Here is a 144179-nt window from a genome sequence, read left to right as displayed (position 1 = left end):
TTTGGATTCTGTGTCTCCCTCTCTCTCTGCCATTCCCCACTCACTCTCTGTCTCTCTCTCAAAAATAAACAAACATTAAAAAATATATAAATCAAATAAATTGGATTTTGTTTCTTGGTTATGTTTTTCACTTGGGAAGTTCAAAACAAGATCAGCCAAGGAATTTATAGAATCAACATGTTTTGAATACTATGTGGAATGAATAGAGTCCTCAGGATTCAGGCATTTAAATCAATTCATCTGCTTTATTCCTCAAGCTCTTTGTGATGATGATGATGATGATGATGATGATGATGATTATTATTATTTTTAAAGTTTACTTTATTGGGGCATCTAGGTGACTCGGTTGAGTGTCCGACTTTTGGTTTTGGATCGTCATGATCTCACGGTTCGTGGGTTTGAGCCCCACTTTGGGCTTTGCACTGATGGTACAGAGCCTACTTGGTATCCTCTCTCTCTCCCTCTCTCTCTGCTCCTTCCCTGCTCATGCTAGCTGTTTAAATAAACTTTAAGTTGTTTATTTTATTTATTTTGAGAGAGAGAGAGAGAGAGCGAGCGAGCGAGCAGGCAGAGAGAGGGAGAGAGAGAATCCCAAGCAGGCTCCCCACTGTCAGCACAGAGCCTGATGCCGGGGCTCAAACACAGGAACTGTGACTTCATGACCTGAGCCAAAATCAAGAATTGGATGCTTCGCTGACTGAGGTACCCAGGCGCCCTGTTATTTTTTTTTTTAAGGCCATTCTGGGTTTGATTTCATGTACTGTGTTCCTCTGAAATTGTATGAGAATGCTACTCACATGGGGATAAGGACATGGTCTCATATATATGTGATGAAAACTTTCCTCTTGACAGATAATACTTTTATAGCAGTATCTTTCTTCTCTTATATTAGATACCTAAGAATCTAGAAACATTTTTCCAAAAAACATGTTCTTCAAAGTCACAGCATCCAGCAAGGATGATTATGCTTATTATACATACAAGAGGCAGAAATGCAATTGTTGTTGAAACAATTTGTTCAAATGATATAACAACTTCACCATTGAGCTATAATTTATCCTGAATTGCTAGGGTCCTATCTTAATGATTCTTGCTGCTATTTGTTCAAATAAAAGGATATTGATTTTAAGGCAATCACAACTGAGATGTGGCTCATATTTCTAATAATTTTCTCAGCAATACTGTTTCATTTCTCACCTGGAAGTAGAAGCACGTGTAAATGTATTGAAATTGTGTATTTTGGTAGTACAGTCTCTACGTTTTCATAAATTAAAAAAAAAAAAAAAGATGGGGGCTTAGTCAAGAGACAAACGTAAGATACATTAATATATATCCTTCTTATACTTGTTATTTCTTGGAGAAATGGCAAGGTGAAGAAATCACAGAGTCTCAAAGAGGTAAAATATGTAATGATATTGAGACTGAGCTCGAAATGTGTCTCTATTAAACAAACAAAAACAATGGGATTTATTTAACTGGTTACCTGAATTTTTAAACTCTGAATTTCCAGATAACCATCTCCACGGACTAGTTCCTTTGCTTCAGCTGGAGCACTATTTATAGGCATAAATTATTATAGTGAATAATTACCCCATATTGATTTTCCTGAGATAAAGAGGGATATAATAAATTATGCTCAGTAACCTCCCTAGAATAATATAAAAATTACCAAAATTATGGTCATAGACTTTCATTTTTATGAAGCAAGTAAAAACAATTTTTAAAAAATGACCAATTGAAATTAATACACCTTCTGCAGCAGAAGTGAAACTAAGCACATTATCAAGCATATACAAAGAAGGGATATCTTATTTAAGAATTCTAGGGGGCATCTGGGGGGCTCAGTTTGTTAAGCATCTGACTTTGGCTCAGGTCATGATCTTATAGTCTGGGTTCAAACCCCACGTCGGGCGCTGTGCTGACAGCTCAGAGCCTGGAGCCTGCTTCGGATTCTGTGTCTCCCTCTCTCTCGGCCCCTCCCCCACTTGTGCTCTGTCTCTCAAAAATAAATAAATGTTAAAAAAAATTTTTTTAAAAGAATTCTAATAGAACAGTTAAACTTACATTGACTTCAATAGCAATGGCAAACATTTGTTTAAATATGCATTTATTATTGTCAATATCCTACAGCATCACATTAATGCTGACGATTATAAATGACAGCAAAATGGGCATCTCGATGAAGGCAAAATGAATGCAAATATACTTTGCAGTTGTATAGTTCTTTTTTTATCACAGGGTCTCACATTTATTATACTATTTTATTCTCAACATGGACTATTTTATACATTACACCTATTCGCATAATTAAAAATCTCTTTTCACGGAAGAAAACCAACCAAATATCCACCAACACTTCCACCAGTTTCTTTTAACCTAAGTTGGTTTTCAAATGTTACTTTCTTTTTACTAACTCCGGTATCACTCTATCTGCTTTCCCTTGTTTTATTCTCTGGAATACTGCTACGTCAGGAAAATCTTTATCTCCATGGTCAGGACTCTTTTGTGTTTTCTTTCCTTTTCCCATTAAATAGGACCACTTGAAGTCTTTCTTGGTAACTATGGAATATTCTTCCGTGTATTATAACACTATTCATCTTGTTTTGCCACAGGATGTATTATACTACTCAGGCCAATTTGTACATTTCATTCAAAACATAACAATAGAACAGAGATAATAAAGATTTAATAAAGTATCAAGTTTAAAATTAATTATGTTTGCTGTATAATAAAGGCTGTATTTTAAGACACCAGAAATACCATATTCCATGTTTTCATGTTTTTACTACAACTGCTTCTTGGTTGAAACAGTTACAAATGCATAACACCATGCACTTAATAACTATTTGTTAGCATAGAAATATCTTTAAGATATTATCTGAACTGTCTTTAAAATGTATCACCTGTGTACATGAAACTAGAGACTTACTAAGATAACTTGTCTTATTTTTATGCTTCTTCATTTAACTTTTTCCTCTGCCAAAACTAGTCTACTTACCTTTGTGATAATATTTTTATTGAGACAGTGGTATCAGTTACTTCTCCAAAAATTAATTGGTTTTTTAAAATCGTAGAACATTTGTGTTGAGTCTGTTGGCTTACCACTGTACAAGTTATCAGAACTTAAAATCTCATCAGTACTGCAATACTTGTACATTTTCTATATATATGTTCATTGTTGTACTCAGAAACCAGATCTACTATTTTATTCTTGAAGTCTTCTTGTCTAGGAATTTTTCTCTTGTGAATTTCCATAGAAATTATTATTTTTTTAATGATTTTTTTTTTTTTGAGAGAGAGACACATACAACACAGTGGGGTAGGGGAAGAGAGAGAAACACACACAGAATCTGAAGCAGGTTCCAGGCCCTGAGCTGTCAGCACAGAGCCCGACGCAGGGCTCGACCTCATGGACCACGAGATCATGACCTGAGTGGAAGTCAGACACCTAACCGACTGAGCCACCCAAGCGCCCTTCCATAGAAATTATTTTTGGCAAGTGATCGACTTGTATCTTCTAGAGACTTTTGCTTCCACCACTGCCCCTGGTGGCACTTGCGTGTCTCATGGTGGTGATCATGTCTACACTGAGGAATTGTGTGATTGACCATGAATGAAACAATCCCAGTGTCATTTTTACTTGTTTTGTCTTTTTAAGTTGGACTCTGAATGAATTGCTAACCATATGTGGATTACTAGCTATACTGTGAAAAGCTATGCTGTTGACCTTTTCACAATGTATTTTCTTAACAAGCTGTGGGAATGGGCTAGAGGGGTGAATTTTAAGAGAGTAATAGTTGCAAGGGTAGTCATCACAGTATTGTAAACTTCTTGCATGTCTTTATATGCTACAGTCACAGACGATATTTGAACTTAATCCAGCACCATTTCCATCTTGTTCAAATAAGAAAATGGCTCTCGTGGGAATTCTTTTGACTCTGTCCACCTGCCACGGGGTATTAGCAGATTAGAACAAATGTTGGGAGGTGCCTCATGCCATCTAAGTGAACAATAGCACATTTGTTTGCCTTTCCACCTTCAAGGATATTAGAAGGTCGAATTTTTGTTTGTTTGGGCCAATATTTTTTAATCATCAGGCTAGACGTTCCAAAAGGGCAGGGAACCATCACTATCTCGAACAAAAGGAGCCCTCCTCAGTCAGCACCAAGAATATCAAAGTATTTCCTCTGAAGCTCTTAGGAACGAGTTATGAAAATATCTCAGTTACAAGTGGACAGCTATCTCACTTGTTCTCGGGACTTCTCCTTTATTTTTTTAATTTTTTTAATTTACATCCATGAAGGTCGACTTTTGAAGAGAGTGCTTTGTGAACATAAAAATAGCCATGTACTTGTGTAGAAGAAGACCGACCCTTGATTGTAAGGAGGGCCTTCCAACTACACAGCTACAAATCAGAAAGAAAGCCCAACATGACAGACCAGTCCTCCTTGTGTCCACTGTTCCAGAACGCTGAGGGTTCCATTCACCCCTAGACATCTCCCACTCAGGGAGGCCCTGTCTTCGAGATGCCCAGGATCACACTGGAGCTGTAAACAGCGATCAGCAGTCCTGTCCTACTGTTAGCACGGGAGAAAACCCAAAGGGGAGGTAGTGAGAGAAGTGTTTTTCCTTTCCACAATTTTGCATTCCATATAAAGAATCGAAATGTGCAGATTTCTTGATGCTATTCCTGCACTGAAAGAGAACAAAATAATACAGTTAAATCACCTTTTGGATAGTATTACAGGAATTTCTCATGTCCCTACTACAATGGTAGGGGTCTGTAGGAATCATGCAACTGGCCTTTATTTCCTTTTCTATAAAATAGAGTAATGGGTGCCTCATTCTTACGGAATGGGATGTTCTATACACATTTAAGAACGTTTACTTAAGAAATAAACCCTATGAGCACACTGTTTTTAAGATCCAATAAGTATCTTATTATTTTTGACATCTGTGATATTAAATGAAAGAAAATGCTTTTTTGTTTTACTTCTTATTGAAGAAAACAATGATATTTTCAAAAAGTTGATATACCATGACAAGGGGCAGAAGAACAGTGGTCTGTGAAGATTAGTTTCGCAGTAAACAGTCAGTGGATAATTGAAAGAGTGATTAGTCTGGGTTGTCAACAAGTAATGTGGGAGATAGAACTAATATCCAAGGCACATGGCTAATTCCATATCCTCTGGAAAAAGGAAACTGCACTGGGCTTCAGTTATTGAAGGAGAAATTATTTTTAACAGTGTGTCGTGCCTCATTTTATAGTTCATTTAAAAAAAGCTCAAGCTTAAAACTGGTGAAGCCTGAGGAATAAAATCTCCATCTGCATACACATTCAAACACGTACAGAAACCAGGGGCTTCAGTGGCCAGAGTCGTGCCTGCTCACCGAGGAGAGTTTTCCAGAGGTGGGAGGAGATGCGGCCACGCTTCACCCAGACACAGGTGCAGCCTGTCTTCTGCAGAGAAGGAACAATGTCCGGAGTCGGCTGGCCTTGGTTTGTCGTCTCCTGTGGCGACTGCCAGTCGTTTGCGGGCTTTTGTCTATGCTTTGTGTACTACTTGACTCAGCTTGAGCCAAAAGCATCAGCAGCCGAAGCTGGAGTCTACCTTTCTGCAGAGAGCGCAATGTTTGATGTTTCTGAACATTTTTGCAACACATAACCACCCTGAGCTCCTGCTGCCTTACAAGCTCTTCTCACATGAAAGTACAAGACTCTAAAACGGCACCTTCCCCACACTATCCTTCCATTTAGGAGGCAGGCAGACAGTGTGTGCTGACAGCTGGCTGTCCATCTGGTGTTTGATGTGTGGCAGAAAAGCACCGTGGGGTAATAAGGGAGATGGATGTTTCTCTAGGTGACAGTCGGGCCTTCCCGAGAGCAGACTCCCCTGGGCTTCCTGCCCTTGTGCCCTGAGCACTGCCTCTCCCCACAGGACCGCAGGCTCTGCCTTCTTGGTGTAGGGCAGCTCAGCTCTCTCTATGTACCTCCCTGGCTTTTCATTGATTTGCAATATCCTGATCACAACAAACATTTCTAGCACTTTCGTTGCAGTGCCGCCAGCATGAATGCATTGGTAAAGGTTTGTAACAGCTTCCGTTCTTTTTCAGTTTTTGTTCATACCTGAAATTCTCCTTTATTTTTATTCATTCGTGAACCTTTTCTAGTCTCTGTTCTATAAAACTAGGAGGAACATTTAGACTACACAAAAAGCTATCACCTTGCAAGCTGTGTCAGGCCAAAGAATTTTTTTAAACGTGGGTAATCTTCAGTTTGCTACGTTTGAAGTTTATAAATAGTTCAAATATCTGTCTACACATCGCTGTATTATGCATATCCAGTTTAACAATTATTTGGACAGTTAGCTTCTGAAATGACTCCATTTTTTAAAAATTGCACTTGGTATCTACAAAGATGTTTTGCACTTTTGACAGATAAATGCCTTACAAGTAATAAAATGTAAAAAAGCAGCATGAATTTTTTAAATGTCAGAACTGTCTCAATTCCCTTATTAACGGTAAAAGGACTATTTTTTTTTAATTTTTTTTTTTTTAACGTTTATTTATCTTTGAGACAGAGAGAGACAGAGCATGAACGGGGGAGGGTCAGAGAAAGGGAGACACAGAATCAGAAGCAGGCTCCAGGCTCTGAGCTGTCAGCACAGAGCCCGACGCGGGGCTCGAACTCACGGACCGTGAGATCATGACCTGAGCCGAAGTCGGCCGCTTAACTGACTGAGCCACCCAGGTGCCCCAAAAGGACTATTTTTTAAAAAAACATAAATAGCACACTTAGAAAAATGAATCGTGTGTATACTAAAACAGAAAATATTTAAAAATTTGTTCTCACTGTTACTTTTTTTTAACATGAAATTTATTGTCAAATTGGTTTCCATACAACACCCAGTACTCATCCCAACAGGTACCCTCCTCAATGCCCATCACCTACCCTCTCCTCCCTCCCACCCCCCATCAACCTTCAGTTTATTCTTAGTTTTTAAGAGTCTCTTATGGTTTGGCTCTCTCCCTCTCTAACTTTTTTTTTCCTTCCCCTCCCCCATGGTCTTCTGTTAAGTTTCTCAGGATCCATGTAAGAGTGAAAACATATGGTATCCGTCTTTCCCTGCATGACTTATTTCACTTAGCATAACACTCTCCAGTTCCATCCACGTTGCTACAAAAGGCCACATTTCATTCTTTCTCATTGCCAAGTAGTATTCCATTGTGTGTATAAACCACAATTTCTTTATCCATTCATCAGTTGATGGACATTTAGGCTCTTTCCATTATTTGGCTATTGTTGAAAGTGCTGCTATAAACATTGGGGTATAGGTGCCCCTATGCATCAGCACTCCTGTATCACTTGGGTAAATTCCTAGCAGTGCTGGAATTGCTGGGTCGTAGGGTAGATCCATTTTCAATTTTTTGAGGAACCTCCACACTGTTTTCCAGAGCGGCTGCACCAGTTTGCATTCCCACCAGCAGTGCAAGAGGGTTCCCGTTTCTCCATATCCTCTCCAGCATCTATAGTCTCCTGATTTGTTCGTTTTAGCCACTCTGACTGGCGTGAGGTGGTATCTCAGTGTGGTTTTGATTTGTATTTCCCTGATGAGGAGTGACATTGAGCATCTTTTCATGTGACTGTTGGCCATCTGGATGTCTTCTTTAGAAAAGTGTCTATTCACGTTTTCTGCCCATTTCTTCACTGGATTATTTATTTCTCGGGTGTGGAGTTTGGTGAGTTCTTTATAGATTTTGGATACTAGCCCTTTGTCTGATAAGTCATTTGCAAATATCTTTTCCCGTTCCATTGGTTGCCTTTTAGTTTTGTTGAGTGTCTCCTTTGCAGTGCAGAAGCTTTTTATCTTGATGAGGTCCCAATAGTTCATTTTTGCTTTTAATTCCCTTGCCTTTGGGGATGTGTCAAGTAAGAAATTGCTGTGGCTGAGGTCAGAGAGGTTTTCCCCTGCTTTCTCCTCTAGGGTTTTGATGGTTTCCTGTCTCACATTCAGGTCCTTTATCCATTTTGAGTTTATTTTTGTGAATGGTGTAAGAAAGTGGTCTAGTTTCATTCTTCTGCATGTTGTTGTCCAGTTCTCCCAGTGTCTTAAAGAGACTGTCTTTTTTCCATTGGATATTCTTTCCTGCTTTGTCAAAGATTAGTTGGTCATACTTTTGTGGGTCCAGTTCTGGAGTCCCTATTCTATTCCATTGGTCTACGTGTCTGTTTTTGTGCCAATGCCATACTGTCTTGATGATTACAGCTTTGTAGTAGAGGCTAAAGTCTGGGATTGTGATGCCTCCTGCTTTAGTCTTCTTCAATATTACTTACCTTTTTAAAAAAAATTTTTTTTAACATTTATTCATTTTTCAGAGACAGTGAGAGACAGAGTGTGAATGGGAAAGGGCAGAGAGAGAGGGAGACACAGAATCCAAAGCAGGCTCCAGGCTCTGAGCTGTCAGCACAGAGCCTGATGCAAGGCTCAAACTCAGGAACCATGATACCATGACCTGAGCTTAACTGACTGAGCCACCCAGGCTCCCCCTTAGTGTTATCTTAAAATAAGCATTACTTAGAGTTGATTAAAGGACACTACCCAAAGGCTGTTGCTTGAAAAGGAGCAACTCTTGAGCTGTGATTATCAGAAAATCCATTCACTAGGAGGGAGAGAAACATCCCAACCATCTCAGTGGCCTACTCTTCAGGATTAATGAACATTTTGCTGCCAAGATGACACCAATCCTCTTTCTCCTTATCCAGTGTTGTCTCTGTTTTGATTTGTCCTCACGTTCTTTGCCCATTGGCAGTGAGGGTGAGGCCATCTTGATTAGCTGTGGCCTGGCATCTAGTCTCAGGAATCCTTTAGTTCATGAGATGGGAGAAAAGAGCCCAGGGATGGCCAAAGTCAGCCAGCCATCTGGTCATTGCTCCCACCTCCTATTTTGGAAAACCAAGTGTTTCTGTCCTCCCTAGGAGACAGAAGAAAACAATGGATTGAATTTTCTTGCTGGTCATGGGGCCAAATTGGCTGGATATGGAGTATAATGAAAATGGAAATCTTTGCTATGAAATGTATGGTTTGGAATAAGTGAATCAAGGAGTTCTTCTGAGGATTAGGACATAGTTGTTTACCTTGTTTAAAATGGAGAAGAAAAACTCTTTTTAAAAAATATTTTTTTTAATGTTTATTTTTGGGGGAGAGATACTGAGCGCAAGCTGGAGAGGGGCAGAGAGATACACACACACACACATACGCAGAATTGGAAGCAGGCTCCAGGCTCTGAGCTGTCAGCACAGAGCCTGATGCGGGGCTTGAACCCACGATCTGTGAGATCGTGACCTGAGCTGAAGTTGGCTGCTTAGCCAACTGAGCCACTTAAATACTCCAGAAAATCTCTTGTTTTAAGAAGCACAATTTTAAGGAGCCTATTGAGGTATCAACATTTGCAAGTAAGTAGACTAAAAGGTAGTAAGTATCATACTGTCTTGAAGGTGTACTAAAAGGTAAATCAAGAAGAGGCAAAAAAAATAAAAAGATGCCAAAACAATGTAACAACAAAATTTGTTTACAGAAATGTATAATCGATATTCCAATGTGCACGAATTATGTAGTTTCTGAACTTCGAGCAAAGTGAAAAGATAGAAAGAAAAAGCAAAGAAGGAGAAACCCTTTAGTGAAATGGAAAAAAGTTTCAATACCTAAGCTTGGTTTTAGATATTATATTTTTTTGTCTAAAACATAATATTTTAATATGCTTTCAGATTTTAATTTTTTTCTGAGATGGCCATCCTGCAGAAAATGTTGCTCACTCCCATCTAGAAAAAGGACAGAAGGAGAGAAAGTGAACAGCAGGTAGCAAGCAGCAAAGTCAAGTGAAAGAGTGTGTGATCAGAAATGAAAAGACATAGGACAGCCTCTGTCTCACCCTCATCGAAGCTGAAGTAGGACTCTGGTACAATTTCCCAGAAGCAGGCACATACCCCAAGGCATCAGAGAGTTTTGCAGTTCACACTGAATTTCACACAGTGTGGAGATTGGGGCTACTTTGTAAGACCACAGATTTCATTCAAAATTAGTGAATGCCTCATTTTCATCTTTCTATTTATCCATCAACTCTCAGGTATTGAAACTCCTTCCCCTTCACAGCCTCATCCGCCATCTTTACCTTTTGGTTTTCTGCGGTTTGGATGATGTCTGGACATGGTTTTCTTTGAATTTATCCTGTTTTGCATTCACCAAGCTTCTTGAAATCTGTAAATCTGTATCCTTCGCCAATTTTGGGAACTCTTCAGCCTTTATGTTTTCAAATATTTTTTCTCCACCAATCACTTTCTCCTTTCCTTCAGCGACTCCAATACCATGAGTGTTACACCTCCCATATTGTCCCTCGGGTCCCTGAAGCTATTGTTTTGTTTTGTTCTCTCTTCCAAATGGATCATTTCTATTGATCTGTCTTCAGGCATATTGATTCCTTGCTCTGCCATCTGTATTCTGCTACAGAACTTATCCAGTGAGTTGGTTTTTTTTTAATTTCAGATATTATATTTTTCAGTTCCAAAATTCCCACTTGGTTCTCTTTTATACTTTCTATTTCTCTGCTGAAATAATTTATCTTTCCATTCATGATTTCATTAATATCTACCTTTATCTCCTAGACATTGATTATAAAATTTCTTTAAAGTTTTTGTATTTTAATTCCAACATCTGGATGATTTTGGAGGTGCATTAACTGATTGTCTTTCTCATGCGAATTGGGCAGAGTTCAAGGTTCTTTATATGTTAAATACTTTAGGATTGTATCCTGGACATTTCAAATATTACATTGTGATTCTCTGGGTCCTGTTAAAATGTCTAGAAAATGTTGAACTTATTTTTCCGGCAGGTGATCAGCCTGCATAGTTTGAATCACAAGTTCTAGCCCATCTGTGGGTGGTGTGGTTCCAATATCAGTTCAGTTCTCAAAGCCTTCACGATGCTTGTAGGAGAGCCTGGGACTTGTGTCAGTTTGTTTACAGAGTTAGGTTCATTCTTCAGATCTCTCTTCTCGGAGATTTTCTTCATACTCTCCAGTTCCCGTGGATCTTTTTTCCAGGCTCCTCTGGGCATAGGAATGGTTTTCTTTCAGAGTTTTAGCCTCCTGGGGCACCTGGGTGGCTCAATTGGTTAAACGTCTGACTCTTGATTTCGGCTCAGGTCAACGATCTCACAGTTTGTGAGATCAAGCCCCACGTCGGGGTCTGTGCTGACAGCATGAAGCCTGCTGGGATTCTTTCTCTCCCTGTCTCTGCCCTTTTGCTGCTTCTCTCTCCCTCTCTCTCTCTCTCTCTCTCTCTCTCTCAAAATAAATAAACATTAAAAAAAAAAAAGATTCAACAAAAGGGGTTTAGCCTCCTGTGTTAAAGGAGATCCCAGGTCCATACAACTGACCCATCTTCAGGGTGAAAAAGTGAGAAAAAAATGAGAGAAAAATAATGGGGCTTTCTCTATACTCTTCACATAACAAGACACCCTTTTCATGCAGTGACAGTGCCTCAGGTTAGGGCTGGGAGAGGAAATAGAAAATAGAAAAACAAGACTCCTCCCTTACCCTTCAGCTTGTAGGGATTCTCCTTAAGTCCTCTGGTCAAAAAGTGTTTGTTGTCTGCAACTACGGAGCATTTCACTGATCTGGCCCACCCTCCAGTAAAAGCTAAGAGATTAAGAAGCAGGAAAGCCAAAAACCAAAAAATGGCCCCAAACCCCACAAAACTCTCAGCAGAAAAACTGCCCCCACCACAGCGGGTATTTTTTCCCTTCCAAATTTTGAATTCCCACCTTAATCTGCCCTGTTTTATTTTTCAGAGTCTCCAGGCAGTTGCTTTTTGTCTTTTGTCCAGAGTTTTTATTTATATTCGACGGGAGAGGTAAAGTTAAACATAGAGTTTGATTACATTATGTAAAAATATATGTGATCGTATATAAATATTTTTTAAAAATGTTGATTCATTTTGAGAGAGAGAGAGCATGGGAGGGGCAGAGAGAGGGGGAGAGAGTGAATTCCAAGCAGGCTCAGCACTGTCAGCACAGAGCCTGATGCGAGGCTCAAACCCAGAACCATGAGATCATGACCTGAGCCAAAACCAAGAGTTGGATGCTTAACTGACTGAGCCACCCAGGTGCCATTTGTTTTTTTTTTTAAAGACCAGAAGGTCAAAATTCTCATCTTGGTCATTTGGGACTGGTAAGATTATGGTTTTTTTTCCTCATTTTATATTTTCTAAATATTTTATAACACACCTTTTTCAACTCTTCATATTTAATTCTGTTTCTTCCAAATATTTGGTTAGCTAAGTCTTTGCTGAAGGAGCATGTAGTTTACAATCATTAGAAACCATTAAATTCTGTACCAGCTAGATTTCTTTCAGCTTCAAGAAACAGATCACCAACTCAGTGACTTAAATGATAATGAAAATATTTTCTTACATAATAAAAAATCCACAGGAATCGTTGGAAGTTTGGTTAACTCTGTAGCTCTGTCTTACCACCTGCCATTCTTATGTTTGGCCCAGGCTTCAGGCTTAGTTCCTTCATGGTTGCACAATGGCTGCAGTAGTTCCAGACATCACATCTAGAAACAACAACATTTAGAGGCTGAAAATAGGCCATCTTTCTTTTTTAAATTAAAAGGCATTTTCTTTTTAATTTAGAGAGAAAGAGTGTAAGTGGAGGAGAGGGGCAGAGGTGGGGAGAGAGAGAATCTTAAACAGGCTCCACACTCAGCATGGAGCCTAATGTGGGGCTCGACCCCATGACGCTGGGATCATGACCGAGCTGAAATCAAGTGTTGGATGCTCAACCCACTCAGCCACCCAGGCCCCCTCTCTCTTTCTTTGAATTAGTGTTTGATTTTATTATAAATGACAGAACACCCAAAATAACAGTGGGTTAGGTGTGGCTTCATTTTGCTGTTGTTGTTCTATACATGGTCTCCATTCCCAAGGTTGTCCACAGTCCCAAGTGATTGTTTTACCTCCAGCTATCATATCTGCATTCCATACAGCTGAATAAAGGAAGAAGGTAAAGTGCACATGTCAGTGTCTAATAAGGAAGATTGTCAGGAGTTGCCACACCACACTTCTACTTTTATCATATTGGTAAGAACTTATCAGGCTACAATGGGCTGTAAAAGAGAGTCAGAAATGTATTCCTTAATCCGGATGTCCGTGTGCCCAGTGAAACTTTCTACCACTATGGCTAAGTGAAGCATGCATGTGGGCAACAAGGAGACACTGCCACTTTCTTGTACCTCTCAGTCACTTTTCTCAGAAGCCACCAGCAGACCTTCCCTTATGTCTTATTGGACAGACAAGCATTGCATGACCATGCCTAGGCCAATCCTGGTAAAGGAATGGTACCATCATAATTAGCTTGTGTCAATCAAGGTTCACCATCTAGGTTTGGGGCTGGAGTTATCCTCTCCCAAAAAGACATGGCTTCCAGAAAGAAAGCAGCCACCTGACAAAAGTTAGAACTCATAAGAAGGAGGAAGAGGCATAGGAAAAGGAGGGGCCCAGGGTGGATGTGGTAGGCAAGGTCACTTGCACACTTCTTTCTCCTCCTCCTCCTCCCCCTCTTTCTTCATCTTCTTCTTCTCCTTCTATAACGTTTGTTCATTTTTGAGAGAGACAAAATGCAGGTGGGGGAAGGGGCAGAGAGAGGGGGACAGGGAATCCAAAGCAGGTTCTGCACTGACAGCAGTGAGCCCAATGTGGGGCTCCATCTCATGAACTGTGAGATCACGATCTGAATGGAAGTTGGATGCTGAACCAGCTGAGCCACCCAGGTGCCATCCTTCTGTATAGAGTACAACAATGTTCACATCTCTGATTTTAAGTACAATTGAAATATCTATCTGTTGAATGGATAAAGAAGATGTGGTTTATGTATACAATGGAATACTACTTGGCAATAAGAAAGAATGAAATCCTTCCATTTGCAGCAACATGGATGGAACTGGAAGGTATTATGCTGAGTGAAATAAGTCAGTCAGAGAAAGACAGATACCATATTTTCACTCATATGTGGATCTTAAGAAACTTAACAGAGGATCATGGGGTAAGGGAACGGGGAAAAATTTACAAACAGAGGGGGAGGGAGGCAAACCATAAGAGACTCTTAAATACACAGAACAAACTGAGGGTTGATGGGGGGTGGGGGAGAGGGGGAAGTGGGTGATGGGCATTGATGAGGGCATTTGTTGGGATGAACACTGGGTGTTGTATGGAAGCCAATTTGACAATAAATTTTTAAAAATATGCCAGGATACTGTCCATTAAAAAAAAAGTAAAGAAAATATCTGTCTGTGATGGTTCTTGTTATAGTTTCATCTCTTCACAGCTCCCCAAATAGTGAATTTATTGTGTATTTGTGGGAAGAGGAACAAAGCCCAATCAAACCCAGTTACTGCTAACAGCTCCCCCATATGCATTCTCTCCTTCTACTTAAGAGTTAATTTGAATTAAATTCTGAATATTGAAACTATTTGCATTAGACAAGCTTCCCAGGAAAAATATAACTGTTCCTTACTTAGGGTTAATGAGGAGGATCCCTGAAGAGAACAAAACGAGAAAACAAAGTTGGCATTTAAAATTTAGGGCATTTTGATTAGTCACATGGACTCTTTTTTTTTTTGCCATACATGAACTTTTTTGGGAAGAAGGAACCAATATATGAAAAGGGATGAAAAAAAAAAGGATGGAAGAAAATGGCAATGAATGAAACTAGATGAGAAACAATAAGAAGGCACATATGTGAGAGGGAGAGAAGGGCCTGTGTGCTTTTGTCACAGTTATGTTGCTATGGTAATGAAGCAAAATTGGGCTGATGCTGCGCTATTGGTTTTGTTGGGAATGAAGAACCAAATATGTATAAGCAGAATGACGAATCAAGTCTTCAGTAAACCGAAGAGATAGTCTAACTGTATTTCCTCTAAAAATTCAATATAAGAACTCCTACATTTTCAAAATAATAAAATCTGAAGAAGATTCTGTAGACTTACACAATAATATTGAAGTTTCTTCTTAGGAATTAATAGTGAAAGAAAATGTCTCCATTATAAAATGTATGTTCACCGTAGAAAAAATTTAAATACATAAGAGAACAAAGCAGATTATTAAAAAAGACACCTGATCCTGTCCATTAATGTTTCGATGTATAGCTCTTCAGTCTCTTCGTTTATATGTTTTTACCAATTGGGATCACATTCTATTACTGCACGTTGAATGTCTAAGTTAATTCCACTTAGACATTAAGACAGTTCTTCACTGTCTTAGTCAGCTTGGGCTGCTATAATAAATTACCAAAGACTGGATGGCTTAAACAACAAATATTTGCTATTCCTCACAGTTGTGGAGGTTGGGACATCCAAGATCAAAATGTCCGCAGATAGAGTGTCTGGTGAGAGCCTGCTCTGTTCTCACAAGGGGCGCATCCTCATGACCTAATCACCTCCCAGAGGCCTCACCACCAAATACCACTGGAGGTGGATTAGGGCTTCAACATTTGAATTTTGGAAAGACAAACGTTTAGTCCATAGCACATCGTTACAAATAAGATTTCAAGGAAAGAATTTTGCATACATTTTTGTACCTCTATAAAGTACCTAGAGCTACTCTTGACACACATGGGCAAATTAGTACAAAATTTCTCATTGGCAATGAGAAATACAGAGAAATATAGCTGCTAGGAAGATGGTGCATTTTTATCTGCAAAACTAGTACATTCTCTTCTTATAATCAAATAATCAGGTAAAATGTAAGTGCATATTCACAGAGGTCGCTTACTTTCCTCACCAGTTCATACACTCTATTTCCAGTTGTGGTACCACATAATTAATTTACTATACAAGTTTATCCTTTCTAAACACAATTTCCAGATCACCTTGATTGGAATTGAGGGTGTTCCTAACTGCGGGGATTTAGGTCACATATTTATAATATCTTGGTTTATTTCCTTAGGTAGCTGTTGATGTTCATTTTATGTAGGTGTGACTTACTTAACTCTAGGAGTAACTGGGTCACCTCTTCCTCGCCATATTCTTCAATGGACCCTGTTGGTTGGGTATTTTGTCAAGAGAGGATTAAAAGGTTTCATTCTATTTATTAAAATGCTCACGGAATAGAAATTTAAAGGCTATGGATGTCTGCTGAAAATTTCATTTGCCTGACAGATATGTATTGAATACTAAATGGGAAAAAAATGAGTTGACTGGGGAACATTTGTTGCAACATTTGTTGCTTTCCACAGCACTCTTATACCCTTTGGGAAATAATCCTTTCAAGTAAATGGTCCTAGTAGAGGCTGCCTTCTTGGCCATAGGGTTGGGCATACCATCCAAGTCAATCAGAATCCTTCCACAAGATTTTTCAGTACTTAGTTGGGCAAGTGGGTGGTGCTTAGAAGGTAGAAGGCAGTTCCTCTCAGGGCAATGAACTATGAGGATACACTACACTGTCCTAGACAACGCTCCAGACAACTCCCAAATCTGTATCTCTGACCTGAATCTCTCCATTATCCTCTAGAATTTTTATAGACCTCTCCATCTGAATGCCTCATCAACCAATGACCCAGACAGAATTCTTCACACCCCCCCCCCCCCCGCCAATGCACTCACCTCCTGCCCAAACTGATCATCCAACATTGCTGTCAGTGTCCAGCCATCCAAGCCAGAAATATGGAAGGCATCCTCAACATCTCCCTCTCTCTCACCCCAAACGCAATCAGTCACTAAACCCTGTCAATTCTACTTTATAAATACTTGCACATTTATTCTCTTCTATTTCCATTGCTGTGGTCTTGGTACAGTTCTTCATCACAAGCTTTTAACTGGTCTGCTTGCCGCCAGTCTTAAAAACCTTCAATCTGTTCCATTCTGTCCCCATGCCCAGCCTCACCCCAGGCAGAATGAGCTTTCTCCTTCAGCACTTTAGGGACATTCCTGCTCCCTCTGCAGCCTCTTCTCTGAACACAATCTTGCCTCCAGCCACACTGAACAGTCTGCAGTTGCCTGAACGGTGTTCTCTCCCTGCTCTAGGCTGTTCACTTTGCTTAAAATACCTTTAAATACCTGTTTTCCTTTTTTTTTTCTTTTTTTTTTTTTCCCATGGCTAACTCCTGTTCATGGTTAAAGGTGGGAATTGGGTAGGGCTGTTCCACACATCCTGGGTGACAGTTTTCACCCGTGCCTGCCTGGTTGAGATCCTCTGGACACACTCTCACAGCACTGTGGTCTATACTAGCAGAGGACTCGCTACCCTATGCTGTGAAAACACGTCTAATTGTCTTTTTTCCTTACTAAGCTGCAAATTCTTTGAGGAAAGAGATTGGGTTTTGTTCAAATTTGTATTCCATCCCCTGGTTTGGAGTCTGACACATAGTAGACCCTTAATAAATAACTATTGAAGAATAAATAAATGAAGGAGTGAACCCAGGGAAGATGTGCCATTAACTTTAGTTCTTCGATTCTGTGAACCCATTCTCTTCCTGACCAACGATGATTCTAGGAAGCACTGCTAGATCGGGTCTTGTGTGAACACAGTACCCTCATGAAAATTTCTTTTGCTATAAAAGCTGGGAAATAGAGGTCTTCATGTTTACAGATGAAGAAACTAAGGCACAGAGAGGTTAAACGACACTCAGGGGCACACAGCAGGGCCAAGCTGGGTTAGCAGTCTGGGCTCCTCTGTCACCACTCTTGTTTTTTTCCAACTACTAAATTGCTTCCCTCAGGCACCTGTAATTGCAAATACTTTTGATCTTGTTTCTTTGAGAACTGTGTTGAGAGCTTCTAGCCTCAGGAAATGAACATTCCCACCTACAGACAACTCCCAACAGCTACTTAGCTCCTTTCTGAAACGAATTTACTCCATATTTCAGGCAAGAGAATTAAACAGAGCACCTTCCAAGTCAGCTGCCCCTGGCCTCCTCCACACACTTCAAAAATTCCAGGGAGGGAAAGTCACCTTCTCGTTTGGCTGGGAGCATGAACACGGTCTCTGAGATAGGATCCATTTGGTTGGGGAATGGGCCTCCCTGGTAGGTTTTTATAAAAAACAATTCACAGGTTAGTCATGGAACTAAAGCATTTGGTGCTGGAGGTGGTGGGGTGGGTGTTCAGAAAATAAAATGCAAAGATGAGAGTTGTTTCCATGATCCTTTTTCATAATAGTTTAGGCTTCTTTTCAACCAAACCTGGTGTGAGTGCTTGCTTCTGTTTCCTTTTCTCCCCTAGTCACTCTGTATCTGCCCCCATCTGCTAAAATGATTTCCCCTGATTTGTCTTCAGTTTGTCTGATTTCTGTACTTATTGCTATGGCATTTAAACATGTTTAGCACATCAGCTTGACTGAGGTGTCCTTTAGTATAGAACATAACCCAGTTTAAAAATACTTTATTTATATGAATTGTTGAATTCAAAATACTGTTGGGTATTTTACATTAATTTTACTTTATTTTTTAAAAAATTTTTAATGTTTATTTACTTTTGAGAGAGATAGAGAATGCGCACGAGCATGAGTGAGGGAGGGGCAGAGAGAGAGAGGAGACACAGAATCCAAAGCAGACTCCAGGCTCTAAGGTGTCAGCACAGAGCCCGATGCAGGGCTGGAACTCACGAACTGTGAGATCAGGACCTGAACCGAAGTCAGATGCTCAACCAACTGAGCCACCCAGATGCCCCTACGTTAATTTTAAAAAGAGGATGTTTTATATATGGCTAGTCTGTTTGTCAAATGATTGCCTTTTACTATTCCTCAGAAGTTTTCGTATTTCTTGTGGTCTTTAAGGTTGTTTGGTCACTCAAAGAATAACATAGAAAAAAAAAGCTGTAAACCTGAACCCTAAGGGACAAATTGATGATGAAAGGTTGCCATCTCACCAAGGCTTCTCAAGGATCCACTTTGAATCATAGACTGCACACAGTGTGTGTGTGTGTGTGAACACATACTGTGTGTACATATGTATTTGTATACATGTGCGATATATACATGTATATTTGTACATAATATATGCTGTGTGTACATATGTATATATATACACATGTGTATATACATACTGTATGTGTGTATATATATGTATATATATGCTATGTGTGTGTACATATGTATTTGTATAAAGATGTATTAAGTATAGCCACCATGCATGCTTGTTGAAGTATTATTAGATCAAGGCACCCTATGAAACATTCTCTACTAAGGACAGGAATAATTTTGAGCACTGTGGGGGAAATTCTAAGGAAGCCTAATTAAAACCACTGCATGAACAGATATTGCTTTTATATTGCTTTCTCATATCAAGTATTTATCACAGAATTTGAGCTTTCTTTAAAAAAAAAGGCACTCTAAATGTTTACTAATAAAACCTTCGGAATCAATTTCCTTCTGAATTGTAGTTGAGAAATAATACAAATTCTAGGTGATATACCTAAGGTTTATGATTACACAATAGAGAAGAAGTGATTCTGAGACTGATGATGCCTCCATCTGCCAGGTGGAGGTCTGAGCATCCTCTCAGCTTCCTTCCCTTCCCCCCCCACCCCTGCAGCCTCCAAGAATGCCTGTCCAGGCAGCCTCAGGCTTCCGGTAGGGGTTGCTGTTGTCTAATACAAGGCCTATTGTTCTCAGTACAATTTGGTTATCCCTTCAGATCATTTCTCACCTTTGCCCTTTCCCAGGATTTAATCTATTTAAATTGATATGGGTTATTTGCTCTTGAGTTTAATGTGAATTTAATCTTATGTTACTGTCTAATACATGAAAGTGCTATTTTGGTTGCTGATTAGCATTAATTTTCCCCAGAATGTGTTCTGAATATCAGTGAGCTTGTTCAGGAGAATGAATGATAATTTTGTTTTAAAAGCAGTGAATATTTGATTACTTTACAAAATTCAGCATGGAACTGAATTTTGAAGTGATCAGTTCTGGAATCAAATGAAGCCTTTAAGAGGAATTGAAATACTGGCCTTAAGAGACAAAGTTCTTTCTTAAAATTTTTATTTTTCTGCTGTAGAGATGCATTATATTTGCATTTTTGAGCCTGAGTAATTTTAATTCCATTTTTATTGTACAAACCCAAGAGGAACATTTACTTTGTTTTCAGTGATTGGTTATACAATTATTCTTTTCAGATACTACAAGAACCATGAACCATAATATTATATTCCTTGCTAATACATTTTGGCAAAAGTATTTACTTGAAAACACAATACATAAATGTAATGACTTTCTCAAATGAGTACATTGTTGCCATGAAGCAATCACCTTTATTTTAATGCAAGTAAAATTCATTAAAATTTTCTCAATTAGCAAAGCGACTTTTCCAAATGAACTAGTGAAGGAAAAAACACTGTCTGTTTTATCCTAACCCAGCTGATTGGCCTTTTATTACCAGATGCCTATTTAAGGAGGAGAAAAAAAAGAGTAGTTTTTAATTTTAATACACTTGATGCAATGCTGACTTCCAGGAGATTAGGTATGCTTCTGATACACTTAGTTTCTTTTTGGTTAGTTTCAAGGTAAAAGTTAGATGCGAAAGCAAAAGCCTTTCAAGCAATGATTCTACCTTCAAGACTCACTTGTGTTGAAAGAAGGAACTTGAAGGCCCAAATGAACAAATCCTTTGAATTACAAAACTTAATTTAAACAAAAGAATGTTGTATTTGTCTCCTTTCACTAAAATGTTTAAATCCCTCCATAAACCCAATAACCAGATTAAGTCATTTGACACACGCAGTTGAGTTGAGCCTTATATCTGTAAGTGCAAATGTAGCTTTTTGGAAAAAGAATACAATTAACTTTGAATTCACATTTATATAGTATAGATTTCAGATTAATTGAACTGCCTCTTTCTAAAGTAATTTTTTAATTCTAGTGTTGGTTATTCATTTTATGTATAGAGTGAAAACATCTTTTTCTTTTCTTAAGTAAAAAAAAAAAAAATGACACTAGCTGTGCACACACTGAATGACTCAGAGTATGGGATTTATAAAATCTGTTAGATATTCCTAATAAAAATGCAAAGACTAAGAAGTTAACTATCCTATGTATTGATGGGATTCCTGCTCTTAAAATACTTAATATCATGGAATCTAATTCTTGGAATACCTGTTTAGCATTCTTTGGATGAATTGTAAAATGCTGGTTAAATAATATTTCTGAGGGTATAAGGTTAAGGATGAAAATTCCAATTTCTAATACTGTTCTTTTAGGATAAGTGACAATTAATATAGCCTCTGTCTTGTAAGGAGCTAGAGTGAGGTGTTAAAATAAAGTCTACCTTAATCCTGAGGAAACTTGTCAAAATTTTGCTCTTTCCCTGATATTCCCAATAGCTCTTAAGAGTTGACAGGGGGTAGAGTCCTAAAAGAAAAAGAAAAAAAAGAATCACAGCAATAAATTAGGGGCATATGATATTCTCTAATAAAATGAACCAGACTCCTTGGGAAAATGACTGATTATAGAGCTGAGGGAGAAAATATTCCAGATGAACTCAGAGGATCCTGTAATGCCAGAGAGTAGAGAAGTACTCAAAAAACAAACAGAAAATGAGGCATATCAAAGGGGAACAGGAGCCAACCTAACAGATCACCAGTGGACAAACCTGGAAAAATTTAGGCAACAAAATAAATAAGGTAGTATCGGATTATAATCCAAAGAATATACAACTGAACAAATAAAAAATAAATAAAGGAGAAGGGTATAATTCTAAACGATTTAAGTACATACTCACCACCTGTCTCAGTTCTTCACCCCTGAGCGTGGGCTATGCTTAGTGACTTGCTTCTGAAGAGTAGAGTAGGGGAAGGAGAAATAATAAGTAACTTTACATGGATAAATGTGGGAAATGCTATCTGGGCCAGGTCATCCTGGTTAACAGCATCAGTGATGTAACATTGATAGCGTGTACCCCGGACATGATGTGACGAGAATGATACTTCACCTCCATGCTCTTCTTCACAAATACCCATATCCCCAGTCTAGCCATGAAAATAAACATCAGACAAACCCATATTTAGGGACATTCTGTATTTCTCTAATTTTCTTAAGTCTGCTTTTATATTTTCTATTTGCCTTTTAATCTGATTGCAGGAAGACTTTCTCAATTTCTCTTCCAATCCATTTACTGAATTTCTCTTTTCTTAAATTTCCAATAATTCTTTTCTTCTACATTTTTCTGAATGTTCCTTTTTAATAGAACATGTTTCATGGGTGCAGTATCATCTTTTATTTCTCTGAAGATTTTGATGATAGCTTTTTAAAAAAGTTTTCAGCTCCCCCTGTAGTCTTTGTTTCCTCCAAGCAGCAACTTACTTATTTTTTGCTTTTGGTTCATTTTGGACTATATCTTTTATTTTGGAAGTTTCCCTCAGATATCTAAGAATTCTTAACTGCTTGATGATAATTAAGAGTAGATTACTTAAAAGCTCAGTGAAAGTTCTCTGGTTAGCTGGGAGGCTTGATGACTAAGGTCTCACTCTAGAGTGATCAGGCTGTTGATGAGAACTCCCAGCCCACAGCAGTATTTCTAGGTCATCTTTCCTGGTGGGGTCAGGTTTCTGAAGAAGCACCTTTTTCATTCCTCCCTGAGTGGTATAAAAGTAACTGTCTGCTGTCTAGAAGCCAAGTTGGGAGGCATGCTGGCAGTAGTTTCAACATTTAGCATGTATACGTTATTTAACTTCATCCTTTCAAAATAAGGTCAACACCATTAACTTGTTTCTAGCACCTCCCAGTCCAGGGACCCTCTTTCTCCTAGCTCGGTAAGAGAATCAGGTACTGGTTCTCTGCCAGGTAGAAGAAGGGATGGGATCCAGTTATAACCTTCTACCACTCCTTTCTCATATAGAGTTGACCCAACTCCTCAAAATCAACCTGGTTTTCCAAGGTCCTTCCGATCAAAATGGATCCCGTAATACTATCTAGCTGCATAAGGGATGAAGTTCTCTATCTATTGATAGGAAGAGATTGACAAGATACATTGTTAGATGAAAAAAGCACATTGGAGAACAGTATGTCTAATATACTTCCTGTGTTAAAATAGAGAAAATAGGGATGTATTTTTATAGTTGCTTATATATGCATGAAGAAAATATTTAAGGTTACATATAAACCTCTGCACCATCCTTCTTGATCCCTGAACCAATCACTGTAGTCAGGATATAACATACTGTATTCTGATTGGCCAAGCCTAGATCACAAGGGGATGGCTAGGTTGCCCTCACTCATCATACCACACAGAAAGGGGAAGAATATTCCCCCAAGCTAGGGGAGATGGGTAATGAACACATATCTACTACAGAACCAAATGTGCTTAAAACCAGAACAAACCTAAAGGCTCAGACCTTTATATCTAGACTTGCTGCAGAACCCAGGGAGCCACAATACTAAGGATATGGAAAACGAGCATTAACTCTCCAAAAGCATGCTCTCCATTTCTGTGGGCTTTGAAGTTAAAACTGGAATAGGACATCTTTCTCTAAGACCCTACCTGACTGAAGTTACTATTGCAAACTGAGAAACACATTAAACCCCTTCCGCTCACAGACTGTTTATTCCCTCCTGGTCTAGTTTTTGAATCTAAACTTAAATGGTGAGACAAAGGAAAACGTTTGCCAAAAGAGAGAGCAATACAGGAAGCTCCGGTTTCAGAAATGCAGAATTAATCTTCACAAAAATGGCCAACTTTTTAGAAAAGAAAAAACTCAGCTAAGCTCATTAGAAAGTCATCTAACCTTATGTTGAAGACAAAAGTGTGGATGTGCAGTTAGTGAATTACCTACCTCATGCGTCTTGCAGCTTTTTCGGAACCTTGGGAGAACCCAACTACTTGAAGAGAAAACACAGGTACGCTCAAAAATAGCTACACTCCATGCACTGGGAGAGGAAGCAGGGTGAGTTAAACCACTTGAGTCCCTGAAATATCATTTCCTCAATCTGCAAAATGGAGATAGGCCTGTTTTATAAAATTGTGGAGAATTATATAGTGCCCTGTTGCTGCTATAACAAATTACCACAGATTTAGTGGCTTAAAATGACACAGCCTTCTCGTTTACCATTCTGATGGTCAGAAGTCCTAAATGGGCTGACAGGACTGCATTCTTTCCAGAGTCTCTAGAGGGATAAGCCATTTTCTTGCCTTTTTTAGCCTCCAGAGGCTGCCCACATTCCTTGGCTCCTGGCCACATCACTCCAACTCCTGCTTTGGTGTGACATTTCTTTTCTGACTCTGACCCGCTTTTTTCCCTCTTATAATGACCCTTGTGATTATATTGGTCCACCCAGATAATCCAGGTTAATTTTCCAATATCTTATCCTTACTTTTTCCAAGTAGGAGGTCTCTTTTTCCATAGAAGGTAAGAGACTTTCAGGGGTTTCAGGGGTTAGGACATAGACATGTTTGGAGGCCATTATTCTGCCCTACTACAGGAGTATAAAATGAAATAATATCTGTGGAGATTTATAGTGTTGTGCTTGCCACGTAATAGCTACTTGACCAAATGCCAATTTTCAGATTTTAAGTTTTAACAATTTAGATATTTGACTATGCATTCAGTCCACTACTGAATTCTTTGATATTCAATAATCTAATGGGGGTGGAATACATAATTCTATGTTCTCATGGATACCAACCTAATTTGTTTATATTTATGAGCTCTGTGTACTGACCTTAGAAGATACTTTCTGTTCAGAAGTAAAGGGCAGTCCTTGAATGGAACCATTTTAAACAGGAAAATAGTTAACATGCTAGTTCTCTTCAGTGACTCTAATGAAAGCCAAATGGAACACATAGGTTGTGGACAATATCCAGAGAATACTCAGTGTCCTAAAAAATGTTACATCTTGTAAAAATTAAAAGGTTATTTCATCAAAATATGTTGTAGGAGGCCAAGATTTGACAACACAGATGTTTGTGCCTCAGCAGATCTCCTCATTTGTATTTGGGGCAACAGGTTCCCAGGTCATCCCCTGGGATGCCCTTTGGGAAGGGTCCTGCTGGCCCTAAGCTGTACTCAGCACACCCCAGTGCCCTGAATCAGGGTGGTAGATGCTAAATACTTATGTTTTTCGCATGGCCCGTTACACTCCAAGGACCTCAATGGCCAAATAAAACTCCTTATCACTTTGAAGATATGCGGTAGCCTTGAGAGCCTCCCAAAAAGATTCATGAAACTATATTCATACATCTAAAGAAAGATAGAGACGATGGCTTTATTAATTTTAGCGAAACAAATAATCACCCATGATACCCAGAAGGGTCAATCTTTGCAGTAATGAAGTTTATATTTGGTATGATGGGCCATCCCTCATACGTGTTCTTCCTGGTTAATAATAGTCTTTGTTTGGTAGGCGCTCTCCTAGTAGGGAATGCTAATGTAATACTCACTGAGTTTTTCTGCTGCCGGCTGGGAATTATCAATAGGTCATAAATAAACTACCACCACATAGGAAAGACAATAAGATTATATATACTCCTACTACCTCCAATTACAGTAAGAGCAACAATTATAAGGTTGCACTCCTACAGCCACCCTGGGGAGAAAATGAAAGGAAAATGTTCCATTAGCTTAATGAAGAGAGCACAGCAGAGCTACAGTCAAATTTTCTCACTATTAGCACCTATGGTGTGCCCCAGCACACAAGGGAAGCTCGATACACAGAGTAACAATTAAATTTCCTGACAATTAGCCCCTACCATGTACATTCCCTGAACCCAAAGGAGACATTTCAAAGCATCACATTTACATTCCCCACCTTTCGATGATGGAATCTGAGTGAGTCATTTGCTTGTGGAGATGGAGCTGGGACTAAAAGTTTATTGTATAGATGACTGCAAAGTGTCACTGGCAGACTTGCCGGAGAGTACATACAAACTGAATGGTGGGTTTGTAAAAGGGAGGGCTTTGAAAGATGAAAGCAGAGAAATGTTCATGCCAACCTAATTAGGAAAAGATGGACTGGATCCATGTTGGTAATTTCAGTGTTTAGAGTAACTTCACTGTTACCTGTGTTAGAAAGACCACTTGTGGGGGAGGTGCTGGAAATAGATGTGAGGCCTCTCATTCCAACTGCCAAAGAACCAGGTTTGCTTCCTGGAAGGCATTATAGAGGAGAGAGCTCCTGAGACTGGCTCCCCTGTGTCCAGATTCTGGTCTACCACTCCACCTCACCAAACTCCAATTTCCTTCCCCTACAAAGTGCAGGTAGCAAATTTCCATGGGTTATTGGGAGGATTAAAAGACAAAAAGCCTAGGGATCAATCAACAGTAAGTGCTTAACAAATGTTAGTTATTATGATCTACATTCAGAACCAGCCTAGAACAGTATGCATTTGTATGGCCTAAGTAAATATTGGTGTGCAAAGAATACTCTCAAAATTTTCTTCTGGAGACCAAGATTTAAACTTTACTTGGGCAGTAGACAGGGAACAGTTCACTTTGTTTCGTCTCAATTTAAGAAGTAAAAGATGTTTTTTGCAATTTGGAGATGAAACTATCTGAACTGCTCTACAAATCATCCATAAATATATGGATAAATGTGGACAAATAATGGGTATCTCCCTCCCCCATCATCTAGAGCACAAGAGGCTTTTGCTTGGTCCAACTTCTCCACCCCACGAAGTGGAATACTGACCTTGAGCACACCAATCCACTACTGCGACTGCTTCTCGTTGCCACATAGAGTTGCTGTCGAAAAATGGGTGCTCCACTGTCCAACAGGCCTGACACATAGCGCTAGGAAGTCTCTGGGCAGCACAAAGCAGTTCTTAGATGAAGGTCAAGTCCTCTTCCTTGGAGCTAGCTTTGACCAAATGTGCACTTCCAGCGTAAGCCTTCACCTGTCTTATACCCCATGGCCTCCAGGGCACGCGTTGGCCTCAGTAACTCTGGATCAGAGTGGGTTCAACCCAGAAGCCTCTCTCACCCTTCCCTGGAGTTCACACCTCCAGGAATCAGATAACTTCTCAGTTTAAATCCTCAAAACACCCTCCGGAGGGTTTCCTGGATTGCAATTTCTCAACCTTTGACTTCCAATAGTAGTTACTGATAGAAAGCTGAAAAGAAAAATGGCAAGTCAAATAGCAGACTTTATCTTATTGAGAAACAGTATTCCCTAGGATAGTGTTTCAAGCATTATTATCCTTAGTGTCTGCGGATTGTGCTGGTGTTTCAGAAGGTAGTTTGGAACTGCAGTTAGAATGTAGGTGTTTCGTGAAATTGCCCCAGTTGTTTTAATATCATTTAGTTTGTATCAAGATACTGAGTTTAAAAAGTGAAAGCACTTCTCAGTAACACCTTCACCTGTCCTTGTGATACCTGCCATTTTGTGACAAGCAAGGTCACTTCTTTCCCAAATGGTGTGGAAGCTGCTTTTTACAGCACTCGCTGCTCTCTTCCTGATTACCAGAAGGTTCACTCTTGCCCTCAGTTGCTGTGACAGTTGTACATCATGTAAAAATCATACCTTGCTTCCATCCCCCAGAACTGTTCATCCTTCTTCTTTCCCCTTTTTTTTAACTGTAAAGAATTTATCACTACTGACATACCACATATTTTACTTATTGTTGTGATTTTGTTAACATTTGTTAAGTAGAGCCCTAGGGTGTTGGAGGGTGGGCCACGGTTCAACAAAAAGCACAAGGGAAAGTAAAACAGAGAAGCTTATTACTCACAGATCCTGGAGGAAGTACATGGCACGCCTCAAGGGGCCCGGACGATGGTCAAGGCAAGGTGCCAGGGGAGAGAGTGTGGTAAGACATAGGGTGTTTCCTTAATAGAGTCTGCAGGTAGACCCTGGTGTTCCTGGCCAGATTGGCCGATTCAAACCAAAAAAAGCAGGGTTTTCATCTCATTTAAGGGGTACACAAGGAGAAGGCCGAGGGAGATGGGAGAGACTGCTTATCACAAAGGTCAGGAACTTAGATTTACTTGTGACTGTGGGCGTGTGTTCAAGGGAGGGGCAAGTGTGAGTTCCACACCCCAGCAGGAAGCTTGGCCACACAAAATAGATGCCAAGGCAGCAATCTTACAGTGTAGTTTAGCTATACTCTCAACACCTGTTTATGTCTCTATTTTCTGTTTCTCCTTAATGTAAGTTCCATGAAGACAGCGGGTTTGTTTTATTCATTGTTGAATCCCCAGTGCTCAATTTAGTGCCTGAACATAGTACATGCTCTATATGTTGTTGAATTAAAGAAGAATCTGTAGGTTCACAAAATCATGTGTGTGTGTGTGTGTGTGTGTGTGTGTGTGTGTGTGTGTGAAAGAGAGAGAGACCCAATCAAGGGACTTCCATAAGAGAAGAAATTTCTTTTTAATTTTATTTTTTTATTTTAGAGAAAAAGCACAAGTGGGGGAGAGGGACAGAGGGAGAGAGAGAGAGACAGAGAGACAGAGAGAGAGAGAGAGAGAGAGAGAGGGAGAGAGAATCTCAAGCAGGCTCCATGCTTAGTGTGGAGCCAGACACAGGGCTTCATCCCATGACCCTGGCATCATGACCTGAGCTGAAATCAAGAGTCAGACACTCAACTGACTGAGCCACTCAGGTGCCCCAAGGAAAGATTTTCATAATTCTACAATTTGCTTTCTTAACCATGAGCCCTGTGATCATTGTCACCGCTATCACTTTTTCCTGTTATTAACAATTTGTCTCTTCTGTTTCCTCAAAATTATGTGCCTATAAACGACAAAATTTGGTTTATGTAAAATTTGTTTTATATGTACAATAGAAATATAGAAAGTGATAGGAACCTTAGAGATTATGTAGTCATCGTGCCTTATTCCTACATTTTTTGAATGAAAAAACTGACAATAAAGGATATAGTCATGATTGCATAGCCACCAGCGCTGTCTTTTGTTTTAGTTTTGGGATAGAAAAGTCTTGTGACTTTAGAAAAATATTTGCAAACCTGTCCTCATCAGGATAGAAGCTCCCCTAAGCTCATGAGCCCTCATGTACCATTTGCAATCTTGAGGTGATGACATGGGCTAAGTCACTGTATCAGGCAGGCCATGGGAGTAAGATGAGCAGAGTGGTTGATGTGGTGTGATCTGATCTGAGAGGTGGTATGGAGGCCCTATAACGCAGGGTACAGAACACTCTCCACGTCAGAAGTTGCACCTTTGGTCTTTGTGCTAAGCTTTACTCACTCTGCAATCCTATTTGAAAAGTGAATCCTCTGAATGGTGGAACACACAAGGTTCCTAATACTTTAGTGGGGACACAAACTTTGAAGTGATCTTAGATTTCTGGGATTTCACAGGAGTACTGAGATTCTAGGATTGGGGAAAGAACAGAGCGGAAACTAGGTTGTGCTCAAAGATGAAACAAACATGCTGAGAGCTCAGAGAACTTAAGGAGTTCTGAGTTGCTTCTCCAGTTAAATGGTTTTTTTTTGTTTGTTTGTTTGTTTTTAAAAAGGCTTTATAGTGTCAATGGTGGGATATGATGCCGAACTAATCATGTTGTATAGTGGCTCTGGGAAGCAGTGACACACAGTTACTTAACAACTGTTAATTTTACTAATTAACCCTTGGTTCTCCTCACTGAGTATTGATGAACGTGTAAAGATCGGTGCAGAGCATCTCTGGATATTTTCTGCAGCTGGTGTACCTGGCACGAAACAAAGCATGTTTTGTGGGTAGAGATGAAATGAAAGTATGCAGTCATGTGTTGAGGGCCGGGTGGTGCCCTCCTGACATTGTCTGTAGAGAAGCTTAAACACAATAGTGAAACTGACCAACCATGGGTTTGCTTTTTATTGTCATGTGCCAATAATTCTAAACAATGTTAGTGCCAAAACAGTTCTCTCCCAAACTACCTCTTGTGTGTCTAAATTCTAAATAATTAGTTATTGTAGAGTTGAAATAAAATATATGTAAATTTCAGATTAGCACATTTTGATAATTTATCCTTTAATAAACAATGCATCCTGCATGGAAGTTAATGTGGAGAATTCCCAGTTATACCATCAGCCTACACACACGGACTTGGTTGCATCCATTCCTTTACATAGTAATAGCATTTGGGGATGTTTTTTGGTTTTGTTTTTAATTTTTTTTAATGTTTATTTATTTTTGAGAGAGAGAGACAGAGTGCAAGCAGGGGAGGGGCAGAGAGAGAGAGGGAGACACAGAATCTGAGACAGGCTCTAGGCTCTGAGCTGTCAGCACAGAGCCTGACGTGGGGGTCCAACCCACGAACTGTGAGATCATGACCTGAGCTGAAGTCAGACACTTAACCTACAGAGTCACCCAGACACCCCAGTTGTGGATTGTTAAAGCCTGCTTTGCAGGTAATTTCTATCTACAAACTTTATGGTCCTACATAATCCTATTGAAATTAATAATTTAGCACAGTGATTTTAAAGATAAGAAACAGAACTTGAGTCATCTCAATCCAGTCATTCTGGGAAGTTTTATTACAATAGCAAGACAGCATGCTAAACCTGAAGTGTGAACTTTTTGTTTGAGAAGTATAAATCTTATTTCAAACATCAAATCTTTTACTAAATTTGAATAATACTTCTTTTTATTGTTTATCATTTGTTTTCAACTAAACAGTAACTCAAGAAAATGGAAGGCTACATCATGGTGGTATGATTTAGTTGTCTAAACTGTACCTTTTGTAGACATTTTGATTTTATTAAAATTCACATCAGGTTCCGGAAGATGGCGGCGTAGGAGGACGCGGGGCTCACAGGGCGTCCTGCCGATCACTTAGATTCCACCTACACCTGCCTAAAGAACCCAGAAAACCGCCAGAGGATTAGCAGAAGGGAGTCTCCGGAGTCAAGCGCAGACTAGAGGCCCACGGAAGAGGGTAGGAAGGGCGGCGAGGCGGTGCGCGCTCCACGGACTGGCGGGAGGGAGCCGGGGCGGAGGGGCGGCTCGCCGGCCAAGCAGAGCCCCCGAGTCTGGCTGGCAAAAGCGGAGGGGCCGGACAGACTGTGTTCCGACAGCCAGCGCGACTTAGCGTCTGGGAGGTCATAAGTTAACAGCTCTGCTCGGAAAGCGGGAAGGCTGGAGGACAAAGGGAGGGAGAGCTGCTGAGCCCCCGGACGGCAGAGCTCAGCTTGGCGGGGAACAAAGGCGCCAGCGCCATCTCCCCCGCCCATCCCCCAGCCAAAATCCCAAAGGGAACCAGTTCCTGCCAGGGAACTTGCTCGCTCCGCGCAAACACCCAACTCTGTGCTTCTGCGGAGCCAAACCTCCGGCAGCGGATCTGACTCCCTCCCGCTGCCACAGGGCTCCTCCTGAAGTGGATCACCTAAGGAGAAGCGAGCTAAGCCTGCCCCTCCAGACCCCGTGCACCTTGCCTACCCACCCCAGCTAATACGTCAGATCCCCAGCAACACAAGCCTGGCAGTGTGCAAGTAGCCCAGACGGGCCACGCCACCCCACAGTGAATCCCGCCCCTAGGAGAGGGGAAGAGAAGGCACACACCAGTCTGACTGTGGCCCCAGCAGTGGGCTGGGGGCAGACATCGGGTCGGACTGCGGCCCCGCCCACTAACTCCAGTTATACACCACAGCACAGGGGAAGTGCACTGCAGGTCCTCACCACGCCAGGGACTCTCCAAAATGACCAAACGGAAGAATTCCCCTCAGAAGAATCTCCAGGAAATAACAACAGCTAATGAACTGATCAAAAAGGATTTAAATAATATAACAGAAAGTGAATTTAGAATAATAGTCATAAAATTAATCGCTGGGCTTGAAAACAGTATACAGGACAGCAGAGAATCTCTTGCCACAAAGATCGAGGGACTAAGGAACAGTCACGAGGAGTTGAAAAACGCTTTAAACGAATTGCAAAACAAAATGGAATCCACGATGGCTCGGCTTGAAGAGGCAGAGGAGAGAATAGGTGAACTAGAAGATAAAGTTATGGAGAAAGAGGAAGCTGAAAGAAAGAGAGATAAAAAAATCCAGGAGTATGAGGGGAAAATTAGAGAACTAAGTGATACACTAAAAAAAAATAATATACGCATAATTGGTATCCCAGAGGAGGAAGAGAGAGGGAAGGGTGCTGAAGGGGTACTTGAACAAATTATAGCTGAGAACTTCCCTGAACTGGGGAAGGAAAAAGGCATTGAAATCCAAGAGGCACAGAGAACTCCCTTCAGACGTAACTTGAATCGATCTTCTGCACGACATATCATAGTGAAACTGGCAAAATACAAGGATAAAGAGAAAATTCTGAAAGCAGCAAGGGATAAACGTGCCCTCACATATAAAGGGAGACCTATAAGACTCGTGACTGATCTCTCCTTTGAAACTTGGCAGGCCAGAAAGGCTTGGCACGATATCTACAGTGTGCTAAACAGAAAAAATATGCAGCCGAGAATCCTTTATCCAGCAAGTCTGTCATTTAGAATAGAAGGAGAGATAAAGGTCTTCCCAAACAAACAAAAACTGAAGGAATTTGTCACCACGAAACCAGCCCTACAAGAGATCCTAAGGGGGATCCTGTGAGACAAAGTACCAGAGACATCACTACGAGCATAAAACATACAGACATCACAATGAATATCTTTCTATAATAACACTGAATGTAAATGGATTAAATGCGCCAACTAAAAGACATAGGGTATCAGAATGGATAAAAAAACAAGACCCATCTATTTGCTGTCTACAAGAGACTCATTTTAGATCTGAGGACACCTTTAGATTGAGAGTGAGGGGATGGAGAACTATTTATCATGCTCCTGGAAGCCAAAAGAAAGCTGGAGTAGCCATACTTATATCAGACAAACTAGACTTTAAATTAAAGGCTGTAACAAGAGATGAAGAAGGGCATTATATAATAATCACAGGGTCTATCCACCAGGAAGAGCTAACTATTATAAATGTGTATGCACCAAATACCCGAGCCCCCAGATATATAAAACAATTACTCATAAACATAAGCAACCTTATTGATAAGAATGTGGTCATTGCAGGGGACTTTAACACCCCACTTACAGAAATGGATAGATCATCTAGACACACAGTCAATAAAGAAACAAGGGCCCTGAATGATACATTGGATCAGATGGACTTGACAGATATATTTAGAACTCTGCATCCCAAAGCAACAGAATATACTTTCTTCTCGAGTGCACATGGAACATTCTCCAAGATAGATCATATACTGGGTCACAAAACAGCCCTTCATAAGTTTACAAGAATTGAAATTATACCATGCATACTTTCAGACCACAATGCTATGAAGCTTGAAATCAACCACAGGAAAAAGTCTGGAAAACCTCCAAAAGCATGGAGGTTAAAGAACACCCTACTAACGAATGAGTGGGTCAACCAGGCAATTAGAGAAGAAATTAAAACATATATGGAAACAAACGAAAATGAAAATACAACAATCCAAACGCTTTGGGATGCAGCGAAGGCAGTCCTGAGAGGAAAATACATTGCAATCCAGGCCTATCTCAAGAAACAAGAAAAATCCCAAATACAAAATCTAACAGCACACCTAAAGGAAATAGAAGCAGAACAGCAAAGGCAGCCTAAACCCAGCAGAAGAAGAGAAATAATAAAGATCAGAGCAGAAATAAACAATATAGAATCTAAAAAAACTGTAGAGCAGATCAACGAAACCAAGAGTTGGTTTTTTGAAAAAATAAACAAAATTGACAAACCTCTAGCCAGGCTTCTCAAAAAGAAAAGGGAGATGACCCAAATAGATAAAATCATGAATGAAAATGGAATGATTACAACCAATCCCTCAGAGATACAAACAATTATCAGGGAATACTATGAAAAATTATATGCCAGCAAATTGGACAACCTGGAAGAAATGGACAAATTTCTAAACACCCACACTCTTCAAAACTCAATCAGGAGGAAATAGAAAGCTTGAACAGACCCATAACCAGCGAAGAAATTGAATCGGTTATCAAAAATCTCCCAACAAATAAGAGTCCAGGACCAGATGGCTTCCCAGGGGAGTTCTACCAGACATTTAAAGCAGAGATAATACCTATCCTTCTCAAGCTATTCCAAGAAATAGAAAGGGAAGGAAAACTTCCAGACTCATTCTATGAAGCCAGTATTACTTTGATTCCTAAACCAGACAGAGACCCAGTAAAAAAAGAGAACTACAGGCCAATATCCCTGATGAATATGGATGCAAAAATTCTTAATAAGATACTAGCTAATCGAATTCAACAGCATATAAAAAGAATTATTCACCATGATCAAGTGGGATTCATTCCTGGGATGCAGGGCTGGTTCAACATTCGCAAATCGATCAACGTGATACATCACATTAACAAAAAAAAAGAGAAGAACCATATGATCCTGTCAATCGATGCAGAAAAGGCCTTTGACAAAATCCAGCACCCTTTCTTAATAAAAACCCTTGAGAAAGTCGGGATAGAAGGAACATACTTAAAGATCATAAAGGCCATTTATGAAAAGCCCACAGCTAACATCATCCTCAACGGGGAAAAACTGAGAGCTTTTTCCCTGAGATCAGGAACACGACAGGGATGCCCACTGTCACCGCTGCTGTTTAATATAGTGCTGGAAGTTCTAGCATCAGCAATCAGACAACAAAAGGAAATCAAAGGCATCAAAATTGGCAAAGATGAAGTCAAGCTTTCGCTTTTTGCAGATGACATGATATTATACATGGAAAATCCGATAGACTCCACCAAAAGTCTGCTAGAACTGATACATGAATTCAGCAAAGTTGCAGGATACAAAATCAATGTGCAGAAATCAGTTGCATTCTTATACACTAACAATGAAGCAACAGAAAGACAAATGAAGAAACTGATCCCATTCACAATTGCACCAAGTAGCATAAAATACCTAGGAATAAATCTAACCAAAGATGTAAAAGATCTGTATGCTGAAAACTATAGAAAGCTTATGCAGGTAATTGAAGAAGATATAAAGAAATGGAAAGACATTCCCTGCTCATGGATTGGAAGAATAAATATTGTCAAAATGTCAATACTACCCAAAGCTATCTACACATTCAATGCAATCCCAATCAAAATTGCACCAGCATTCTTCTCGAAACTAGAACAAGCAATCCTAAAATTCATATGGAACCACAAAAGGCCCCGAATAGCCAAAGTAATTTTGAAGAAGAAGACCAAAGCAGGAGGCATCACAATCCCAGACTTTAGCCTCTACTACAAAGCTGTCATCATCAAGACAGCATGGTATTGGCATAAAAACAGACACATAGACCAATGGAATAGAATAGAAACCCCAGAACTAGACCCACAAACGTATGGCCAACTCATCTTTGACAAAGCAGGAAAGAACATCCAATGGAAAAAAGACAGTCTCTTTAACAAATGGTGCTGGGAGAACTGGACAGCAACATGCAGAAGGTTGAAACTAGACCACTTTCTCACACCATTCACAAAAATAAACTCAAAATGGATAAAGGACCTGAATGTGAGACAGGAAACCATCAAAACCTTAGAGGAGAAAGCAGGAAAAGACCTCTCTGACCTCAGCCGTAGCAATCTCTTACTCGGCACATCCCCAAAGGCAAGGGAATTAAAAGCAAAAGTGAATTACTGGGACCTTATGAAGATAAAAAGCTTCTGCACAGCAAAGGAAACAACCAACAAAACTAAAAGGCAACCAACGGAATGGGAAAAGATATTTGCAAATGACACATCGGACAAAGGGCTAGTATCCAAAATCTATAAAGAGCTCATCAAACTCCACACCCGAAAAACAAATAACCCAGTGAAGAAATGGGCAGAAAACATGAATAGACACTTCTCTAAAGAAGACATCCGGATGGCCAACAGGCACATGAAAAGATGTTCAACGTCGCTCCTTATCAGGGAAATACAAATCAAAACCACACTCAGATACCACCTCACGCCAGTCAGAGTGGCCAAAATGAAGAAATCAGGAGACTATAGATGCTGGAGAGGATGTGGAGAAACAGGAACCCTCTTGCACTGTTGGTGGGAATGCAAATTGGTGCAGCCGCTCTGGAAAGCAGTGTGGAGGTTCCTCAGAAAATTAAAAATAGACCTACCCTATGACCCAGCAATAGCACTGCTAGGAATTTATCCAAGGGATACAGGAGTACTGATGCATAGGGGCACCTGTACCCCAATGTTTATGGCGGCACTCTCAACAATAGCCAAATTATGGAAAGAGCCTAAATGTCCATCAACTGATGAATGGATAAAGAAATTGTGGTTTATATACACAATGGAATACTACGTGGCAATGAGAAAAAATGAAATATGGCCTTTTGTAGCAACATGGATGGAACTGGAGAGTGTGATGCTAAGTGAAATAAGCCATACAGAGAAAGACAGATACCATATGGTTTCACTCTTATGTGGATCCTGAGAAACATAACAGAAACCCATGGGGGAGGGGAAGGAAAAAAAAAAAAGAGGTTAGAGTGGGAGAGAGCCAAAGCATTAGAGACTGTTAAAAACTGAGAACAAACTGAGGGTTGATGGGGGGTGGGAGGGAGGGCAGGGTGGGTGATGGGTATTGAGGAGGGCACCTTTTGGGATGAGCACTGGGTGTTGTATGGAAACCAGTTTGACAGTAAATTTCATATATTAAAAAATAAAAAAAAAAAAAAGTGAAAAAAAAAAATTCACATCAGTTACTGTAATGCATTACTGTGACAAGCCAATGTGAAGGTATAAATTCACCTTTTAAAACACACTAATGCAATTTAGGGGCACCTGGGTGGCTCAGTTAGTTAAGTGTCTGACTTGATTTCGGCTCAGGTCATGATCTCATGGTTCATGAGTTAGAGCCCCACGTCTGCACATCATCAGCGCAGAGCCTGCTTGGGATTTTTGCTCTCTCCCTCTCTCTCTTCCCCTCTCCTGCTCATCTCCCCACCCCCTCTCAAATAAATAAATAAACATTAAACAAGTACATTAGTGTAATTTAAAAGTATTAGTATTTTTTCTTTACTTATTCTGCACTAAGTATTCCATTTTATTTTTTCCCCCACTGGCATAATTATTATGCCAGTAAAAAGCCCCCAAAATATCTATACATGAATGTTCAATAAAAGACAATTTTCATTTATCTGCACTCCTTTTCTGGCCATCATTCTTATTCCTTTCATGATTATCACTGAAAACCACATGGAGGTGATAAGTATTAAAAATAATCCACTCCAGGTGTCAAATAACCTAGTATGCCACTAATATCTACACTGAGTCTATACTGAGATCTTCAACTAGGATCTCCAGTAACCAGTTGCAGCTTTGCAAGTGGGCTTTGCATTTTGGTTGATTTGCTAGGGATTACTAAGCCAATGAGCTGTATAAGAACAATTTGAGTTCCATTTTTAACTTCGTCGGAAGAAAGGAATTCTTATTATTGGAATTACTTTGTCTTTACTGGTTAAATTAACATTCAGCTATTGAGGTTGCTGTGCAACAGACGACATTACTTTACCTACTGTGTGTTCAAAGTACTCTTGTCACAGAAACAGCATGCTAGCATGAAAAGCCATGGCAAATACGTAAATACATGTCTCTTGTGAATTGAAAAGGGGTAATTATGTCAGCCTCGCTGCATTTGTGTGTGAACAGCTAAAAATAATAGAAGTAAAAGTGTCAGGTAATATTTAACACTAAATACAAATAATCACAAGATTGTTATAAGGAAAAGGAGGACCTATAAAACATCATTTTCAGTTTCTCTTGAGAGTATCCAAATTAGAATATGAAAACACATGCATGAATACTCGTTTATTTTCCCTTCTTTTTAGGCAGTTCCAGTCCTACACACTACAGATTTGATGGCTGCAATTTTCCTGTCAAAATAGATCTTTGCTCTAAAAGGGCCTCAAATTGTTATTTTTATTGAAAAAATTATCTTTATGCTTTATACAAACAAAACTCAAATATCCTGATATTGAAAATATTTTGGTTTCCTAGAAGAAACAAGCAGAATTATGCTGTATGGGGTGTGCTTATGAATGAGATGCATTTAAAAACAAACACACCTAAACTTGCAACAGAGCTCCAAAACTGTCTCTTTGGTTAACTACACACTTATTCCAGTGATTTCTGTCCTCATACCAAATCTTTCTGGAAATCCCTTTTTCTTTGTGATTGGCCTTCAAATCATGTGGCATACTCTTCCAAATACTTGACTTCTTAAAAATTGAATCCTATGAATATAAGATGGTTGATTAAGCTAGATAAAGTGGGTGTTATTTAAAGAGGCAATCAGAAAGTTCATTTTTTCTTCTGCAGCGTCTAACTTAGCTTTGAAGGCTTTTGCAAAGAGAAGTCCCCTCATTACTTTTCTAGCTATGATGGTTTCACTAGAATCATCTCTGGAGGAGACTAATTTGAAAGACAATATGTATGTGAATACATAAGCTGGTAGAGTTAGTGAAGTGAGTCTCATTTTTAAAAAATGGTCAAACAGATTCTAATGGCTTTTGATGTAAAGTCATGATTGGTGGCATAACTAAGTTCACTGTGTTTTAGCAAGAATGAACTGCTTAAAGTTAGAAGTCACCAGGGGACTGTCTGACATGATCAGTTTCAGGATCATATTAAATTCTCTCTAATCTTTTTCTTTTAAATTTTGCCTAGAACTTTATCAGTTGTAGATTAATAACACTTTTGGATATAATTATTAAATATAAATAAATATATAATTAAATAATTATATAATTATTCTTAACCTTATTCCAAAAATGACTTGAGGAAACTAAAATAAAGGATATAATAGCAATAAAGATTGAATAAAGATCAATATAATAGGATAAGGTAGTATAATAGAATAAAAATAGATGCATTGAAATAAAAAACAAAATAGTAAAAGGAATAAAATACAAAAATAATAACCAAAAATATATTTTAAAAGCTCTGGAAAAGGTCAAATAAGGTCAACATGTCAATTCTTAGTCTTTTTAAATAAATTTTTAATGTTTGTTTATTTTTGAAAGAGAGAAAGACAGAGCATGAGATGGGGAGGGGCAGAGAGAGAGGGAGTCGCAGAATCTGAAGCAGGCTCCAGGCTCTGAGCCGTCAGCACAGAGCCCAATGCAGGGCCGGAACCCGTGAACCATGAGATTATAACCTGAGCCGGTCAGACGTTTAACTGACTGAACCACCCAGCCACCCTCAGCTCTTAACTTTTAGTTACCAAAGCAGAGAGGAAAATTGTGTGTGTTACAAGAATGAGTACGTGTGTAGGTTCACTTACTGTGTGTGTGTGAGGAGAAGCAGTGAGGCTGGTTAGCTTCACTAGATGAAAATCTACATCTGACTTCGCCAATAACACAAACTTTTTTCTGTGCTGCACTAAATGTGGGAATTCAATATATTGCTTTCCTCTATTTTGCTAAGACATTCCAAAAAAAAAAAAAAAAAAAAGGACTGGAAATAATTGTGACCTACTTCCAGTTCACAAGTCATTAATAAAATAGAAACAGCTCACATTATATGAGGGTGAGTCGAAAGGAACGAATGAGATCACCTATGCACTATCCTCTTTATATGTGTTATGCCATTTAATTCACATACCAATCTTATAAGGTAAGATTCCTATTTTACAAATGAGGACCCCAGGCCCAAGGTTTACTTACATGAAGATGGTATTTGAATTGTGTCTGCCTAACCCAAAAGGCAGAGTATATACTCCGTAGACTACACTGCTTATCAGCCCCTCTGAGGACTTGACTGAAAAACTATCTCAAGTAGCATAATGAAGAGCTATTCCTATTTTAGATTCCCTAAGTGTCAAACTTTGCTTTTCCAAGAGCTCCTAAATAATTTTTGTGCACTCATCTGTGTCTCCACCTTTCTGTTCACCACTTACCACCTGAACTATTATTTACTCAATATTTTTCTTTATGTGTATTCATTTTTATTTTTTAAATTTAATTTTAATTCCAGTACACTTAATACTGTTATATATTCATTTTTCATTTAAATTTAAGGAGGAGACTTTATATCACTATTAAAAATGTAAAACCAGTGTATTTGCTAGAAATAGAAACAAAAAGAGAAATACCTAGGAGAACTGTGGGTTCGAGCAGCCCCTGGGAAGCTCTCAGGCGCCACCAACCGGACAACCATAGGGAACCCTCCAGCGCAGGACTGGGAATTTAGGAAGCCCCTCCCCTCCATGGGTGTAGGGGCGTGGTCTTCAGCGGGAGTCTCCTGAGGGTCGCATAGGCCTCGATGTTATCTTGTTCCTCACTTCTCCACTTTCAGACAGCAGGCAGAGAGACTCAGACCTTGGGAGGATGAAGGAATATACCCATTGCTATTAGCACCCTGCAGCCGCAGCTTATTGTACTGTATTCAACAGAGCTCATTTGGGCAAAAGGTCCAGTAAAACAAAACAAAACAAAATGTTCCTAGTCTGTTGGGAAAGAACAAACTATTTTCAACCCTTTTTAGCATTACTAAGATTTAATTGCCTGGTTCTGTAACTTCAGATCTCCAGCTAAATTTGACAACTCAAATGGTGCTTTAACTCAATAAATCAAGCAATTTGACATTAAAAAGAAAAAAATTATGTTGTCAACTAAATCAATTTTTTTCTATTATTTATAGGAAAAAGTTTCAAGAAAATCCAAAAGATAACAACTTAGAGCCTTTGTATATCTTAGATTATAAATTCTGGGAAAGCAAGCACTTAATCTTTACATTTTTTCCTATAGCCTAGTACAGTAGGTTACATTAAATATGTGTTTCAGAATATTCTGAATGTATTCATTTCCTTACCAGACATTAGACTCAGGCTTAATCAGTGGTTCACCTTATGAAGAAATGACTTTCACATGTACCTATTAGTTATGAATGGCACAGACTATATCTTGGATGAGATACAGAAAAGACTTCCAGAATTAAGCTCTATCAATAGTTTGTGCTATTACTGCATTTGTTCAGTGTTCCTGTGGATAGATTTTATTTTCATTCAGTCTCACTTTTGGCAGATTGCTATTTTTTCAAACCTTATAATATGTAAATTTTGAGTGAATGTCCTTCCAGGAATAATGACAAATTGTTAAACTTCAGTGAGCTTTATAAAACTTACACCCACTCAGTTCTACAGCCATTTTATTAATTCCAAGCACCCAGTCAAGCAACGGAGTAGGCATTCCTGCAATATAACATAAAGCTGAACATTTAAAACCAAGGCCAAATAGGGGCACCTGGCTGGCATAGTCGATCGAGCAAGCAACTCTTGATCTCGAGGTTGTGAACTCAGGCCCCATGTTGGACATACAGGTTACTTAAAAAACAAAACAAAACAAAACAAAAAACAGCAAGGCCAAATGTTGTCCCAAATGGACAACTCATACAATTTGGAGAATCTGAAGGCATAACTGTCAAACTATGGGCAGAAACAGTGGCATGAAAAGGCCATTCTGAACATTTGCTACAGAAGGGAAAAAGCACTGATTGAATACCCATGCAGAAGACTTGGTATCCTTTAATACTCAAAATAACCCTATGAGGCTAGGAGGAAAGTGAAGATCACAGAAGTTAAGTAATTTATCCAGGACCACCCAGCTTGTAAATAGCAGAGATGGGTTTTGGGATCAGCTGTGTATGACTTCAAAGATCACGTATTTCCTCTACAGCACTTAATTATATGGATATGTTCCATATATGTTAATGGATATGCTCAAGATAATCACTTGGGATTCTTGGATACTAGCAACTCTATTTCATCAGTATAGGGAATCACTGAAAGCTGTGGCTTTATGGGATGAGAGGAGTCATAGCAGATCAGGTCATACTCTATTGAATACAATCAGGATCAACTCTGAATAGTGGGGAACTCACAAAGCCATTGTAGAATGAGTTCCAGAAGGGATTTCTAAGATGGAAATGCCCAGTGCTTTAAGGTTCACTGAAGCAGAACTGCAAAGAATGTGTCCTATGATGGGCAACAACTGCAGGCCTCAGCTGTTGCTGGCCCAACAGGCTGAGCCAAAGCTCTGCACAGTGTGTCTGAAGAAGTGTCATAAATGGTGGCATTTCTTGCAGTAGTGCTACAGATGGCAGTCATGGGGCAGAAATCACCTATGCTGAATGTAGACCGAACCACTGTTTGCACAATGAACTTTTTATATACACATGCAAAACCATAATCACTGAAACATCATTGATTTAAGTGGAAAGACAATCTGCTTTATTATATATTTAACATTTTGCTACTTCATTGAATCAAGACTAAGCTTCTTTTGTGGCATGGGGAATACAAAGATGGGAAGAGGTCATTGTCCTCAAGAAGTTCAAAATATTGGTGTGGGAAGCAGGGGAAAGGCTTGCAAACTAATACATGAGACCAGTGCTTGAGAACTTGTATTTTTCTTATTTTACTTATACACATATATATGTGTGCATGTATATTTATTCAAATGAGACAAGGCTAAGAATGTGTTCCAAAGGTACCAGTTCTACTACAGGTGAACTAGAGAAAATTTTAGCTTATTAATTGACTATAACATATATTACCATATCAAGTTATATAAATTCTTCACTTATAATTTTCTTTATAATCCTATTTATACATCATCCTATTTCCTTGGTATTACAGAGGCAAATCTCAAACTATGGATTCAAAATTATCAAGGAAGGGGAGAAGGGGAAACAAAATAGGGTAATGTATACTTAGTACGTAGAAGTGCTGTCATATATTACGTATGTTAGGGTGGAAGTTAAATATTGCAACAACTGTTTCGCTTAGAAATTTGTATTTATCTCTCCCTCCAAATTTCAGACATTTGGAAGCAAAAAATATTCCTTTACATGTATACACTACCCATGTTAGATGTTCAGGTTTCTGGAATTCTGTTTGTCAGATAGACCTACACAGATATGATGTTGCCCTTCTGATGCCCTTCTTTGTTTGCCTGGTGAACATCTACTACCACTTCTTTGAACAAGTTCTGTATTAATAAATGTATAGAAATAGTCTTCCATATTACAATGCTAATACATTGTGGGAGTTATAAGGTATCATTCAAAATCAGATATTATCTGTCTTTGCGTCTAGTTCTCGAGTAGCATTTAATAAGAGTACAATAAAAGTTTAACACTGAATTTTTATTGACCAAATTAAGGTCTCCGTTTCAACTAGATTACTCAGCAGTTTTTAGTTCCAAGTCATACCTTATGTTCAATTGTGTTTAGGCCTTTAATGTTAAATCAAATGACTTGTGCTTTTAATATGAAGGAAATACATATTATGGACATGAAGCCACTGATAGCCACATCAGTTAAAGTCCTCTTGCGGGGTGTCTGGGCAGCTCAGTTGGTTAAGTGTCCAACTTCACCTCAGGTCGTGATCTCACAGTTTGTGAGTTCAAGTCCTGCATCAGGCTCTGTGAAACCTGCTTGGGATTCTCTCCCTCTCTCTCTCAAAATAAATAAATAAACTTAAAAAAAAAAAGTCCTCTTGCCAGTATTAACTAAGCTATACACATTACTAACCACTTTTCCTTGGTTACTTCCTTAGTAAAATCAGCGTTAGAGGCATTTGCTTTTTTTCAGATTAAAAATTTTTGTTTTTTTTAAATATGGACAAAGATAAGTTTTTTTAGTAATGTTAAATAAAATTCATTTAAAATATAAACTTAAATATAGCAATTCATAACTTTTAAGTAATTTTTATCAATTCTTTCTGGATTTTAAAGTATATGTTGTAGAAATGGTAAGTAATAAAATATCTGGCTGAGAGGTTCTGAATAGCCTACAGCATGTGCTAATGATCTTTGCTAATTGTGATAGATCTATTTTTTAGGCTGAAATGTAGAAGATTGACAACCTGTCCTATTGGTGAATCTAAGAAAACTGTCTTCAAAAATTAGTCAATCCATAAGAGACTGCAGAATACTGAATTACACTCAACAACACTTATTAAGAGACCAAGTAAAATATGGTATTTTAATCCCTGTTAAATACTATACTTTTCCTACTTCTAAAATATAAAAGTGATTTCAATTGTTCATTTTAGATAGGTGAAAGGCTAAAATTATTTCTGAACTTTTAATTATTAATTTCCCATCTTACCAGTACATACTTCTTAAAATTTTTTAAATTTTATTGTTTATTTATTTTTGAGAGAGAGACAGAAACACAGAATCTGAAGCAGTCTCCAGGCTCTGAGCTGTCAGCACAAAGCCTGACACAGGGCTTGAACCCAGGAACCATGAGTACATGACCTGAGCCAAACCAGGCGCCCCGTTACTTCTTAAATGTTTAAATGTTAGATTGACATGTTATCATTTGCTGTCTTGTCTATTGTCAACTTAGTTTTTATGAAGTAGTTCAAGATAACTGCAACTCACAAAAGCTCTCACAATTATGCTCTTTCTCCAATATACATATTACATATTGTTACACATTCACTTCAATAATTTCACAGCTGTTTTTTTTTTTTTTTTTTTGGTTTATTTTTAGCTCATTATTTCTTATGCATTGTTGTTTTGGGGAAGAAAATTTTACCAAGCATTTAGAAGTAATTGGAAGGTATATTCAAGCAAATGAGTCTTTTCTTATGGGATACATTTCTTAGATGAAAATCTTCAAAAAAGAAAGTATTAAAGTCTGATACTTAAATATTTTGAAGATAGATCAGAAACAAATTAAGTTAAATGTCAGTTATTTTTCTAAAATGTACACACAGCTCATTTTTATTATGACTCATGCACTAGGCTAGAGAATAGCAGGTTGAAGATGCAACAAATATTCTTTGAACACTTCAATAAACACAATGTAAACATTCCCTTTAATAATGTTTCCTTTGTTAATACAAAACTGAGTGCATTTTTCCCTTGCCTCTGGCTAAGCCATGACTAGCTGAGTAGCAACAGCAGAGTGCTGAAAGAATTTTTCAACAGTAATTTGCTTGTTCTAATTTACTTTTCAAGGTTGATGATCAGGAGCATTATGTTGCTTGCAAAAAGATCTATTTCTATTAATTTGATCCAGTCATTCCTGTTCTCATCATATTTAGTTTCCCTGGTAGCATTAAGTGAATCAGAAAGCCACTGGCACTTCAGTTCTATAGTTTATATACAAAATGAACTTCTAGATCTTTAAGAACAGAACTGTTACACCTGTTGAGAAAGTATGGGTACACTGAAATGAGGGACTCAATGAAACCTCCGCCGTTTGCTCTTCCAATAGAAATGATCCTCCTATTTAGCAGACTTATACAACAATACTGCAACGAAGCATTATCTGTTCAATCCTTTCTTTAAAGAAATTCTAAGAAGCCTTGGTTTTTAACTTGAACACAATCATCACTCATCAATAAGATCAATACATAGAACTCATATGTAATTTAAAATTTTTACATGGTGCACACTGAAAAAGGCTTTATCAAATGTATAATATTCTAAAATATAATGGGAAATAATCAAGTTATTCTCCACATCTCCAACAAATTTGAAAATCGCTAAATGTTTTCCTGATCTCCTTTCTTTGAGGGAATGTGTATGGTTAGTTCCAATGTGTATAGTTCCAACATTTAAAGAGTCCCAGCTAAGTGATTTGGAAAATTCAATGGTAGTATTTTTCACACTACTGGCAAAGAAAAGAAACTCTTTCTTCAATCACTGGCAAATGAAAGAGTTAACAATATAAATAAAATGGATTGCACTTAATCCAGGCTATGCTTCTAAAAGGGAAAAAATCACAGGGTTTAAATATAGTCATTAATTATCTCTTTATAGCCTGCAGAGGGCACTCAAGTCCTTTGAAAGAAAAAGTAAAAATTTTAAGAGGGATAATAATTTTTTTATTTTTCATTTCTATTATTAGTATGTTAACTAAGCAATATTGTTTTTACAGAAACTGTCATTTAAAAAGAAGACACATATAAAGGAAACATACAATTTGACCTCAAACGTTTAGTGGATTATTAAGACATAAATTTCCACATGTCTTACTGGAAAAAACAATTTAGCAGGTGGTTTCCATCCCAGGGTACCTGACAATCCATAAATGGCGTGCATCTTACATTAGCACCACACTGCCAACAATTACACAGATTAGTCAGGGCCTAGAGAAGTCAATCTGGACCTCAGAGTAAACTGATCATACAGAAAAGGCATTGACTTCTCCAGGCTACACATAGACAATATTATCATCTCCATAAAATAGCTGATGAAAAAAATTAGAAACTAGTTGAAAAGGCTTCAGTTACTAAGAGCTGTAACCGTCTTCTAGAGTAATTGCATGAGTTCTTTGGCAATTTTCATTTTAATGAACCTCTCCATCACTATTAATAAATATGTTTAGAGAGAAGATACTTGACTTCAATATTCTTCCTTTGACATGATACACAAATATTTCATAGGGAAACCCACCAAGTCACACATACTAACATATACATTATACAAATACACACATACATATGTATACACGTTTGATATAGTCTTTCTCTGACAGCATATTTCAAAATACATTACATTTTATTAACTAAATATTGACTGCATAGAGTAGTAATTATTAAAAATACTAGTTTCTTAGCAACATAGCCAGGGGATCCTGCCCTTCCATCTTAAGTCTTTTTCTGCTTTTCAATTTTCCTCTGGCTAAGTAACTTGGTATCAAAAGATATTTCAAAACAGATTGGTTACTAAATTGAAACTAGAGAGACTGATTCGGCACCAACATGAATTAGGTATGCATAAGACATTGTTTCAATTTAGAAACTGGATCACAAAATGTTTGAGCCAAAAAACGTGTAAGAAAGTTATGTATATATGCAACTTACAATGCAAACTGCTACTAGAATAATGAACAATTATTAAGCATTTAAAAAATGCCCTGTCAGTAATAATAAAATTAATAATAATTTAATACTAAAAAACAATTTTGTTACACACCATTGTTTCTTTTTTTAAGAGTCAGTCTTGAAACCTACTTGAAATATACTTGAAAATAAATCTCCAAATTTGATATCTTGGATGATAAATACTGACATTGAGGTTGATAATAGTTTTAAGTGAACTTCTTGAGAAACCTAGCATAAAACACATCTTAATATTTTATTCTTAAAATATTGTGCAAAATTACATAAAATATTTTAAGGTTTAAAGTTATGGAAGAAGAGGTACTCAATTAAATGAGAAAAAGGCAGAAAAAATAGTGAGCAATACAGTGGGAGGCAGTTATTTTAATAATTTAAAATAATCTGAATTGTTTTTATAATGGCATCATTTACCTTCATAGAAAAAAACATCATTCTGAAAAAGAACATGATTATCTTATGATGGCAATGTAACAAGCCTTTTTTCCTCAAGAAAGAACAAAGTTAACAAATAAAGCTTTGAAACCCTAAGTCTTAAGATGAATAATTGTGTATTACATGTTTCCCCCATTGGATTTCTTTACCACATAGCATGACATTTTTTTTTTAATGGGGGGGAGGGCGAGGAGAAACCATGCAGTTTAATAAAAATAGAAGCATTTTCTCAGCCTAAGTTGTAGCCATTGCTTTGATTTTGGGTTTATCGCAGGGCCAATAAGTATACACTCTAGTACATGAAATAAAACTAGAAGATATACTTAGAATATAGTCTTTGTTTCTTCTTTCTTCAAAGCCTATGTTGCCTAAAATCATTGTTAGTCAAAGCAAAAAGAAATGTTTGTTCTATTACGTAAGAAATAAACTTCATTTGGTATTCAATTGACTTTCTAACTTAGCAGACAGGACTTTACATCTTCAAATACTGAAAATAAATTGCATTCTTGGCCCTTGCTTTAAAAGGTTAGAGAGAATAAACGCACACCCTGGTAGTGTTCTAGTGATCTCCCTAATCTCAGTTGCACTTTGTCAGAACGAGGTAACTGGTAGTTAAGTGAAATACCCTAGATCAAAGGGGGATTAATCACCAACTGAATCCTTGCTGAATAAACCTGTCATTCAAGAAAATTATTTCCACTGAACTTAGCAGAGGATTGAAGGTATTTGCATAACAGGGACCAACGTACTTCAGCCAGGTTAAAAGGTTCAGAATTCATCCCATGTTTAGCTTTTTGCCTCCTTTTCCTTTCAGCAGCTGGGTACAATGGTTTCTAATCTGATAATACAGCTAACTATCTAAATGATGTCAGAACAGGAAAGTATTGCAAAGTTTGGATGAGGGATGGATCAATTTCACTTTCAGTAACTCCTAAATCTGATTTGTTGGAATTTAAGATGTAATCCTAAAAAAGTCCCTTAAACCTGAGGACTGTTTATTAACATCCCTTTTCTGACCTTTGTCTTAGAAACGACCGTTCTGCTATGGCAGCAGTCCCCACAGAGGCTCTGGATGATAACTCGACCTACCTACCTCTCAGGGGTGGTACAGGGGTATATGAATATCTATAAAGCAGCCTGAAATACTATAATACAACATGAAAGAAAATATTAGTTGTTACTGTATATAAAATTGTGCTTTGAAAGATCTTAAATCACACAATGTATAAAAACGACAATAATTTTAACTGAGAAACACTGAGTTGGTGTGAAAAAATTAGTTTATGAGACAGACTATTCTTTAATCAAAAAAGCCTTTTTATATAAATAATTCTCTTAAGAATTCCTGAGAAGGCCATTTACTTCAAACCTGACGTTCACACTGATTATCTAAAAAAGAAAAGTAAAAAGTGCCCACCAGTGTAAAGGTATTAACTTATACTCTAAGAGTACTGCTGGCTTTATAAAGTTTTAAAAATATTGTTTAGTAAAAAATGAAGAAGGGTTTTATGAAAATCATGAATTATTTTTTTGAGTCCGTTTTCAGAAATTTAACACTTTTTGTACCTTTGGGGTCTACTGAAGAATAATTACCCTTACGACAGACATCAGATTTCATAATCATATTTTGGCACTAAAAGGGAATTTAGCAATTTTGCGTCTAGAGTATGTCTGACACCATCCAAATCTTTAACTGGAAGTAGATGCTCATATTCACCACAAACGCAAAGCATCTTTCAAGTTAAAAAATGCAAAGAATAGTTATCAAAGAAAATGAATAAAATCCATAGTGAGATAATTTTTTAGAAAATGATTGAAGTTTTAACCCAAGAAAGGACTCTTAGAGTGTCTTATAGCTTAGAATAAGAACATGTCAATCACGATTAAGCTTCTGGAATCGGAATCCCTTTGAAATGCAGCTGTTTCTTCTTTAATTGTGGCAGCGGACTCTGAAGAAAAGAAAGGTCCAGCCTTAAAGATGAGTAAGGAATACAAAATAGCTCAGGATTAGTTGTGGAGTTCAAAGGTCGCTAATTACACTAAGGAGTTCCCAGACACAGGGAAAACATTAAACAGGTCACCTACCAAACGGGAAACAGACTTTGTCTTCAGAAATTATCCTGAAGTGACAGGTTTCTAGACAAAATCAAAAGCATCACAGTGTGCCCAGCTGATCTCAACAGGATGAAAACATGAGTTGGTTTTAGTTCTGTAGCATTATGTTAGAATGGAATGGCAACAGATGGCATCAGGTTCCCCTTCGCCCTATACTTTTCCAGGACTCCCTACATTTTCCTCAGGCTTCTAGAAATGTCAAACCAAAGATTCACTGGTTTTTCTGATAGCTTGTAAGGAAAGTTTTCCCTAGGGGATTATTATACTGACTATCTGTGTACTTACTAGATAAATGCCTCTTGCCTATCGTAGTGTACTCTACCCAACATTTATACAATAATCAAGATGTCCAAATGGCTCCATTAATATTAACATAAGTTAAATGTTAAGCTTCCCTTGAGTTTAAGAGAGATCAAATAACTTAAGGGAAATGGCTTTTTCCTTCTTTCAAAAGAAAAGTTTTTACTACTGATTATCTATGATTAAGCTAGAATAATAAGTTAAAGTCCTGGTCAGGCAGTTATTCTATTTTCTTTGTTACTTGGGATAATTTTGAACATGGAGCATTCTGCCATGATAATGCCTTGAGAAAATGAGAATTTATAATGAGTGAGATTGACCCTAATTAAAAAAATCATATTTTAAATCCTAAATTTATTTGCAATATCCCTTCAAACTATCATCGCTCTCTTTCAAGGAGTTAGAAGCTTTCTTTAAGCTCTTCCTTAGGAGACTCATTAAGAAATAGAAACCAAGAGATAATTTAATTGAATATTAATCTGTAATGCATATTTTTTATAATGCTTCTAATGCTATTCTGTAAAAAGAAACTTGACATGGATTAAGTTTTAAGGATCTTGAGATTTCATGTTTTCTTGAATGGTCACTTTAAGTCCAACTTGACAATGAACTGCTTTGAAAATAGAATGAGACATATAATTGTAAAGACAGGTAGAGAATAAAGAGTACAGGTGGTTCCTAAAGAAATCAAGAGAATGCTAATAAGAAAGCAGGAGTGACAAAATATGCCACATGAGATTGAAATAAGACTAATACTCTCTACTCACAGAACAGCTTTTGAATTTTTACCTGAATTCATTAAGAACTTTCATATAATAAACATGAAAAACAGTATTATTCCTAAACTTATTTTTAAAAATTTGCACGCATTAAGTGATCACAAAAACACTATGCTCATTTTTTGAAGGTATCCCACTCCTCTTAGTATGCTTACTGACATCCTGAGCAAAATGTTGTTGTGGCAGATTAGTAAGTTCACCTGAAAAGTAAAGTAACTCTAGAACAGATAAACAAACACCTTATATAGAATTATGCAGATTCTTTATTAGTCAATAAGATAGTTCTGATTAAGAACAGGTTACTAATTAAACAACATTACTTTGTTTTCATTGACTGTTTTTTTGTTTTTTGTTTTTGTTTTTTTTCCAAGAGACTGACAGTGGTTTCTGATGTGGTATCTGGTATTCTGCAACAACACATTGTACTAGGAGCTTACTACTCAGGTTTGAAAGGTTAAAGAGTTTTTTTATCTTGCACACCATCTACAATCCATTGGGAATGGCTGCCTGCACCTTTGCAATGAGGAGACTGAGCCCGTATCCAGGAAGGCTCAGTGGAGAAAGAAGCCTGTGACTGATTGGCCATGTCTGCCACAGGGACAGGAAAGAGGATGTATGGTAGAGTGACCCAGGACTAGTCTAAAATAAGCCTAAAGTGAATCATGACTGTTTTATGCTCTGAATCTTATTTGAATAAAATCAAAGGGTAACAAAATAGGAGACATTAGCCTTTAAAATGTTCTTTCAAACTATGTCAATCTAAAAACATTAAACAATAACATTTTTATAATTAAATCACTCAATGATTTTTTTTCATTCATAGTTTATATGCATACACATTAAAAATAAAAGACAAATGATTTGAACTATGTTACCATTATATAAATCCTATTTAAATATGAGATAATTACAGTAATAATGATCCATATGTTACTGGAGCAGGAGCCTTAGAATTCCAGATGTAATAGTCAGAAGAAATTAGTTTCCGGTCTATAGAAAAAGGAAATAAATGGTAAGACTGTATTATCTTAACAAAAATTCAATGAGACAGCAAAGTCATGATATTTTAGAATTGTGGGACACAATTATTTCAAGAAAGGCAACACTCTGAAATATTCATTTTAATTTCACTTTATCAAGGAATTATAATTTTTACAACTTTAAAAATATGGGCTTATTAAATATATGAATCCATCTTTGAGCTTATGCCAAATTTATGCCAATATCCCTTACTCATATTACTTCTATCAATTTTCTCATGGTTTCCCTAAATTGTTTCTTATGGACCATTATGTCAACTACAAAAAAACTAAAAATTTTTTATTGGTTTCCCTTCAGTAACCTCTTTACCATGGTCCTAACTCTGATCTTACTATTCTTTTCCCATTCAAAGTTTCAGAGATAGAAATAAATATCCAACTTTCTAGTAATAGTCTTAAAAAGTTGCTTCGATGGTTTCTTAAAGTTCTGATCAAATTTAAGCTTTTTGTTTTAATACCTTTATAGCTTTGAACAAATGACAACCTCTCCGAACTCAAGTTTTCTGATATGTAAGTTTGAGATAATAATGCTCACTTGGAGCTAGATCCATGTAAATTCTAGTTATGACACATATCACTAAATATCTAATTCTGCCTTTTTTACCTTCCTTCTTCATAATGAAGAAGATAAAGGTAGGATGTATTACCTTGTTATTGATTTATCTTTTTCAGTCTGAGAACCTAGTAACATCGAAAGGCAACACAGCATATTGGTTAAGCGCGCCGGCTCCAAAGCCAGCCTGCTTGGTTTGAGTCCCAGTCCTGCCATCTACTACCTATGTGACCCTAACCCCCACGTTCCATTAGCATCCTCATCTGTAAAATGGAGATAATTCTTACATAGGATGCCATGAGGATTAATGAGTTAACACACATAGAATACTTAGAACTGTGCCTGGCACAAGGTGAGCAATAACTGTTAGCTACTATTACTTAAATAAACATTATTATCGTCGTTAATAGTTTCAGAACTAAGTTATATATTACAAAAATAGATTTTACTGTGAAGATGCACAAAGTGGTAGTCATGTTCTGAAACTAACAGAGGAAGGAAATAAAAGACTGGTCATAATTATGCATTTAAAATGATCTTTTAGGGGCGCCTGGGTGGCGCAGTCGGTTAAGCGTCCGACTTCAGCCAGGTCACGATCTCGCGGTCCGTGAGTTCGAGCCCCGCGTCGGGCTCTGTGCTGACGGCTCAGAGCCTGGAGCCTGTTTCTGATTCTGTGTCTCCCTCTCTCTCTGCCCCTCCCCCGTTCATGCTCTGTCTCTCTCTGTCCCAAAAATAAATAAAAAATGTTGAAAAAAAAAAAAAAAATAAAATGATCTTTTATTCAACATAGTAACATATTAATTTATATTAAAATATAAATTAATTACATTAAGAAGCAGGTATATTACTGAAATGTCCCATCCTATATTATGTTCCCTGAGAATTACTACAATATGTTAATATTAATAAGATACTTAAAATATTTTAGACATTACCTAAAGAGACAACATAGACAACCTAAAATATTGTCCCACAGTCTAAAATTTTATCTGTTTACATTCAGTATCCCATAGATAGAATCCAAAATATTTGTATTTAGACAAAACCACTGGTTTGTCTAACCTGATATATCTCATATTTTGCCCTCATTAAAAAAATGCATTATGAAGACTCTTTCATGTTTATGCATTTCTTTAAAATACAACCAAAAGAATGATGAATGAGAGAACAGAGAAATCCTAGGGAGATAAAGAATATGACTTATTCTGGTTACATTACACAGAATTTATTATTGCCATTCACAATTGCTTAGACTTCTATAGTTCTAAGTTCTGTAATTCTTTTGAAACTTTCAAGTACAAAGTCCTGTCTTATCCTACCTATTTTGGGGACTACAATCCTTAGTTTAAGAACTATATATCTGATTTTAATACCTTTATTCTTCTTAATACATGAGGTAAAGAGGTCTGCTTACATTTAACTAACTTAACCTCATTCTAGCTACTTTTCTGTTCTATGTTATTATAAATATTTGATCTGAATCAAATAATTCTGATTCATTTATAAATGAATCATCTTTTTGTCTCCCTGTATTTTCAAATACAGTATATATATTTATTTACAACCAACAAACTCACTGAAGGCTGGAAACTTTCTATTGCACTCCCATTTGTAAAATGCAGAGGATGCTAAATACTGCTCATTGACTACAGCATTTGCTAAAAATATTTAAAAATTTAAGTAATAATCATATCTAACATTTATTGAATCCATACTATAGGCTATAAGCATCATGCTAAGTACTCGGTCAATATAATTTTATCAAAATCTCATAACAATCCTGAGGTAAACAGTACTATTATTTCCATTTATGGATGAGGAAACTAAAGCTTTGAGAAGTTTACTAACTTGCCCAAAGTTACACTGGTAATAAATTGTCTGAACCAGACTCAAACCTTTGTCTGTCCAACACCAAAGCCCCTGGGAACAACTTCTGAATCAAAGAATAACCATAGCAAAACAAATCCAACTTTATACTAAAGCTTGCCTCTATGCCAGTCCTTGCTCATCCAGACCACTGTATAAACAAGAGAAGGCAGAGTGCAAGGTAAAGTACACACACTGCTGGGGCGCCTGGGTGGCTCAGTCAGTTAAATGTCCGACTTCGGCTCAGGTCATGATCTCCTGGTTTGTGAGTTCCAGCCCTGCATCGGGCTCTGTGCTGACAGCTCAGAGCCTGGAGCCTGCTTTGGACTCTGTGTCTCCCTCTCTATCTGCCCCTCCCCTGTTCATGTTCTGTCTCTCTCTCTCTCTCTCTCTCAAAAATAAATAAACATTAAAAAAAATTAAAAAAACAAAAAAGTACACACACTATTACACAGGATAGGATCAGGTCAAAATTTTTACAAATTGGCATTATTCTCTAATCTATTTCTGTTAGATTTTATCTTAGGTAGTAAATGCATAGCACCATTTTATTCCCTCAAGTTAATCTGAATCTCTACAACTTACGTGTACTTATTTTTGGTTTTCCTGATGCAAAAACTTGAACTGAATGCTGATCCGCATAACAACCAGTGAGTGTATAATCTAAGATCCTAAAATGAAGCTAGAAAAAGAAGAGAAATATACCAAATTGAGATGATTATTTGGTAAAAGTGATGGCTACATTTTTTCCCTTGACACAATTTTAGGAATTTACTTCACACAGTTCTCAAAATAAAAATGTGTGTACGCACATGCATGCATAAACATATACACTTTTTCCCCCTTTATTAAGACCATTTCTTTGTGAAGTTGTCATTATGAAGTGCTTAATATACACCAGATGCTTCACTAATATGGACACTAATCTACACTGCAAAGCATCCTTATTTTATAAATGAGGCAATGAGGTTCAGAGATGGGAAAGATTAGCATCCCAGAATGTAAGGAGCAGAGCTGGCATTTGAACTCAGACCCAAATGACAACAAAAGCTGGTGCTTCTTCCCCTAGGGTGTCTGGTGCTCTGTATGTCCTCTCTAGCTCTAAGGCTATCTTGCTGTGATATATTTCAGATCATAATTCTTTTACAGGCAGAAATATATGTATACACTTTTCTAGCAAAACCCAACAATGCAATTACTAAAACTGAAACAGTTTATCTGGTGTTTGGAGGGAATGAGATATTCTGCTTAATTTTCCAGAAAACTGAAATTTAATTTTTATAGAATTAAGCTTAGAAATCATCCTTTCTCTCACCTATAAAACCTTTCTAGAATGTAATCCATATTTCTGGAGTTAATTGATAATGTGGCATCATCGGTATAAATGCCAATTATTATATTGTAGAAAGGGCTCTTAACACCTTCTCTGAAGGCATAGTGGTGGGGTGCCTGAGTCACAATGATATTCAGATGAACTATGAAAGGTATCTGTCTTATGAGGGAGCACCAGTCTCCTTTTGCTGTGGTTCTCATATTTGCTGCTCAAAGCTCCCAAATTTGTAATATCCTGATACCTTTTCTATGTTTTTTTTTTCTTCTAGCTCCCATCCCTGCAATTTTCTCCCACTTCCTAAGTTTCTCCTTTTGATTGCCAAACTAACTGATCCACATACATAGAATGTAAATTTTCAAGTCTTCAAAGCAATTTTTTTCCTATTGCATCTCAAACTTTAATAGTAAAGGGCTTTTGCTTGTTTGTTTGGTATAATTCTGGATGCTGAAAGTTATGCCAAGATTGATTTCCACATAACTAGATATTATAAAAATAAATCTATTCAGTAAACACAAATATGTATTATGTTTATACATATAACTGAGTAGGGGATGAAAGATTATAACTGAGTAGGGGATGAAAATAAATTACAAAAGTCAGAATCCCTACGTTTGCAAGACCTACAATGTAGTGACATCCCACATTTTTTCTGAAAACTATCTGGAAATAGGAATTTTTATAATAATCTCTGAAATAAAGCTTGTGGGCATAGCTGAAGTCAAGATGGAAGAAACAAATATCACTAGTGTACTTCAGACTTCATTACCATTTCCTCTAATTATCTTTATATATAGATTTCAATCTCTATTCTTTGATTTCTTTACCATTCTATTTAGATTTTCCTTACTTTTCTGATCACCCCTTCAATTCTTCTCACTGGTTCTTCTAAGTCATTCTCTTATTTTCTCTTTTTCTGATCTTATTCATTTCCACTGCCTCAACTATTTTTTCCGCACAGATAACACCTAAGCCATTATATACTGTTGAGCTCTCTCTTGAGACTCAAGCTTCAGGTTTTTAGCTGCCTACTGGACATTTACACTGAGATATGTTGCTATTACCAGCAACATACATGATATGAAACCCACTTCCTCCCAACTTTCTCCATATTAGTACTTTCTTCTAAATATATTCATCCTTCATCAAATATTTATGTGGTAGAGAATGAACTAGATGTTGGTGATAAAACAATGAATGTATGACACTCACATGGTCTCTGCCCTCTTGGAGTTTCAAGTGTGATTTAAGCCACATTTTTTTTTTAATCTTGGGCTTAAAACCATTTCTTGTTTCTATATTTAATTAGTGATGAATACTTTACCTTTATCACAGCATGTCCAGCAGTCTCTCTTTCTGTGACCTTCAGCATCATTAACTTACTACCTTTCATCAGGAATACTAATATAGCTAAAAAATAGTTCCTCTCTCTCAAGTTTCATTATTTTTTTTCTACCTACCTTCTCACATCCATTCCAGATTGATCTTCGTAAAGTATTGTTTTCTGAGAGACCAACCACTCCCATATTCAAAAAAAGTATAACATTTTCTAACAAAAGAATAAAAGTTAGAATGCAAACCCTCCAAAGCTATAACCTAGACCTAAATCACTTATCCAGCCTTATGTGTTACTACTGTTTCTAGCACGGCCCCTAAGCATGCTTTGTTACCATTCATTCCTTTGATTAAGTCATTTATTTACCTATATAAATGTTCATCAATCTTCAAAGCTTCATTTTCATGTTTATCTGGGCCTCAGAGTTTTGCTTAAACTCCATCTCTACTGCAAAACTTTCCTTGACCACTTTGGTCAGAAGTGCTCACTGTTTCCTTCAAATACCAAAAGCAGTTAGCATTGATCAATTATTGACATGTATTGGTGGAAAATCCCAGAGGTCAAGGGCTACATCTTATATTTTTTGTATACAAATGTTGAATGTGATAACTAAGAGCTGGGTAGATAGAACTTGGTTTATTTGATGTGTTAAAGTTATAGTTAAGTGTTTCACCTTAAAATTTGTTACATATTAAGTGAAACAGAAAGTGACTAATACTAAATAGAAATTGCACAAAAAAATCTTAAAAAGGACTTAGCGCAGACAAGAAGTTTCTCCAACAAAAAATGCCTAGAAAACGTTAAAAATCAATTAGATGTATTTAAAATTTAAAAAGAAACGCAAGTTTTCTAATGTGGTGAGCCATATAAATGTATTTATTTACCTTTAAATATGCTGTACCTCCAATGCAAATCTCATCAAATGACTGCTTCTCATGACTCTTGGCTCCAAAAGTTACAGTTCCAGAAAGATTAATTTCCATTGATTTGGGGAACTTCTGTCCTAAGAACACAAATGCACCAACTGACTATTTTATTTTATTATTTATTTATTTTTATTTAGAAAATTGGTTTAATGTTTATTTATTTTTGAAGGAGAGAGAGACAGAGTGTGAGCAGTGGAGGGGCTAAGAGCGAGGGAGACATAGAATTTGAAGCAGGCTCCATCCAGGCTCTGAACTGTCAGCACAGAGCTTGATGTGGGGCTCGAACTCACAAAGTGTGAGATCATGACCTGGGCTGAAGTCAGATACTTAACTAATCATTGAGCCACCCAGGTGCCCCTACCAATCAACCATTTTAACTATTTAACAATTTTAACTATTTTATTCTACAACAAATGAATGAAAAAAAGTTAATAAATAGAAGCTTACCAATAATCCAGACCAATGAGCTTTTCTCTCGAAATACTTCAAGCTGGCCAAAACTCACTTTGTATTCCACATGTGTGATTGGACCCCTTTAAAAAAGAAAAGGACACAACTGAAAGAACAAGTGATCATAAATAGAAAAGTTTTAAGAGATCTAAGTCAAATCTTGCTAGTGTTATTTATTATAAGTATAACATACAAAGCAGATCTGTATTCAAGTTTGCAGAATAAAGTAGAACAAATAACGAATATTATACCTCAAAAAACACCAGAAACACAATAAACATTTTTGGTGATGATGTGCATTTCATTATTAATTCTAAAAACAACTATAAAATCATATAGCATGTATTAATACAGTTATATAGATTGACATAGCATTAAAACTATGATTTTGGCATCCTGTGAAAAGAACTATACTGTAGAACAAATAAAAACATAACTGATGACAATGTAATCTTATGATATGATTGGCTTAATTCACCAGGTAGCTGATAGTTGGGTTGACTTGTACGTACAGCACAGAGAAATTGCTAGAAATAAAGCCAGGAGTGAAATAATCCCTAAAGAAGCTACACTGCTTTTAAATTTATATTTACTAGCAAGTTTAGAGATTAAACTAGGTTAATCTCTTAAACATGGTCTTAAACAAGTCTCTTAAAGAGATTATTTATATGACTAAGTTTTGATTCAGAATCAGGATTCATTTGAATAAAATAAAATTTTTAGATCTTAAAAATAAGGTAAAAAACAAAGACAAATAATTTATTGTAGGGCAGTGGGAATGTACTAAGAAAAGCAGAAATCATGGCATCACGTTTTATTCCTACCTATTATAAAAAGGTATATGAGCTTCACAGAACTCAAAATTATTTTTCACACTTTCATGAAGTTTTAAATTAACTGTTATTTTTACTTGTATTTCTTCCTCTTTCATTTGATAAAAACCCAAAATCGGTGGAACAGGGACCTGGAAACAAACATAAACAAATTTTTGTATAATTCCTAGGTTAATGGATCTAAAATACCAATGATGATTGAGAAAAAGGCCTTGCAGTAGTTATTATATACAGATTACTCCAAACTGTTTTGATAATAGATGATGGAGCTCTATTTGTTCTAAAGGTAGGAATTTTTCTATTTCCAGTGATGAGAAAGGTGCCTTACAAGGTATGCAATACATCGTTTTTCCTCTTACTCATCCAGCTTCCCCTCCTCCAGGTTCTCTATGACCTGCAACATAAGACATGCACTAGACATATTGCTCACTGATGCCTCCTCACAGCTCCTGCTGTCCTATGACAGCAGGACTTACCCACCCTTTGGCTCAGCAGTAGCTTACTCAGTTGATTACCAATAACCAATTGGAGGAGAAACTATCTGTAGGCTGGAGAGAGCCAATCATTCTTCTAGTATATCTAAAGTAATAAGTAGACTCTATTTATGTAGTATAACTTAGAGCTATAGGTCATGTGGAAGCAGAGAAATCAAGTTGGAAGAGGAAACTGAGAAGCAGAGATGAGACAGACAGTGTACACCTTGGTACAGAGTGACTTTAATTTTCATTTTCTGGTTCTATTCCTAGTACAGGCTAGGTATGCTTTTTATCCTTGAATGACAAGATTGCTTCTTGCATTATCAAAATAAATTCCTTTTATGTAAGCTAGCTTGAGTAGGGTTTTTTTTTTTTTTTTTTGGTTGCCTCTACCTTCTTTTTTTAAATTTATTTTATTTTTTATTTTTTTAAATTTATATCCAAATTAGTTAGCATATAGTGCAACAATGATTTCAGGAGTAGATTCCTTAGTGCCCCTTACCCGTTTAGCCCATCCCCCCTCCTACACCTCCTCCAGTAGCCCTCAGTTTGTTCCCCATATTTATGAGTCTCTTCTGTTTTGTGCCCCTCCCTGTTTTTATATTGTTTCCCTTCCCTTATGTTCATCTGTTTTGTCTCATAAAGTCCTCATATGAGTGAAGTCATATGATTTTTGTCTTTCTCTGACTAATTTCACTTAGCGTAATACCTTCCAGTTCCATCCATGTAGTTGCAAATGGCAAGATTTCATTCTTTTTGATTGCCAAGTAATACTCCATTGTCTATATATACCACATCTTCTTTATCCATTCATCCATCGATGGACATTTGGGCTCTTTCCATACTTTGGCTATTGTTGATAGTGCTGCTATAAACATTGGGGTGTATGTGTCCCTTCGAAACAGCACACCTGTTTCCTGTGGAGAAATGCCTAGTAGTGCAATTGCTTGTTGTAGGTAGGGTAGTTGTAGGGTAGTTCTATTTTTAGTTTTTTGAGGAACCTCCATACTGTTTTCCAGAGTGGCTGCACCAGCTTGCATTCCCAGAGTAGGTTTTTTTAATCTACTGATTCACAATTAGGACAAGAGACAAATGGTATAGTAAAAAGAAGGTTAGGTTTTAGAGTGTGGAAAGTGTGGGTTCAAATCTAAGCTCTGTTATTTACCAGTTATATGACCCTGGGCATGTCATTTAACTTCTCTGAGACTCTCTTCATCTGTAAAATGGGGCTAGTAATACCTACGTTAAAGGTTTTAAAAGTACTGGAGAAAACACATGTAACATGCCTAGGACAGTGTCTGACACAGCAGTTATTCAATAAGCAACCTTTAAAAATAGTATTATCTATTTGTAACAACAGTTGCCTGAGATTACAGGTATTTTATGTTCATGATTCAAACCATGACGACATCATAGTAGGATCTACCTTATGTTCATGGAATCCTTATTAGGAAGCATTAAAAAAAAAATAACTCCCATGACTTTGAAAACAATTCAGTGCTGTAACAGACACCAGAGAAAAGAGGCATCCTATTCAAAGAACTGAATCTTCATCTTCATTCATCAATTATTATCTGGTAAATAAATAACCAAAAGTTCTCATGTGGGCCAAAAGTATGAATGATTTGTTTACAATGATTCATAAACATGAAGATTGGCAAAGTCTCAACTTTGCCAAGATTGCTTACCTGGGAAGTATAGTAGCATAAGTTAAATGACTCTAAGGGAGGTGTGAGTGGAAATTTGTAAGGTCCGCTAAATGCAGAATCATCCATTGCATCAATGCTACTAGAAGTCAGAATGGCAGAGTCAAGAGAAGTCACACAAGGATGAACTAGAATATCCTGAAGTGGAGACCCATTGGTGGGGAGACTCAAGCTGATGGTAACATTTGGCATGATTCCTTCTAAGTCACACTGCAATGAAAACAGAAACAGATATTACCAAGATCTTAGAAGCATACGTCTTCTGGGTGAGGCTTTTCTGAGTTTATCTAAGTCATTTCTCACAGCTTAACTCACTTTTCAAGGTATTGCTCTTGCTTTCTGTGTTCTGGTTAGTCGTTCTATCATACTCAGATTCCAAGCCAGAGACTAGGAGAGACTTCCTAAAGGCCTGTAAACCCTTGAAAAGCTATTTTAAGTCCCTAGATTTGCTTTCCTCTAATCAATCCACCCTCCAGAGCTATCTTAACAAAACAGAACTTTAAATATATTGTATCCATGCTCAAGGTGTTTCAATAGTTCCCCCTCAGTTTTGCATTACTTTTAAGTCTTTCATTGTTTGGCTCCCAATCTACCTCTTTCATCATTTTCTACCCTGAAGCTGTGAAGCCAGTGTTTTGGGAAGGTTATGGAAGCCAGATATGACAGCTTCACAGAACCTCTCCCTGAGCTCCTGCTTTAAGGCTGTGCTGGCCAAATGTAGCACTTTGCAGTCCTTTCCATGAATTTCTTCAAGGCTGTCAACATGGTGGCATCTCAGAATTCTCTGCAAATTCTGACTTCTCCAGACCACAGTCATTAGTGACTATTTCTAGAAGGCTGCAGCCAGAAGATCAGAAACTTTTATTCTCTCAATTCCTCTTCCATCTGGTATGAGCTTCACAGATTTCAAAATCATTTTTCACACTTTCATGATGTTTTAAATTAACTATTATTTTCAGTAAGCCCTAAATCCTATATTAAATACCTTTACTCCCCTAAAACTTGTAATTTTTTTTTTTTTTTGAGAGAGAGAGCATGTGAGTATATGTGAGGGAGTGCAAGCAGGGGAGGTACAGGAGAGGGAGAGAATCTTAAGCAAGCTCCACGCTCAACGTGGAGCATGATGTAGGGCTTGATCTCAGGACTGTGAGATCACGACCTAAGCTGAAATCAAGAGTTGGACGCTTAATTGAATGAGCCACCTAGGTACCCCTAATGGCTCTTTTTCTGACCCAACCAGAATGATACACCTTACCTATATGTTCATGATAATCGGGTTCTTCCTTTCTATCAACTCTAACTTGACATTTCCCTCTATTAAAACCCCCAATTAAAACTAGTCAATTGGGCCATAAAGGCTTATTGATATGTTTTGTTTGGTTAGATATGAACAAGTATTTTAAGAGTCAGTAGAACCCAGCAGGTATAATGCTCAGCTTCAAATGCAAGCAGCTAGTTCTATCATATACATAGTCTGCATCATGCAATAACTGCCCACCCCCATAGGTATTTGTGCCCTGTTTGTTTCCCTCTTGAAGCTTTAAGTTCTTTGAAAGCAAAAATTGTTATATCTTTCTTTGTATTTCTAGTGCCTAGCACATTGCTATGTATAAGAGACACTCAAAAAATGCTTACTGATTAGGTATCTTTTTCTAGTTGTGGACCCCACCTTTGTTTTCCATTCTAATATGACATGCTTCACTTTTTTATGCTTTTATCTACTGCTTGACATATGTGTGAATTCAAGAATACATCTACTATACAACGTAAGCACTTAGCAGGCAGGCATTATGAACAGTACCACATATAATTAGTACCTCATAAAGGTCTTTTGGTAACAGTTACAATAATGTCTATCACATTTGGGAAAAAAAATGCCTAATAACCTTACCATAAAACTTAAAAATATTTTAGTGTTTTGACTTTTAAACCATCTGCTACTTCACTCTCTATATGTGAACTAGCAAGAACCAAAAAAAAAAAGGTTTTTTTGATATTTATGGAGATAATAAAATGAGCAAATATTAATAGCAAATACTATTACAATGTTTAAATATTCAGTTTGTGCTTATTAAATTAGTCTAATATCCTAACAATCTAATATTCTTTTTTTTTTATTTTTTTAAATGTTTATTTTTGAGAGAGAGAGACCGAGCACAAGCAGGGGAGGGGCAGAGAGAGATGGAGACAGAATCTGAAGCAGACTCCAGGCTCTGAGCTGTCCGCACAGAGTCCGTTGCAGGGTTTGAACTCACAGGTAGTGAGATCATGACCTGAGTTGAAGTCTGATGCTTAACTGACTGAGCCACCCAGGCACCCCCTAACAGTCTAATATTCTTAAAGGGATCGGAAAATTGCAACCACTACGAAAACCACCAATGGATTATCTGCCATCTAGTCATTTAAAATATCAGATCATCAGTCTTTTACTATTAAATGAGGAAATTCTAGATGAAACCTGAAAACTATCTTTTAAACAAACCTGGCATATATAAATTTGAACTTTTAACCAGGAATTATAAAACACAGAAGGGACCTAGAACTTACCTGATTTTTTTTTTTTTTTTTTTTTTTTGAGACAGCGTACAAGCAAGCACAAGCAGCGGAGGGGCAGAAGGAGAGGGAGAGAGAGAACCTTAACCAGACTCCACGCCCAGTCGTACCCAATATGGGGCTTGATATCAAAACTGTGAGATCATGACCTGAGCCAGAATCAACAGTTGAGACACTTAACTGGACTGAGCCACCCAGGGATCCCAAAGTGATAATAGTATTATTTCTATTGTCATTTCCTATTTTCTAACCTTAAACCAGAGAACCCTACATTAACCTACCAACTTGTTTAAATAATACAAGAGCCCTTCAAAATGGTTTTAGATATTAAGTCAGAGATTTGTCAATTTCATCCTTTTTAGAGAAAATGGAAAATAGGTATGATGGTTTTAAAATATTTTCACAAATTCTTTGACATTACTCTTCAAAAGATGGAGCTTAATTCTAGTTGCCTTGAATGTGGACTGGACTTAGTGACCTTTTCCTAATGAACAAAGTGTTGGAAGTAATGTCATCTGACCTCAGCTTAGGTAATAAAAAGGATAGCTTCTACCTGCACCTTCTTTCTCTTTCTCTGTCTCCCTCATCTGATCTCTCATTTGATCTATAGGAAGCTAGTTACCAAGTTGTGAGGAGATTTTTAAATAGCCTACTGAGAAGTCCACATGGAAAGGAACAGAACCCTCCCACCAACAATTTGCTAGCCATGTGAGTTAGCCACCTTGCAAGTAGATTTTCCAGCCCCAATCAAACCTTCAGGTGACTATAGCTCTAGCTGCAATCTTGACTGTGATCTCATGATGGACTTCATGCTAGAAGTTCCCATCTAAGCTGTTCCTGAAGTCTTAACCCATAGAACACTATGAGGATAATAAATGTTTATTTGGGGGATAATGAGGCAAATCAATATGCAGCAATATATAACTAATACAATTCATAAGGAATGCAAAAAGGTAATATTACAAAATTTCACACAAATCTAACATTTAATGACTGCTGTTTATGAGAAAAATCAAGAATGTCATATAACAATGTAAAATAAAGTCAGAAAATTTTACTTTTCTCCGTACGTGTTAAATGGTATGATAAAACAAGTATGAGAGAAAATCTTACCTTGCAAGTGACAGTTCCAACGACCTGCCATGTATCTGCTATATCCTGTTTATCGTATTGCATGGATTTTACCTTTTCGGTGATAGAAATAGAAACTTGTGGTTTTCCTTTGTATGTTCCAACTTTCCAGGCTGGCTGTTTTTGTGAATGAGTCACAGAAGCAAAATTAATACTATCCAATGAATTCTGTAAATTGGCATCCAACAAAGTTCCAAATGGACAAGCTTGTAGAAGCAAATCAGGTAATTGGTTCAATTTTGTATTTAGCTCAGTGTCATTTTTTTGACTCAAGGAAAGAAAATCCTGTACTCCAAAAAGAAGTTCAAAGCCTTGTGAAATTCCACTAATGCTAATTAACGGTGGATGAGGGGATAAAGTTTGTTCAACTAGTGGAACACAAGCATATATCATGTTATTCTTCAGAAAAGCAACAACTGGCCAGAGTTCTCCACCTCCTATGAGGAGCCCATAGACGGATGTTTTATTGATGTGTGAACAGCTATCACGACTCTCTATGAAGTCCTCATCATCATCCAATAATCTAAGTTCAAAGAGTAGTGCTTTAAGAAAGGGACCATCTTCAGGAATAGGCACATAACTTGCTCCATTGAAGACTTTGGCTCGTTTTTCAACAGTTGGATACCGTCTTTATTGTGGAAACAAAAATATTATGAATGGTTCTTCCAAGGAAAATAAAAATAGAAAAAAAACCCTAAAACACAAGGCTAACTGTAATAACAAAACACGATAACAAATACATACACATATCCACAAAAACCATAACCAAAAAAATATATTCCATGTTAAATTTCTACTGTAACAACTAACTTTTGTATAACAGTTATGTAACTGTTCGCATATTATCTCAAATTATAAAGTCATTTATTACTGAACATACTTCAATTTAATTTTTTAAATAGGCATAGCACACAGTTCTCATTCAAAATTCTAGTCTCTTTGGCCACTCAGATTCCTACTTGGTCAGCCAGGTACACGTACTTGGATACATTTTAGGCATCTATAAGGACTTTTTTTCTGATTCCATCTTAGCAGGTTCAATTTAACCCTCCACAACTTTGGATTCACTAGTTGAGATGATACAAATGTAAAAGGAATGTTCTATTCTACTCAACTAATAGTGAATAGCAAAATACCCTGAGTCTTCTTGCCAACTCCTTAAAATATAAGAACATTTTAGTAATAAAACTGCTTATCTCTATGGCCCTGAAAGATATTATGAGATAATAAAAATAATAAAAACTGAATAATCTTTTATGGTTTGCATGTCCTAGACTTAATAGTAAGTTACTAATTTATCCTTTTGGCGGGAAAAAGACTAGAAGATGCTTTTGTTCATTTGCAGAATGATATGTTACAGTTTAAAAGAAAATGTACTTTTCCTACTCTTTTTCCCTCCACTCTAATGTCCAGAATAAAGTCATTTATTGGCTATTAACTTCTGTGTAAATCACCCACTTTCCTAAATCTATTTTCTTATTTGTAAAATAAAGGGGCAGCTAAAGAATATATAAGCAATTCTCACCAAGGATCAAGAACAAACTTAGCCAAAATAATTTTTTTGCACTAATACCACTAATAAGTTATTGATGTTTACTAATAATTTTTAAGAAGAAAAATAAGAATGTATTCAAAGTTATTTATATATTAATGAACCTCACTCACTTATATTCTGATGCACTTTTTTGATTGAGAAAGGAAAATAATTAGCTCTCCAGTAATGGCTTAGAAAGAATGCCCTTTCTTTCTCTGAGTCTCTGGATAAGAAAGGTTGAGAATTTTGAACTAAACTCTAGCCCAGTGTCTTATCCTCTGGTTATCTAGAGGATAATTAAAGTCCTTCTTAAGTGTAAGAATCTCAATATTGAATGTACAGATAAGAAGTTAATCTGGGAGTGTATATAATGCCTTGATATGTGCTCAATAAATATTTTTGTTGGATAACTCAACCTATCATTTCAGATTTATTCTATACCTTTTCTAAAATAGAACTCAGACCTTGGCCCTATAATCATAGAGTACAATAACAACCTAAGCCATACTTAAGCTGATACTATTACTATGTATCTGGACAGTAAACTTCTAAATCAGAATTTAGACCAAGTTTTGTTTTGGGAAAAAGTAACCACATGCAGGAAAGGTCATCTGCTTTTAAAAATCTTAAATGATAGCCATTATCCTTTGGCATATATATGGGTAATATGCCGGAGCATTTATGTTTAGCCCTTACATCAGTTCCAAGGAATCAGAAAACTGAAAACAATAAAACTTACTGCCTCCACAGAGATGTTGAAAAGCCCACCCAAACATATCTGAATTTTTCTTCTGAAATTCCTAAGTACAGTTGTGAAAAATCTTCTGAAAACAACCATGACTTCTTTAAGGAACTTATTTTTATAAGCATTAAAAAAAATCTCATCTCTGTGAGATATTAAGATAAGCTACAAAGCCACAGATATAAATACAGTATGGTACTGGTGCAAGAATAGGCAAATAAAGTAATAGAACTGAAACAGACCAATATTTATATGGGAGACATATCAACTATCAATAATCCCAGAAATCAATGAAAAATATATATACTGAAAAAATATACTAAACATATGCAGGAAAACTGGCCCACACAATAGAGAAAAATATAAGGGGATTCCTCTATTAACACCACACCTGAAGATGGATTAAAGTTCTAAACATGACAAGCAAAATGATAAAGTTAAGAGAAGATAATTTAAGAATATAGCTTGTGAAATAAGGGTAGAGAAAAACTTCTACAAAATCCCCAAAGTACTACTGTGATAGTAATAAAATTAGTGGTTTCTATTTAACCAAGGGATAAAGTTGAAAACGACAAATGAGAGAAAATATCTATCGTAGCTAGAAATGACATAGGCCTAATGTCAAGAATACACAATGAACTCGTGCAAATTAACAGGAAAACAAACAGCAACTCTCAAAGATAAAATGGACAAAGGATATGTACAAGCAATCCACAGAAGAGGAAATCCAAAGGGCTAACAATCATTGCTACACAATGAAATGCAAATGAAAATAAGATATCCTTTACATCAATATTGGCAAAAACTGGAATAAATGTTGGGATGGAATGGAGATATAGGAACCTTTGCTCACTGCTGATGAGAAGAGTGTTGACTGTTAAAGTATTCCGAGGAGCTAATTAGTTGGCAATATTTAGTCAAAATCAGCAAAGATATGTCCTATGGACCTTTTGAGGCTATCTACTGCATCACTATTCTGGATGGCTGAGTTGGAAGCAACCCAGGATATCATCATTAAGGGAAGGATATAGGTAAAATATGGAGGATGTAGACCACAGGGTACAACAGAGCAATGGGCTTAATCTGCACTGTCCAAAACAGGAGCCACTAGCCACGTGTGACGATTTAAACTTAAATTAAAATTAAACGAGACTGAGTTCCTCAGTTACAATAGCCACATTTCAAAAGCACAATAGCTACATGTGGCTAGTGACTACAATATTAAAAAGCACAGATTTAGAACACTTCCCATGTCCATTACTGCAGAAAATTCTATTGGGCAGAGCTGCTCTGCATGAACATAAAGTAACATGGACGTTTCTTTAAAATAGTGCTGAGAAGTCTGGCAAATGCAGAAAAAGGAAATGAAGTCTATAGCACACTTAATTGTGTAATTTGAAAAATGCATAGACAAACACAGAAATAAAAGGGTAGCAACAAACATATGAGAGTTACCTGTGAGGAGGAGGAGAGTGGCAGAAATAAGGATACTCAAGGTAATATGTAAGTTCTTGGATAAACCAGTGAGGCTGATTAACCGTACCAATGAATACTATTAAAACTCCTTGCTTGAGGTGCAGCAACAACAAAGTAAGCCAGATATATTAGGGGGAAATGGTAAACTATAACTCTGATGCCCTCAGGAACAAAACAAATGTTTAGGTTGCCAGGAGGGAATTTTTCATATCCACGTTGCCAACCACTTTCATTTAAAATCACACTCATCTTCATCTGCAATTCAGGGCTATGCTACCTCCCTACAGAGCTTTCCCCAGGGAAGAGTAACAATGTTGGCAAGAAAGAAACGTCCATAGCCACTGAGAATAAAAGGTCATAGGTCACAGAATTGCCACCTATATCTTACAATGAGTTATTGTATAATTCTCATCACAGAGCTCTTTTGATAAAGTGTGGCAAATGCTAAAAGTGGGGCCAGATCAGCTCACACCATCTAAGAAAAAGTGAATACGGTTCAATTTTTTGTACTTTTTCAATTTTCTTCAACAATCCATCTGAAAATTTCTAAAAATTTCTAAAATAACAGTCTTTTAATGATCAGCAAAGATTTTCCGGAAGAATGAGTTAAAATGTCCTTGAATGATCTTTATCAACAAAAGAAGAATGTGAAACCTGTTTAGTGCTCAGTAAGTTTCCTTTCTTTCCTTTGGTCATCTCCATCTCAATCCTAAGCAGGTGGAATTATTTTAAGAGAAAGTAATAACAATATTGCAGAACACATAATGCTTAATGTGTGCCAAGCATCAACTCATTTAATTCTCACAACACTATTTAGTAGTATTAAGATCTTCATTTAACAGATGAAACGGAAGTTAAGTAAATTAATTGCCCAAGGTGGCGGACCAAAGACACATCCCCAAACTACAATACATCATCCATTCCTCCGATCCAACACCTCTGAGAATTCAGACCTGCATTTACCTGGAGAATCTGACGGTGCCACAAAATGGAGTTCCCGGCTCGCGGCTTATGAGCCACACTGCCCGCTGGGCCATTAAGCCACTAAAGCATCAGCTGATCCCTAAGGTCTCTACGGAAAAAGGACTGGCCTTCTCAGATGGACTTCTACCAGAAGACCCGGGGCTCACTCAACCTGAGCCACCTTCTGCCTCACCACAAACAGGTCGGGCTCTGCAGAGACGCTGGCTCCTTCTGGTCAAGTGACTAAAACCTCTGAGTCCGTCCTGTCAACACACGCCACAAAAGTTCTGTGACTCCTCACCTAGAATCTCGAGAAACATTCCTCCCCACCAACCCACTGCTTTCTTCCTCTACCGTCCACTTCCGGGACGGTGGCCCGCAAGGATCACAGTTCCTCACTCGCCCAGGCGACGAGCCTCTCTGCGGTTCGCCGGCTGCCGGCTTCCCTCGCCGGCCCCTCCCGACAGTCAACCGGGCGCGCGCAGCTCCACTTCCGGCGTATGAGGCGGTGACAATGGGAGCGGCGCGGGCGGCGCCGGGAGGCAGCTGACAGGCGTCTGCGCCTTCGCTTCATGGCCGCCCTCCCGCCCCGCCTGGGCTCTGTGGGGAGTGGGGGAGCCCGCGGCGGCCGGGAGCCAGAGCTGGCGAGCCGAGCAGGGGGCTGTGCGCGGCGCCGCTGAGGCGCAGCATGTGAAGAGGAGACGGCTTCCAGTGCGAGGCGAGCCTCTCAGCCGGCCGGGATGGCTACGACGGCCGAGCTCTTCGAGGTGAGTCCCGGCGGCTCCCCGGGGAGTGGCAGGCCCGGAGTGCGGGCCGCGAGGTGGGCGGGCGGGCGGAGGCGCGGGCGCGGCCCTGGGAGGAAAGGTGGGAAAGGCGAGGGGTGGGGTGGCGGCTCTGGGGGCCGCGCGGGCGGAGCGTGCAATGGGGGAGGGGTGGCTTGGGGACCTGGGTGGGGAGGTGGGCAGGGAAGGGAGCCCGGAATGGGAAAGGAGGAGGGTTGGTTTTGTCCGCGGGGCTGGAGGGGAGCGTCGGAGGTTTGGGCGTTGGAAGATGTACCGGGGATGAGAAGTGGGAAAGGCTGGCTCAGGGCGCGGAGAGAGCAGCCGGGAGCCCCGGGTTGGGCGAGTCTCCCGTCTTGTCGCTTGGATCCTCAGATAATATTCTAAGGGGACCACCTGAGACTGGGACGACTGGGGGCTTCTCGCTGTTGAGTCATTAAAATTATTCCATTAGTGAACGTTACGAGTGGCACTCAGGTGCCTGCCAGTTTCCCCTTACCTTACATTCGAAGAGGCTGAAATGCTTTTTAGGACAATAAAGGCCCACTTAGCCCTTCAGACTGAAGGGGGGCGGGGGGAGCGAAAGTAAACATCAATGTTCGGGTCTCCAGGAATTTCAATGTGTTATAAAACCACCTAACTGGTAGCTAGAGAATCCTTAGTGCCTGAGACAATGAGCATTCTATTGTGTTTCTTTCCTTGAGCGTTTTCGCTCTCTGAAACTTAAAATTTAATTTAGTGAAATCCAATGTAAGAAGCTGTGGTGTTTGAGATGACTAGAATAGGAAATTGTAACTGGATCACCAAACAATGAAACGTTATAAAGGCTCTCCTTTTGTGAAAGAAGTGAAAACAGATGTAACGAAAAAGGAAGGAAAGGCCCTTTTTGTGTGTGCTCGTCTTTCACAGCAAAAGTGTAATAATTGAGACGACTGTAGTTGACAATAGAGAATTTCTCCGCAAGTGAAGATTGGATTTTTCTGCTTCAGAGTCAGCAGTTTTGGCTTGAAATTTGGCCACAGTTTTTGCAACAATTGGGAACTTTTCATATGTTACTGTTACTATATTTTGGATTTCTTTCAGCTCCTGGATAGATCATGCTTTTGTTGAGAGGAATAACATTATTATTGTTATAATAGCTAATAATCAAATAGCAATTTGTGAGTGAAGAGAGAGAATTACAAGAGAGAATTTGGGAATATTAATTGTATGTTCTCAGATATAAGTGTTGGGAGGTAGATTATATTAACTTCTCAAATTTCATAATTGTGCCATCTGTTTATTGATTGATTCAGGAGCAGGAAGACACTCCTTTGCTAAAAGCTTTTATTGTATGTTCCTGGGCAAGATACTAAATAGTTCTGTAGTTTCTTGTTTTATTTTTCACGTCTCATAAAGGTAGAAAACTGTTCATGAAGTTGAGATCTTTAATATACTTCATGAAATACTGTTAACAGAAAACTATTATTCTGTTACATGATTCATAAGGCATTAACCTGTGACTTAATCCTGCTTGACGTTTCCAGTTGTGTTTTGGACCATCTTATATCTATTTTTCTTTAAATGTTTGACCACATGAGTCCACCTAACTTTAAAATATATTTGATTTCTGCCCTCCTTCCCCTCCTGGGGTAGAGGGGAGGAGGTAGAGAAATACATATATATATTTGGGGGGGGGAGTAAATATTTATATTTGCTTTCTAGGGTCATGCCATTTAGTAAAGTAGTTAAACCAAATTAGGATTTAACTTAACTGAGTGACTCCTTATGTATAGCTGGTAACATTCACTTAACTGATCAGTGATGGCAGACTAGTCCTGTGGCCACAGGGTTCATAGGACAACCTTACACACGCATAGATCTTAATTCATGTGACTTTCTCTTCTTGCTTCATCAAAATTAAAAGCATATTGTGTTAAAAGTTACAATTAAATGTTAATAGTTATGATTAAGAAATGCATTTATCTTTTCAGCCCTGCAGTGGACTCTACTCTTGAGTAAGCTTTCATCCCTCAGTGGAAAGTTGGTCTCTCTGCTTGAGGAGGAAAACAAAAAACAAACCCCAGTCATCGCTGCCGTTTCCTGTTGCTACTACCATGGGATCTAGATTGTAGGACATGTTAGGGAGGGTCTTTTTCTCTTCCCGTTTTTTAGACATAGCTAGAGAACTGTAGGAAACAGGTCAGAATGTAGTCAGGATATTTTGTTTTTATGCATCCTGGTTTCTGCTTTCATTTTTCCACATTGGAGATGAGGTTAAATCAATACAAAATTATGCTTTCAATCCATGAAATTTCATAAAGTGTTAACTCTCCTTTTAAAGTCTTATTGTTGATCCTATGAGACTTCCTCTTATCATGTAAACACCCTCATACAACAAAATAAAACTCCAGGATATGATTTAGTGATAGATGTTTCAGTTATTTTAATAACATGTGTCCTGGAAATTGACCGGAATATCTTCATAGTTTCAACCCTTTTTGACAGATTTGCTGAAAAGTTCTATCTCCATGTTTACCTCAGGATGGGCGTTGTAAATAGGAATTCCCGTGTGGTTTGGATTAATTATGTCCTCTGCATATAAAAAGTGGCTGAGGTAGTAAATTCTTCTTCTGTTGTCACAGATATTCCTCTCTTCTCTTACTGCATTACCGAGGACATTGTACTCTTACTGTTTTTCTCTGCTGTCATTCTTGGAGTCTTCTTTTTGGGCAGGCTACCTTTATGGAGGAGTTCTTTGTTAACCAGGTCCATTACCCATTCATTCAACAAATGTTTGTTGAGTTCCTATTAAGTTCAAGAGAAGATGCCAAGATTAATGAGACTGCATGTCTCAAAAGGAATGCCATAGAAATATTAATCCTATGAGATGTGCTGCAAAATAACCCAAATGGTTTAAAGGCCAAATAAGTTTTGGAAATGGGCATACTTTGTTTCATTAGAGGTTTACAACATACCTTCATATATTAAAGATTGTTATATTTTCTACTGCTTGTTAATTTTGTGAATTCCATGGAGCATACTTTGGGAAATGTTTAATTACATATAGAACTTGCCCTTATTATTAAATATGGAGAGAGAATATAGATGCATAACTGTGTACACTTGAAACAAAGTTGTAAATGGTGTCAAAGATAAAGTGCTGTAGGAGTTGAGAAGATGGAAAGATTACCTCTAGAAGTGGGAAAGGATTAAGAGGTGGCATTTGAATGATGTATAAAGGATCTGTTAGATTTGAGTTTGTGCAACTGCATGGAGGGACTTTCTAATAAAGTAGACAATAAAAGCCAACACACAAAGGGAGGCAAGTATAGATCCTTGAGGCAAGGGGAAGAGTTCCACTTTGGCTGGAGTATAGCATGCATGAAGAAGAGGAGTGGCATGTAAGGTAATTTGGGGTTTAATTGTGGAGGTCCTAAATGCCAGGATTAAGAATTTGACTTTTTCCTTTCCTGTGAATGTAGGTATCTTGATAATTGTGTTTGAAGTCAAGTAATTTAACTGTGGTAACAATGTTTGTTTTGACCTCCAGATTAGAATTTAAATAGCCAAGAACACATTTTTTGCACACAAACACATTTATGTTTCTTGGATTTTGAAACTAAGTTACAAAAGTTATTTAAATGTACTGAAAAATCTCTCTTGTTCAATTAACTAGCTAAATATAAGTCAACATGAGATATGCAAGTAAGCACCACTCCTTTACCTTCTCGCTGCTGAAATGCTTCTTGTTTTAGCCATATTAGCTGTTAGATAAGGGTTTGTGGAACCTGGCTACCAATTAATTAATTATTGTGTATTTTATGAAATGTGTTTATTCCCCAAACAATTATTGAGTACTAGGACAGAAGTCATTTCAAGTACTGGAGTTAAAAGATGATTTGAGTTAAAAACCTACTTGGGGGAATGAAAGGAAAAGAACTCTGTTCTCTCAACACTCTATCACTAGTCTCAATTATTCATTTCTGACCCCAGATGTGTACAGCTTTTACCCACAACAGTGCAGTTTTCCAGCAGACAGTGACTGGGTGTTCTACAGTTCAGTTCAATTCTGACACGGTGTACTTGGAGTTAGCATCAGATCTCACAAGTTAAGGGCTCAGTACCACAGGAATGCCACCACTTCAGATACCAGTGGCAGTCCAGGTTGTTACCTGTGCTTCTAACAAACTAGCTGTAAATTAGAGGTTCTCATGACCACCTCCTCAGATTCGATAATTTGCTAGAACAGCTCACAGAACTCAGGAAAACAGTTTACAAACTAGATTATGAGTTTATTACCAAGGGATGTGACTTGGGAACAACCAGATGGAAGAGATGTATGTGGCAAGGTATAGAGGAAAGAGCATAGCACTTTCATTCCCTCCCTGGGTGTACCACCCTCCCAGCACTTTGATGTATTCAGCAACCTGGAAGTTCTCTGCACCCCATACTTTAGAGATTTTTTAAAGATTTTTATAGAGGCTTTATCACTTAGGAATAACCAATTATTAACTCAGTTAATTCAGGAGTAGAGGGGCTTCTAATCATGCTTGATCTTTCTGGCAACCAGCCCCCATCCAGGAGCCCTGTTGCTTCACTAGAACAAAAGACACCCAGGAAATTCCAAGATTTAGGTGCTCTACGTCAGATGCTCCTATCAACCACATCACTCAAGAAATTACAACGGTTTTAGGAGCTCTGCATCTGGAACCAGAGCTAAAGACCAAATATTAGAACAAAAGATGCCTCTAGCACATTTTTCACTTAGGAAAAACAAAGGCTTTAGAAACTATAGTCAGGAGCTAAGTACAAAGACTAAAATGTGTATTTCTTAAAGTATGTATATTTTAGGGGCGCCTGGGTGGCTCAGTCGGTTGAGTGTCAGACTTCGGCTCAGGTCATGATCTCACAGCTCATGAGTTCGAGCCCCGCATCAGGCTCCGTGCTGACAGCTCAGAGCCTGGAGCCTGCTTCAGATTCTTTGTCTCCCTCTCTGCCCCTAACCCACTTGCATTCTGTCTCTGTGTCTCTCAAGAAAAATAAATAAACATTAAAAAAAATTTTTTTAAATATGTATATTTTATATACATATATATGTATTTGTTATATTGCAGTATTACAGGGAGATATATATTAACAGATAATACAGTGTAGTACAAGTACACAATCTCTTCCTGGCATAATTAGGAAAGCTTTCATATAGTATTGACATATAAACTGGGTATTGATAGATGACTAGAAACTTCTCAAGCAGAAGAAGGGCATTCCAAGGCAGAGAGAGAAGTGACTAATTTTTAAGGTGAGCTGTGTTCAGGCAAACATTGAGTTGAGAAGAGATCGGGTCTGTGTATGCATGTTTTAGGCATGTGGAATGGTGGTTCATAGCAAGGCATTCGGACCACAGAGGCAGTTTGGGGGAATCTTTGAGAAAGCCTTATAGGCCATGCTTATGGGGGCTGCCATGACTTTTGTTGGAGGGGGGTAGGAGTGGAGAGGCAGATAATTTTAATGTTACTGTGAAGAATGGCCTTCAATGAGGAAGAAATTGTTAGCTGGTAAAATACAAGTCATACCCTGCCAGGCATAGTTCTTGTCTAGGCAGGTGACATTCTGACCTAATTCGGTGGGGACAGAGAAAGCAGGAAATTTGGGAAGACATTTTGGAAGAAGAATCAAAAGATTTTGATTACTGAGGAGTTAATTCCAAATTTATGAAGTTAGAAAAGTAGGTGGTTGGTGATTGATTAACTATGACAGAGAAAATAGGAAGGACCCTTTCAGAGGGAAGGGATCATGTATTCATTTTTTAAACATATATTTTAAGTTTTTAGTAAGACATCCTGGTGAAGAAGTCCAGAAGGCAGTTGGAAATATGAATTAGTATTTCAGAAAGACACCACAGGTGGAGATAACAAATTATGGGAATCTTCATCTTTTATGTGTGGCTGTTTAGACCTGGGAATGGATGACATCTCTCAGCTTTATCCCTTACTATTTTATGATCTTGGACAAGTTACCTGACCTTTCTGTACCTGTTTTCTTATCTGTAAAATGAGGATAGTAACAGTACCTACCTTAGAGAGTTATCTCTAAGATTAAACAAATTGATGTTTGAACTGCTTAGAAGAATGCCATTAGAAGAGTAGTAGCTTTTGGGACACCAGGCTGGCTCAGTCGGTTGGGCATCCGACTTCAGCTCAGGTCATGATCTCACAGTCCGTGGGTTCAAGCCCCATGTTGGGCTCTGTGCTGACAGCTCAGAGCCTGGAGCCTGCTTCAGATTCTGTGTCTCCCTCTCTCTCTGCTCCTCCCCTGCTCATGCTCTGTCTCTCTCTGTCTCAAAAATAAATAAAAACATTAAATTAAAAAAAGAAGAGTAGTAGCTTCTTAAAATTAATATTGGTAAGTGGATTGAGAACAGGACTAGATTGAGAATAGGTCAGGGAGGAAAAGCCTTCAAAGGAGACTAAGAAGAAATAATCCTGGAAGTAGGAGATCACACTAGGGTAAGAATTACAAAAAGGTGACATGGAGACTTGTGTTTTCCAGGATGACCACAATTTGCTATCCTATAATGAGATGTCGACACTCCTCACGTTGAGAGGTAGGGTCCATGTTGCCTTCTTGAATCTAGACAGGACTATAACTATAGAAGTGATGCTATATGCTTTCCAAGGTTAGGTCATAAAAGGCAATATGCTTGACCTTATTTGGATTCCCCCTCTTAGAACCCAGCGACCATACCACGTAGTCCAATGAGAAAGCCAAGGCTTTCAGTTCTGACTGAACTCCTAGCCCATAGTCAACATCAACTTGCTAGCTTGAAAGTAGATCTTCTAGCGCCAAGTTGAACTGCTTCAGCAGATGTGACATGGAACAGAGACAAGATTCCCCTCCTGAGTCCTGCCCAAATAGCAGATTTGTGAAGAAATAATCATCATTGTTATTTTAAGCCACTAATTTATTGGAGTGGTAATTATGCAGCAATAGATGTTTGGAACTGGGGCTGATCAACTCCTTATCTACACCAAGATTTAGTAGGCTTCTGCCACTCTCAGTACAGTGGTGGAGGTAGAGGCAGATGCTTAAAGAGTAATAATGGTTTTATATTTAAGTATTTTGTAGACTGAATTTTGCAGTCAAGCCAACCTGGTAGTGAACTTTTGGAATGGACAAGCCTTTAAGTGGAGGATCATTTATTGACTGTGTATGTGTAATTAATGTAAAATATTGAGTCCCTGGTGTGTTCCGGAGCTGAGTGGTATGTAATTTAAAAGTTTTGATTGCTAAAAGTTTATGTATATAAGATATTTTAAAAACTTGTAGTGTTCTGATTGTTTTCTTTCCTTGGAATGGAAATATGAAAATAGTAATAACAATATAGTTAACTATATCATATATATACATTTTTGTTAAGGATATAATAAATCAAAAAAATGAACAATTCCTTGGATCCACATGCTTAATTTTATTCCAGAAGTGTTTATTAAGTGCCTGTAATACATTGAATGTGTAAATTGGTAAATGCATTTGATTTGATTTGAAATGCTAATGTAACATATTGTTACATACACTAGGTGATGATTTTCATGGTCTTTGTATAATTTTATAAGATACTGTAATAGAATGGAAAAATCTCTGGTTAGAATACTGGATTAATACCTTGACAAGGCTTAAATTTCATTGCCTCAGTTACTTATATATAAAAAGGAGTTGAAGGGACTAGGGTAAGATGATATTTAATAACCATTCTACCTTTAAAATTTTTAAACCTAATTTGTGATTCTTTTGAGACTGGTATAAAAAATGCTGTAATGTTCTGTTACCTTTCTCTTTTGGGCATGGAAATCAGATACTACTTTACTGTCAGAAGTGAGATATACTCTATTCTGAAGAGAGATTTTGTGTAAGAGAAACTAAAATGTTTCATAGGAGTCTAAAGTACCACCATGTAATTGTCTTCAAAACAGTTCTGCTAATAAGATTAATTGGCTCATTTTATCATAGTTTAAAGAGCTGCCATCTCCTTCAAGATGGATATTAAAAATGACTTTAGGGGCGCCTGGGTGGCTCAGTCAGTTAAGCGGCCGACTTTGGCTCAGGTCATGATCTCGCGGTCCGGGAGTTCGAGCCCCGCGTCAGGCTCTGTGCTGACAGCTCAGAGCCTGGAGCCGGTTTCAGATTCTGTGTCTCCCTCTCTCTGACCCTCCCCTGTTCATGCTCTGTCTCTCCCTGTCTCAAAAATAAATAAAAACTGTTAAAAAAATTTTTTTTTAAATGACTTTAAAAAACTAAAACTGTTCATCTCAGTGTTGCAAGTAGTTTTCAAATTTAACCTTGTAAAAGTTTGCCTTAGTTGTACTTAGGTGTCTTTTAAAAATCTTTTTAAATGTTTATTTAGTTTTGAGAGAGAGACAGACAGACACAGAATCTGAAGCAGGCTTCAGGCTCTGAACTGTCAGCACAGAGCCCAGTGTGGGGCTTGAACTCATGGAGTGCAAGATCATGACCTGAGCTGAAGTCAGACACTTAACTTACTGAGCCACCCAGGTGCTCCTGTATTTAAGTGTCTTAATGTGCTTTGTCTTCCTACCTTTCCCTAGGTAGAATGAATCCATTTTGTGTGCTTTAAAAAAAAAAACCAACCACCAATACTCAATAAATGTAATTCATTTCTTAATCTGTCATAAAATACATAGTCTCATGAAAACCAAATCAAGTGGGGCTAAAAAAGGAGAGGCAAAATGTAGTAAAACTCATTTAGTTCCAGTGTTAGAATTGCATAAGGTTCATATTTGGTTTCTGATAAAATTTTGGATTTATACTACCATAGAATGCTTGTTCTTTATTTTTGGCATGTGGGGTGGTAGTACTGCCTTTCTGATTTTGTATGTATGAATCAGGGCTTGATTTTCAAGATCTTCTGCAGGGGATTTGGCCATGGTCCTAACTAGCAAGTGTTTTGATTTATTGTGCATCTGTGGTGCTCAACATTATTCTATTGACCACAGTTGGAAAGCAAGAGAAATGTATGACATTTCAGCAGATGCTGCCTCTGCTTTCAATTTAAGTGTGGGGAAGAGTGAAACTTACAAAAGTTATTGTAAAACAATAAATGATAATAGTATAGTGTTCTGTGTTGAGGTTTGAATTTCTAAGCCTCTTTCGGGTTTAAAGAGTGAAGAAATCAGTGGAGGTCATGTAGGGAAGGAATTCTTCAAGGAGGAAATGGGAATTGAGCCAGGCTTTGAATAATTATATAGAGGTGTTTAAATTGTGGGAGGAGAAAGAGTAGCCTTGTGGGATGAGTTACCTGGCCACATGTAAGGAAGCAGAAGTAGCATGGGTATGAAGAGAAGACTGAAATTGGCTGATGCTAGCTAGTGTGGCTGTTCATTTTGGGGAGCAAAGAAGTTGGGTAGGAAATGTAAGATAAGAATCTAAAAGGGTAGACAGAAGAGTGTGAACTTGATAGTTTAGGAATTGCATAGGGAAGTTTCTGATGAAAAGAAAGCAGTGCCTTTTTTTGAATTTTATTTTTTTATGTTTGTTTTTGAGAGAGAGAATGAACGAACGTGGGAGGGCAGAAAGACAGGGAGACACAGAATCGGAAACAGGCTCCAGGCTCTTAGCTATCAGCACAGAGCCTGATGCAGGGCTTGAATTCGCCAACCACAAGATCATGACCTGAACTGAAGTCGGATGCTTAACCAACTGAGCCACCCAGGCACCCCAGAAAGCAGTGTTTTAAAGATTAGTTTGGCATGATATGCACAATAAATTTAAGAAAAATACCTTGTAGGTAGTACTTGAACCCATGGTTTGTTGGCTTAATAGGATACAGAAATACTTCTTTCGGAAATCCTTTGAGCCTTATTTTTTAAATAATTAATTAATATTTATTTATTTTCTTACATAGGCTAGGGCAAAATATTACAGTTTCTTTGAGTTTCTAGGTGGTTGTAACACATTGTATTGGATCTGTTTTGGGAAAGGATGCTATAAGAAAATATAAAAGTTCACTTTTCTCAAACAGTGTTAAATTAGGGATTCATGTTCCTGTCCAGGGGCTTGATGTCTTAGTTTTTAATAGAAATAACTACAAACTCCATGTTTTTCTTGTCATTGGTAGCATTTGTAAAAAATATGAAATCAGTTTGACTACAATAATGAGTTACATAAAGTTGAACTTAATATAATAGCATTTTAGTCTATAGTGCGTAATTCATAGGTATTTGTTTTTGTTGGGACAATTTTTGCTTTTAATTACTATAGTGAAATAGAAGGTAAAGATAGAACTTTGTCAGGTTTGTGAAATTCTGAAAGATTTTTGGGGGGATTATTTACATGTATTTTTGAGAATCCTTTGGGGTGACTTGGTCATTTGGAGGTCTTAAAATCTGTTAACTTGGCTATCTTTCTTATTGTAAATGCCTCTGCAGCAACATTAAGTATTAGAGAGCAAGTTATTGGGATTCATTTGTTTGGTTTTGCTTTTTGCTTTTTTGGAACTTTCATTCCACTGGGAGCAGTAGCTGATTTATCTTAAACTCTAGTGATAATTTGCCTCTGAGATAAAACCTGCACTTTGCTTCCAGGACACTCCTTCACTCCTGAGTTTTCTTCCTCCTTCTCTAGTTCCTCCTACTTGGTCTCTTTTGTTGGATCCTTTTCTTTCATTTATCTCTGAATGTTGTTGGCATGCTCTTCTCCTTCCTAAATTTCATCTAGTTCTGAGATTTTAAATAACTCTAATTTTATATCTAGCTCTAGTTTCTTTCCTGTAATACAAACTTATTTTTCTAATCACGTGCTATTTTCAATTACTGTATATTTAATAAGCCTCCACAACACGTCATATGCAAAACAGAACTCATTTCCTCACTCCCTCTTGCATCTCTTTCCAGTCTCAGTAAATGACACTACCCATCATTCACACAGTTGTTCAGTCTGTGTTCCTCATGAATCATGAATAATCATGATTTCCTTTTTAACTTTGTCTCCACATCCAATCCAGCAATTTGTGTGAATACATTCTTTAAAATGTCGTGAACCTGACCATTCTTTAGCATCTTCACCACCGTCACTTCCGTTTGAGCCATTATCATCATCTCTCCATTGGACTACTACAGTGTTGCAGGTTGAGTTCTCTGAAAAGCACACTTTGAGACAGAGTTTCGTGTGCAGAATATTTTTTAGGAGATACCCTTGGTGTGAATATCTGTGAAGGGACAGAGTAAGGATGCAAGATCGGACGTATGGAGAAATAGAGTTACAGTGTTGGCCCCGTGAGAGTGTTTTTGGCCCCTGGGGCGAGTTCTGAAACAAAAATAAACTGTCAGCGTTGTCCTGCTTTAGACCAAAATTGTCCCTATCTTAGTCATTTATATAGACCACACTGGGAAAGGTATGATATTGAGTGAATTGATTCTCTGCAGTTGAGGTGATCCCTGAAAATACTGCCAGCTGAAGGCTCTCTACTGACAGCATGGCACTGGTAGCAGCTAGAACAAGTCCCTTCTTGAAGGGAGATCTGGATAATACATCAGTGTGTCTACCACAGACCACTCCTGTGCCACTAGGCTCCACTTTTTCATACGCATTTGGGGAGCAGCTCCTTTGGCATTCCAGTTGGGAGGAAAATTAGAAGAAGGTTAGTGGGATGAACTGTGGTTCCTACTATTGTGACTGGTTTCAGGTTGCAACTGATAATTCTCTCTTCTATGTTTCCCTTCTCTGTTCTCCATTCTAATACCCCCTTACTTTCAGCTAGTGCCTCCACTACTCTTGGTGGCTTAACTGGTTACCATACCCATCTTAGGCCAGGGTTGCTACACTTGTTCGTGTACTTTCAGAATTGGTCAAAGGAGTACCAAGAGTACTCCACGAATATATCTGTGTGTCACAAATACTGTTACGGCACCTATTGTGTAATAGCAGCCCTGCCTCCTGGTAATCAGAATCTGTTGCCTCTGCCAAGATGGTCACTCCTCTTCTTGCCTTTTATCCTCTGGATATAAGCAGCCAAAGCCCAGGCAGCACTTGTAGTTATAGTTTAATGGGACTCTTACTATATTCTCAGGCAAAGAGATCTTTGCCTTTGGAGATCAAGACTTCCAGCCCTGTAGACTCCAGAATTGTGGGAATAGCAAGTACAAATGGAGAGTCATTATAAGCAGGACCACTTCTGCTTTTATACTTTGTTCTCAGACTCTTGTTTTTCCTGTGGGAACACAGCATCATGTAAAGGTTTTATTTTTTTTTTTAAGTTTATTTATTTATTTTAAGAGAGAGAGAGCACAAGTGGGGTAGGGGCAGAGAGAGGGGGAGACAATTCCAAGCAGGCTCCACGCTATCAGCACAGCCTGACATGGGGCTTGACTTCATGAACCGTGAGATCATGACCTGAGCGGAGATCAAGAGTTGGATGCTTAACCAGCTGAGCCGCTCAGGTGTCCCTCATATAAAGGTTTTAAATTTGGAATATATACCGCATCTTGTAGAATAGTGCTCCATCTTTATTGAGTTATTGTCTCTGAACTGGCGCTTCAGCTATGCCTTCAGCAGACTGTTCCAGTGCCCTATTAGACTGACAGCTTCTGGGTGGTGTACTTTGTGATATGACCAGTGGATCCATGGTGACCTTGTCTGCTGTAAAATGGGTCCTTTACTCTGATGTGATATTTGGGATCCAGTGCCACAGGAACAGACACTCCCTCTGAGGGGAGGCATACCCAACTTGAATGTTTTTATTCTTGTCAGAATGAATTACTCATCCAAAATGGAAAGGAACCAGGTAATCAACTTGCCACCATGTGGTTGGGTTAGTAGTCTTCTTGAAGGATGGGGTGATTTCAGGGGCTCAGAGTTGGTTTCTATCACTGTTAGGCTAGATATTCAGCTTTGACAGTACCTGGATCAGCCATGGTAAGTAGGACCTCATGCTATGGGGGCCATGTTGTCTCTGTACTGTGTTCTTTCTGTTCATGTCCCCAGTGTGCTAATGCTGGGTAAAGGCTGGCTGACGTCAACTGGCAGAATCATTTTGTCTACTTGGTTGTTTGATTTTTCTTCCATGGTGGATGTCCTCTGGCGAGTGTTAACATGTGACACAATGATCTTCACACTCTGTGCCCACTTTCATGTGTCCATGCACATGCCTCTATCCCAGATTTCTCTGTCTTTAATCTTCCAGTCTTTGTCCTCTCATAGTCAGGCCCTTTGCCATTGTCTGTGAGTCCATATATATTCTAAACTAAGGTCAGTTCTCTGTCTACCCAAGATGATGGCCAGATGTCTTTACCAAAACTTTGACTATTGAGAGGATTTTTCTTGCCACTGAATTTTAAGGCTTCCCCTGAATGAATTTTTAATTACTGCTGCTGTCCATTTTTAGTTGGCACCCGCATGCCTAGCCAACTCTCTGCATGAGCCAAGTTCAGGCTGTTTCCTTCTCCATCAGCAGGTTGTAAGAGATGCCCCATAAGGCTATCCATGTAAATTGAAGGAGAGAAGCTAGCACAGTAATGGTAGAAGTTTGGCTTCCTGCTTATGCAGTTTGCTTTCTGGTCCTATTCATGTTTGGTTCTGGGTCTACCACATCCATCTAGGTTAAATAGTTTCTCAGTCCATTGACATAATATCTTGGTGAGTCTTTTAGAACCCAACTCATGCTATGTAGTTCTGGATGCAGGTTCACTTCCTGCTCTGTGGTTAGGTGTGCTGTCTCTACCAGGGTCTAGTAGCACACTGGGAATTATTGCTCAAAAGGTGTGTAATCCTCTGCCTTAGATGGCATGATCTTGCTTTATTATCTAGCAATTTGTGTTGTGATTATTCACTGAGGTTTGCCACAACTCCACGTGACATTGTTTCCCAATACTGATACCTTTAATACTTAAATTAAGACTGATTCTTTTAATACCATAGGGTCTGCAAAGTTGTATGGCCCAGACAGCAAGGTTGGTTGTATGGCCCCCACTTCTTCAGAGCCCTTTCTTGCTTTGGTGTCACTTGGTATATGTGCCAGAGCATGTGTGCCCTGCATGCAGAACCTGGAAAGTCCTGTCAGGTATTGTGTGTCTTTCCTTGTGGTGGGATGTGCAAGGTACAATAATTGTCCTTTACTTTGGGTGAGATGTCCTGGAGGGCCCCTGACTACCTTAAAATTTTACTGATTCAGTGTGCCCTGGAATCTTTGTATAGTATATACATGAGTACATGTATCTTACCAAGATTCCACCAATGATGTCAGTTATGTATGATGGATCAGTAAGGTGTTCTGCAGAATGTTCATATGGTACAAATCATGTTATAGTAGGAGAGTTCACATAGTCCTGAAGCAAAGCTATAATTGTATACCACTGTCAGTTCTGTGTGACTGTAAACTGTCTGATCCTCTTTCCCCCCGCCCCCCCCCCCCATAGGGACAGAAAATAGTGTATTTGCCATAGAAAATAATGTATTTGCCAAATCATTGGCCATATACCATGAGGCTTGGAGAAACTATATCTGGCATGACAGATGTAATAGGCTACTTTTTTGTTGATTTTGAGATAAACACCTTTCAGGATTTATCTGGTTTTTGTAAAAACCCAGACTGATGAATTAAATTAGAAAATTGTGGGGAATATTGCCCGAACATCCTTTAGATAAGGGGTTGGCAAACGTATAGGCCCTGGGATAGATACCTGTTTTTAAAGTTTCACTGATATACAGCTGTGCCCATCTGTTTATGTATTGTCTATCGCTACATTTGTACTACAGCTATAGAACTGAATGGTGATAAGAAAGACCGTAAAGTACTTACTGTCCAGCTTTTTGAGAGAAAAATTTGCTGATCCTTGCTTTAGAGCCTTAAGAATGGCACTAAATTTTGACATTCCACTTGATTTACTACATTGAGTACAGAGGGGCAATTTCAGAGACTTCTTGGACTTCCCTACTGTGAAAGCTCTTACTCTATAGACCACGGACCCAATGTGGGAATTATATCAGCCATCAAGTGTGCCTGTCCCTCTTACATGTTTACGGACTGGGAAAATGGCCAGTAGTTGGGCTAATGGACCCATTGGATCAGTGATGAGCTGGATCTTGGCTCTTGTATATCTTCACTCTCTTGAGTGCATGATGCTTGGAGTCCATCAAGTATCGGAATCAACTAGGACTCTGTATACAACAGACCTCAAAATGTTTGAGTATTTCCCTTTACCTTGTGTACAGTTAGTTATTCAAGTAAATGGTTGTACCTCTTTTGGCGGGGGTAAGGAATAGTAGAATCATTACTGCATATACTTGCTAGTATATTGCAGAGTCCTTCATCCTGGGAACCTGCCTTTTCTTCGTTCATAGCTGAAAGTGTATCAAGGTGCATCCTACAATCTCTGGGCTCTACTACCTCTTGTACCTTATCTACAACTGTTCTCCCATTCACTCACTCTGCTAGTTAAACTGGTCTCTTGTCATTGCTCACATACTGTTTGTTCTCTGTACTTGGAGCATTCCTTTCCTTGATGGCTTATTCCTTTAGATGTATTCAGGTCTTTGTTCAAAATTTATTTTCTTAGACCTTGTCTGATCACGTTTACCAAAATAACCACTTTAATCCATCACTCCGCATCCTTTTTAATTTTCTTCATAGTTCTTATTTATCATGTATCTGCTCGTTTGTCTGTCATTCCCTTTCATGATATCCATTAGGGCAGAGATTTTCTCCTGCCTTGTTTACTGCTATTTCCTTGGTTTATAGAATAGTCAGTAACATCTAGTAGACTCTCAATGAATATTTGTTGAATGAAGGAATATTGTATTTTGAGAAAATTGAAATATTTCATGTGAAAAATTCTTATTTTTCTCCATGTCAGTAATATTTGTCGATGTTTGAGTTTTGGGGCATATATCATTTGATAAAACTTGTGTATTGAAATTAATGAACAGTGTAACATATTTAATTAGAAATTGCAACTACTATAGGGGCAGTTGTACCCCAATGTTTATAGCAGCACTCTCAACAATAGTCAAATTATGGAAAGAGCCTAAATGTCCATCAACTGATGAATGGATAAAGAAATTGTGGTTTATATACACAATGGAGTACTATGTGGCAGTGAGAAAGAATGAACTATGGCCCTTTGTAGCAACATGGATGGAACTGGAGAGTGTGATGCTAAGTGAAATAAGCCATACAGAGAAAGACCGATACCATATGTTTTCACTCTTATGTGGATCCTGAGAAACTTAACAGAAACCCATGGGGGAGGGGAAGGAAAAAAAAAAAAAAGAGGTTAGAATGGAAGAGAGCCAAAGCATAAGAGACTCTTAAAAACTGAGAACAAACTGAGGGTTGATGGGGGGTGGGGGGGAGGGGAGGGTGGGTGATGGGTATTAAGGAGGACACCTTTTGGGATGAGCACTGGGTGTTGTATGGAAACCAATTTGACAATAAACTTCATATATTGAAAAAAAAATTGCAACTACTGAATAACTAATAAATAAAATTAACAAATGAGAACTATGATTATTAAGTATTTACATAGGTATGCATGTGCAAAAACTGACAGGGAAAAAGAACATTACTAGGTAAAGCTATTTAATGGAAGTATTGTGGAGTTTTGGAAGAGCTGACTACTTCATAATTAATTTAGCTTTTTTTGAAGAAAAAACTCTGGATTTTACCAAAACTGAAAACTTGGACCTTTGAAATCAGATAAATCTATATGACCTTGGATTAAATAACCTTTTTGTATCACACAATTGCACAGGTCTAAAATGAATGAATGTTAATAAAACCTACCTTATAGAGTTGTATTAAATGATACTAAGTATGTAAAGTGTTAGGCACCTAATAAACACTTAAAAATTAGCTGCTGTCAGCATTTTGTCATTATTTAGGAGTAATTCATATGCTTGTCAGATTTCCTGAAGTTTGTAAGTAGCTGAGTTTCTAAAGATCTAAGTATTCGCTCTAAACATAAATTCCTTGATCTTGAGTCAATGTTTCCCAATTTATGTATATAAATTAAAAAGTATTAGACATATGTCAACTTTTGTTTCAACACAAATGAAATTGACTAAAGAGAGGTATGATTATCTAAATGATGATATGTTTGCTAAATGAGTTAATTGTTATTTCAGAGGGTCAAAATTTTTCCTTTGCAGGATATCTAATTCATCATTAGGGTTTAATTCTCAAACATGTCAGCACATGGATAAACTGATTTATTTTTTAAGTAGTTAACAATATTCTTTATTTTCTATGCCTTCCTCGTATCAGATAGCTTTCCTATAATGGAAATCTTATGAGAGAAACTGGATTAATATAACTGCTATTTTTTAGTTATTTGACCACTATAAAAGAGCCTCTTGTAGGTACAATATAAAAAGTCTTTAAAAATTTTTAATGCCCATTTATATTATTTTGTGTTCTTACTGTTTAGTGTTTACTTTTTTGGGGGGGGGCAGTCAGCGATATTAACGGTCGTAAAAGCTGTATGGTTTTCTTATAAGATATGATCCAGTTTGAAAGTTGATATTAGATCTTATGTATAGATAGGCATGTGACAGTTTATCAGTTGTCTGAGAAAATTATTAGTTTACATTATTGATGGGTCATACAATTAGAATGTTTATAAATTTAAGTAGAAATTTCAAAAGACATGATCAGTGATGTGTGTGGGCCTTCATGTGACAGTTTTCTCCTTTTTAGCTTCACCTGTTATCCTTACCACCTAACTTTAGGTACAAGGAGCTACTTGTAGTTTCCCATATTTGCCGTTCAGTTTTACTTAGTAATAGAATAGAATGATTTAAATCTCAGCCCAGCTTGTGTTGTCTTGAGTAAGTAATTAACCTCTCTTACTCTCAGTTTCCTCATCATAAAGTGAGGATGAAATAGGACCTCCCTTCTAGGTCTTATGAAGAGAGTAGTAAATGAGGTAATGCGTGTAAACTGTTTACGTGAGCTGTTATTCTTGTTGGTACGTATTCCTGTTTTTGGTACATGTTCCTGTTTTTATGATGATGGTTATCCATAGTCTGACTGAAATTCATCCTCCCATTCCTCCTCTCACATCAGACTCACGTCAGTGAACCAGTCTCTCGAGTACCAGTGTGATGATAATGATAAAAAAGAGCAAACTTGTTACCTGTTGGCGTTAATAGTCACCTCTCTTGTTCCATCCAGATAAGCTCTTTGTGATCTATCCATCTTCTCAGTTCCACAACTAGGTTAAGTTCTATCTTCTTTTTCCCTAATGATCTGGAAAGATATTTGTTCCATTTGTGTCTGGATGATTTTTCTTCTTTCTTTTGGTCTCAGCTTAAGTGTTAAGCTCTCAGAAAGTTTGCCAGTTGTAATTCCTGTGTCTTACAAGTCTTCTATCCCTTAGTGTCTTCCTGTCATCTCTGTTTCTGTTGTATAGTCTTGGATCCAGGACTTTTTTTTTCCCTTACATTTATCACAGTTGTAACTAGTTATTTCTGTAATTGTTTAATGTTGGCATCCTTACCTAGAAGATCATTTCTTTGAGGCCTTTCAGGAACCCTGTCTATTGAATTACAATTTGTATTCTCAATACCCACCACTGTGCCCAGCACATAGCAGTTGCTCAGCAAAATTTGCTGAATTAATAAATAACCCCTTTTTTGTTGTCCCAACTACCTGTTGAGGTAGCGACTTATTCAGCAGTGTTAATATTAAAGTTTGGGCACAGGTTCTTAATTTTACTTATCACATACTTTTGCATTCTTTATAATTTCTTCTCTATTGGGTTGTGAGTTTCCTGAGGTTGCAGTTTTTTAATACATCTTTTTATTCCAAAGCCTAACAGCGTGCTTGGCACTGGAAATTTTATTGTTTAATGAATGTTTATCAATGAAAATATGTTTTTAAGATATGATTAACAAAGAGGAAATTTTGCAGATAATAAGAATTCAGACTGGAATCACCAGCAAATGGTAGCAGTCTAAGTTACATGCTAAGTGGGAAGCAATACAGGATACCCATTTACATGAAAGAAGATGGTATGAAAAATATGTACACTAGCGTGTATTAGTCTAAAAAATTCATTGTCAGCTGCTAATGGTAAACATTTGAGTGTTTATTTTCTTGATTGGGTCATCTGCTCTAATATTCCTTTTTTCATAATAAATGCTTTTTTTCTCAGAAAATTTAGAAAATTTTGTATCCTACTTTTTTCAGTATTATAGATGAACATTTTTTTCTCATTGCATGATTTTTCAGCATGATTTTAATAGGAACATGGTTTTCATCCTGGAAGTTTGTCATAAATTTTCAATAATGATTTCATTAAGTACTTATATGAACAATTTTTCAGTATTGTACATAATACTTAGTGGATGTTCTGTAAAAAATTTTGTGTTCATATCTGCTTTTCCCTTAGAATTTTAAAAGTAGAATTACTAGGTTAAAGGGTATGAGTATTTGTAATACTGTTTATGTTACTAAATCATTATTTATTATCCTTTAAAAATATTGTACATGTTAGATTAGATGAGAGTGTGAATTTCAGTTTACCCTCTCCGATATTGCATATTATAATTACCAAAAACAAAACCAAAACAAAACAAAACAAAAAAACCCACCCACTTTGCCAGAGTGTGAGGTTAAAAACAAAAGTGATAATTTGACCTCATTTGATTACTAGTGAAGCCACATATATTTCATGTTTCTTGTATTTCTTCTATAAATTGTGTCCTTTGCTCATTTTCCCACTGGGATGTTCTAACTAGTCATGATACTGTTCTGATATTTTAATATCCTAATTTTTATTAATTTGATTTTTTTCAATTGAAAAAGCCTTGTACATTTTAATAATGTAGATGTATTTAAATGATAATTTAATTCTATTTTAAGTTCTCACATAGTAGAACCTGTTTAATTTTTGCAAGTAGCATTAAGTTATCTTCTATGAAACTTTTTAAAAGAACACTTATTTTGTATACTAGGAGCCTTTTGTGGCAGATGAGTATATTGAAAGACTTGTGTGGAGAACCCCAGGAGGAGGCTCTAGAGGGGGACCTGAAGCTTTTGATCCCAAAAGGTGAAGTAAAAATGTTTTTTCCCCATAGATCCAACCTAGTTCAAGTTTGTGTTTGGAATAGAGGTGACTATTGAAATTCCTTTCAACGTTTATGTAAAGGGGTTTTAGTTAACAGTTGGACGATAAAGACACAAGCATTAGAAGTCAGGGATTGATTTATTTTCTTTTATATTTCTTTTAGAGAAGGATTTTAACTGGTATGAGGGGAGGAATTTTATTGTGTTATAAGAATTTAATATTTTCTTCAATTAATAATAAATCAGAAAAGGTTGGTTCTACCTGTAAAATAAAAACATGTTGAATATGTTGTTTTAAGTGTAGTTATAAATCAGAGGAACAGAAAGTCATTGTTCCCTGGAATGCACAGTATTATTTTTATATAGCATCTTTATCGTTTTGACTGTTTTCTATAAAATTGGTTTCTATTCTGGCAGAGATTCTGAGTGAGGTTTTCATTCATGTTAAAGATAATTCCTAAGATGCTATAGAGAAAATTAACATCATTCCTACCTTAAGAAATGCTTATTAATATTCTGTTACAGATGAACTGGTCAGTTCCTAATGATTAATCATAGATGGATTGATACATACTCTGATTTTCCTCTACTAGGTTATTAGAAGAATTTGTAAATCATATTCAAGAACTCCAGATAATGGATGAAAGGATTCAAAAGAAAGTAGAGAAACTAGAGCAACAGTGTCAGAAAGAAGCCAAGGAATTTGCCAAGAAGGTACAAGAGCTCCAGAAAAGCAATCAGGTAAACACTAATTAAGCAATGAATAGTTTATACAGATTATATTTTTATTCCCTTCCACTATTAAGTTCTTAAAGAACTCTAGTCAAATAATAGTAACCATTGAGGTTTCTCTCCACCGTTTGCATCCCTGGGGGAAAATGTCAATGAATTGTTGTGAGGCACTCTTAGCACAGACTTGCTGTTGATCCATGGTTTGGGATCACAGTATTCCCTTCTTAGGTTGGAGTGGCATCCAGTACAGTCACAGTGCATTCTTTGAAGAATGTCACTTTAGCTGACCTGCATTTTTGGGGGCTCATGATTAGCTTGGATATTTAAGTGTCATTTGCATTCTCATTTAAACATAAAACAAAGCAATAACAGAACAGTATTGCCTGGATCACATTTTTCCCTGATCTGGGAAGTTTTACAGAAGTCATGGAATATGTGTCCCCATGAGAATTGTAGTATAACGTGGGGAAAGTGAATGCAGTACTCTTCCTCAATCCATTTTGAAGTAAAATCAAATCACAGCCTGGCCCTGGGGTAAGTAGGCCAAATTTCTTAGCCCTTCTTGGGTCCTACACTGAATCTGGAATCTGTGAACCCCTTTTATGGCCTGGGCCTGATCTGGAACTTGATTGCCCTGTATAAGTGTAGTTCATGGAGCATTGTGTAGCATTGCTGCCTCCCAGGGGCTGTTTGTTCTTTAGTGTTAGGGATTAGCAAACTGATTTCTGCTCAGATTTTATTTAGTTAGATTCCTTCGCTCAAGCATATATGGCTGTGAGAAAACATTTAATAAAGTCAGTAGTTTACGTAAGATAGAGGATGTGTTTTTACATAGTCCAAGTGATAGATTCCAAATACTTCCAATGCAGTTTTCTCTTGGTAATAATAATGGTATTATTAGTTAACCTAACAAGCTCTGGAGATAAGTCTGCTCTGCTACTTACTAGCAACTTAACTTCCCTGTGCTTTAGTTTTTTTCATCTATAAAAATAGGTGGTTACAAGGATTAAATAAGTTAATACATATAATATGCTTAGAACAGTGTCTGGCCCAGAGGAAGTCCTTAGTGAATGTTTGCCTCTCCCCCCCCGACCCCCATCTTAACTTAAAGTAAGAACGAAGTGTCATACTGAATTATCACCAATTTTGTTATCGGCAGTTCTAAGGCATTCATTGTGTATAATTTTCATACACCACAGAACAATCTCTGTAGTCAGAAAAGAGGAAAAATATGTTAGGAAGTATTGTACCTTTGCTTCATTTAAATAATTGTTATAGTCTTTTCTGTTTTCAAAACTGGGCAAGAACCATCTTACCTTATTTCTAATGTTGGCATTGCTCTTCAAATATTTAAAATATATGTTAACTACTCTATTTTTGAGAGAGAGAGAGAGAGAAAGCACGAGCAGGAGAGGGGCAAAGAGAGAGGAAGAGAGAGAATCCCAAGCAGGCTCTGTCTGTCAGCGCAGAACCAGACATGGGCCTCAATCTCACAAACCATGAGATCATGACCTGAGCCAAAATCAAGAGTTGGACGCTTAACCAAATGAGCCACCCAGGTCTCCCAATATTCTATTTTTAATTAGTGTTTTTCCCATCTGACGTATTTTGACTCCGCGTGATGGCAAGCAAATTGTCCAGATCATGGGTCCCTTTGATACTTAGTTCATTGTTTTCAGGACTAAATGGTACTGGGAATGTTGTTAAACAGGATACTGTTTTGTTTCTAAACAAATGTTCTTGATAAAATGTTTTAATAGTTAAAGGTATAAAAGTGTGCAAGTTTGTTAAAAAGTTTTCAGATCATGTTATGCTGCTAATGGGCATAAGTTTGTTTTTGTAGTTTACCTCATATATAACTCCTATATTATCTTCAGTTACCTAAGTTAGAGAGTAGGGATGAGATTGGTGCTCTGGGTTTGATATGAATTAATTTATAAACTGGATTCTCTGATTATATTTTATGCTTGTGTACATTTTTCCTAGGTTGCCTTCCAACATTTCCAAGAACTAGATGAGCACATCAGCTATGTAGCAACCAAGGTCTGTCACCTTGGAGACCAGTTGGAAGGGGTAAACACACCTAGACAACGGGCAGTGGAGGCTCAGAAATTGATGAAATACTTCAATGAGTTTCTAGATGGAGAATTGAAATCTGATGTTTTTACAAATTCTGAAAAGGTGAGCACTATCAGAATGATAAAAGCAAGCTGCATCATTAATAGCAATGCCTAATTATTACTTTCAAATCACTGAGTAGCTGATTTATTGAAACTTTTTATTGTCCTGAAATGTGTATTAGTACACTTGCCTGCAGATTCCTGATGAAGTGTGTATATTCAGATTTTTAACTACGGGATTGTCTTGGCATTTTTGTTTATAGAATTATGTGTGGTTTGGAAATGCTGAGTTAACTATGTTAATAGTTCTTTCCCATAATTGACTTTTAATATTAACAGAATTTAATAGTTATATTCTGTTGGGTTTAGGTGGTGGTGTGACCTAAATCATTGATAAGCTGAAATATCTTTCTGCACAAGGAATTCAGAGTTTCTGGTTTCTGTTGCTTGAATAAAGAGCTCTAGTTTGGACCAAAGAGATTGGAAAAATCTGAATTGTTTATGTTAATCCTTTTCATGGCACTAGTCACTTAATACTGGTCTGAGGGTACACGGTATTGACTGTTCTGCAATCTTGAAAGAAGGTTGTTTAGCTGACTTTCTCCCCCCGCCCCCCGAGGGGGAAAAATTCAAAATGCATGAAGAAATAGACATTCTTATAGATAGTATATGCACAAGGTAACATTGTCCACTAATACATTGAATATACAGTCTTCCTGCATTATTCCAAGTTTACTCCATGGGATATTTATGATAGTGGAATGTTAAAAACTAAGTATTGTTGAAGTTTACTTTGAATTCGGCAACACTGTTTTTTGTAAGTAGGAACTGTATAAGCTTACAGAAAAAGCAGTTACATATTATACATAATTCCTCTAAGGAAAAGACAGTATTTTAAATAATGAGTGTAAGGAATTCTATTTATTGTATAAAGGTAGAATTGACAAGATTAACATTAAGAATGTTGTCGAACTTAAACACTTGTAAGACAGTGGCAATATCTAGCTTTTGTTACATTTATATGATTTTTAAGTATAAAAGTATAGTCACACAGACACACACCCTAAAGCTTGAGCAATGAACTGTTTTTCAGGATAGTTTATGGAATGCTTTTATTTTGTTTCTTAAATATAAAAATATATGGTTATAATATAAAAGTACATATTTATGCATATTATAAAATATGTTTTTATATATGAAAAATTGTATGTAATTTAAATTTTATAACGTGGATTACCTGGTATTATACCTGTTGGATTGTGTAATCTGTTTATGCTGTTATAAACCAAATGCAGATATTTTACCCAATGTGAGTTGGCCTTTTATTTGAAGGCAGCTCAAAGTAGCCATTTAGAGTCTAGAGAAAAAAATATTTTAAAATTGACTGATCATACATACTTTTAATCCGATTTGTATTGCTTGTAATGTTTTACATCATGAAATTAAGTTCTTTATACGCTTATTTAAACATTATAATTATCCTCAGGTCATTGTGTAGTTCTTTGTATTATCTGTTAAGTTCTAATTGAAAGAAAAAGTCTTCATATTACTATTTCATTCACTTGTTCACTCATTTATCTGTAGTTTTTAGGGTGCAAGTATAAACTAACAGTTTCTTGTTCTTGTTTTTTTAGACTAGTAATTTTTAAGGAATTCTTCTTCTTTGCTTCACTCTCTTCTATTTTCCGTTTTCTTTCATCTTGTGTTCCTTTTTTCTTATGTTTTGTTCCTTTTTTCCCAATCATCTTGTTTTTCTCTCATGTCTTCCATAAGTTTGGGGTTACTATTTGCTAGTTATGAATCATTATTTTTGGCTTAGTATTATCACAGTTAACTACATTTAAGAACTTACATTTGGTATTAGATTGCCAATTACAAGATAAACTTCTAGCTATCTCAGTTTCTATACTCTTGCCAGCTCTCCCTTCCCAATGGAAAGAAAAGGCAAATCACCCACACCTAGAGAGATGTGTGATTGCAGGAGGAATTAGAATAGGATAACACATCTTCTTCCTGCTCCATAGTCATTTTTATTTCTTTTAACTTTGCTTTAAAAAACCTATTTTCTGTCCATGTCATATATATTCCCTCTTACCTCTATTCTTACAAAGTTTGTTAGTTGTTTTACTCCCTAGAATCACAGCTTATTGTTCTTCATGTAGATAATGCCTGATGATTTGATTATCTTTAACACTGCTGCATGGGTGGCCTCTCACCTTACTCTACATGTAGACAAATTATTAGATTGTGGATTTGACAACTTCTGTACTTTTGTACTATACTTGTAACTGATTGATGCCCTTGACAACTATTGTGCTTTAAATGATTTTTATAAAATAATTACTTGTGGAAATTCAATAAAGTCAAGTGTTATTTATTGCTATATTCCTACTACATTAAGGAAAGTTTGCAAACAGCACATAATGGGGACTTCCATCTCTTAAAATAATAGGACAGATTCCTGGTGGAAACAGAACTGGCTATAGACCAGGCAGGTCTTTTCTGAAGGGGATATTGGTGAGGAGAAAAGGTTGGACATTGCTAGTCCAACTAAATGGCATGGTGCAAAGTGATATTGGAGTGGTACCTGTTCCCATGTGCAGCAGGATGGAGTGAGTGTTTATAACTGAAAATCACAGTGACATACAGACAAGGAGAGAAGAGATAACTCAAACCAGAATGCTATGTTCACTATTGTTTGGCAACAGTTTGTTGGGCCCTGCTGTTGTCCACTTTGCTTGCCAGACTTCACATGAGTGCTTGGTTAGAAAGATCTGTGTTAATGTTTTTAGCTCTTGCTTCATGTTTGTAAGAGTCTCTTTATTTTTTAGTGTAAAAGAAAGTGAGTGATCATAAATCAGTTACTGAAGGTGTGCCAAAACTCAGTACTTAACTGAAACTTAAAGAAAAAGTGAATATTGTATAACTCCCCCCACACATTAGTGTAAGTAAGCATGGTCCAATATTTGCATTTCAAGGACTTTAGACCCTTGGCCTGAATCCTTTAGTTCCACCACTTAAAGAAGTACACCTCTGTACCATATTTCATTCAGGAGGCTTCATATTCAACTCTATATTTGCTTTTAGAACAAGTTTTATAAATTTATGTGTTTATTAAATGATAGGTATTTTAGCTGTTTTATTTTGTTATATTCATTCAGTTCAGCTTAAAGTGGGATATATGCAGCAATATGATCTGAATTATTTTCATAAATCTTGTTTGTCTTTTTTGGGTTCATAAACCAGAAGAGACACTTAGGCTTTCAGCAAGCAATGATTTTAATTTTTTCAGAGTAAACTTGAACTGCAAGTTTTACTGGGAAGGGATTATGGCATTATAAAATCACAAAATTTCAATACCAGAAAGACAGATTTTTATGTTTTATTGATTCATTTATTGATGATAATGTATTTCCGTTGCTCACAAGGTTTTATTTGTATGGATTTTAAAAGATAATTGTTGGAGTGAGGGTCTATTGGCATACATAGGGGATTATTATTATTTTCAAATATAAAGATATTTGGTATGTATAGGGTTTGTTTTTTTAATTATTGCTTTCATTTATTTTTGAATAGATAAAGGAGGCAGCAGACATCATTCAGAAGTTGCACCTAATTGCCCAAGAGTTACCTTTTGACAGGCAAGTTCATTTCTCAAGAGCTAATTTGCATGTATGCTATAATTTATAAAGTTTTATTTTTCCCTGTATGTTTTTGCTTATTCAACAAGAGTTTATTGAGTACCTCCTTTGTACAAGCATAGTATATAAGAGTTGATTGAAAAAATATAGTTTCTTAATATCTAAATTTAGTGGTATACTTTGACATACTTTCAACCTTTTGTCTTTTTTTTTTTAAGTTTATTTTATTTTGAGAGAGAGCGCGTGCGTAAACGGGTCAGGGGTAGAGAGAGAGGGAGAGAGAGAATCCCAAGCAGTCTCCACACTGCCAGCAGACCCCCAGACACGAGACTTGATCTCATGAACCCATGAACCGTGAGATCTTGGCCTGAGCCATGATCAAGAGTCGGACACTTAACTGATGGAGTCACCCAGGTGCCCCTCTTTGTCTTTCTTCTGAAAAAAAAATTGCTGAAGAATTTTGAAATTTCCTAAAGTGATGTTTTAAATTTTCTTTTTTTTTGGACTCTGATAAGCTGGAATGGAGGGAATGGGGAAAGTTTAAACATGGGGCCATTCAGCTGCTTTTTCTTATATCTAGATGAGAGTCCTTAAACTTTATGGAGTTTTAGACACCTTAAAAGTTGATGAAAGCTAAAAAAGTTTCTTCAGAAAATTCAGATCCACACAGATTGTTATAAGCAACTTCATGGAATTTTAGACTCTTTAGCCTAGCCACAGACTCCTCCTTAGGGACTTCAAAATTGGACCATTTCCTTAAATGGGTAAAATGTGTAGATCACAATAGGTTGCCTGATAATTGTTGGATAATCTCTCCATTCTATTCTGCATATACTCATCTTCTCCTATTTTTCAGTTACATATTTCTCTTACAATTCTGTTTTAGTCTCTGCCAAGCCTTGGAGTTGAATATATGTCCTAATTAGTTTTAATTCTTTCACAGAGGTCAGTATGGCCTTACATGCATTCTATTCCACCATGACTTTGATACATCAGTTTTGTATAACTCTACTTTTTAAAAAAAATTTTTTTAATGTTTATTTATTTTTGAGAGAGAGGCAGATTGCGAGTGAGAGTGGGTCAGGGGCAGAAAGAAAGGGAGACAAAGAATCTGGAGCAGGCTCCAGGCTCCAAGCTGTCAGCACAGAGCCCGACGTGGGGCTCGAACTCACAAGCTGTGAGATCATGACCTGAGCCAAAGTCGGATGCTCAACCGACTGAGCCACACAAGCACCCCTGTACAACTCTACATTTTTGTCACCTTCTTTATCTGTCTTTGCCATCTCTTTTGCCAACCATCCTCCTCTCTCTCCAAACTGATTACATAGAATCTCTCAACATTACTTTTTCATTACGTACATTCTCCCTTGATATTTAAGATTTTAAAAAATTCTAGTGTAGGGGCGCCTGGGTGGCTCAGTCGGTTGAGCGGCCGACTTCGGCTCGGGTCATGATCTCGCGGTCCGTGAGTTCGAGCCCCGCGTCGGGCTCTGTGCTGACAGCTCAGAGCCTGGAGCCTGTTTCGGATTCTGCGTCTCCCTCTCTCTGACCCTCCCCCGTTCATGCTCTGTCTCTCTCTGCCTCAAAAATAAACGTTAAAAAAAAAAAAATTAAAAAAAAAATTCTAGTGTATGGTAGTACGTAATGTTTTAGTTTTTGAATTTGCAAAGATTGGATGGTTCGTCTGTAACACACATTGCTGGGTTCTTTTTATGACTTCTATTTTATGTTTCATATACTGTTCTTGTTATTTTTCTTTTAAATAACAGTAATGGAATTTTTTTTATGAAAAAAATCCCAACAGAAGGGGCAAATAAACAAATAGGAATTTAAAATGTTAGCGAATAGGGCCACCTGGGTGGCTCAGTTGGTTAAACATCCGACTTCAGCTTGGTCATGATCTTAGGTTTCATGAGTTCAAGTTCTGCATTGGGTGAGCTTGAGCCCCTGCTCTGAGCTTCACATTGACAGTGTGGAGCCTGCATGGGAGTTTCTCTCCCCCTCTCTCTCTGCTCCTCGCTCACTTGTGCACACTCTCTCTCTCAAAAATAAATTAAAAAAAAAATCTTTTAAAAACTTGTTAGTGAATATAAGCAGAGACAATAGCTCAGTGTTGGGGCTGGTGGGGTTGTTAATGCCTCATATAGAACATCTCCCTCTTTAACAAGTTATTGTTTATTCAGAGTGAATTTCATAAATGAGAACTAGCCGCCCCATCTGAATGGCCCAAATTCAGTTTTGTTACCTGGCATGCTTACTATCAGTACTCTTTCCCTCCTGGTTGGCTGACTAGCTGGTTTGTTTGCTTTCCTTCTTTCCTTCCTCCCTCCCCCCCTCCCTTCCTTCCTTCTTTCCTCTCTTCTTCCCTTTTCCCCTCCCTTCCTTCTTTCCTTGATGATGACCTTTAATACAAAGGTTTCCCTTATACTCCCAGACCCCGTTTCCCCTTTTATTAACATCTTAGATTACCGTGGTACATTTTTCTCTAGTATGAACCTCATCATTGGTTTTTATCTTCCAGATTTTCAGAAGTAAAATCCAAAATTGCGAGTAAGTGGAGTTTGATTTATTTAATAGTTGTGAATAGGTGATAAAAATACTTCTATAAAAAAAAAATAGTAAAAGGAGAGATAGTGGGAACAATGTTATCTTCTCACCTTATCCCTGAGTTTGACTCCTCTTCATTGAAGCAGTCATTACCAGTTTCTTAGGTATTCTTCTAGAATATCCTATGGATATACAAGCATAGGACATAAATCACATATACATGTGTAGAATTTAGTCCTGTCCCTGGTTGTTTTTAAATAATTGGTACCATCCTATACAAATAGCTTTATACCTTGTGTTTTTAATTTAACAGTGTATCTTGGAGGTTGTTTTGTATCCATGTATCTGTAAAGTAGGTTCTTTGTCTTAAAAGCTAAGAGCTTTTAACTTAAAAGCTTGTGTGAGCATTTCAGTATCTTTATAACTGCTTACATGATTAGTTTTATCCTTTCCAGTCTTTGGATTATATTTTAAGCAGATCATTCTGGGTCTCTGGAAAAGCCATTATATTTGCAGGCTCCCATGGTAATTTGAGTCATGTTTGGGAGACCATTGCATAGAAGGTTCAGAGAGCCACCTATTTTCCCAAAAGTGTTACAATAAGAATGACATAGATAGTTGGACTTCTTGGCAACGTTTCTGATTACTGTAAGATTAACACAGCATTCAGGTTTTCACACAGAACATTAGTAGCCTCAATAATGTAGTGAATCAGACACCATATATTATCTTAAGGTGATATTTGGTGTTAAATCCATGATAGTTCATGGTAAAGACATCTGAATTCTAGTAAAGAGTTCTGTAGTCCTCTTCACCATTTCTACAGCTTTATGTTTAAGATTTTTCCTATCTCATACTATCAGAAATGACATCCAGAGGTTTATCTCAGTCAGCTGCTTTTTTAAGTAACAGTGGTAAGTGGTAGTCAGACCAAGGGAGTTCAGCTGTTTTCCTGGTTGGGAAGATTTCTTTGTCTTTAAAAATATAGATTTATATTATATCATAGTGTATTTTAGGGGCTAGACTCACTGCGTATAATCACATATTGTTTTTATAAGTCTTTCAAAAGAAGGCTAGATCCATAGTCATTATATTTGTAAATAATTCATGTGCTTGTAAATAACTTGCATACATTGTCCCATTGTAGCTGAATTACTTCCTTTTTACTTTTAGGTAAATACCATGATTTAGAATGCCAACTGATTCAGGAGTTTACCAGTGCTCAAAGAAGAGGTGAAATCTCCAGAATGCGAGAAGTAGCAGCAGTTTTGCTTCATTTTAAGGTAAATAGTAATTATTAGAAATGAAGATTAATCTTCAAGATTGTGGAGATTATATAAATTCTATATATTATAGTCACCGATTATCCTGTTAGTTGTATGACTCTCACAGTGATTATTTTTATTGTTTTGAACAATTTAAATGTATATTTCATATCTCTTCCATAAATTATGTTAAATTTTAGGTATTTAATATTATATTCAATAAAATTTTATCAATGACTTTTTATATTGGTTGACACAGAAAATCATACTGTCTTCTTGTCTTTTTATTTTTTCAGTCAAACATGTTATGAAATAGGTCAAAAGTAAAAAGATTTAGCTTTAAATATCTGGTGGAATGTAGGAGCCAGAGATTAGATGGAATATAATTAGTAAAAGACTTAAATCCAGAAGATCTTAGGTGGTAATACAAAGAAATACTATTTCTTGGATTTTGAATTAGGGAGAGAATCCCTATAAAGAAATTAAAGAAATAGTGCTTTGCAATTTGTTTCCTTTTTTTTTTTTTCAGAGAGAGAATGCAAATGGGGTAGGGGGGCAGAGGGAGAGGGAGAGGGAGTGGGAGAGGGAGAGAGAGAGAGAAAATGAATCTTAAACAGGCTCAGCACAGAGCCTGATATGGGGCTTGATTCCATGAGCCTGGGATCGTGACCCAAGCCGAAATCAAGAGTCGGACTCTCAACCACCTGAGCCACCCAGGTACCCCCGATCTGTTTATATTTGTATCTGAGTAGGAAATAGGAGTTTTTTGTTGGACTTTTTACTTACAAGTAACATATTAAGTATTGAGAATGGCTCTTGACACAATAGTGTACTTTGGCATTGCTTACTTTACTTGTTTTTATGTATGATTTGTTAATGGACAAAAATCATTATAGAGAGCTTAATATGACACATTATTTTGTTTAAATACATTCTGCTAAAATAGATTTAATTTTAAAAGTAAATTTCCAGAATGCCAGTTAAATGCAGCTCTGTTCAGAGTCTTGCAAGGGAACACAAATGCTTTGAATCCAAGAGTGGAAAGAAGGAAATATATATATATATTAACATGAAATACATAATGTATTTATTTATATATATTAAAAACCTTTTCTCAAGACTGAATCTGTGTGTGTGTGGGTGCATGCATGCATATACATGTTTTGGAGTTGAGGGAGATTGGCTAGGTGATCATAGGGCAAAATGACTACAAAAAACTCATACCAGTTTTCTTCTTTCATTCTAAAATCTTGCAAGGATATGAACCAGGTGATCAATTTCATAAAAAGCAACTGGGAGAATTTCATTTAAATCCAACAACTGTTATTATTGGTGATTTATTAGGGCATAGACATAGCTTTATTACATATAATAATTTTTATTGAGATTATTACTGTTGTGATTATTGTTATTAAAACAGAACTATGATAATGTATTTCTTTCTTCTTTGTAGGGTTATTCCCATTGTGTTGATGTTTATATAAAACAGTGCCAGGAGGTAACCTAATAGTACACTTTTCTGGATTTTATTTTATGCTAATTTGTGTTTTAAAAACCATTTTAAAATCATACATTAACTATGTAAAATGCCTCTGTTTAGGGTGCTTACTTGAGAAATGATATATTTGAAGATGCAGCAATACTCTGTCAACGGGTAAACAAACAAGTTGGAGATATCTTTAGCAATCCAGAAACAGTACTGGCTAAACTTATTCAAAATGTATTTGAAATCAAACTACAGGTAATTTTAAACTATGACTAAGTAATTCTTAAGGCAATAAGTGATTTTTTTCTCTGTTTTGAAAGTTATTTATTTATTTTTTAATTTTTGGTTTACTCATGTAATGCCCTTTGGAATAGTAATCTCCTTATTCAGTGAATGGGAAAAGAATAACGTCATGCTTTTTTAAAAAAATATTGTTCACCAAGAAAAAAGGTGCTAACCACCAAGCATCATCAGAGCACATGTTTAAAATTTGTGTAGCAGCAGTACAAGTCATAAAAGGTTGTAGAGGGGTAGCCTCAGATTGTTGTTGTTGTGGTTTTTTTTTTTTTGAGAGAGAGAGAGCATGCTAGTAGGGGAAGGGCAGAAAGAGAGGGGGACAGAGGATCCAAAGCAGGTTTTGCACTGACAGCAGAGAGCCCGATGTGGGGCTTGAACTCATGAACCATGAGATCATGACCTGAGCCCAAGTCAGACGCTCGACTGACTGAACCACACAGGTGCCCTGGTAGCCTCAGATTTTTATTTTTATTGGGTCCTCACTTTGACCAATGAATGTATTTATGAAATTGAGTAAGAATTGTAAGCACAGTCTGTAGAATTTTCATAATATGGTACTAATATGAAAAGAAAAAACATAGTAATTTCTAGGTGTGTAGGATGGTTTAGTGTTGTTTTGGCTGTATTTCATGGACGTGAGACACACAAAAAAGTTCCATGCTGTTCCGCCATCTTGGCTCCTCCCGAAAACAGTAATTTAATGTACAACCTGGACTCCCATAGCACTATACATTAAGGCAACATTTCCTAAACTATGTTTTCTACTGGATTAAGCAACATAAAAGAAGTTTTTGTTTTTAAAACACAATTCAGAACTTTGTATAGCCTTTAAAAGTACTAACACATATTGTGATTCTCTAGGAGGAATGTAAAGTGCAGCATTTCCCAATTTTAGAGTAATGCCTGTTAATCATAGGGGACACTAGTGTTAGCCAGGCCACAGTTTGAGAAATGCTGCTTTAAGGAATTGACTATATCGATACAGCATCAGGTTTTGTTTTTTGGGTTTTGTGGGGTTTTTTTGTTTCTTGTTTTTTTGAATATTTATTTATTTTGAGAGAGAGAGAGAGCATGAGCAGGGGAGGGGCAGAGAGAGAATCCCAAGCAGGTGCCACTCCATTAGCATAGAGCCTGATGTGGGGCTCAATCCCAGGAACTATGGGATCAGGACCTGAGCCAAAATCAAGAGTTTGATGCTTAACGAACTGAGCCACCTGGGTGCTTCTGAGTTTTGTTTTTTAAATGTACTTTAAAAAGCAAGACAGGCCAGTCTCAAAAGAAATTTTGAAATTCTTAATACTTATTCCCAAGACTGCTATAGATGAACATGTAAATATGAGAAGCATTAAAAATTAAAAGCCTATTAATAATTTTTTTATATTGGTATACTTCTTATGCATTGCCTTTCCATTGTATTTTAAGTAAGAACAGCCCCAGAATGTGGAGTAATTTAGAGAAAAAATATAATGTTTACTTGACATAATGTTGGCCATTTTTTTTTTCCCCTCCAGAGTTTTGTGAAAGACCAGTTAGAAGAATGTAGGAAGTCTGATGCAGAGCAGTATCTCAAAAATCTCTATGATTTATATACAAGGTATGTTTTTAATTACTAGAAAATAGTAACATCTCAGATTTTCTTTCCTTTTTTTTTTTTTTAATAGAAAATGGTGAAGTATTCAGGTATTTTTGAGTAAAAGTTTGTTAGTAATTTACCTTTCAGTATTAAATACTTGGTTACGTAGATTACTGTTATAGAAAGAGCAGCATTCTTAGCACATTAACTTAAGGAATCAGATATTCTTTATAGTCATGTACTTTAATGAAACTTTGTTTATGTTGTTTAAGACTCAAGAATTTTGTTTTGAATTTTAATTGTAAGCTAGTTCCCTATCATTTTTTTTCTAAGAGGTAGTATGATTATATTTATCTGCAGTTAAATCTTTAGAAATTGAGAAAGTCACAAATTCTTAACAAATTAGTTTCAGCCTTAAGTTTGATATGAAAATTTGCCTTAGGCTTTTGTAAATGAAAGTGTTACACTTAGAAATATTATATCAGAAGCTTCTTAATGGAGTTTTTTTCCAGTCCTATTGTTCTTTGTCAGTGACGTCATTTTGGGAGGAGGGTCTTCAAAAGTAACTATAATCAGGAAGTCCATCCCAACAACGTTTATTGTGAGTCTGTATTTAACAATGCAAAACAGAAAATTAAAGAAAAGTCCACATGGGCAAAGACAAAAGGGAGAATGAACAGAGAGTAGATCTTTCAGTATTCTGACTTGGGTACTATGTTATGAATGCCATTAGAGTGTAGTTGAAGTCATTCTGCCACTGTTGTCATTTCTAGACTGGTTGGTTGCCTAGATTTTTTCTCTTAAGTCGCCTATCCCTAGGAGATTGTCCTTAGTCAGTTTGCAAAACCACAATGTTGTTTGTGATGTCAGTCTACTTTATATATAGCGCTGTGCAGCTTCTCTCTGTATCCTAAGCACCTTCCCAAGGTTTAAGAAATGGTGGTTTAACATAAGTTATTAAAATTACATTGTAAAAATATGTATTCCTCAGTGTTATTACTATACCTAAAATATACATTCATCTTTTTCTCCCTTTTTCCATGAAAAGAACCACAAATCTTTCCAGCAAGTTGATGGAGTTTAACTTAGGTACTGATAAACAGACTTTCTTGTCTAAGCTTATCAAATCCATTTTCATTTCCTATTTGGAGAACTACATTGAGGTAGAGACTGGATATTTGAAAAGCAGAAGTGCTATGATCCTACAGCGCTATTATGATTCAAAAAACCATCAAAAGAGATCCATTGGCACAGGAGGGTAAGTGTTTTTGTTAAATGTTACAGTTAAAACTAAAGATGTTAAGAATTTTATTGTATTTGGACAAACTTGTCAAATATTGACAGTTACTGAAATTTTCTATGAAGAACTCATTTAACCCAGCTTATTTATGACACCACTGATCAAATCCTGTCTCTTGAACCATGTATTGAAATGACCTAACATGACGTAATTAAAATGTAAAGCAGAATACCAGCACTATAAATAGTCGCCTTTTTTTTTCCTAGACTGAATAAATTATTCCAGGTTATTAACTAGGAAGCACATCATTTTTTGTTGTTGCAGGTGTGGAAAAAAAAAATAGCAAATAGTTTACATTTTAAGTACCCTGAGCTTTTAATGACTTGGGCATAAAATTACTTAATTAATACCTAAAGCCTGGGATTATTCACATACTAGAAGAAAATGATTTGTTCTAAGAATTGGTGGCATCTTAGTTATCCAGATCTCAACTATGTGGAACCCAGTCACTTTTAGTATGAAGCAGAATGACTTATGCAGAGCCATGTAATTAGAGTCCAGAGGACACTCAAATCACTTTCTTGATTCCCAGTTTGTCATATACTACATAACGATCAGGGAGAAGTTATAGTTAGGAATAAGAAGTGACATCTTGGGGGCACCTGGGTGGCTCAGTAGGTTAAGTGTCCAACTGTTGATTTCAGTTCAGGTCATGATCTCATAGTTGTGAGATCAAGCCCTGCGTCGGACTCAGCATGGAATGTAGAGCCTGCTTGGGATTCTCTCTCTGTCCTCTCTCTGCTTCTCTCCTGCTTGTGCTCGTGTGCACGTGTGTGTGCACGTGTGTTCTGTCTCTCTCTCTCAAAATAAATAAAAAGTGACATCTGAAAGGCAGCAGCAAATAAGGGAAGAAAAAAACTAAAGAACAACCATGAGAATTTAAAAAAAAAATTAGGTTGGGGCTCCTGGGTGGCTCAGTTGGTGGAGCATGCAACTTTTGATCTTAGGGTTGTAAGTTCGAGCCCTCCATTGTGTGTAGAGATTACTTTAAAAAAAAAATATTCACAGTACTCCAGAGTTAGGTATACTAGGAGCAAAAGAAGTTTAACCTAAAGATACCACCGTATAATAAATGTTCAAAGTGACTGGTTACTCAGTCATTAAGAAAAGCTATATTATGGTTAATATATCTTATTTAATAATAATGAAGAAATAAGTATGTTAAAATGGTTAAATGTATTTAAAAAAGCATTAAATTTTTAAAGTTTAAGAAGGACCATTTAGTTATATTAACTAATTTGGAATAGTCCACTTGCTAAGGAAACCAAATAAGGAGTTTTTGGCTATTGAGTCAGAATTATAGAGCTGAAAAAGACTTTAAAAGTCCTAACTCCAAATATACTAATTTTTCAGATGAAAGTCTTCTGTGTAGACATTAAGGCTTGTTTCACTTTATAGAACTAGAGTTTATTGGAATTAGAAGTTTTAGGTCTCCTGGCAATTAGTCCATTTTTCTTTGTTGATGTATACTAAGTTGAACAGCATTTGAAATTGAAATCTGTGTATAATAAAGTGTTCTCTTTTTATTTGTTGTCATGATCCATTAGTATTCAAGATTTGAAAGAGAGAATTAGACAACGTACTAACTTACCACTGGGGCCAAGTATCGATACTCATGGGGAAACTTTCCTATCTCAAGAAGTGGTGGTTAATCTTTTACAAGAAACCAAACAAGCCTTTGAAAGATGTCATAGGGTAAGAGTAATTGTAAATTTATTTTATTTATATATAGTTGTGTATTTTAATTTTTGCCTTGTAATAAGATATAAATCTGCTATCTGGTTAGGTACAACTATTTTTTGTAATAGAGTTTTTGTTTTGAAGAACAGAATTATTTTTAAAGTTATTTAGAAGTATATTTTAATGTAATTTTACGAGTTGAATATACCAATTTTTTTTGTAAGATATTAAATCGATACATGAAAGGGAGGTTTCGAACTATCTTATAAAAATATAGAGCATTAGGGAGAGAAGGATGTTTTAAGAACCCAGGTATTAAAGGAAAAGAATGAAAAGTTGACTCTATTAAAACCAACAAACACACTTTGACAAAGTAAACAGATAAGTCACAGCCTGCAAGAAGTATCTATAGCTAGTATTACCAGCAGAAGATTATGTGAAACAAATAATAGTGGCACGTAATTGTATAGCACATACCATGTTCAGAGCACTTTAGGTATACATTACTCATTTAATCATTGTAACAACCTTGTGAGGTTTTTATTCCATTTTACAGATGAAGAAACTGAGATATGTACCTCTTAAGCAGTGGAAATGAGAGTTGAGAGCATCTTAATTTTTTATTTGTATCGATGTGTATATGGTTTATATATTTTATATTGACAGATGGTAAATCAGTATAAATTACACACATAAATCAATAGGAAACAAAGGCTACACATAAACAAATAGAGAAAATGCAAGTTACCAATAAGATTTTCACTCTCACTAATAGGAAAATGAAACGTAAAATAGGGAAAATAGTATCTCATTCAGTCTGCAAAAATTAAGTCTGATGATATCAAGTGTTGGTAAGGATGGGGAGCAATAGATATTTTCATGCACTGCCATTGGAATAGAAATTGTATCTTTACTTTGGATAGTAACTTGAGAATTCCTTAGAGAAACTAATAGGTATATGTGCCACATTGTTTACAATGGTAAAAAATTAGAAGCAAATTAAGTGTGCCTCAAAAAGAGAATTGATAAACTGACATTGTTGATACACTAGAAAACTATATAACAATTTAAATGACTAGAGTTACGTGTATCAACATTAGCAAATCTCAGAAATACAATGTTGAATACAAGATGGGGAAAAGATATATTCAGTATAATACCTCTATATAAATTTTTAAAAAGTAAAACTATACCTTATATCGTTTAGGGATGTGGACAAGCATAGGCATGATAAATTCAGGATAGTGGTTGCCATGAAGGAGGAGTACCTAAGGGACTGTATCCATATTTATAATGTAGGACCCCCTCACCCCCCAGATCTGAAGTACATTTGGAAAAATGTTAAGATATGACACATCTGGGGGTTATGGATATATTTGGTAAATTACTGTGTCTAGTTTTCTGAATGCTGGAAATAGGTTAAAATATTTCTAAAGATCATCGAACTTGAAACTGTCAACATTATATTGTTTGAGTCACAGTAACTAGCTCTAAATCATGACCTTTGTCTGGAAACTTACAAGATAGAAATTTAGTTCAATTCAGTGCATTCTGATCCAGCAACATTATGTGTTTACTTTGTACCAGCTGCCATGTTAGACATTGAGGATATAAATGAAAGACATATACCTTACTTTTGAATAGTGTGGAGAAAGGAGGTAGCATATAAAGAATCAGTGCAAAGTAGGTATATCGTGCTGGGACCAAAGAAGATGCAACCAGCTCTGCCTGGTGAAGGAATTGAAGAAGAGTATTTTTTATAAAAGATTACAAGAAGGGAACTTTTGAGGCCTGAGTCTTGAAAGCTACATAGGATATCTACAAGAAGGTAATTCTTGCAGAGAGAATACTACATATAAAAAGACATACATAGGGCTGTCTGGGTGGCTCAGTCAGTTAAGCGTCCAACTTTGGCTCAGGTCATGATCTCACAGTTGATGGCTTCAAGCCCCTTGTTGGGCTCTGTGCTCCAGCTCGGAGCCTGGAGCCTGCTTTGGATTCTGTGTCTCCCTATCTCTCTGCCCCCCCTCCGCTTGCACTCTCTCTCTCTCTCTCTCTCTCTCTCTCTCTCTCTCTTTTTCTCTGTCTCTCAAAAATAAGTAAAAATGTTAAATAAAAAAAAAAATAAATCCTTGGTGGATGTCAAATGGCTTTCCTCCTGTAAAAAAAAAAAAAGACATACACAAAGATTGGCTGTGCAGCATAAAATGCTTGAAATAAAAATGTACATTGGAGAGTAATAAAAAAGGAAGTTGAAAATGTACACAGAAACTTTTTGTGTACTCTGCTTAGAAATTTAGACTTGACCTTGTAGTTGATGGAAGCTTTAAAGGATAATTAAAAAGGACAGTGTAACTTTTGCACTGTTGATGGGAATGCAAGCTGGTGCAGCCACTCTGGAGAATGGTATGGAGGTTCCTCAAAAACTTAAAAATAGAGCTACCCTCTAGCCCAGCAATTGTACTACTGGGTATTTATCCAAAGGATACAAAAATGCCCAGTGTTTATAGCAGCACTATCAACAATAGCCAAATTATGAAAAGAGCCCATTTATCCATCGACTGATGAGTGGATAAAGAAGATGAGTGGATATACAGTGGAATACTACTAGGCAATCAAAACAATGACATCTTGGCATTTGCAACAGCATGGATGGAACTGGAGAGTATTATGCTAAGCAAAATAAGTCAGTCAAAGACAAATATATGATTTCACTCATACGTGGAATTTAAGAAACAACAGATGAACCTAGGGGAAAGGATGGAAAAATAAAAGTAGAGACCATAAGAAACTCTTAAAGAGAACAAACGGAGGATTGCTGGAGCTGTGTTGAGTGGGGGAGGGTGGGCTAAGTGGGTGATGGGCATTAAGGAGGGCACTTGTTGGGATGAGCACTGGGTGTTACATGTAAGTAAGGAATCATTAAATTCTACTCCTGAAACCATTGTTACACTCTATGTTAACTTGGATTTAAACAAAATTAAAATATTAAAATTAAAAAGGGCAGTGTAATTGGTCCTTTTTTTCCTTTTTTAAAAAATAACTTCCAGATATCTTTGACATTCAGTAAACTGCATGTATTTAAACCACATGATTTGATAACTTTGATAAGTTATATCTACATTTCTGAAGCTATAACTTCAATCAAGATAACAGATCCAGTACCCCAAAAAGTTTCCTTTGTCCTTCTATAATCTCCCTTTCCTCTCCCTCCACTTCTGTTCTCATTTGCATGAGACTGAACAGCTTTATGTCACTGTAGATTCATTTTCAAAAAGAAGTTGACATTTGAGGACTGAGTTTTGAAAGCCAAATAGGATGTCTTCGAGAGGTTGATTAATTTTCTAGAATTTTTTTTATAAATGGTATATAGGATATTATAATATAGTATTTTATAAATGGTATATAGAATATATGTACATGTGTTTCTGGCTTTTTCAGCACGATTCTTTAAGAATTCATCCATGTTGTGTATATTATTTACTGTGTTCCTTTTTATTGCTGAGTAGTATGTCTTTGCATGAATATACCACAGTTTATGTATTTACCTATTGATAGACATTCAGATTGATTTCATTGTTTGACTATTAATGAATGAAGTTGCTGTGAACATTCATGCATATGTCTTTATGCAGACATAAGCTTTCATTTCTCTTGGATATAGACTTAGTAGTAATACAGGTGAGTCATGTATTTCTTTTAAAGAAACTGCCATACTGTTTTCCAAGGTGGTGGTTTCATTTGACATTCCCACCAGCAATATGTGAAAGTTTCATTTGCTTCCCCATGACCTCCAACATTTGGTATGATCAGTCTTTTTAATTTTAGACAATCTAATGGTGGATAGTGATATCTCATTATGATTTCAGTTTGCATTTTCCTAACGACTAATGATGTTGACTGTCTTCATGTGTTTATTTGCTATTCATATATATTTGAGGTATTTTTTGTACATTTTAAAAATTGAGTTCTCTTATTTTTTGAGAGTTCTGTGTTCTGGTTACATTTCATTTATCAGATATGTGATTTGCAAATGTTTTCAGTCTGTGGCTTGTCTTTTTAATCCCTTAACAGTAGTGTTTCATTTGATGAAATATGGATGATGAGAAGTTCTTAATATTGGTGAAATCCAACACTTTTCTGTTATGGATGGTATCAGAATTTTTGGTATCATATATAAGAAATCTTGGGCTAACCCAAGGACACAAAGACTTCCTATTATGTTTTCTTCTAATAGTTTAATAGTTTAAGATTTTGCATTTAGGTCTTTAATCAGTTTTGAGTTAACTTATGCATGTCATGTGATGCATGGATCAGAGGTGGGTTTTTTTGTTTTGGGGTTTTTTTTTGTTGTTGTTGTTGTTGTTTGCATTTAGTATCCAGCTGTTTAAACATTATTTATTGAAAAGCTATCTTTTCTCCACCAAATGCTTGGGAACCTTTGTCAAAAACCATTTGAGAGTTTATATGTTGATCTATTTCTGGACTCTGTTCCATTGACCTACTTGTCTTTGTGCTAAGACTACACTGTCTTGATCACTATAAGTCTTGAGTCAGGTAGTATAAGTCCTCTAATATTTTCATATGCCTTATAATCAGTTTGTCAGTCTCAGGGGAAAAAAGTTTGAAATTTTGATTTTGATTGCATTGGATCTGTAGTTCTGTTTGTGGACAATTAACATCTTAACAATATTGAGTTTTTGGTCTATGAACATCGTATATCTCTCCATTTTTTTAGATCTTCTTTAATTTTCCTTAGCAATGTTTTCTAATTCTTAGCACACAAGGTTTATCCCTGAGTGTTTAGGATTTTTTGTGCTATTTTAATGTAATGTCAGTAGTATTTTTTTAATTTGTATTTTTGATACTCTGTGTTAGTGTATAGAAAAACAGTTTATTTTTATATGGTGATTTTATACCTGCAACCTAACTAAACTCACTTATTAGTTCTAATAGTTTTTTTTTTTTTTCTGTAGATTCCACAGGATTTTCTGAATAGACAATCATGTTGTCTGCCAATAAAGTCAGTTTTACTTACTCAAGTATAAAAACCTGTTATTTTGTTCTCTTGCCTCATTGCATTGGTCAGAACCTCCAGTTCAGTGTTAAATAGAAGCAGTTTGAGTAAACCCTGTGTGCTATTCTTAACCTTAAGAATAAAGCATTCAGGGGGCACCTGGGTGGCTCAGTCGGTGAAGCATCCAACTTCGGCTCAAGTCATGAGCTCATGTTTCATGAGTTTGAGCCCCACGTCGGGCTCTGTGCTGCCTGCTCAGAGCCTGGAGCCTGCTTCGGATTCTGTGTCTCCTTCTGTCTATGCCCCTACTCTCTCTCTCTCTCTCTCTCTCTCTCTCTCTCTCTCTCACTCACTCACTCAAAAATAAACACACACACACAAAAAAAGAATAAAGCATTCACTGTTTCACCATTAAGTATGATACTAATTGTAGGTTTTTCACAGATGCTCTTAATCAGATTGACAAAATTCTTTAATTTCTAGTTTTCTAAGTAATTTTATAAGATTAGGTGTTGTATTTTGTCAAATGCTTTCTTTTTATTTTGTTAATGTGCTGAATTACACTGATTTCCAAAAGTTAACCTTGCCTTTCTTGGATAAACCCCAATTGTTCACCATGTGTTATCCCATGTATATTTTGTTGGATTAGGTTTGCTGAACTTTTGTCAAGAATTTTTGTGTTTGTGTTCATGAGGGATATTGACTTAATACATATACTTTTTTCTCATAATGTCTTTGTCTAGTTTTGGTTGTCAGGGTATACTGGCCTTGTAGAATGAGTTGGAAAATAATCCTTCCTCTTCAGTTTCCTGGAAGAGTTTGTATAAAATTGGTATTATTTTTTCCTTAAATGTTTGGGAGAATTTACCAGGGAAGTCATTTGGGTCTGCGGTTTTCTTTGTGAGGGTTTTTTTAACTACAAATTCAACTTCTTGAATAGACTTAGAAATAGGTTATCTATTTCTTTTTAATTGAACTTTGGTAGTGTCTTTTAAGGATTTGTATATTTTACATAAATTGTTGAGTTTATTGGGATTAAGTTGTTCATGATAGTTCCTTATTGTCCTTTTAATATCTGTAGAATATATAGTGATGTCACCTTTTCATTCTTGATATTGGTAATTTGTATCTTTTTTTCCTGATCAGTCTAGCTAGAGGTTTATCAGTTTTATTGATTTTCCCAGAGAATCAGCTTTTGGTATCTTTGATTTTTCTCTGTTCTTTTGTGTTTCATCAATTTCCACTCTTTATTCTTTTTTTGGTACCTACTTGGGTTTCATTTGCCCTTCTTTGTTTAGTTTTTTAAGGTGGAAACTGAGGTCATTGATTTGAGACCTTTCTAGCTTATAGCTAGTTAAGGGCATCTGTTGGGCATCAGTGAGCAAAGAAGAGAGGTGAAGGTTGTGGTTAGAGTGACTAGTGAAGAATAAACTTTGGGGAGTGGTATTAAGAAGACCAGGAAGGGAATCGAGTAATATCAAATCAGTATTTATAATAGATCTTTTAAAGTGGGCTATGTATTTCAACTCCCCCCTCTTTATATCAGATGATAATCATTACTCTGAGAAAGGTACATGAATGGAGACTACAAAGAGGCAACAATCAATTGATAAACAATACAGGAAGCAGTTATAAGAAGTTGAGAGGTAATTTTCTAACTTTTTAAATAGAGATTTCATTTTCTCACTGTGATGTTAATAATTCTTTTACTGAGTAATCATCAGCAACATCAACAGCAAAATGAACACTTGTGAGTTTACTGTGTGCCAAACACTGTGCTAAAAATACTCTATGTGCATTTTCGTATTTTATTCTCACCTCTGGACTAGGATATAAGTACTGCTAATAGTATTCCCACCTTACAGATGAGAAAGTGAGGCCTTGTGGGGTTAAATAACATCTTAAGGGGTTACTCAACCAGGGAGTGATGAAGCTGGGATTTGAGCCTGTCATAGTTTAGTGCATCGGCTACTGATTTCCCCATCTCCTCCCCCAGTAGAATAAAGAATCCTTCTTATTTTGAGTTTTGCTAGAATAGCTTTTGTTAAAGTTAGTGGCTCTGGAACTTCTTTCACCACAACCTACAATAAGAAATGGATTTTACAGGGGCACCTGGGTGGCTCAGTCAGTTAAAGCATCTGACTTTGGCTTAGGTCATGATCTTGCAGTTCATGAGTTTGAGCCCCACATTGGACTCTCTGCTATCAGCATGGATCCTGCTTCGAATCCTCTGTCCCCCTGTCCCCCTGTCCCCCTGATCCTTCCCCACTCACTCTGTCTCTCTCAAAAATAAATAAACATTAAAAAAAAAAAAAAAGGAAATGGGTTTTACATGGCAGCCCAGGGGACATTTGTTATATGTATGTTTGTGTATGTGTGATGTTTTGCGTGTATGTGCATCTCATTAAACTATATTTGGTTTTAATATGTACATTATACTTCATTTTCTATTGATTCTCTCTTCTCTCCTCTCTTTCTTGTCACAATCCACTAATGGATTGCAATCCAGGTGAGAAAAACACTGATCTAGTCTAAGCCAGGAGACTTGTAGACAAATAGGGAGCATTGTAACTATATGTCTATGTATGTGAGAGAGGCATTGGGGGTGGGAATGGGAGTATAAGTTATTTTGATATCTGAACACTGGCTACATCTTAGACGAAATTGATTGCTAAAAAAAAAGTTGCTTTTTTTTTTTAAGATAGACTTGAGGAGTAATTTGTTTGGTTTTTCTTTTTAAAGCTTTCTGATCCTTCTGATTTACCAAGGAATGCCTTTAGAATTTTTACCATTCTTGTGGAATTTTTATGTATTGAGCATATCGATTATGCTTTGGAAACAGGACTTGCTGGTAAGTATATTTATTTGTCTTATAATTTGCATTAAATTTCTTTAATCATGCTTAGTTAACTGTATGCATAATAATGTTTTGTATATACTCAACTTTATACATCGAATTCAGTTCAATGCAATGAATAATGCTTTTTGAGCTTCTTTAATGCAAGGGTTTTCCAGGTGCTGAAAGTTACACAAAGACACAGTTGTCTCATATTTCTTACATCAAGCAGGGCAGGGCAAGCTACATAAGTTACTGCAGCGTATGGGCAGACTGTAGTACAATGCCATAAGTTATAAAATGTCAAGGGAGCAGAAATAAGGATGACAGCAATTCTTGTTGAGGCAATTGAGTAATATAAGGTGTAGAAAGAAAAATACTCCAAAATAAGCCTGGAAAGGAATGAATTCATATTAAAATTTTTTCTTTTGCTTTTGGTCTTTTGGGTTTACTGGTATTCATAGGGTAATAATGACTTCTTCCCTAAATCCCAGTCCCATTAATCCAGTTGCCTCTGAACTTTCCACCTATCTATTGTGCATCTCAGATATAACATATGCCTAATGAAGCTCTTTATCTTCCATCTAAATATGTTTGACTCCCATTTTTCTCCATGTCTTTGAAAGGTATTACTATTTATGGGTTGCTCAGGCCCCAAACATAGGAGTTGCCATAATTTTTCCTTTTCATGAATGCTGATAGCCAGTCTATCAGCAAATCCCATTAGTATACTTGCAGACATAACTCAAATTCATCTACTTTTCTCAAGGTCTACTGATGCCACTCTAATTTAAATACCATCATCTCGGGGCACCTGGGTGGCTCAGTTAAGCGTCTGACTTCGGCTCAGGTCATGATTTCATGGTTTGTGAGTTCGAGTCCCGCATCAGGCTCTGTGCTGACAGCTCTGAGTCTGGAGCCTGCTTTAGATTCATGTCTCCCTCTCTCTGTGCCCCTCCCTAGCTCGCTCGCTCTCTCTCTCAAAAATAAATAAGACATTTAAAATACATACATACATACATACATACATACATACCATCATCTCTGTCTACTCCTAACTGGCCTTTCTGTGTACATTCTCACTTCTGCACAGTACTGACTCCACATAACAGTCAGTTTGATTATTATTTCTTTGTTTAAGACCCGTTAGTAACTTCCTGTTACTTTTAGGGGGAAAATAATAACAGACTTCACAAAAGCATGGCTTTTGATCTGTCCTCCTCTTCTGTATTCATCCACATCTCCTATTGCACTTCCTCTCACTATCTCAGCCGCTCTGGCCTTCATTCTTTTTTCTCACTCAGGCTTGTTGCGCTTGGTGTTTCCCTGTCCCTCAAATCCTTTTCCTTCAGCTCTTCAATGCCTGGCTTTTCAACCTCTGATCTCAACTAAGAGGTCACCTTCTCAAAGAGTCCTTTGCTGATCACACTAGCCAATGTAGCCCACCTCTCCCAGTCCAGTAACTCATTATTTCGTCACTGAATTAATGTTTTTCATAGCATTTCTCGCAATGAAATTTTCATCTGTTAACATCTGCCTCCGCTAACCAGAATTCATTAATTCAACACATACCTTTTAAGTGCCTACTCCTGCACTCATGGAGCTTTCAATCTCAGGGAAAGGATAGACAAATGACTAGAAAGTGCAATGTAAAATTGAGTAAGAGTTAATGAGAAGTTTTGGGAAATTGGGATGGGAAATTCAGGAACAGAGGGCTTTTTTTTTTTTTTTTTTTTTTTTTTTTTGAGGAAGGATGGTCAGAGACTGCCTGTCTGAGGAGACATGATCCAGAGAGCTGAATGAAGTGAAGGAGTGAATTGAGAATTTGGAGACAGTATTTTAAGAGAACAGCATGTAAGCTCTTGTGGCTAGGAATCTTAATCTTTCTTATTCACCATTATTGTCTGGCACCTAGAAGGCACATAGTAGATGCTCAAAAATGTTTATTGACTGTATGTCACATCATTTCATAAAGTTTTTAACATTGAAGCATACTCACCCATAATTCAGTAACCTTGTGGTTTATTCTTACCCATTTTTTTATTTGCTCTCATGATGTAGATAAACATTTGTAGCCTGCTTTTTTTTTAACTTAAGTACAGCATACTCTTTTTTTTTTTTTTTTAAGTTTATTCATTTTCTTAAATAATCTCTACACCCAACGTAGGGTTCAAACTCACGACCCCAAGATCTAGAGTCACATGCTTTGTTCCAACTGAGCCAGCCAGGTGCCCTAATTACAGCAGATCTTGACATCGAGTATTTAACATTTGCCATTTGCAAATGACTTAATGTGGCAATTTGTATTGGGTAATAATACCTCAAAGGTATGAAGATTAAAGAAGATAATGAAAAAAGATAACATGAATTTGAATCCATATGGTATGAAGGACCTGTTATTAAGCTCATATGGAAATCTAGCATCTTCATTTTAATAGTTGTATGTATTCACAATTTGGAAGGGCTTAGGGGTGAGAATGTTTCTTATATTCATAAACTTTCTTCCATGCAGCCATTTAGTTAGTATTTACTAAATGCTGTTTTTTCTAATGATAGAATAAAATTCTGTCATGCATATATATAATAAAGTTAAATAAACTTAACTATCCCCTATTTCTAGATATCTTGAATCTTTTCAGTAATATAAATAATGCTGCAGTGAACGTTGTAGAGCTTAGAGTGTTTTCCTTATTTTGAATTATTTTCTTCGTATGAAATCCCGGAAGTGAAATTAGCAGTTCAGAGTGTGGTACCTGGGGCCCCTGGCTGGCTCAGTTGGTAGGGCATGTGACTCTTGATCTCTGAATTATGAGTTCAAGCCCACGTTGAGGGCAGAGTTTACTTACAAAAACACACACACACAAAGTGTGTTACCAATTTCAAATTTTCTATACATATACAGTTTTGCAAAAGGGTTTTTTTTTTTTGCAGTAATTTACACTGTTATTGACCTTTATGATTGTACTAATTCTTTGCATAGTGTTGAATATTTTTTTAGAATAAAGGGATTTTTTTTTTTTTTTTTTAATTATGTAGAGGGAGCGCACGCATGAGTGAGGGAGAGGGGCAGAGGAAGAGAGAATCTTAAGCAGGCTGCATGCTCAGGACAGAGCCTGAGGCAGGTCTCAGTCCCATACTGCTGGTTCATGATGTGAGATGAAATCGAGAGTCAGACGCTCAACCACTGAGCCACCCAGGTGCCTCTGGATATTCTTTAAAAACCTTTAATTTAATGGTTGAAAACACACATAAATATTACCTTAATTTTTGTATCTTCCATTAATAATAAGGATTGGTATTTTCTACATGTGTACTGACTTAATTTTCTTTCTAAGTTTGTGTTGGAGTCTTTAGTTTTCTTACTATTTGGTGATTTTATCGTATCTTCTTTTTTTTTTTTTTTTTTTTTGAGAAAGAGGGAGAGCGTGTGCAAGCATGTGCACAGGTGGGGGAAGGGCAAAGGGAGAGGAAGAGAAAGAATCGTAAGCAGGCTCCATGCAGCCAACGCAGGGCTCTGTCTCACAACCATGAGATCATGACCTTAGGCGAAATCAAGAGTCGGACACTTAACCAACTGAGCCACCCAGGCACCCCTTTTGTTTTCATTTTTAAAACTTTGAAAAAAAATCATCATCCCATAAAGAATTCTAGGTATTAAACTTTTATTTTCTCATGTATGAATATTTTCCTTAGCCCATTATGCTTCTTAGTTTTCGCTAGAAACATAGACATCTAAGGTTAGAATGTATCTTAGAGTTTATCTATTGCTCTTCTACAAAAAAGATGAATCTGAAATCTGGAGAGGTCAGCTCTCTTTTTTGGAGTCAGCATGTGGAGTCACCTGAATAGCATGCTGGAAAATCAAGAATTTTTTTGTAGACAGCGAGGAGACTTTGAATATTTTTGAAGAAATAATAGCAAGATGAGTGAAATGTGTAAATTTAAATATATTACTCTGGCAACAATATATTAACAGAAAAGATAAAGTGATTTGAACCCAGGAAAGTAACAAAAAAATTATTTTAACTGAGATAATGAGGCCTTGTTATAAGAAAAATGGTGGAAGTGGTTCATGGCTCATGTGAACCACTGGGCATGAGAGAGTAGGAAAGAAAAGATATAGACCAAGATGATTCATTTATTGATGCATTTTTTGTTTATCTCAGCAAATAATGAAAACTGAGTAGATGGTGAAACTTCATGTGTAAAAACTTTGGATTAATTTTATTATTAAGCTTAATTTTACTTTTCTGTCCACAAAAATCATTGCTGATTTATTAAAATAGCATTTGCTTTTACTCATAATATCACATTCATTTTTTCAGTTAGCAAGATGAATTTCTTCAAGTGTGATTCTAATACATACATGCCTTCCAATTTTAGGAATTCCTTCTTCAGATTCTAGGAATGCAAATCTCTATTTTTTGGATGTTGTGCAACAGGCCAATACTATTTTTCATCTTTTTGACAAGCAGTTTAATGATCACCTTATGCCACTAATAAGGTTAGTCAAATTGATTTTTGTTGGTATGTCAGTGAATATTATAATGTTCTCTACATATAAAGACTTACAACAAAAATTTCATGAGATTAATAGGACAGATTTTAATATACGACATTAAGGTTTGGTTTGTATTTTCCTATCAGTTTATGTGAACTTTTCAAGCACGTGAGGATTAAATAAGGTGGAGTATATGTGAACATGCCTTATAAAATTATATGTGTACTATTACAAGATGAACAATATATAAAAGATAATATTTTAAACATTTTATTGTAAACATGGATATGCCAAAAAATTAGTCTAGAAACAGTCTTAAAGATAAGATCACTTGTAATCCCTAAATCACACCTTGAAAGGAAATGTACTAATTTAAGAACTGTAATGCCACATAGCAAAGAATCCACATAACTGTTAGAGTTGCATATTCCTTAATATTTGTGTGTTTTTGACATTTAGGTGGCATTCAGAAGGCAAATATGATTGTCAAAATTATTTTTTAGTGTAGGAAAGCTAAATCAACTGGATTGGCTGTAGTCTCCAAACTTTAATTAGTATAATTGATTATATTCTTAAGCTATCCAATGGATTTTTTGTTTTTTATTTTTTTATTTTTTACTGTTATTTAATTAAAAAGGAAACAAACAAAACAACAAAACAAGAAGAAAACAAAACAATCCCAAAATTTCAAAATCACATATATTTATATTCTTGAGGGATATCTTCTCTGAGATGAAAGTAATGAATCCAAAAAAAGAGAGGTTAGAGTGGGAGAGAGCCAAAGCATAAGAGACTCTTAAAAACTGAGAACAAACTGAGGGCTGATGGGGGGTGGGTGGGTGATGGGTATTGAAGAGGGCATCTTTTGGGATGAGCACTGGGTTTTGTATGGAAACCAATTTGACAATAAATTTCATATATTAAAAAAAAAAGTAATGAATCTAAATCTTCCTCTTCCTTCTCTTCTAAATGGTTAATTTTTCCTAGTGTGACTATTAGGCATAGTAATACTGCATAATTTCCTAGTTTGAATTGGGCACTGTAGTTACTACTTACGTGCTTCTTGGATTTGCAAGCAAATTAAAATAATATATATGTATGTTTGTGTATTTATAAATTTTTATAACAATATACATATGCATATGAAAAACTTTCAGAGTTATAAGGCTACTAACGTGATTTTTTTTTCCTTTTAAACATTGAATAGCTCTTCTCCTAAGTTATCTGAATGCCTTCAGAAGAAAAAAGAAATAATTGAACAAATGGAGATGAAATTGGATACTGGCATTGATAGGCAAGTTGTTAGTTTTATTTTTAGTTTTTTTTTTAAGATTTTATGTTATTATTTTTTTAAATGTTTATTTTTGAGAGAGACCATGTGCGAGGTAGGGGAGGGGCAGAGAAAAGGGAGACCGGATTGGAAGCAGGCTCTGTGCTGACAGTAGAGAGTCTGATGCAGGGCTCAAATCATGAACCATGAGATCATGACCTGAGCTGAAGTCAGATGCTTAACCAACTAAGCTACCCAGGTGCCCCTAAAGATTTTATTTTAAAATCCACACCGCCGCGTGGGCTTTGGACTCTCAGTCCTCCAAAAGCCACATGCTCCACCCACTGAGCCAGCCAGGCACCCCCCGCTTGCCTCTTATATTTTTTAAATTGTAAAAACACTAGGGGCGCCTGGGTGGCTCATTGGTTAAGTGTCCGACTTCGGCTCAGGTCATGAGCTCACGGTTCGAAAGTTCGAGCCCCCCATCGGGCTCCGTGCTGACAGCTCGGAGCCTGGAGCCTGCTTCCGATTCTGTGTCTCCTTCTCTCTCTACCCCTCCCCTGCCTCACACTCTGTCTCTCTCTCTCTCAAAAATAAATATTTTTTTAAAAATTTTAAAATTTTTGTAAAAACACTATTATAAATGCAGCACGAAAATGGTTTTTAGTATGTTTAGATTCTTTTAAACTAGATTCAGTTGAAAACTATTCTTGGAAGCCACCGTTTTCTCCTCCTCCTCCTTTCTCCTACTCTTTCAGAACTCCTTAAAAATGGTATGTAACATAGAGGATTTTATTTTCATTTAGAATTTTCAGGGTTATGTCTGAAATGTTTTAAATAAATATGCTAATTTTCTGTAAGTAAATTTCATTAAGTGAATGCAAACTCTGTGTTCAAAAATTTTTGTAACCGTTTTTGTAGTTAATTATCTGTTTACGGTATAGAGCAGTGGGTCTCTTTTCTTGAGATGATGTGGTGGTCTTATACTTACTAATGATGATGACAGTTACCATTTATCAGGCTTTTGCTGTGTGCTAGGCACAGTATTAAGGACCTTCACTTGTGTTATTTATTAGGTAGAAAATACTATTTCTGTTTTACAAATGAGGAAATGGAGGCTTAAAGAAATAAAGTATTTGCTCAAGATTGCACAGTTAGTAGTGGTAGAGCTAGGATTCAAATGCTAAAGCCCTTGCTACTAGGTTTGGGCATATCTTCTTTATATATTGTAATTCTGTTCCTTTCTCTTTATTCAACAAAGCATATTTGAGTGCAAGTTAGTTAACAGTGCTGTTACAAGGATAGCCTGGAATTCACTCTAATTTGTGAAAAAGTAAATAATTTTTACTTTATTAGTAGTATCAAATTTGCAGGTCATCTCCCAATTACCTTTTCACTAAGATCAATATACCGTAGAGTATATGATAATGAGGGAAAGAAAAATAAAGTTAAAGAATAAAACTGGGAAAAGGGCATGTTATAGAATTAATTACTGAGCTTAATTTACTGATTATATGCTTAGAATAATCCTAAAAACTGGCCTCTACCTTTTGCTTTCAGTCAGGACAACAGGAGATTATACATACACAGTATTTCACGTAATGTAATATGTTTATATACATTATAATCATCCCTTCAAGAAGTGTGTATTTTCCTAACCTAAATCCCTCATATTAACTTAATTTGTTTCTTCTTGGTTTGCCTCAGAATACCTAAAAATCATATTTGGGACGTGGGGAGGTTGGATACATTAAGCTTTCAGAGGTACAGGAAAGATGTATTTGTTAGGCATCTTCTTAATATCTTTCTATATAAGCTTTAGTCTTGGGCGCCTGGTTGGCTTAGTTGAGCGTCTGACTTCAGCTCAGGTATGATCTCACGGTTTGTGAGTTCGGGCCCCGCATCGGGCTCTGGCTGACAAACTCAGAGCCTGGAGCCTGCTTTGGATTCTGTCTCCTTCTCTCTCTGCCCCTCCCCACTTGTGCTCTGTCTCTCAAAAATAAATAAATATTAAAAAAAATTTTTAAGCTTTGGTCTCAAAGTCTTTGTACTAGTTGACCAATTGAAAGCACAGTGATCTGTAGTGGTCTCATGAATGTGAACTTCTAATTTTTTTTACCCATTTTCCATGGATAATGGGTAAAAGAGGGAAGCAGAGCATCCACCTGATCCCTTCTGGTATTTTCAGACCAGTGTCCACCTGTGGGTATTAGGTCAGAACCTCTTTGCCTTTGAAGCTCACATCATCTTTTCTTATTGCTGTTGTCTCTCAGTCATTTATGTTAGTCCCCTGTATTTATTGAGAATTTGGGCAACAGGCTCACAGTTTTTCTTTTAACCTTAGTGTAGGTTATTTCCACTTCCTTGTGTCTGACCCATTCATTTTCTTGATCATCTTCACTTTAGCTACCTACTCTCATATCCTGCTAGACCTTGTTATCATTGGTAACAAAAACCTCAAACTTGAATATCCCACTCATTGCTCGTAACCTCTTGTTCTTCCAACTCCACAACCTGCTTTCTGACCTCAGCAGGAGCTCTAGCCCTTAATTTATTAATCGTTTGCCAATTACCCTTTTCCTAGCTTTACTTTATTTTTATGCTTAGGTTGCTTGACCCAGCTCTTGAATTAGTCCCTTCTAATTCCCCTAAAATATATTTCCATTAACTATAACTATCTTACAGATCCTAAGTTTTGGATCAGTGCAGTCTCTTTTATTACCATAACTGGGTGACTGATTGCTGTTGGAGAATATCACATAACTCAGATGTTATTGGTACCACTACAAACCCATGCTCTCCTTTCTCAACTGGGTCTTTAGTACCACTTGTTCAGCCTACTGCTTGTCCTTAGAGTGTAAACTCATATGCTTCTCACGTCTGCTTCCAAATGTTGGCCATTTGTCTTAAACCCTCTATCTTCCCCTCTTGCTAACCATTCTCTGTATATAATTGTTAAGGAAATAAATTAGTGACAGATTTCTAAGATCTTTAATATTACCTTAAATAAAGTATTGGGCAAGAGCGGGAATCTAAATAAAACCAGAGTTCATTGATAGCAAGACCTAGAATTTATTTTTTCTAAAATCTGAAGTCTACCAACAGTAAATAATTTTACAGAGCTATGAAATTAAATAATTTCAATTTAGTATAAATAATATAAAGTGAATATAAAATAAAGGGATCAAGGGGCTCCTGGATGGCTCAGTTGGTTAAGTGTCTGACTTCGGCTCAGGTCATGAGCTCACAGTTCTTGAGTTCGAGTCCCACGTCAAGCTCTGTGCTGACAGCTCAGAGCCCGGAGCCTGCTTCAGATTCTGTGTCTCCCTCTCTCTCTGCCCCTCTCCAGCTCACACTGTCTCTTTCTCTCTCTCTCTCAAAAATAAACAAACATTTTTTAAAAATTTTTAAATAAAGGGATCAAATATATGGTGTTCTCAATTCTCTAGGACGTTAAATTGTATGATTGGACAGATGAAGCATATCTTGGCTGCAGAACAAAAGAAAACAGATTTTAAGCCAGAAGATGAAAACAATGTTTTGATTCAATATACTAATGTGAGTAAAATGATTCAATATACTAGTAAGAATATCTGCTTTGCTTAATAATTTCATTAACATTTTCATTGGTGCATCTTACTGTGCTCTAAGTTATTTTCTTTTATACTTAGAAATCAGTGAGACACTATATGTATTTTCTCCTCATCTAAGTTGATATCCATTTCTATGTAATAAGTGTAGAAAAAATTTTACAGGCCTGTGTTAAAGTCTGTGCTTACGTGAGAAAGCAAGTGGAAAAGATTAAAAATTCCATGGATGGGAAGAATGTGGATACAGTTTTGATGGAACTTGGCGTACGTTTTCATCGACTTATTTATGAGCATCTTCAACAATATTCCTACAGTTGTATGGGTGGCATGTTAGCAATTTGTGATGTAGCTGAATATAGGAAGTGTGCCAAAGACTTCAAGGTACGTATTCACAAATCTGAAGCTTGTAAGTAGGCTCAGGAACATAAGTCAGACCGTTAAGAATGCATGCTGACTTACTGTCATTACTGAAAAGTTTACAACTTGTTGATATTGTAGCGAGACAGATCTAACATTTTCTAACTGGAAAAGTGTTGTTCCAATCATATTTTCAGTATTAACACATTTTTGCTTTGTGCTTTATTTTAGACAAGGCCATATTTCAGTTCCACAATTCAAATGACATTGTTGACTTTCATAACTAAAGCTGTATATATCACACATCAGGAAAATATGTTCTTTCTTCATGTACATCTCTCTGAAATCAGTTTTCCTTAAGGTTTAAATTATTTAAGAAAAGTGCTAAATTAATGATAACTAATTCTAATCCACAGAAGTATAAATGATTGTTAACTATTGAAGAAAACTGGCATACTATATATCTTTTCAAAAAGATTATACCACGTTTTTGTAATGTCTGAAATATTTGAGTTTTAATACTTTCTGAAGCTTTAAAATTTTTTTAATATATTGAACCTCTCCCACATTAGTAACTCCTGAATAACAGTAAATAAGTGAGAAGGATTAAAAACTAATTGTAAAACTAGAAATCGTTTTGTTTCAATGCTGTTTTTTTTTTTTTTTCCTTAATTCAGATCCCACTGGTATTACAGCTTTTTGATACTCTGCATGCACTTTGCAATCTTCTGGTAGTCGCCCCAGATAATTTAAAGCAAGTCTGCTCAGGAGAACAACTTGCTAATCTGGACAAAAACATTCTTCACTCCTTCGTACAACTTCGTGCTGACTATAGATCTGCCCGCCTTGCTCGACATTTCAGCTGAGGTTGAATTTACAAGGGAAACATGTTGTACTTCAGCAGGTCTTGGTTGACAGAAAGCACAGGAGATTTCTTATGACACAGCCAACATTTTATGGAAAAATGACTGTTTGGAAAAACAGCAGCCATACTTACCCTTGAGATTTTATTTGAAATTTGGACACTACCCAGCCATATTTTGCTTTTTTCCCCTTAAGTTAAATTTTAATTCCATTCTTGAACTTAACAAATTTCAAATTCTAAATTTCAAATTATGTGAAACTACGTGTCACTCTTTTCATCCTGGAAAATGCTGGTGTCAGAAGACAAATGAGATGTTATCACTGTTCCAGTTCATGTTCTTTGACATATTCTATTCCATTGGGAAGTTTCACCATCCTATTTTTCATTGATGGTAAAATACAGCAAAACTGCATTTATTATTTACCAATTTTTAAAGACCTTTTCAGCACTTGGTAATTGTTAACCAATTGTTATTTTAGGTTTTCTTAAAGAACTTTTGCCTCTTTCAAAAGGTTAACAACTGAGCATAATTTCTGTAGTTGGTTAATTGGATTTTTCCCTGAGGTACAACAATAGTATTCCAAGAAAAATGTTATAAACTGAACTAATATGATGAAATGTTTTATGTAGATATTAGGAGTGGATCAGAATACATCTGCTTTCTGGGTAAAAAAACTTAAAGTTTACTATTTCTTATTTCATAAACAGATTTTAAGCCAATGCTAGCAAGAAATTAATAAGTCTACCTTATTTTATATTTCACCTAAGGTAAGGTGGAGGACCTTAACTGAAGGACCATATTTATTCATTATTTTAATATTATAAGGGAAGTAAAGTTGAGGTATAGTCTAAATGGTGAATATGAGAAATATTGACAGTGTTTAGCAACAATGCAGCCCTTTAAGATTACTTTCTTAATACTAAACTGGAATAAGATGGGATGGCTGAACATTGATAATCTATTTTAAGGGGAATCAGTAATTGATAGATAGCATTATATATTCTAAGTCTGGAGACAAGCTTTGTGAAGACTGATTGCTTTTCAGATCTATAGTTTCTGTCATCTTTTTCAAGGCATTTCTGAAGCAATTCTTGAATGGAGTTAACTGAATTGGCTTAATATGGTGACATAATAAATCACTTATAAAATTTTAAACGTCAAGTGGAAATTTAGCAAGGCTATTTACTCTACAATCTCTCTAAACTTGCTCTGCAAGAATTCATTCTTATCTGTGTGTAGTATTTCAGTTCCCTTTGTGTTGTTCGCAATCTTCTAAGAACAGATAAACTTTAATGTTCAGCTCATTCTTGGCATTTTTTTCCTTTAATGTAGGCTTTTTGGCCTAATTTTGGCAAACTACTTTTCTTTTAAGACTATGTTTCTGAATAGTCATCAATCTTACCAAAACTTCCAGATCCAGCACTACCTACTGTTTAAGTTACTATTGACTGAATTTTCTTAATTTTCTGTTTAGCCCAGTGTTATCAAGGTAAGCAAAAGAAACAAAGTATGCCAACTTTTATCAAAGCATTTTAGAAAATTATGGCAGCTTTAGAAAGCTGTCTAGTTTTCTATTCCCTAGCCAAGGGGAGAGCCAGAACAGATTTTGGATACTAGAGAAAGTCATATGCTTGTACTATTGCCATTTTAGAAAGCTCTGATGTGAATTCAAATTATACCTCTGTTACTTAAAGCCAACAATTTTAAAGCAGTAGTTTTACTGGCCATTTGAACTCTTTGTACAGTGTCAATTTGTAAAAAAAAAAAAACAAAAAAAAAAAAACAAGAGAGAGAGAAAGAGAAAACAAAATCTTAAATAAAACACAAGAGAACATTTTAAGACTTCCAAATCAGAGAAGTGCTTCAAATTATTTTGTTTGGATTAATTTTTTTAAATGTAAAACATAAACATGTTGCTTAAATATTTTGTTAATTATTATTTCCATGCTTGAATTTTGTGCAATATTTTCCATTATGTCCATTGACCAAGGCAGTGACAAAGAAAACTCATAAGTGAATACTTAATTTAGAAGTGTTAACATTAATGCTTAATAAACAAATTCCCTGCAATTGTTTTTTTATTTCACTCCATTTTTTACATCTTAAGGATATCCATACTTAATTTTCTAAATTATTGCTATTTAAGTTTTTAAGATGTTCCTTATTTTTTATAGGTCTTCTCACCTCCTTTTTTTTTTTAGAAGAAAAATACTTTTTTTTTCTAAGATTAGAAATTTAACTGATTATCTTTCTTTAAAAAATTTTGTTCTATAAAGCCCTGTGCATTCCTTGCATTCTTTTTATTCCAATTTTTAAAGCATTTTTTATATTTATGACCACTATAAAATTTTGCCCACAATTTATGACTCAAAAAAGATGATCAATAAGTAAGATGTTTTTCAAATGCACATGATAAAATTTTAAGTAGCAATAATGGAACTTTGTATATTAGTAACATTAGACAACATTTGATTAAAGAGAATCCTTAATAGTTTTCTGCATTTCTACAGGAGCTAACAGACAATATCTATGTAATGTTTTGAAGTGGAAAATATGCTCCAAAACACTGCAAATTATTTTTCTGAAACTTAAGTATATTATGTTAAAATACAGGACACAGGTTTTAGCCTCTTTAAGTTATGGTATTGAAAATGACAGTCGACCACAGTAGATGAATAGTCCTTATGAAGAATTATAAAATAACAGTTGAATGAATCTTTAGACAGATGACTCATTGACTATTTCAAGACAAGTATTAGCCTCATTTTGAGCATCTCCATGGTTGCAAGTACCTAGCACCTTCCTTTTTTAAAAAAGAACTGCTAAATACATTAACTTATGATATATTTAGATGATTTTCTTTCCTCTTTCACTTTAAATTTTCACTATCTGAACATCAGCCTTCTGGCTTACAGTGAAATAATTTTATTATTAGATTGATTCAAAGTGGAGAATGTACTGCTTCCTTAAAATGCCTTTTTCTCATCTAAGATGGTGAATATTTACAGGTATCCAGATAAAGAGATTTTGGTTCCTGAAATGCCACAAAGCCTTTTAAGGTGGTCATGTTTATAAGGTAGTGCCTAAAACATGCTTGAACAACTGTTATGTGAGAGTCAGCAAGGTTCACTCTGTGCATAATTTGTTATTAACTTAAAAAGCTCAAATCTGGGATTTAACTTTTTTTTTATCAATACAAAAGTAGGTTTCATATTACCCACATACTATTCATTGACTCAGAAGTGTGAGGTACTTTCTAGAAGTGTACTGAATTCTCCTGATTTCTATTGGAGAATTTGATATCAAAAGCACTTTAAGCTTTCATCCAGTTAATTTCAGTATACTCCATTCGGTAGTACTTCTCTCCGCTTGAGAAACTCGGTCCTGAAATACGTTATGTGCTTTGGAGGAAAAGACCAGTTTATATTGTTAGACTAAATAATTCTACATAAAGTAAAACAACAATTTTTAAATATTGATGCATAATAAAGATAATTCTAGCTACATTTATTGGTTCAAATTCAGTGCACTATGCTAATCATTGTACACATGATCTCATTTGATTCCAAAACAGCCTTAGGAGTTGGGTAGTATTATCTCCATTTGACAGATGAAACATCTAAGCCACAAAAAACATTAAGTAGACCTGCTAAAGGTCTGTAGGTAATAAAAGGCTCAGATTGAAACCTAAATCTTTCTCACTCACTCTTGATGTTCTGTGCACTATTCTCCTTATGTAACATTAAATAGGTCTTTTATTTTGATAGACTCATTAGTTTTCCTTAGTCTAATTTCCTTCTCATTCAATGTTTGTTTCCCACTGTAGTGTTTAGGCTATGAAGTTGATACACAGGATCAGTATTTCATTTACTGTTGGATTTTTTAATGTTCCCAATGTGTGGTCATACTTTTTAAATTTGGTTTTTAAAATTTTATAAGTGGTCATGAAATTTTAATTTAATATTAAGTTTGTACTTAATAGAAATCTTTCAAAAAGTTCTCTGTAGTAGTATTTTACACAATTACAGTACTATATCTGCTTAACTTTTACAGAAGAAAGAGTCCAAGTGTTTTATAACATAGGAGTAAATCACAACTCTACCTTGGAAAATATGGGCAAATCAGTATTTCTACCTTCAAACACAGACTATTTTAATGTCATACGTTTGCCAATTGTGTTAATTATTTAATGCATTTGGTAGTTTTTAAATGGCTAATGCTGGAGTGAAAATATAGGGGGAAACATGCATGTTTAATCTTTTAAGAGTTAAGACTCTTAACTTTTATTCTTACCACTGGTCAGTCCTTTCTCTTTCCAAATTTAGGGAGGAAACAACTCCTCAAGTGTATATGAGAGAGAAACCTGACATGTTAGAGTGTGAGAATTTTAATTGGTGATTTGGAGCAGTTAGGCTGATAACTCTGGGCTTTAACAAGATTGATATTTTTGAATATTTGGCCCTGTATACTTTAACACTAATATTTGGGTGATAACAGTAAACTTCAGTTCTTGAGATGAATATCACTTGTGGCGGGAGAGAAAAGTAATTAACCATACTTATTCATTTTTTGAGTGTTTTTAGATGGTTGCAGTCTGCCTCACCGTACAAAGCCAATTTAAATATGAATATATCACATCATACTCCAAACAGCAAACAACCTCAGAGGAAAGTCATTTATTCAGAAGGCATAGATTTGTGCTAGACAGCAGTGATGCATTACAAATATATAATTATTTGCACTAATATTTGAGCAGGTGGAATGGATTAGAACATGGTCAACATTATGCTGCTGATAACATGTATTTTTCTATATTAATATGTACTGTGCAACATGTATTAAAATTGTCAATAATTCATTTTAGCCAGGATACTAATATTTATATTACTATGTTGAAGAAACAGTATCCAACTGAGCCACTTTTAATTTAAAAGTCTGAAACTGGAATTAAGTTTACTTTGAAAAACCACTTAAATTTATAATCACTGGAAGGTCAGTAAAACATAGAATTATCAGTGACTGGTGACTTAATTGGAAGAAGTGTGGAAGGTTAAGAATAGGTGTAGGAATCTGGAATGAGTAAGTTAAGTTTCATTTATTTATAGCTCAGATGAATGACTTCCTTTTATTTTAACTATTAGCAATCTTAAATGAAGGAAAATGTCTTATCCCTTCCAGCGTATCTTCGTATTAATACTCTAAGTCTGCAGATTGGATGGAACCACCTCTGAGGAATTAATCTCAAATGGTGGATTTTCAAAATTTTTGGATTAAACTTTGAGAGGTAGGAAGCCTTCTTGGTGCCCTTGTAATCTTAAATAGGCAGGTACCTTTAAGTGAAACCATCCCTTTTTATCTGCCTATCATATTAATCTTTATACTGTGGGTAGATTTCGTTCCTTTGAACTGTAGTATTTTGTTGTGGCAGTTTTATCAAACCTGCAGCTTTTTGCTATAGAGAATAGTATCCACACAGAATCTAGACACTGCTGACCTAAGAGAACTGTGAAACTACCTCTAAGTATATTGTTTGCAAATGTTGTGTGCTATTTAGAGGATCACATGAGTTTATGTGAAAATACTTTAGAAGGAGTAATACTAAGTGCCTCTATATTAGGATTCTTCAGTAAAATGTATTTTCATTTTTTGCCACAAGGGGGAGAAGTTATTTTTATAGTAATACCTACATTTTTGTTTGATTTAAAAAAAAAATAGAACTCACATTGTTTTTCTCTACTGAACAGCACTTACGAACATTATCACCACCCTAATAGGAGTGAGTGAGTGTGTGTGTGTGTGTGTGTGTGTGTGTGTGTGTGTGTACGATTCTGAAAGTCGTGTGAAAAAAATTTCTGGGTCAATTAATGACAAAACTAAAACCGTTTTGAAGAACCTGTATGTGCACAGCAGACACAGGAATTGGACAAAGTTCATCATAATTAAAATTATGTTTTTTGGAGTTCTATATCTCATTGAATTACTTTATCAGCTCTTTAAGAATGATCTATTGATTAGTTCTCTGCATTCTGCTTTTTAAAGAAAAAATTTTGAAACAATCTCAAACTTACAGAAAGGTTGTAAATACTGTACAAATAAAATGTTTCTGCTTTGAGAGTAAGCTGCTGTCATGGTGCCCCATCACCCTCCAGTAATTTTACGTTTCCAAAAAGAAAGAATTCTTCCATATAACCACAATACAACCATCAAAATAAGGAAATTAGCGGAAATTAGCACTGGTGTATTACTTCCTCAGACCCTGCCCAATTTTCACTAATTGTCCCAGTGATGTTTTATATAGATCCAGTTCAAAGTCACACGTTGTCTTAACGTTGCAGAGTCTCTCATTTCTTTGGCTCTGGAGCAGTTCCTCCGTCTTTCCTTGACTTTTGCTACCCTCGACTTCCATAGGTTACAGGCCAATTATTTTGTAAAATGTGCCTAAATTTGGATTTATCTGTTTCCTTGTGATTAGATTCTAGTTGCATTTCTTTTGCAGGAATATTACTGAACCAATTCTGTCAGATAGTGCACAATTTCATTTTGCCCCATTTCTGATGATGTTCATTTTGATTTTGATCTCTTGCTTACCTATCATGCTTTTCCACTGTAAGGTTACTGGGTTTTTCTTTGTAAATATTTTTTGGGAAAATAGTTGAAGCTATGTATATATCCTGCACCTAATCAAATCTTCACTTTATTAATGTCAGTGTGAATTCATGGTTTTCTTTTTTCTTTTTTAAATGTTTTATTTATCTTTTGAGAGAGCATGAGCAGGGGAGGGGCAGAGAGGGAGGGAGGAACAGAGGATCCAAAGCAGGCTCTATGCTGACAGGCTGACAGCAGTGAGCCCTATGCGGAGCTCAAACTCCTGAACTGCAAGATCACGACCTGAGCCGAAGTCGGATGTCAACCATCTCAGCCATCCAGGCACACCCATGGTTGTCTAGTCAATAGGTTATAATCTGTTACTTATTTTGCATCTCAAATTGTCCTATGTTTGGGCACTGGGAGCCCTTTCACATTGGCTCCTATGCCCTTTTGATATGTTGCCATCATTTTTAAAGCACTTTCTTACTTTTAGCCACACAAGTTTTCCAAATTCTTCTTGTACTGCCTTTGCCCCAGCCTTAGAATCAGCTATTTCTCTACCATTTGGTGGGAATTGGTATTTAGAAGCCATGATTTGTGCATGAGCTGTGCTTATCATGACTGAGGTGTCGTTACTGCTGCTTCTCAGGGGACAGTGCTATGGGGCTTTATGTGTGTATATACAGGCACATAATTAAGTTTTTTAAATTTACATACACATACACTCTCCTATGTTGACACCCTTCTCCACTTGAGCTCCAGCACCCCATATTGGGTTTCTCCTAGTCAGGAGGAAGCCTTCCTTACCCCATTCAGTTACCAGAGTTTTGGCTTTAGTATAAAGGGGAATGAAAAATGGTTACTACAGAAAGCATGGAAAGATTCTAAATAAAAATTACTCATAATTTCATCACTCAGAAACAATTATATTTTGGTGTGTTTTCTTTTACTGTAAGCAAATTAGTAAAGCCAAATCGAGAAAGGTTAAAGTGTTTATTCCAAAACATGGCACTTAACATTTTGAAGGAATTAAATTTGAAGTGCATGCATATGCATATGTTTTTCTGTATCTTTTGCTACTATGAGTAGTTGCTAATTACAGTACATCAGAGGAACTGCGAATGCAAATTTGACCATTGATGACTGAATACCAATAGGGTATTTTTACTAGTAAAATTCAGAGGGAAAATGATCATACAATTGTCCTCTCACAGGCCAAAATAAAAATACATTTAAGTAAGATAGACTTTATGTGAGAAAAGAACCGTTATCTGGGATGAATTTAATAGATGTTATAATAAACTTAATGTGAAATGGGAGTCTACATGAACAAATTAGTCAACTCTCAGTTTCCTTGTTAGGTGTCTGTGATTACTAAAATTCTATAATTCTAAATATAGGAAGATGCAGGCATTCTATTAAGAGCTTATAGTGATGTCAGAAGTAGATTAGCTCAAGAAGTCACCTCCGAGCCCAACTGAGAATGAATGTATAAGAGCCAAATCCTCCCCTAATGCTACCAGCACGCAATGACCATATACCATTGTGATGAAGAGCTAAGGCTCTTGATCAGACAAATAGCAGATATGCATCTTGGCTTTGTTGCTTATTAATTCTGTGACCTTGTTACAAATGTTGTGAAGTGGGGAGAAATATTTGTGATCATTTTTCACTCTCACCATTTTTATAAGCCTTTTAAAGGGGTTTCTAATCCGTTGGGGGATCACTTCATTCTTCATCGGATGAATTTTGAAATTCTGTTTTTTGCCAGGTACTGCATTAGAAGTTAAAGGGAATTAAAAAGATCCTGCCCTCAAGAATCTAGCCTAGTGTGAGAACGTATGCAACCAATCATACTTATTACATCTGTAATAAGTACTGTAATAGTAGCATGGGACCAGGTGCTGCAAGAGCTCAGAGGAGCTGGTGATTAAGTTTGTGGGCCGGTAGGGGGTGAGGCAGGTCATTAAAGCTACTAAAGTGACCATTTATTAAATACATACTAAGTCAAGCAGCTTGCTAATAAGTACATTTGTTATTTCAGTTAATTCTCACACTGCAAGAGTGTTATTATTCCTATTTTACAAAGGGAACTGAGAAGTTCAATAACTTGACCAAGGTTATATATCTAAAAAGTAATAGAGTCAGAATTCAAACTGTACCCACAAGCTCCCAGAGCCAATGCCTTAACCACTTTATTTCCTCTAAAAAGGTTTCGCAAAAGAAAGTTAACATTTCAATTGAACTTTAAAAGGCAAGGAACATTTTAGGAAATGGGGCAGGGGAAGGGGCATTCCAGGTAAAAGTGACTCATACTTGCAAGGGTTTAGCACGGGAGTCACTGGTATATTCACTGAATGGGAAGACTTACGTGAGTAGAGCTCAGGGTGTGTGGTCTGTCAAAAGGCAGGTAAAGTTGGAATACTTGGGTCAGGGTTAGCTTATTAAGAATCTTAAATGTTATGCTGATTGTTTAGCTGTATCAGGAAGATGACAAAATCGACCATTAATGATTAGGTGAATGACATGAACAGCTCTAAAAGGATGACAGGAATGCATACAGTGGTTCAGAGGGGAGAAGAGAGCAGAAGCAAGGCTGCTGCATTAGTCTGGATGGGGAAAGCCTGAACAGCGTAGCATAGGAATGAAGAGGATGCGATGGATTCAGAAAACACTTGGAAGATTAAACTAATAGAACCTATTTATTGTTGCTTATTGGATGTGGAGGGCAAGGAAGAGAATCAAAGATGATTACAAGATTTTTAGCTTACATATCTTGGTGAATGCTAACATTGTTAATTTACACAATAATATATAATGTTGTATACATTAGCAAAATAGGTGTGGGGGAGAGTCCAAGCATGCCGGAAGAATATCTTCTTGCACCAGGAGAACTTGGTTAAGGTCATATAAAAAATTTAAAGTTTTCAATCTTCTGCATTTTTTCAGATATACTAGAAGTTGTGGCAGGGAAAAAAATCCATTGGCTCTGAAACATAGAATGATTTTGAAATTTGAATAATATATTATTTGATGGTTGTATAGTTGTTGAGTTTGGTTTTTACTTTAGGCAAAACAAAACAAAACAAAAATATTTAGCATTTTAGTGTATAGATATATTGGGTAGAATTAAATGGAATGACACCTGTCCCCCATCCTCCCCACTGACGCAATCCTTTAGAAAGTTTAAATTGGGAAGTATGTAGATGACTTCCTATGGTTGGATCACTTACATGTTCAATAATGAATGTCATCTGACCTCAAAAGATAGGCCTACTATAGTAATCCCTTTGTAGATTGATTAAGACAGGTATATATAACAGTTTTTCTCTTTTCTCATTTCTAAAATGATGTGTATATACTATAAGTACTCCAAACATGACAGAAATATACAGTGTAGTATAACCAGAAATGTATAGTGTAGGGCACTGCTTTACTGGCTTGGTCCACAAAAGGTCAATTTTTTAAAAATATTGAAATTCTAACAATTCCAGTTTAACACCTTGCATTCCCCCCAGACCTAAAGTTATGTTAGTAAAGCTTTACTGCATGCTTGGGGGATAACCAAAGAACAGCTCTAAAAGTGATTTACTTTGCCATCGGCAGTGATTTTTCTCAGGTTCATGAGCCCCAAATTCAATATCAGGGACCCCGTGGAGTTTCTATCAGGCTCCCAGATGTTGAGGCCAATTTAACGCCCATCAAGAAACTCTCCAAGAACTTTCATGCTCCAAATCCAGACCCAAAGAGGCTCTTTCTGTCCCACTCCCACACTGCTAATTCCAAGGCCCCTTCATTTTTCTGCTTTAAAATGATTGAGAGAGGGAGTAGAAGGTCAGTTACAGTAGAGTGGATTTCTCAAAGCCCAAGTTAGTTCATTTTAAATAGCCACACAGGAGCACTGAGAACCCTCTATCTAAATCTACATATAGGGAAGTATTTCTCCAATGTTTCAGGAGCCCAGCACAGCCAACACCAACCACGTTCAGTTGCTAAACAGAACTAATGATAGCTAACACTCATGGATCATTACTTTGTACCAAATGTTATTTTAATGAGTTTGCATTCAATCTACACAAAAACTCCATGAATAGATACTGTTGTCATAATTTTGTAGATGAAAGAACCAAGGCAAACCCAGTGCAAATTTACCCAGGTAGAGGAAGGTAGAGCAGGAATGAAACATAGTGAGACATTGGTGCCCATACTGTTAATTCTATGATGTCACGTTTCTTAGAAAAACAGTCCCTCAGATTATAACGTCCAGATTTAGATTTCTGATGACTTCAGAGGTTTCTTCAAGATCAACTGGTGAAGAGTTTATCCTAGATAATTTTCCCCAAAGGGTACATCTCGGATTATATTGGATTTACCTTCTACCAGGAATCCAAACTATCCAGCAACCCCCAAAAGCTAGATCATTTACAAAACCAATGAACCAAAACACTGGAAAAGTGAAAATTCCCAGCAATTCTGCTCTGACCTCAACTCTGTTAATAGTCAAAGCCATGGATTTTGATTGACGTTACTTTTAAAACTTGTTCTTACCCTTAAAAAAATCCATATTTTTCACACTTCAATACGCAGCAGATTGAACATTAATATGGCCCTTCATAGCATGAGCAGAGGTTGGAAATATCTAAACCAACATGAAGAGTTTAGAGAAGGAGCCTTGCCTTTCTTATTTTAAAAAGCCAGAGGGTAAAAATTCATTGTTGATAATGTTGCCTAAATATTGGGCTAGGCCACACCCAGAGCCTTGTCCAGATTCAAAGATGGGCAGTAAAGACAACTTGGGCCCATTTTAAGGATACTTTTACCCAATTAACCAATCTGCAAATAAGCAGCAATACAAGTGTGTGAGTGGAGAGGTTCCAGTGTCTCCTTTGCTCTTTGTGGAAGGGTGCCCAAAGTTCACAAATTACCAAAGCACATTTCTAGTGAGGAATCATCACAAACTACCTCATAGAGTTTTATTAGTCTAGGATGGAGACCCTATTAGCACTGAGGATTTATCATTCAACTCAATAACTATTTACTGAGCGCCTACTATATGCAGGGTTCTAAGCACATGGGATACATCAGTGGACAAAACCCCAAATATTGTTGAGCTTACATTCCAGCAGCAGAAGCCAATCACTATAATAAATAAGTAAATTCTACATTAGAAGGTGATGAGTGCTTTGGGGAAAAAATTGATCACAGTATAGAGAAAAAAACTTGGCAGGGAAGAATTTCCATTTTAAATATGGACGTCAGGATGGCAGAGTCAGCTTCATATGAGTGCAATCTGCAATTGCACGTGGCCCATGCTCAGAAGGGACTGAACTTGGTTTGACGTTCTAATGACATCCTGAAAGTCTTAATTTTGTATTTGAATTTCTGTGTGTGTGTGTGTTTAATGTTTATTTAGTTTTGAAAGAGCATGAACAGGGGAGAGGCAGAGAGAGAGGGAGACACAGAATCTGAAGCGGGCTCCAGGCCCGGAGCTGTCAGCACAGAGCCCCACACGAGGCTCAAACTCATGAACCATAAGATCATGACCTGAGCCGAAGTCAGATACTTAACCCAATGAGCCACCCACATGCCCCTGAACTTAACGTTCTTTAAGTGAAGTCTGATGGAACAAGGGAGTTATGTGTATAAGCAGAGGGGATATGCACAATTTTTGTCTGTTGAGGTTCTACTTGAAAGTGTAGTACATAGGCATATTAATTTAGGGACAATTGTATTTTTAAAATATTAAGCTCTTTCCATTCAAGAAGATGGTATGATTTTCTATCTGGTTTTATGTCCTTCAGTGATATTACATAGGTATTTTCTGTTTAAGGTCAGCACATTTCTTTTTAATTTATTTAATTTAAATTGTATTGGAATTTATTCGCAGGACTTTTCTGAGAGAACAGCAGTTTCAATGCAAGGCACATCTTTTTTTGTATTAAAATCCAACATTTGGGGGCACCTGGCTGGCTCAGTTGGGGCCACTTGTAACTCTTGACCTTGGGGCTGTAAGTTTGAGTCCCATGTTGGGTAATAGAGATTATTTAAATAAGTAAATAAACTTTTAAAAAAAATTTTTTACATTTATTTATTTTTGAGAGACAGAGAGAGACAGAGCACAAGTGGGGAAGGGACAGAGAGAGAATGAGACACAGAATCCGAAGCAGGCTCCAGGCTCTGAGCTGTCAGCACAGAGCCCGATGCTGGGCTCGAACTCACAGACCGCGAGATCATGACCTGAGCTGAAGTTGGCCGCTTAACCGACTGAGCCACCCAGGCACCCCTAAGTAAATAAACTTTTTAAAAAATTCCTGTATTTTGTCCTTTTACTTATAATCATAGGAGAAGAGAGAAAATATTTGGAGAAACATACAACTAGAAACGTGTTTCCTGGCACATTGTATTCCTAGTTGTCCTTTGCTTGCAAGTTTATTATCAAACTTGTTGGAGTTAGATAAATAATCCCTTTCAGGGGAAAACAGAGAGATCAGTGAGTCTGAAAGTTAGAGTAGTAGTGGACAAGACAAAGTCTATATTGGCCATGAGAACAGACTGCTCTGTGGTTACTTGTTGGGATAGCCATGGTTGTCAGCAAGACCAAAGAGAAATAGCCAGAGAGGTCAATGACCCCATGGCCTTTTGGGTGGGGTCTACACATGCATCGCTGACACCAATGGCCAATGAGGACTGAATGCAAAGAGCAGCAAAAGCAGGAACCATAGGGGCTGATGTGATGTGTGGTCCAGGCTTGATGTGTGCCAACCAGGTGAAATGGAGCTCATCCCAGATCAATAAGGCTATAAGTCTTACTGTAAACCACAACAGACGTATTGAATCAGCAGAAGTATCTTCACCAGCAGTATAGAACATGCAAATACACAGAGATGGAACGGCCAGATGTAAAATGAGAGCAAAATCTGAAAAATAGCATCAGGGCAGAAAGAGGTAGATATTCTAGACTAAAATTAAGTGGACACAGAGGTACTCACAGACTGCTCCAGCCCAGCAGCATACTCCTGGAGACACTGGGATTCTCAGAAGGCAATCAGCCCAGCCAGGACAAGCATGGATCCAAGAGAAGATGAGGCACAGAGAGGAGGAGGTCTAAGACGGGTCTGAGAATGCTTCTTTCTGCTTTGGGCTATACGGGAATACCTAGCCATTAAGAAATTGTGGAGTATAGTGAATCAGTTGTGTCCAAATGAACCACTTTAATGGACATATGCCATCTACTCGTATAGGTATAATTTCTTACCAATTCATATTTCTTTGTTTACAGCGGCCAAGGCAGTCTTCATTCAGGAGTGAGAATAGAAACAAAAGCCTCTTCTGCACCCAGATAAATGTCAAGCCATGATAGCGGTTTCTATCAGGACACTTAACTGTCAGGCCCCAGTTTCACAGGCCACCGCAATTTGCAGCCATGGGAAGGCAGGATGGGAGGCTGTTGTCTGGATCCAGAATGGTAACACCACTCTTAGCATTCGTTTTTCAGCTGAGCATTGTGTGAATCGCAGGCAGGGTAAGAGTTGTGTACGTCAAACTGCATACACAAAATAAGAAAGAGGGAGAAAGAACTGTTACCAGCCTATTTTTAAACAAAAGGCATGAAAATGGAGGCTCTTGTGGGTATGAAAAAAATTTTTCCTTTTCATACATATTGACAGCCAGAGGGGGTTATTATTGAGAATATGGGTAAAGTTACTGCCAGTTTCTGCTGGTACTCATGTTTAAAAAGAAACTATGGAAACCAGGAGAAGGAATATTAATTAAGTTCACATTTGGAATGTCTTTGCCAGGAGTACATGAATGAATTCAATGAAGCAACCTGTTGGGTTGTAATTCAGTGTTTTGTTGGCAATTTAATAGAGCGCTGAACTTTTCATAAATTAACACTTTGTTTTAATAATCTTATTAAAAGGTTATTTTTTTGGTAAGATTAGGCCTGGAATGTGACTTCGTTTTACATTTAAAGAAACTGTATATATATTTTGTCTTCTCACCATTTTAAATAACCTATTAATAAAAAATTTTTAATACAGTGACATATTAAAAATAAAAAGCACAAAAAATATAGACAAATAAATGTCTTTCCCCCTCTATCAGCCTTTCCCCACCCCTAACTGAAGAAAACTGCTATTAGTGTCCTGTGTATTTCTTTTAGAGAGATTATTTGCACTTCTGTTTCATACACATTCTCGGAATCTGTTGGTTTTTTTAGACCTATTACAATTCGTTTTAAATCTTCCCTATTATATGTATATATAGATATAGATATAGATAGATAGACAGATAGATCTAAGACCTTTGATGATTACATCTTTGGCGTGGTTATTCATTAAGCACACATGCCTTTTAAAAGAATATTTTCTAACAGTGAAAGCAATATGAATGTCTGGAGCAGGTGACGCTAATGAGAAAATACAAAATGGGAAAATTATTCACCTGAATAAACCTGGAGAGTTTACAAGTAAAGCTTCACTGGTCACTGCAGGGTTTAAAGTTTCCACTTTACAATGTAAATATGTTGTGGTAGTCTTAGTTCTTGGCCTAATTTGCTTCCTTCTGGTGGGGAGGATAGGAGTGTTGGGAAAGTACTGACTACACTGAAAATCAGCTCCATTTAAATGTGAAGCTGCATTCTAAACACAAGCACAGGCTGCTGAAGGGCTCTGCACATTAAGCTGCATGCCTTGCTGAGGTTTATTCCAAATAGACAACAGCAGATGGTAACAATGCACTTCTCATAGATGGTAGGAGGGAGGCAGTCTTGTTTCAAGTAATACTATTTCTGGGCGATAATCCAAAATGTGCAGTAGGCAGAAGTTAAAAGGAAGCGCTTGCTTTTAGGTTTTTAAAATATATCCCTTAATCCTGGGTGATGATTGACAATCATGATTTAGAGTACGAGGGGCCTCTCTTTAATCTGGCAAGTTTGATGTTATTTGCGTATCTAGTAGGGCTTTTATTCAACTAAAACTAAGTGGAAGCCTGTGCAATTGATGCCGCATTTCAGAATTGATTCCTGGCCTGGTACTCTATTTACAGATTAGTAAGTACACAGGATCCGTCCTCCTCATCATCTTTTTGAAATTTAAAGGCTCTAAAAGGCACATTTACAATTAAAATGTTTCTTGCTGTGTAAGACTATGACCAGGAGATGACGTTTTTCCCTTGTAATTTAATTTCTTGAGCAAAGAAGCAGTCTGTAAGATTATAGTAATCCTGATTTGATTTTTAAAATATAGTATTAGCCATTGGTATTTACAAGTGATTCAAATGTTATCACTATTGACTTCGTGCAGTTTGCTGTAAGTTCTTGGGAGAAATTCTAGTAAGTTACCTCCAAGCCTCCTGCTCCTGTGTAAAGGTTTCCAGTAAAGCCTTTGTAAGGAATGGATCAATTTCAGCTATTGAATTCCTATTGTTTTATCGGTTGTGATAATAAATTGATTTAAGAACACACATTATTAAAATCTAATTAATTAAATTATAAATTCCAAAACAAAATATAAGAAAAGAAGATGCACAAGAATGAAAGACGAATTTTACAACAGTAACAATAGAGTAATTTTCATTAAGGCCCGTAAGTACTAGCTTTAACGTCTCTGTCACAGTTGCCTTAAACAAAACAAGATGGGCTTATAAGAAGTGAGAGAGAATTGTATATGAACCCCAAGTGATTTGGTGTTTAACCTGTGTTCCCGCTATGATGTCTTTAATTATGACTTGGGGAAAATTTTTAAGAAATAAGCCCATTCATTACCCAAAAAATCGGAAAACACAGAAAAGTTTAAAAAGAAAATAAATCTGGCCCTCAATCCCGGTTTTCAGAGGCAATCACTATCATGTATAGTCTTCTTTCTTTTTTTTTCCTTAGTGTGTTGCAAAGATCCAGATTTAAGGGCTAAAATGTACTTCCCAGGAGACATCCTGGCTGCTGGGAGCATGCAGAATTCAGAAAGGGTGCCTGGCAGCCTCTGCAGTGGGGGCGAGCAACACCGTGCTACAGGTCTGGTCTGCGCTTTGTAGCTGTTATCAGCAGAGCTTTCTTCCCATAGAAACCCGGGTGATGGGCTCCTTTGTGTTTAGAATATATTCTAACCTAATAAGTGAATGTTGATAATACCTCTTTTTGTTAACATTTCAAAAGCCTGTTTTTGCTGCAGAATCATGTGTTTGATATTTAAAGTCTAACAAAATAAATCCAAGTGATAGAAAATTCTATGAAAATCATATTGGAATATCCATTGCAAACAGTTATTAAACCCAAATTTCCTTTTTGCCCTTGGTCTTGGGGTTTCTTGCCAGTGAACGATTGAGCGATTGCACAATGAAAACACTACTTGCCTACAGCTTTGCTCAATGTATTCCTAAGAATTGGATAGGTAACTCATCGAAGCTTAATGAGGATTTTCTGAGAAGTGTGGTAGGTAGACCTAAGTCTACAGGGTCAAAAATCAGATCTCGACTCCTCAGAATGCCATATCCAGGGAAAAGTCAAGGATCTTTCTCTCTGGTCAGCGATCGATGGCTATCGTCCCAGAAACCTATCTTGTCACACTGCTTTCCCTCTGCCTGGCATCCTCTTCCCCTCCCTACCTCCCACCCACACATCACTGGCTGCACATTTCCTTTGAGATGCTGTTCTGAGGTCTCCTGTGCCATGAACCGTTGCCTGCTGCCCTGGGCAAGGTCGCTGGCCCCTCCCTCTGCACGGCTAGGGTGCTTCACATACACACCTCTGATGCCGCTCTCATCACTATTTACTTATTGTCTGTTTCCCTTTCCTGTGAGCTCCCACAGCCTAGCACAGCATTAAAAAATGATTTGTTGACTGACTGAATTACTAAATAGATGAATAAACAAATGGATGGGTGAATTTGCTCATGAGATAAAGGTGTCTAGCACCTAGTCTAGCAGCACAGTTCGTACACATAGTAGCAATAATAAGTCTCTGATGCTTATTACTCTTTGTGAAGAGTTAGCAGACATTATGTTCAGTATTTTAATGAGTTGCTCATTATGGTGACGTTATTATCCTATTATACATGGGAGGAAACTCTGATTAGAAGGAGTGAATCACTTGTCCAAAGGCATACAACCTGCAGCTCACAGGGCAGGAACTCAAGTTCAAGCTGTATTATTCCAAAGCCTGTGTACTTACTATTATCAGATACCACCTTTTTCTGCAACGGGCAGTCGATACTTGTTGAGTGAATGAATGAATCAATGAATGCTACTTTGCCTACGTGGGACTTTGCCTACGTGGGAAGGGTTTTAGTAAGAAGCAAGTTATAGTAACATTTGAACATTTGTTTAGCGATGTGGGTCGACGCTGGCAAGAATGCTTTTCTTTCTGTTCCTGTTTCTGTTTCTGTTCCTTTCTTTTCATTCTTTTTTATTTTCCTTTTTGTTTTCTTTCCCCTCCTCTCCTCTCCTCTCCTCTCCTCTCCTCTCCTCTCTTCTCTTCTCCTCTCCTCTCCTCCCCTCTTCTCCTCTCCTTTTCTCCATTTTAATTTCTTCTGGAAGGTCTTCTACTTCAGTAGAAATGGAACCATGTTACATTTTGCTCTTCATCTTAGGAGGTATGTATGCAAACCCGAGTTCACTGGCAATATATTCTGTGATATTTTTAACACTTCTGTTATATTGTTACCAGGTGTCTGTCTGGATGGGACACCCCATAATCTGGCTTATATAACGATTGATATTATTATGATAAGTGCCAAAAGATCGAAGGGATCTATGCGGCTCAGTGATTCTCTCAGCCTTGGTTTTGAGGGTTGTGGTGGACATAATGTGTTTTTAGGAAGCTCAGCCCTGTGGATTAGAATGTGGAGCTTACATTCAGAACTGATGAGACAAAATATATAAAGGCCTCTTCAGTGTCTGCCATATAAATATATACTTCCCTTACCCCGAACTCTCCTAAACAGGATGGCAGACAGAAAAAGGAAGTAGGGGGTTATTTCCAGCCTTGTCTAAGGAAGAAGGGAATCTGTGGATATGCTAATAGTTTAACCTACTTCAGTGGTTCACAAACTTGGCTTTTCGGGGGGAGTTTAAAAATATAACCTGAGTTCACTGGAGACACATTTCTAAAGTATATTTAGAATCCCCATTATGTTGATGTCCTGGGTTCCCACCCCACAGATACTGACCTAATTGGTCTGGAGTGTGCCTTAGGTAGCAGGAATTTTTTAAAGCTCCCAAGTGATTCTAATGTGCAGAAGAGTTTGAGAACCACTGGTCTGGTTGGAGAGACTACATCAGACATCAGGTAACTAATTGTCTTTGGCAATATCCCTCAACAACAGTGTCCTCTT

General features: G+C 36.8%; 2 protein-coding genes across 8 annotated transcripts; one reads left to right on the top strand and one right to left on the bottom strand.

Annotated features, from left to right (window-relative positions):
- Positions 1-39956: 39956 nt before the first annotated feature.
- On the bottom strand, positions 39957-69758 carry AP5M1 (adaptor related protein complex 5 subunit mu 1). Of its 7 annotated transcripts, none has more exons than XM_060619915.3 (9): positions 69347-69758; positions 64614-65259; positions 60930-61157; positions 58757-58896; positions 57930-58015; positions 57441-57559; positions 54476-54572; positions 51343-51421; positions 39957-40260 (listed from the first exon to the last, which is right to left on the bottom strand). In XM_060619915.3, the coding sequence occupies exons 1-9, from the start codon at positions 69418-69420 to the stop codon at positions 40170-40172; spliced, it is 1560 nt and encodes a 519-aa protein (XP_060475898.1). In that variant the 5' UTR covers positions 69421-69758; the 3' UTR covers positions 39957-40169. The 7 variants fall into 7 exon arrangements, 4 of the variants coding, with proteins under 4 accessions (XP_060475898.1, XP_060475899.1, XP_060475900.1 ...); XM_060619916.2 differs by lacking the exon at positions 39957-40260 and adding an exon at positions 47149-49186; XR_009606275.3 differs by lacking the exon at positions 54476-54572 and having other exon boundaries at positions 40180-40260.
- Positions 69759-69855: 97 nt separating this feature from the next.
- EXOC5 (exocyst complex component 5) lies at positions 69856-131380 on the top strand. Its single transcript, XM_060619914.3, has 18 exons — positions 69856-70113; positions 90073-90167; positions 90778-90925; positions 92903-93097; positions 96613-96677; positions 99199-99227; positions 100398-100507; positions 101943-101987; positions 102090-102230; positions 103784-103866; positions 104894-105103; positions 106693-106840; positions 114585-114693; positions 119062-119182; positions 120387-120473; positions 123899-124007; positions 124205-124420; positions 125074-131380. The coding sequence occupies exons 1-18, from the start codon at positions 70087-70089 to the stop codon at positions 125260-125262; spliced, it is 2127 nt and encodes a 708-aa protein (XP_060475897.1). The 5' UTR covers positions 69856-70086; the 3' UTR covers positions 125263-131380.
- The last annotated feature ends 12799 nt before the right edge of the window (positions 131381-144179 follow it).

Source organism: Panthera onca, chromosome B3 (assembly GCF_046562875.1).
Source record: "Panthera onca isolate mPanOnc1 chromosome B3, mPanOnc1 haplotype 2, whole genome shotgun sequence".
Lineage (NCBI taxonomy): Eukaryota > Metazoa > Chordata > Mammalia > Carnivora > Felidae > Panthera > Panthera onca.
This window is presented reverse-complemented; position numbering and strand designations above follow the sequence as displayed.

Bases quoted from the DNA above. Each gene is read 5' to 3' on its own strand.
- AP5M1 (XM_060619915.3), bottom strand. From the start codon at position 69,420: ATGGCCCAGCGGGCAGTGTGGCTCATAAGCCGCGAGCCGGGAACTCCA. The intron at 58,897-60,929 runs GTAAGCAATCTT...GTTTGTTTCCAG, and splicing joins TATGCTACTATACTTCCCAG to GTCCCTGTTCCACCGATTTT. The intron at 57,560-57,929 runs GTAAGCTTCTAT...TTGTGTTCTTAG, and splicing joins CTCATTGGTCTGGATTATTG to GACAGAAGTTCCCCAAATCA.
- EXOC5 (XM_060619914.3), top strand. From the start codon at position 70,087: ATGGCTACGACGGCCGAGCTCTTCGAG. The intron at 102,231-103,783 runs GTAATTTTAAAC...TTTCCCCTCCAG, and splicing joins TATTTGAAATCAAACTACAG to AGTTTTGTGAAAGACCAGTT. The intron at 105,104-106,692 runs GTAAGTGTTTTT...ATGATCCATTAG, and splicing joins AGATCCATTGGCACAGGAGG to TATTCAAGATTTGAAAGAGA.